This window comes from Gorilla gorilla, chromosome 18, assembly GCF_029281585.2.
Source record: "Gorilla gorilla gorilla isolate KB3781 chromosome 18, NHGRI_mGorGor1-v2.1_pri, whole genome shotgun sequence".
Taxonomy (NCBI): domain Eukaryota; kingdom Metazoa; phylum Chordata; class Mammalia; order Primates; family Hominidae; genus Gorilla; species Gorilla gorilla.
Genome location: NC_073242.2, coordinates 20,046,389 through 20,166,729, shown reverse-complemented (window position 1 = coordinate 20,166,729; position 120,341 = coordinate 20,046,389). Strand labels below are relative to the sequence as shown.

General features: G+C 41.9%; 2 protein-coding genes and 1 long non-coding RNA gene across 4 annotated transcripts; 1 reads left to right on the top strand and 2 right to left on the bottom strand.

Annotated features, from left to right (window-relative positions):
- Positions 1-37,347: 37,347 nt before the first annotated feature.
- On the bottom strand, positions 37,348-75,844 carry ACSM2A (acyl-CoA synthetase medium chain family member 2A). 2 transcript variants are annotated; one of them, XM_055365390.2, is made up of 14 exons: positions 75,683-75,844; positions 63,801-63,985; positions 58,384-58,594; positions 54,394-54,601; positions 52,910-53,053; positions 52,436-52,589; positions 48,691-48,770; positions 48,359-48,482; positions 46,684-46,764; positions 45,445-45,546; positions 43,425-43,552; positions 43,204-43,303; positions 40,945-41,064; positions 37,348-37,565 (listed from the first exon to the last, which is right to left on the bottom strand). In XM_055365390.2, exons 2-14 carry the CDS (start codon positions 63,975-63,977, stop codon positions 37,461-37,463), a joined length of 1,734 nt encoding a protein of 577 aa, XP_055221365.1. In that variant the 5' UTR covers positions 63,978-63,985; positions 75,683-75,844; the 3' UTR covers positions 37,348-37,460. The 2 variants fall into 2 exon arrangements, with proteins under 2 accessions (XP_055221365.1, XP_063556088.1); XM_063700018.1 differs by lacking the exon at positions 37,348-37,565 and adding an exon at positions 42,851-42,939 and having other exon boundaries at positions 41,001-41,064; positions 75,683-75,840.
- Positions 75,845-81,238: 5,394 nt separating this feature from the next.
- Positions 81,239-85,994, top strand: LOC109028093 (uncharacterized). The gene is made up of 3 exons (XR_004067644.3): positions 81,239-81,379; positions 84,985-85,147; positions 85,787-85,994. It is a non-coding gene; the product is annotated as an uncharacterized lncRNA (long non-coding RNA).
- Positions 85,995-86,054: 60 nt separating this feature from the next.
- Positions 86,055-117,537, bottom strand: LOC101148413 (acyl-CoA synthetase medium chain family member 5). Its single transcript, XM_031002938.3, is given in 15 exon segments — positions 86,055-87,008; positions 87,011-87,026; positions 87,451-87,570; positions 90,001-90,100; positions 90,189-90,316; positions 95,490-95,591; positions 95,737-95,817; positions 97,354-97,477; positions 99,295-99,374; positions 103,096-103,249; positions 105,729-105,872; positions 107,697-107,904; positions 108,862-109,072; positions 115,436-115,654; positions 117,420-117,537. Coding segments are annotated over 14 exon segments (1,710 nt in total). The 5' UTR covers positions 115,640-115,654; positions 117,420-117,537; the 3' UTR covers positions 86,055-86,970.
- Between the last annotated feature and the right edge of the window lie 2,804 nt (positions 117,538-120,341).

Below are 120,341 nucleotides of genomic sequence, written 5' to 3'. Positions count from 1 at the left end.
TACACCTGTGTTATCCAAAGGCCCATGGACCTGTTCCCTGACCACCTGTTAAGGTGTCCAGTCTTTTCTATTGTTTTTTCTTTCATGATTGTCATAGTTCCTATCTCTTCTTTATGTACAATGTTAAATGTTAAGCATGTTGCAAACCACAGAGATAATATTACTGGGTAGAATGAGCATTTGGCTTAGTGGTCAAATGTATAAAATTGAAGGCTAAGGTTAGCACAGATGAAACAAAATGTGCCTTAGTATCTGTATGTAAATTTGTGGCAGAAATATTCTTGTCATTTCCTTCATTGCCAACTTACTGCCAAGCACCCGAGGCACAGAAAAGAAGAATGGCCTCACGAGGGAAGCATTAATTTCAATACCTCCTACAGCTGGTCCTTTTCTTTAAACACAGGGACAAATGTTCTGAGGTCCCATATATGCAGGCCTTCTTTGCTTTGCAGGGTAATCTGGACCTTGGCAACATTGTAGTATTGATTCAACTCTCCTAGTGGACACCTTGGGAGAGGCTGGAAGGGTCAATCCCAGGGAACTAGGAAAGCAAACCTCAGAGCTACCTCCTGCAGGGGAATCAATTCCCTTTGCTCCTCCCTATCTGGGTTGTCTCTCAAGCTTGACTTAGCCTAGAAATTTTGGTTTTAGGCAAGATCCAGTCTCAACTGTCCCCATAATACATGCCTGGTGAATATGGCCCCATTAAGTTCCAGGTCCCCTTTTCTTTTCAGGACTTAGGGCAAATTAAAAGGGATCTTGACAAGTATTCAGAAGGCCCTGACAGGTATATAGAGGCTTTCCAAGTATTTGAACTCTTCTGGAAGGATGTCTTATTACTTTTGAATCAAACCCTGACTACCGTTGAAAAGCAGGCCACCCTGCAAGCAGCAGGTAATTTGGGGGATGAGCTTTCTATCTCATATTGGGCCAGGGAAGGGAATGAGACTTATCTGATTGGAAGAATAGCAATATCATTGGAGGACTCTAAATGGGACCCCAATGATGAAATAGGAGAGTGGAAGAGGAAACATTTTCAGATGTGGATACTGGAGAGCTTATGAAGAACTAGGACTAAGCCTCTCAATGACACCAAGCTATCCATGGTGGATATCCAGGGATTAGATGAGAATCCCACTGCCATCATGGAAAGGCTAAGAAGGGACTTGGCAAAATACACCTCTCTATCTCCCAATTTAGTAGAGGGACAGCTGGTCCCAGGGGATGAATTTATTACACAGGTGGCCTCTGATGTCAGGAGGGGGCTGCAGAAATGGCCTGCGGGACCAGATGGTACTTTTGAGGGCCTCCTGGGAGTGGCCACCTCCATCTTTTGCAGTAGGAATTGGGAGGAAGTCCAGAGAAGAGAGGAGAGTTACAGTAAAAAGGCAGAGGCTCTAAGAGCTGTCTTGTGGGCTCATGGACTCCAGAGTCCCTGAGATGCACCTGCTGACTGCTGCAAACGTGGTAGCCTAGGGCACTTTAGGACAGCAGGGGGAAGCCACTTTGACCCTGTCAAGTTTGCAGTGAGGACCATTGGAAAGCAAACTGTCCCCAGAGATGTGGGTCACTGAGTCCAGGGCCAGTATTCCAAATGGTGCAGTAGTACTGATGGGTCCCAGGGTTCCTCTCCCCAGCCCTGGTAGTTCAGAAGGCCAGTGCCATCCAGGAGCCCCAGGTGATTCTAGGGGTCAAAGGAAAGAGGGTGGACCTCCTCCTGGACTCTGGAGTGGGCCTTTCAGTTCTCCTCTCCAATCTAGGACCCCCTCCTTTCTTGGCACAACCATGAGGGGCATCAGGTCTCCTTCCTCCACCATGTCCGGAGTCAACATAGTCCTGTGGATACATGGAGCTTTTCTATGTGAGGGATTAGCTGTTTTTCCTTTTGGGAGGAACCTTATTAGGCCAGGTGCCCAATTCTTGGGACTCCCTTTCTCTCCCTTGTTTGAGGAGGACCTGGTCCCACAGCTCCACCTGCTTATGATAGGGAAGCAACAGAGGAGCCGCCCCCTCCAGTTCCTAGCTGCAATTTGGTGAGGGCCACCTGGGACTAACTTAATGGGTCCATACACCCTCCTGAGGCACCTTTTGTTCCCAAGCTTTGGTTTGAAGTCCTGGAATGGAGCACTAGACCAAAGGTTACTGACAGTGGGAATCAAGGGGCACAGCGCAGGTGAGCATGAATATTGCTGTTGATTAGGCCCTCTCACTCCGTGGATGGAGGTCATGCTCACATCCATGACATAGATAAGATCTAGGAAACTCAAAGCTTACTGACAGTGGGAGGCTTAGGCACTGCCCAGGTGAGTGTGAATATTTCTGCCAGCTATGCTTCCCTATTTCGTGGGTGAAGGTCTTCTTGCCCCCATGGTCGGCACCTTCACAGGTCACTGGGACTCAGGGATATAAGGTCAAAAGAAAGAAAGGAATAATAATAATAATAATAATAATAATAATAATAATAATAATAATCCCACTTAGCACCATGCATGCATCACCTGGGGGTACAGGGAAGGTATTGCTCCAATTGGGCAAAGCTTTGACTAATGGGAAGTGAAAGCCAGTGAATGCCTCCCCTTTATCTGTCAGACATGGTTGCTACAGCTTCTTGGAAATTCATTCTCTGTGATCAAGCCATCTGTCACATGTAGCAGTGGCCAGCTTGATAATACTTTTTCATATTGGCTCTCTCACTGTTTAGCATCTCATTTTTGCTCCCCAAGATCATGCTTCTTAATAAAATAATGCCACCTAAGCCTCTGCCTTGGGGTCCATGTTCTGGGGAACCCAGGGGGAGACTCTGACTTTAAAGAAACTTAAAGTAGTAAGAACTTTAGAGTAGGAAGAACAATGGTAGGTATTTCCAGGGGCTTCAAACAATTCTAGTACCAGATGATTTTTCAATAAAAGAACAAGAGCTGAGATTTAGTGAGCCTTTGTTGTATTCCTGGATTTCTTCATATATAACCTGATTTCATTACTAACCCATTTACCAGTTCATGCGTCCTGACGCCCAGAGGGATACCAAAAGCCAGTAAGTGGCAGAACTGGAATTTGAACTCAGCTCCCTTTCAAGGGCATCCTTAGTTATAATCTGACCTGCTGTCTCTAATTTTTCATCTTTTTAAGTCATTCATTCATTTGGCTCTCTAGGTGGTCTTAAGAAGTCAGCCAAAATGCACTTTAAAAATTCTCCTTTAATAGATCAGAAAACTAGGACTAATAACTTTCAGAATAGAAGAGATAATGTAATCCCATGAATTTCATTTGGGAGAAAACTGACCCCTAGGGACACTGACATATTTTAGGTTGTCGCCAATGAGGGTAGGTGCTACTTGCATCTAGTGGGTAGATGCTACTAACATCCTACAGCACACTGGGCAGCCCCCACAACTAAGAACTACTGGACCCAGCACATGACTAGTGCGATATTGAGACAATCTATTCTAGTTCAACTCCTTCAGTTCACAGATGAGAAATTGTCCAAATTCTTCACAGTGATTATTAGTGAGCAGGAACAAGAAAGATAGGCTCCTTCCTTCCTTCCTTCCTTTTCTGCTTCTTTCCTTTCTTCCTTCCTTTTTTCCTTCCTTCCTTCCTTTTTTCCTTCCTTGCTTCATTTTTCCTTCCTTTCTTCCTTCCTTTTTTCTTTCTTTCCTTTTTTCCTTCCCTCCTTCCTTTTTTCCTTCCTTCCTTTTTCCTTCATTCCTCCCTTCCTTCTCCAGGATAAACTTCTCTGGCTCCATCCAATGTTTACAGCATTGGTTGTCACACGGGATGGGTTGTCAACAAGGACAGTTTTCTCCTGCAGGCAAGGTCTGGGCTGTTGCAGGCTTACCTGATCTTCTGATCTTCTGTTTTGCATTGCTATTGAAGGTAAATTTCTCAAAGAATGCCAAGCTCTGAACAATGATGTTTGGTGTGCCTTTCCAAAGAAGGCGGGCCTCTCCTCTTTCCTGTTTCTTGGTTTATCTGCTTCCCCTTCTAAGGAACTGCATTGTGAGACTCTCTGTTAGGACAAAGGATGGTTGGAATCAGAGAATGTAGGGAAGCACAAGCTTGAAAAGACATGTGCCCCAGTGGTAAGAGCCAGACCTGGAAGATAAGCAGGACCCAGGGTTTTAAAAATGGACAGATAATATTCTAGGCTGAGAAAAAGGTGAATGCAAAGGCTGTGATGCAAGAATTAGCTTGGCAGGCACTTAATTTTCTTGGTAGCTCAGGACTGAGAGCAATCTCCAGAAGTTGCTTCCCAACCAGTGAGTTTGAAGGCTTTTCAACCAAGAAATTTGTTAGTAAGTAGGCTTTACAACATTTAAGATTGGGTTGTTGCTTCCTTTTTCCCTGCTCGGAGAGGAATTGGGGTAGGTAAGTGATCCTGAAAAAGAGCTATGAAGGAGGCATTCCTGAGCATGGATGAAAGGGATGACTGTTCTTAGATGAGATGTGGATGGTCCTCATGTTTGCATCCACAGTGTCCCCACTGATTGAGCTTTGTCAGCAGAATCACGTGCTCTGGTCATGATATCTTATTGGCTAAAATAGATATCATTTGTGGTCCCCTGAAAAATCACATGGCTTTGAAGAAATGCTTTGGATTTTGTAGTGTAAATGAGCTAGGGTGTAGGAGCTCTGTGATGTTCAGCTGGACAATCAAGAAATATGGTTCTTCTAGGCCCTGGAGGAAATCAGGAGCAGCAGAAAGTGGGAAGGGCCTCTGTTAGAACACTTCGGTACTCTGGATCCTGTCTCTGGGAATCAGAGGTACCTTTGAAAAGGTTGTCAAACACGTACATTTCAAAAGTCAAACTAGAGGTTAATTAAGACCAAAATCTGGAGGAAAACTGGGCTACCCCTGTTGACTTTCTGCATTTCAATTTTGGAGGCATAAAATGGATCTTTGATGACAATTGACCCACAGATGCAGGCCTTGTTCTTGCAAATCCTCAACCACATGGTGCGAAGACTGAGGCCTCTCCATTAGGGAATTCTCTGGGCAACATTTCACATGTTAAAGCTGGGAGAAAGCTGAGAGTGAGGCTCTAGCTTGGAGGTTATCCATCCTACCTAATGGAAGCAAGAGGCTTATAAAACGACTCTCCCTCTGGTAGCGATACAGGCCTTAGCTTTGGAGCCAGGCAGAAATAATTCCAAAACCCACTTCTGCAACTACCTGAATGAATTGCTTTAGGAAAATTAATTTTGCTGTTCTTAGCCTCAGTTTCTCATGTATAAAAAAGGAGACAATGACGGTATGTATCTTGGGGTTATAAGAACAAAAGGACTTAATTTTTGTCCACTGCTTAGCTAACTGCCTGGCACACACTGAGTGCTCAATACACGTTAGCAACAGTAGATTTTAGAGTGCTTATCATGAACTGGAATCTGCAAAAAGTACCTTAAATATGCTATCTCCTTTAATCAATATCACAGTTCTATAAAAGGATGTATTTTTCATACTCCATTTTACTTTTGAGAAGCCCGAGGCTCTCAAAGGCAAAGTAACCTGCGTAAGATCACAGAGCAAGTGAGCAGCAGAGCCAGGATTTGAACTCAAACATGCTGACTACATCGTCCACACTCCTAAGCCTGCCTCTTAGCTTCCTCACTCCTCCCTCCATCTTTAATTCTCCATCTATGCTCTAACATAATAAACAAGACATCTGTCCCTAGAAGTAAAATAGAGCAAATCAAAAAGGAGGAAATGAAGATGTGACTGAGAAAAAGAGTTCCACAGAAATGCTAATAAGGTAGTCCAGGACTGGCTCAAAAGACCACACCTCAGGCTCACTGGCTTTCAGTGACCCAAAGAGTCTACAGAATTTTGAAATGATGTAATTTCTCTAGTGTTTGGAATTTCTGTTATACACCATGGAATACTATGCAGCCATAGAAAAGAACGACTTCCTGGCCTTTGCAGGGACGTGGATGGAGGTGGAGGCCATTATCCTTAGCAAACTAATTCAGAATCAGAAAACCAAATACCACATGTTCTCACTTGTAAGTGTGAGCTAAATGATGAGACCACATGGATGCATAAAGGGAAATAATATACAGGAGGGACTATGGAGGGTAGAGGGTGAGAGAAGGGAGAGGATCAGGAAAAAGTAAATAATGGGCACTAAGCTTAATACCTGGGTGATGAAATAATCTGTACAACAAACCCCCATGACACAAGCTTATTTATGTGACAAACCTGCATATGTACTCTTGAACTTAAAATAAAGTTTAAAAAATCCATTGTTACTTGTATTAATAGTTTTTAGCAGTAAAATTTTTGCGCAGGGAGCAGAGACATTGAAAGAATTTTATTCTGTTTTTAGAGGACAGTGGGTGGTAGGTCACAGTTTGGGGAGGAAAGCCAATACAGGAACCATGCAGTCAAGATAAAGCGATCTATATCTGTATCTATATATGTGTATGTATGTGTTTGTATGTATATATAGATGTATGTGTGTGTATAAGATACAGATAATGTATAAAGATGGATAGATAGATATTTATCTCAAGAGAGGTGATGTGAGCCAGCCTCAAAGACAGATAAGAGAAATGGGAGCTCTGCCCAGCAAGGTTAGGCAATAGCTGTAATCTAGCTGGGATTTGAGCTCAGGTCTGTCTGACCCAGCATTGTGGCATCTCTGTACCCACTCTTTACTCCCAATTCCTACTTTTTTCCTCTCTATTTTCCACCTCATTGTTTTTTTCTGAGATAGGGTCTTGTTCTGTTACCTAGCCTGGAGTCCAGTGGCCTGATCACTGCAGCCTCAACTTCCTGTGCTTAAGTGATACTCTGGTCTCAACCTACTGAGTAGCTGGGACTACAGGTGCACATCACCAAGCCCAGATAATTAATTTTATTTTTGTAGAGATGGGGTCTCACTATGTTGCCCAAGCTGGTCTCAAACTCCCAGGTTCTGCAACCTCCTTATGGTACCTTTGGTGAAATTGAAAGACCAGCCTACACAGCCTTAGAACTACACTCCCTGGAACCAATGTATGTGGAAACAACAAGTACAGCAGCTGTAATTTATAAAGTGGTTGCATTAGCCCCTGTTCTCTAGGTACATAGTATTCAAGATGTATTAGCCAAGACTCAATTTAAAGAAATAGATGTTACTTGCATTTGTCAGCATTCACTACAGTTACAAACATCCCGAACATCTCAGTAGCTTCTAACCATATGTATTTTCACCCCACTGTGGGTCTCTGCATTGGAAACGGTCATGCTAGACTCAGATCAGCTCCATCTATGGCGTCAATATTCTGGGACCCAGGCTGAAGACTGAGCTCGTCTTAGTCTACTTTTAGTTTTGCACTTTGATAGCAAGGTAGATTGAAGAAATATTTTGCCTTTCTATTAGTCCTATAGTCGATAAAATAAGAGTGAAAAAGCTTTCTAGGGTTGGGGAGCAATCTGTGCCAGTAAACTCTACAAACAACTGTTCAGCGAAGTCATGGAGGCTGTGAGACAGAGGGTAGGAGGAGTGGAACCAAGAACCCAGTCTCTGCTATTGAATTTCTGTACCTGGCATCTTCAGTTTTTCTTTCTACCAGCAATTTATGCCCTCTGTCCTATAGTCACTGCAGGGGACTATACAGCCTAACTGGCAGGAAACTCAACAACATGAGGAGTATTCCTGACTCAGGAGGTGTTAATTTGCTCCCACATCATTTCCTCTGTACACAAAAGACCAGGCTTCCTCTTCTGGGCAGGGAAGACAGCAAACTCCAATACTATGGGCCATAGGATTCAGTGGTCTAGCAACTCTCCAAAACATTGGAGAAAGATCACCCCAATAAAATATTTAAGACAAAGGGGACCACAAGCCCCAATAACCCCCAAACCCAAGAAGTAATGATTACAAGCTCTGTGGCCGAGCATGGTATATTCTCAACATCTCCAGTCAATCATTAGGTCTAAAGGATTTCCAGACTCTAACTGGGAAAGTGCATTTGTGGATGTGTTGATGGCATGAGGTGTCCCAGACTTCATGCTGTTATCTGTAGATAGAAAAGGAACTTGCACATAAATATCCTGGAGGAGGGGAGTAACTTCAGTTACACTCAATTTTATTTCAGCATCAGATTCAGCTTGTAGAATGACAGAGGAAATGGTCACTGAATCATATGATAAAGAGTTTGGACTTTATCTGGAAAGTAATGCTGAGTCATGAAAGTATCTTAAGGAAAGCGATGCACTTAATCAACTATGTATTTTAAATGGTTACCTTGGTAGCTGAGCAGTCATTTATTAAAGGGGAATTTGATAAATGCTTAGAAGAACAATTCCTTCCTCTTATAAATTGGTGACTTAATGACTCAATATGGGAGATGGTGTAAAGGGAAAGGGGGCATGGAAGGAAGGATGATGTCTAGGGTTTTTATTAAGTACACTCAGGTCTTTCCTTATAGCCCTTTCTCAGTAGAACAGGTTTTGAGGCAGAAGCATTGAGTTCATTTGTGGTCAGGCTAACTTAGAGTATCTATATAAAGCCAATATGATATATATTTAGTTGGTAATTGGTTAGATATTTAATTTGAAATCAGAGAGAGGTCAAGGCTTTAAATGTGTTTTAGGGAATTAGCTACATAACAGGAGAGAATGAGACAAACAAAGAGCGCATTTGGAAGGAGAACTGTTGGTTGAAGATGAGCCTTTGGAGAACAGTAATATTTAAACAATATTGAGAGGAAGATGATCTCATGGACACTACTGAGAGCAAAGAATCAGAAAAGGCAGGCATGATGACAAAAGGATGAAAGACAGCAATTCAAGAAGAGTTGATTAGCACTGCTGTATTAGTCCATTTTTATACTTCTATAGAGAAATACCCAAGACTGGGTAATTTATAAAGAAAATGAGATTTAATAGATTCACAGTTCCACATGGCTGGGGAGGCCTCACAATCATGGCAGAAGGTGAAGGAAGAGCAAAGGCACATCTTACATGGTGGCAGGCAAGAGAGTGTGTGCAGGGGATCTGCCCTTTATAAAACCATCAGATCTCATGAGATTTATTTACTGTCATGAGAACATCACAGGAAAAACCCACCCTCATGATTCAATTACCTCCAACTTGGTCCCTCTCATGACACATGGGTATTATGCAAGCTACAATTCAAGATGAGATTTGTTGGTGGTGGGGGAAGAGTCAAACTATATCAACTGCCGAGAACGCCATGAGTAGGAGCCAAAAGGGATCTATTGCACTTGGCAGCAAGAATATTAGATAAGTTATTATCAAAAACCAAACAAAAATAGTTAAGTTGAGTAATTATGGGTAGGAGACTGATAGTTGTGAGCTTATCAGTGAAAAGTGAAAAGAAATAGGAATCACTAATGTAGTTCACTCTTTTAATAAACATGAAGGGGAAGGAACAAAAGAAAAGGTACAGAATCAGGGAAGCAGCTTATGAAAGAGAGGAAACTGAAAAACTGCTGCAAACTCATTTTTCTCCTACCCAACAGCCACTCCCCACAACCACCTACCTGCACTACACCTTGTTTCTTGCTAAAAGGACTCTAATTTTGGTCAGAATAGCAATGAGCTCACCACTAGGACATAAATTATGATTGGTCAAAGGCAGTCCTTTTCCAGTTCTTTTCAATTACGCCAGAAAGTTTATTTTGATATTTCTATACCTTTCCCTCCTTTGTGGTAGAGTATATTTGTTATTCAGCAAATATTTAATCTCTATTTACTGTGCAACCCACCCCATGGGAAGAAAATAGTTCTCTGTTCCTCTGAGGTTGAGCTGGTTTGACAGCTTTTTGGCTACTGGAATGTTTGTGAGCATAACATAAGTGGACTTTTTAAACATGTGTACATGGTTTGAATTTATTTGTGAGGCATCTGCCATCTTCATGAGAGCAGCATGCCTTGGAGAGTCAGAAGTCTCCCAAAGAAAGCCTTCCAGAAAAGACTTAAACCTGACCCTTTGCCTAAAGCAGAGCCTCCCCAGACAACCTGCAGACCCGTGAGAGAGAAAAAATGCGTTGGTATAAGCCACTGAGATTTGAGAGTTGTTTGTTATCCAACAATATGATAGTGATAAGTAACTGATAAAACCTTAGTTTTTTCTTTAACAAAAAGAGAACAAGACTAATCTCAAATAATTGGCAGGCAACTATACCCAAATGAGACATAATAACACTAACATTTGTGATTTTATCGTATTCACCTTTCATTTTACCTGTTTGTGGCATGTAAAACTTATGTTTTAATTATAGTAGGAATTCACAGCATTTTCATTAATTTTTTTCTTTGAAAAGTTTTTTAAGAGAAGCAATGTAAAAATATGGAGTAAATAAAAACAGAGGTAATAGTGTATGATTGTAGCAAAAAAACAAATCAATGCAGGTGAGGAATCGATGGCTGAAGTTTGAGAAACATTTGAATAGGAGGAGAAGGGAAGGATGGAACCACGAGGAAAACCCAAAAGGCAGGGCAAGTAGTGTCATTTTACCTAAAAGGAAGTAGTCAAGGATCCATGGGAAAAGTAGCTAACTTTTAGAATTGAAGGCTATGAGTCTGAGTTCTAGTTCTATTACTAATGGGAAGTGCCTGCCCACACTGAACTTAGGGTACCTCATCCAGTCAATAAGAATGATCCAGCATCACCACCAAGATGCAGTAGAGATTGCTGCAGACGATGTCTGTGGAAGCACCTATCAGGGTTCGGGTAAACAACTAGGAAGAAACGAATGTTTAAGAGGTGCGAGTGTGAAGGACGGGTTGGGACAAGTGAATGAAGCTGCCTCTGCAATCTAGGGGCTGTGTGGACTATGAACAGAATAACCCTTTGCTTCATTTTGTATACCTTTGGTCAGTCAATCAAGAGAGGCTGCCTGCCCACAGAAGAGGATGTGAAGGGAGAAATTAGCAGACATGGGAGGTTGGGTCGGGAGAGGAGGGTATGCACAGATATGAAGATCCAGCTTTTTGATGGAGTCAAGACTTTGTTTTGGTCATTTTTTTAATCCACTCTTGGGTGACCTCCCATCTCCTATGTCCATACAGGAGCTGGATACTCTAAAAAGAAGAGGATCCTGGAATAAGAGAAACAGAGATTATGGGACTGGGAGCTGGATGAAGAGCTCATCTAATCAAATGACCCACAATTGATTTGTGTCAGATGGAGGATTAGACACCCCAGTGAGCTGAGCAGAAGAATTTATGAGAGAACATGATATCTGAAACTTGTAGTTCACAAAGGGGCCTACTAAGTGATAGCACCATGCTCAAAGAACCATCATTGCCTTCTCTTGTCATTTTGTTTACCTTGCCTATACCTAATACCAAAGGATGCTCGGAAGCTGTTAAAGAATTTTAGTAAAAACACTCACCCACCACTATCGCAGTTCTCCTCCCTAGCAGGAAATAATGCTGGCTATTTGTGAATCTTTCCAGTGATATCTGAGGGAGAATCTGGAGAGAGCCAGATGGTGGAGAGCTTAGTTATCTTCTCTCTTCTTACTTATGTGTGCTACGGTTAGCACTCTTTGGAGCTCCCTCTGGCCTCCCCTGCAAGAGAGAACTCGCTAGCTGTCAGGTCCTTTCTTCATCTCTCCAGCAGTCTGAGCAGAACAGGAAAAGCCTCAAGAATGTCCATCACTGTGATTCTGACCTGGGCACATGGATCAGCATTTCAGCTGGTATTACCCTAGAAGCTAGATGCTGTCTTGGTGTTCAGGGGCTCTCTGCCTGGGCATGGTCACCTTGGAAGGGGATAGGCCCAGGGACTCTCACCTCTCAACAATTGGCTTTTGTAACAGACTTGGGTTTCCTGAATCACAGTATGGGGTACAGAACAGCCCAGACAGTGAGCTGGTTCTGGGTGGCTCCAGGGCCAATCTAGTAATAATGTGATTAAATGGCATTAGGACAGATCTCAGCTTTAGCAACTTTATTATTTTCTGAAAATGAAATCTTTATCCCAATGCCCTTAGCTACCTTAGTACATAGTGCCTTAACACTGTAGAGTTTCTTGTTTGCAGTGGTCCAGCTGATTTCCAAGTTAACTGTTTCCTTCTAAGGATGGTACTAGCCAAAGATTAAGCTTCTTTGGCAGAGCCAGACCTGATAAATATAGCTCAATTAGCCAAAGGTAGCGACAAGGACACACCTGGGCGAAGGTGTGTCGTGGTCGATACCCCCACCACTCCTCCAAGATTCCCAGACTCACCCAACCGATATAGCTGCAAAAGAAAAACAGGAAAAACCCAATTGCTAATAGCTACTTTTTCCACCTGGTGGCATCCAATGTCTTGCTTTCATTTATCTGACAAGCGACTACTGCTACTGCCTGGTATTATCCTATGCCCTGGGACACAGCTTTTTAAACAATAAAAACAACAACAGTTTCCGGCCAGGCATAGTGGCTCACCTCTAATCTCAGCACTTTGGGAGGTAGAAGCAGTAGGATCACTTGAGTTTAGGAGTTTGAGACAAGCCTAGGCAACACGGGGGACTCCATCTCTATGAAAAATAAAAAATAAATGAAATTAACCTTGCATGGTGCTGTACATTTGAGCCCAGGAGGTTGAGGCCACAGTGCCACTGAACTCAAGCAAGACCTGTATCTCCATTAAAAAAAAAAAAGAGTTTTCTACCTCACAGAACTCAGTCTACTTGTAGGGGGTGTGGGAGGCAGAGGCAGACAATTATTAAGATTTATAAGCAAAACATAAAATAGGACAGGCTGTGATAAGTAGCTTGGAGAAAATTAAGCAAGTAAGAATCAGTAATTGCTATTTTTTTCTTTTTGAGGGATATAATATTTCTGGGATATAATAATATAATAAAATAGAGTACTGTCTTGTGTTTTCCAGTTGAGAAACTGGATTCATGTACTTTTAACAGTTTTTTGTTGTGTTTTTGTTTTTTTTTTTTTAAAAAAACAAGATCTTGCTTTGTCACCTGGGCTGGAGTGCAGTGGGGCAATCACCACTTATTATTGTGTGACTCCTAGCCTCAAACAATCCACCTGCCTCAGCCTCCCAAGTAGCTGGGACTACAGGCACACACTATCACTCCCAGATAATTTTTAAATTAGCTACACATTTTTAAACCATCAGATCTCATGAGAGCTTACTCACTATTAAGAGAATAGCAAGGGGAAAATCCACCTCCATGAGCCAATCACCTCCCACCAGGTCCCTCCCCCAATATTGGGAATTATAATTCAACATGGGATTTTGGTGGGGACACAGAGCCAAACCATATCAAGGCCCTTCATAGGTAGTCTGGCTTCTTTCATGGTGGTCCAGACTCCCCAAGACCATGGGAGAAATTGCCAGTCTTGATAAAGGTTAGGCCTAAACCAGCATAGCTATGTCTATGACATTCTATTGCAGAAAAGAAATCACAAGCCAGCCAAGATTCAAGGGTGAGTAGACAGCCAGAAATAGCCCCATCTTTCAATGGGAAGGTTGCCAAAGAATTTACAGCCATCTTTAAATCCACCTCAAGGACTTACTAAGCACCAAGCTCTGTAGTAGGAGGTGGGGCACAGCTGGAATGAAAAGGGTCCAAGTCCCTGTCTTCATGAAACTTACATTCTATACAGGAACACGTGCAACATCAAGCAGGCAAATTTTAAACGACTATTTTAGATGATGGATAATGTGACAAAGAAAATAATACAGGAAAAATTGATACCTTGATGGAGCAGAAGGAGGGACTGATCTTGGGTAGGTTGGCCAGAGAAGACCTCTATGAGAGATAAGAGTGAAGAGATGGAACCGCCCTGTGAAGATCTGGTGAATGTTCCAGGCAGAGGGAAGAGGTTAGAGTGAGCCCCAGGAAAAGAGATGGTGGTGAATTGTAACACCTGAAAAAAAATGTCAAAAGACTAAAGGAGAGAGAGTAAGAAAAGATGGAGACAGGGAGTGAGAGAGAAAGAAAGAATATGCTGTACTTTTTATGGGTTGAATTGTATCCTCCGCCTCCCCAAATTCATATTTTGAGGTCCCAACCCCGAATACCTTAGAATGTGACCTTATTTGGAAATAGGGTCTTTACAAGGATAACTTTGTTAACTTGAGGTCATTGGGATGGGCCCTAACTCAGTATGACTGGTGCACTTATGAAAAGAAGAAATCTGGACACAGAGATGCACATTAACGAGGCTTACAACACATGAACATGAAGATAGGCATCCACAAACCAAGGAGAGAGGCCTGGAACAGATCCTTTCTTTCTCCATAGCCCTCAGAAGGAACAAACTCTGCCAGTATCTTGATTGTGGACTTCCAGCATCCAGCACTGTGAGAAAATCAATTATGTTGTTTAAGCCACCTATCCTGTGTTACTTTGTTAGGGCAGCCTTAAAGCAGGATATGAAGGCTTTCTCCCCAGGAGATAATGGCAGGACAGTTAGTCAGAGGGCAGTGTAGACTGAATTACAGAGTTCAAAATTTGCTCCAAGGGCATTTGGAAACCACTGTAGGGTTTTGTTTTGTTTTTGTTTTATTTTAGGTTGGAGAATACATGTCCAGGTTCATTACATAAGTAAATTGGATGCTATGGGGGTTTTGTGTACTGATTGTTTTATGACCCAGATAATAAGCATAGTACCCAATAGGTAGTTTTTCGATCCTCACCCTCCTGTCACCCTTCACCCTCAAGTAGGCCCCAGTGTCAATTGTTCTTATCTGTATGTCCATATGTACTCAATGCTTAGCTCCCACTTGTAAGTGAAAACATGCAGTATTTGGTTTTCTGTTCCCGTGTTAATTAGCTTAGGATAATGGCCTCTAGTTCCATCCACGTTACTGCAAAGGACGTGATCTCATGCTTCTTTATGGCTGCATAGTATTCCACAGTGTATATGTATCATATTTTCTTTATCCAGGCCATTATTGATGGGTATTTAGGTTGATCCCATGTCTTTGCGTTCTTTAACAAAGGCCTCTCCATTTCCCCCAACTCACTGTTACCCCTACCCAACCCCCTGGTAATCAACATTCTACTTCCTGGCTCTATGAGTTTGACTTTTTTAAGTTTCACTTATAAATTGGATCATTAGATCATGTGACATTTGTCTTTCTGTTCCTGACTTATTTTACTTAGCATAGTGCCCTCCAGATTTATCCATGTTGTTGCAAATGGCAGGATTTCCTTCTTTTCAAAGCCTGAATAGTATTTGTATTAGTCAGTGATACAGTTTGGTTCTGTGTCCCCACCCAAATCTCACCTTGAATTTTAATAATCCCCATGTGTCATGGGAGAAAGCTGGTGGGAGGTAATTGAATCATGGAAATGGGTTTTTCCTGTGCTCTTCTCATGATAGTGAATAAGTTTCAGAAGATCTGATGGTTTGATAAAAGGGAGTTCCCCTGCAGACGCTCTCTCCTGCCTGCCACAATGACAGATGTGCCTAAGATGTCCCTTTGTTCTCCATCTTCTGCTATGATTGTGAGGCTTCCCCAGCCATGTGGAACTGTGAGTCCATTAAACCTCTTTCCTTTATAAATTTCTCATTGTCAGGTGTGTCTTTATTAGCAGCATGAAAATGGACTAATACAGTAAGTTGATACCAGGTATTGGGGCACTGCTTTAAAGATACCCAAAAAGGTCAAAGCAACTTTGGAACTGAGTAACACACAGAGGTTGGAACAGTTTGGAGGACTCAGAAGAAGACAGAAAAGTGTAGGAAAGTTTGGAACTTCCTAGAAACTTGGAAGCTCCAAAGACGGGAAGATGTGAGAAAGCTTGGAACTTCCTAGAGACTTATTGAATGGCTTTGACCAAAATGCTGATAGTGGAATGAACAATAAGGTCCAAGCTGTGGCGGTCTCAGATGTAGATGAGGAATTTCTTGGGAACTGGAGTAAAGGTTGTTCTTGTTACCCAAAGAGACTGATGGCATTTTGCCCCTGCCCTAGATATCTGTGGAACTTTGAACTTGAGAGAGATTATTTAGGGTATCTGATGGAAGAAATTTCTAAGCAGCAAAGCATTCAAGAGGAAGCAGAGCATAAAAGTTTGAAAAATTTGCAGCCTGATGATGCAGTAGAAAAGAAAAACCCATTTTCTGGGAAGAAATTGGTTATTTTACATAAGTAAAGAGGAGGCAAATACTAATCTCCAAGATAATGGGGAAAATGTCTCCAGGGCATGTTGGAGACCTTAATGGCAGCCCCTTCCACCACAGGCCTGAAAGTCTAGGAGGAAAAAATGGTTTCTTTGGCCAGATCCAGGGCCCCTCTGCTATGCGCAGCCTCAAGATTTGGTGCCCTGTGTCCCAGTCACTCCAGCCATGGCTAAATGGGGCTAAGGTACAGCTCAGGTCATGGCTTCAGAGCGTGCAAGCCTCAAGCCTTGGCAGCTTCCACATTGTGTTCATCCTGCGGGTGTACAGAAGTCAATAATTGAGGTTTGGAAAGCTCCGCCTAGATTTCAGAGGATGTATGGAAATATCTGGATGTCCAGGCAGAAGTCTGCTGCAGGGGTGGAGCCCTCATGGAGAACCTCTGCCAGGTCAGTGCAGAAGGGAAATGTGGGGTAAGAGTCCCCACACAGAGTTCCCACTGGGGCACTGCCTAGTAGAGTTATGAAAACAGGACTACAATGCTGCAGAACCCAGAATGGTAGATCCACTGACAGCTTGTATCATGTGCCTTGAAAAAACACAGACATTCAATGCCAGGCCATGAAAGCAGCTGGGATGGGGGCTGTATCCTGCAAAGCCACAAGGGTGGAGCTGCCCAAGTTTGTGGGATCCCCCCTCTTGCATCAGTGTGTCCTGAATGAGAGACATGGAGTCAAAGGAGATTATTTTGGTACTTTAAGATTTAATGACTGCCCTATTGGATTATGGATTTGCATGGGGCTTTTATCCCCTTCGTTCTGGCCAGTTTGAAATGTGTGTATTTATGCAGTGCCTGTACCATCATTGTATCTAGGAAGTAACTAACTTGCTTTTGATTTTACCGGCTCATAAGTGGAAGGCGCTCACCTTGTCTCAGATGAGACTTTGGACTTGGATTTTTGAGTTAATGCTGAAATGAATTAAGACTTTGGGCTGTAGGGAAGGCATGATTGGTTTTGAAATGTGAGGGCATGAGATTTACATACCCAGTAGTGGGAATATATACTATTATATATGCAGTAGTGGGAATAGAGCTATCATATGATAATTCTATTTTTAATTTTTTGAATAACATTCATAATGTTTTCCATACTGGTTACTGATTTAAATTCCTACCAACAGTATATTCTTATACACTTTAAGTTGTTCCCTTTTCTCCAATCCTCTCCAATGCTTATTATTTCTCATCTTTTTTATAATAGCCATTCTAACAGGTGTGAGGTAATAGCTCAGTGTAATTTTATTTACATTTCTCTGATGATTAGCGATTTTGAGCATTTCAAATATACCTGTTGGCCATTTGTTTGTCCTCTTTTGTGAAATGTCTATTCAGATCTTTTGCCCATTGTACAATCAGATTATTTGTTTTCTCACTATTGAGTTGTTTGAGTTCTTTATATATATTGGATATTAACTCTTCGTCTGATGTATGGTTTGCAAATATATCCTCTAATTCCGTAGATTGCCTCTTTGTTCTGTTGATTGTTTTCATGGCTGTACAGAAACTTTTCAGTTTGATGAAATTTCATTCATCCATTTTTGCTTTTGCTGCCTGTGCTTTTGGTTTCATATTCAAGAAATCATTGCCCAGACCAAGGTTATGGAGATTTTCTCCTATGTTTTCTTCTAATACTTTTACAGCTTCAGATATCACATTTGTAGTCCATTTTGAGTCTATTTTTGTATATGGTGTGAGATAAGAGATCCAATTTAATTATTCAGCATGTAGATATTCAGCTTTCCTAGCACCTTTTTTAAAATTATACTTTAAGTTCTAGGGTACAGGTGCATAACGTGCAGGTTTGTTACATATGCATACATGTGCCATGTTGGTGCCTAGCACCATTTATTAAAGAGACTGTCCTTTCTTCATTATGTTATCTGAGGAAGTTTGCCAAAAATCAATTGACTGTAAATGCATGAGTTTATTTCTGGGCTCTATTCTATTGCACTGATGTATATGTCTGCTTTTAAGACAATAATATGCTGTTTTAATTACTATAGTTTTGCAGCATATTGTAGTATATTGAAGTCAGGGAGTGTGTTGCCTCCAGCTTTTCTCTTTTTGTTCAAGCATATTTGGAGTATTTGAGATCTTTCGTGGTTCCATATGAATTTTAGAATTGTTTTTTCTATTTTTGTTAAAAATATCATTGGAATTTTGACAAGGATTACATCGAGTCCATAGATCACGTTGAATAATATGGACACCTTAACAATATTAATTCTTTCAATCCATGAACACAGGATATCTTTCCATTTATTTGTGTCTTCTTCAATTTTTACATCAGTGTTTTATAGTTTCCAGTTTGCAGGTAATTTACTTTCCTTAGTTAAATTTATTTCTAAGTGTTTTATTTTTTCACTATTATAAATGGAATTGTTTTCTTGATTACTTTTTTAGATAGTTCATTGTTAGTGTATAGAAACACTATTAATTTTTGTATGTTGGTTTTGTGTCCTGCAAAGTTACTGAATTTGTTTATTAGTTCTGTTGCAGATGACAGGATCTTATATGTAGAAAAATTCTAAAGATTCTATTAAAAAATAATTGTACACTGCCAAAAGGTGTTATTGTTGTTGTTGTTGTTGTTTTTAAGACAGGCTTTTACTCTGTCACCCAGGCTGAAGTGCAGTGGCACGATCTCAGCTCACTGCAGCCTCCACCCCCTGGGTTCAAGAAATTCTCCTGTCTCAGCCTCCCAAGTAGCTGGGATTACAGGCATGTGCCATCACACATGGCTAATTTTTGTATGTTTAGTAGCATTGAGGTTTCACCTTGTTGGCAAGCCTGGTCTCGAACTCCTGACCTCAAGTGATCCACCCGTCTTGGCCTCCCAAAGTGCTGGGATTACAGTCATGAGCCACCATACCCTGCAAGAAAAACTTTTAGGCGTTGTTGTTTTTCAAATTTCATTTAGTTGTTTAGGTGTGTTTTCTTGCATCTCATTGACCTTCTTTAAGATAATTATTTTGAATTTTTTTCAGACAATTCATAGATATCCAATTTTTTGTGGTAGGTTGCTAGGGCTTTGTTAATTTTCTTTGGTGGTTTCATGTTTGTCTGATTTCTGGTTATTCATGTAACCTTTGCATCTGTGCATTTGAAAGAGCAAATACTTCTTCCAGGCCCTAGAAACTGGTTTTGGCAGGTTTGTGTTCTGTTAAGTTCCCAAGCAGATGAGTTTGCCTATGGGATTGTAGCCAAATGCTTTTGGAGCCAATTAACATGACTGCTGCTGGGTCCACAGTGGAGTCCACAGTTGGTGAGCCTACTATCAGGGGCCCTAGCAGGCATGGATCCTGTCTGGGCCCAGGGTGGTCTCTACTGTCTCCAGGACCTTGGTCCAAAGGGCTGGTACTGGGCTGATGGTCTACTTCAGGTGGACAGGAATAGGCCTGTTGCCCGGTTTGTGAATGGGTATGACTCCTCCAGGTCCCCAGGAGGGCTCTTGCTGGACCACTGGGTGAGACCTTGGGCAGGCAGTACTGCTCCAGTCTGCAGCTGAGAGGGGCGGAAACCAAGTTGCAGGGCTGCTTCAAGGTCTACAACTGAGACCGAAATATTCAGGCCTACCTCTGGTGTCACTGATGGGCATGTCTCACAGTGGGTCCCTGGGCAGGCAGCCATGCTCTCAATCTGTAGCTAAGTGAAGTTGGAGTTGAGATTCAGGGCCTTTTCAGGATCTGCTATGGGGACTGAGTTTGGCAAGTATGACCCTGGGGACTCACATGGACTTGTCTCCCAGCTATTCCCTGGCTGGGCAGAACTGCTCTTAGACCTCAGCTGAGGGAGCCTTGGGCTGAAATTCAGGGTCATTTCAGGATTTGCCATGCGACTGAAGTTGGCAAGGCTGTCCCAGTGGCACAGATGGGCAAGTCTCTCAGCAGCTCCATGTACAGGCAAAATTGCTCTTGGGCTGCTGCTGAGAGGGTTTGGAGGCAAGATTGAGGGCCCTTTCTGGTCTGCCTGGGGACTAAAATCCAAAAATCCTGCCCTAGGGACTCATATGGGCATGTCTCTCTCTGGGTCCTTATGCAAGCAGGACTGATTGCTTACTGCAGCTGAGATGGGCTGGAGTTGAGTTAGATGGTTGTTTCAGGGCCTCAGTTGAGAGCAAGTTCAGTGGGCCTGTCTTCTGATGTGCTACTGTGCATGACTGCCTCCTGTCAGACCCCCAGGCAGGTGGTTTTGGTAGCAGGATCAAGTCCAAATAGGGCTTTCACTAAACATGAGGCAGATGGGGCCATTTCCAAATCTGGAGTTAGGACCACAGTCAATGAGTTTGCCACCTGGGTGTGGGTCTACCCTCTCAAAACAACTCTCCTAGGTCTTGGGCTCCACTGGGGTTTTACAATTCCTGCCTAATTCCTCAGGTTCTCACGGAGGCACTTTTGCCTGTGAATGGATGAGACATTTTTGTTGCTATTGGGGAATGTGAGTGGGAGACAACCTACTCTGCCATCTTGCTGACATCACTTCCTAGCTTCCTTTGTTTCTGTTGAGAAGTCAGTGGTAATTTGAACAATTGTCCCACATGTGTAATGTATCATTTTCCTCTGTCTTCATTCAAAATCTTATCTTCTTTTTGATTTTAAGAAGCTTGATTATGACATGCCTGAGTATTGTTCTTTTTTGTATTTCTCCCATTTTAGATTTTTCTAATATTCTTGGATCTGTAAATTTATATCTTTCACCAAAATCTGGAAAACTTTTGGTCATTATTTCTTAAAATATTTTTTCTGTCTTTTTCTGGAACCCCAATTATATATATATATATAGATATATATATATATCTATATATATACATACACAATTATATATATAATATATACAATTTGTATATATACACAATTATATATATATACACACACACATTGTTCCATGATTCACTGAAGCTTCACTTTTTATAAAAATATTTTTCTCTCTATTCTTAAGACTGCTAACTTCTTTTGAACTAATTTCAAGTATGCTAAATTTCTTAGATCTCCAATATTCTGTAAGGTCCATTAAGTTCATTTTTAATTTAGAGTAATACATTCTTAGTTAAATAGTCTCAATTTTAAAATCATTTCTATTTTTCCACTAACTTTTTTATTGTTCATATTGAACATATTTATTTTAGTCCTTGAGCATAATCATTACAGCTATAGCACTGTTATTGAAATCCTTCTCAACTAATTCCAACATCTGAGTCTTTAGTTTTCTCCATTGATGTTGTTTTTCTCTTGCAAATGAGTATGTGTTCCTGTGTCTTTGTGTATCTAGTAATTTTAGATTTTATATTGACCATTGTCATTAATATACTGTAGAGATTCTGGATTTTGTTTTGTTTATTCATTTCTTTTAGCCTGAGGCTGCATGGATTCTGTGTATTTCAGGGATCAGCCATGGATTTGGGAAGAATTCATACACAAAATTTGAAGTTCCTCTTCTCTGACTCTCTCTCCTGAAATTTTTCCATAAAAATTGAAAACTCACTCCATGCCATTTATTTCTTCAAAGGTAGATTTTTCCTAATTTATTTTTGTGCTGCCTAATCTCTAATGCATTCTGAAGTTGTTTTTTTTTTGTTTGTTTTGTGTTTGTTTGTTTGTTTTTGAGACGGAGTCTGGCTCTGTTGCCAAGTCTGGAGTGCAGTGGCACTCTCTCTGCTCCGTGCAAGCTCTGCCTGCCTGGTTTACGCCATTCTCCTGCCTCAGCCTCCCGAGTAGCTGGGACTACAGGTCCCATCACTACGCCTGGTTAATTTGTTTGTATTTTCAGTAGAGATGGGGTTTCACCGTGTTAGCCAGGATGGTCTCGATCTCCTGACCTCAGGATCTGCCCGCCTTGGCCTCCCAAAGTGCTGGGATTACAGGGGTGCGCCTCCACACCCGGCCCTGAAGTTGTGATTTATATTTTGTGCAGGGCTTATAGTTGGTACCTATCAAAAGATTGATCCTATGGAAAATACTACATAGTACATTTCACTTCAAGATTCTTGAAGATCATGATACTTGAAGTGAAAGCCCCATAATTAAATTCTAGTAGTGAATTATTTGATTTATCTGTGCCACCAATACTCATTGTGAGCATGTGAATTTTAGCTTACCTAGAAAAATCAACTCCCAAATCATCCTCATTCATAACTTGTCTATACTTTTATGATAACTTGGCTTTAGTTGGCTGTACTTTCATACTCCATACTTTTGTACTCCAAAATCATCCTCTTTTATGAAGACATCCTGCTTTATGACTTGGCTATACTTTTATACTCTCCTACATTGTCTTGGGAACTCTTAATATGTCTTTTATATGCCTCTTCTTTTTTTGTCTTTAATAAGACATATTAAGAGTTCTCAGGACAATGTAGGAGAGCATTTTGGATTGGAATCAGTATTCAAGATTCAAGCTAAGTTGTATTCTGCCTCAGAGCATTTTCACTTCCTGGAATTCTGACATGTTGATTCTAGAATCAAAATCAAAACTGCATTCCAACCTGGGTGACAGAGGAAGAAGCTGGTTCTAAAAAGAAAAGAAAAGTACACCTTGCTTGAGTAATCTAAACAAAATATGTACATAATGCACCAAGTTACAGATGCGTTTGATTCAGGGGCTGATCCTTTAGCACATCACCCTTGTAGCCAAGTCAAATTCCAAGCTAGTAGAACAATAAATGCCCTCAAAAAATGCATAGTTGACTGAGTTCATTGGTCTGCTTAATATACTTTCATGAGTCACCTTACTTTCCAAATAAAGTCCAAACTCAATATCATGCAATACAGTGACCACTGCCTCTGTCATTTCTGTAAAGTTGGACCTGATACTGAAATAAGACTGAATGTAAATGAGCTTGCTCCTCCCCTCCAAGTTATTTACGTACAAGTTCCTCTTCTATCTACAGATAATAGTGTGAAGTCTGGGGCACCTCATGCCATCAACACATTTACAAATGCACTTTCCCGGTTGGAGCCTGGGAATCCTCCAGAGATAATGATTGATTGGGGAAGTTAAGAACATACCATTCTGCATCACAGAGCTTGTAATAATTATCTCTTGGGTTTGGGGGTTATTGGGACATGTGGCCTCCTTTGTCTTAAATATCTTATAGGATGGATTTTCTCTAATGTTTTGGGAAGCTGCTATAGCAGTCTCTATGAAGCCCTCTGAACATACAAACCTTGCCTTAGACTGAGATGGTCATTGTTCCATTATTAGTGTAAATTGGATACCTCCTCAACGGGACCATGCCATAGATGAATTGGTGGGGTGGATCCTAAATGCAGATTTTGAACGTGTTGCCTCAGTACATGATTACATTGAGGAAGTATTGTGGTAGTTTTACATCACATCCACTAATTCTTTGACATACCTCCCATCCAGAGCTGGAATCTGTCCCTTCTCCTGGAATCTGAATTGACATTAGTGGCTCATTGATTAGGTAATTTCTGAGACTAAATCTTCATAGGTGATTTAACCTTAATTGCATTTGTAGGTTCAAATCACCTAGTAAAAGTCTGAGGCCACTGTGCTGTGAGGAAGTCCTGGCCACATGCAGGTGCCTCTTGTAGGTGTTCCAGCCAACAGCCCCAGCTGAAACCCCACATGAGTGAAGCTTCCTTCCGCTCATCCCAGCTGGAATACTTCAGCTTGAGTTACTATAACAAAATATCATAGACTGGATGACTTCAACCCCAGACATGTATTTCTCACAGTTCTGGAGGCTGGGAAGTGCAAGATTAAGGTGCTGGCTGATTAATTTCCTGGTGAGGGTTCTCTTCCTGGCATGCAAACATCTGCCTTCACACTGTGAGCTGTCCTCAGCATACCCTTTGGATTCCCTCCTGTCCAGAGGGGGCCAAGGTGGCAGGGGGCTGGTGTGTCAGCAGTGCCCCAGCCTGTCCACACCTACCCAGGCTGTGACAGTGCCAGGGCTCAGCCCCAACCATGCTTGGATATCAAAGTGAGCACCAGGAGTGGGGAGAGGCCAGGCAGCAGGAGTAGACATCCCCAAACCTGTGGGGACAGGAGGCACCTTCCCGGGCACCTCAGGGGACAGAGTGCAGACACACTCCAGTGTAGACCCATGGCAGTGCAGCTGCAGCTGCATCCAAGGGGCTCTCACCTCACCAACTTAGAAGGGGTGGGGCTCCTGTTTGTCCCTGGCTCCCGCTGGCTCCATGGAGCATGCAGCTTCAGCTGTGCCTCCTCACAGCCTGGGGTGGGGAATCCAGGTCCTCGCTGGCCCTGGGCTGGTGTCTGGGGCAGGGGTGACTTTGCCATGAGCTCCCCTCCATGGCCCTGGTGCTCAGGGCTGGCCTGGGGCTCCACCTTGCCTGGCTCATGGCCCTGCCTTGTGGGGGCACCTCCAGGAGTGAATTGCAGGTTCCAGGACTGGCCATCAGGAGTGTCAGGCTTAGTAGTCACCCTGATGTGGGGTGGACCCTGGGGACGTGGCCCTGGGTGGCCCCAAGCAGGGCCTCTTTGCGAAGTGCAGGAACCTGGTGCCCTCAACAAGTGGGTATGGTGGCCATACTGCTGGCCAGGTCCCCGAAGCGGATGCTGCTCCAACCTCTTGCTCTGGGCTCCTGAAGTGCTGCCAAACTCCATGCCCCAGGCCTGGCACCCATGTTCCATGTGCAAGCACTGCACCACCCTGGGCCCAGTTCCACCTTGGGGCCCCCTTCTGCCAGACCTCACTGCTCCTCCGTCAGCGGGCAACTCATCCTTGACCCATCGCAGCAGCTTCCAGGGCTTCCAGGGCTTCCAGGGCTCCCAGGGCTCCCAGGGCTCCCAGGGGCAGGCTCAGGGCCTGTCTACCTCTTGTCCATGCCCTTCTTGCAATGGCAGAGAGCAAGAGTGGTGATGTGGGGTCAGGGTCTGGAGTGGTGGAGGCTCTGGTCCTGGGGGCTGGTCTTGCCTGGCCACACAAAGCTGGGGTTGGTGCAGTTGGCTGCCTTGGGGATGTGGGGCACAGGAGTCTCCCCACTGCCACTGCTGTTCTCACAGTTGCTTCTGCCACCACTGCTTGCACCTCCCCACTATGGCTGGCAAAGTGGCAGTGGCCATTCCAGATGGCCCACCACTGCCATCAATCCCCCCTCTGAAGACGTACATCTAACTGCTGTAAGGATAGGGATGATGACCACTCTTAACTGCTTCATGCTGACATGGGGTGTTGTTTTGAGGAAAATGGCAGTTGGATCTCTCTCAGAGACCTATCTAAGGATCCCTGGTAAAAAGGGAGCTTTTGTGTGAGGCTCCAGTTGCATTACCGCTTGGAGTTTGATGGGCCATCCCTCTTGTCTCTTCTCAGCTGCAGTCATAAATCACTGGTTGGTTCACAAGAATATACTTTACTCAATTGTCAAAAGCTGCAAATAACTCAAAAGAACAGCTTCTTTGACTCTGAAAAGCAAAACAAAGGATTAGCAATGTTCTAAGCAAGAGGTCAAAAATATTACTTCAGTCTTCCATTAGTTCAGTCCACGCAGTCAACTCTTGTTCGCAGTCTCTAAAGTTATCAAAAACCTGCCCTTGAGGACTATAATCCATCTTTTGAAGAGGATCAAAATAAGACAATTGTCTGTGAATGTCAAAATGTCCTAGGGTAGTTGCAGTCAAAAACACGATTGACAAAGAAATTTAGTCACCTCTGTGGTCTACAATAACCCAACACAATAACCCTAATTATGATTAATAACACATACTCAGACATCAGAATTTTAGAAATCCCATACTATTTTAGAACACATATTAACATTATTCGCTAAAATATAACCTGAAAATTAAACACCACTTTATTTGGACAATCCTGTGTAACTAAACGTGTCTAATAATCCTGTTTACTTCTCCTTTGGATGCTCCAGGGGCCCTCTGTAGCATCCAAATTTAAGGGTTAGAAAAGACAATTTCAAAGCTGAAACTTGATATTGGGAAGCCTACCAAATACGTTGAAAGCTTAAAACACTTAATAGAATTTCAGATTACCATAAGTCATCCATTTAGCTAAAATAGATAATTTAAATTTTGAAAAACAAAAATCTTCACTCATTAAGAGAGAAGACCAAGTTTTCCAAGCAATCTAACTTTTGTCCTTCCCTTCTTTTTTTGGAAGTTTATTCACAAGGCAAACAAAAATCTTCCATTACACTAAAATCTTGTTCAAGCAAGAGAAAGCCAAATTTCACCCTTGCATTAGTCAACTATTAATGTTAACCTCATTTTTTTGTAATGAAACCTTACAGAAAAATCCATCCAATCTGAGTTTGACCATGAAGTGAGATTCTTATAAACCTTTTATAAGCCTTTACACCTTCCACAATTTGTTCAAACCTTTAACTTTCCAGGAATTCTTTAACCCTCTAAACTTAGACAGAAATTTACATTCCCGTGCCTTCTTATAATCTTTTACCAAAACCATATTTTACACTCCTTACAAACTTTGCATGTAAATCTATTTTCAGTAGTCTCAGCTACATATTACAAAGTTAACTCTCAGCCATTTTAATTTTGGTTTAAAACCTGGTAAGTTATTTTAATTATGTATTAGGTGTGGATAAGATCTGACTTTTTCCCGCATAGTTAGTGGCGTGGTTAACTCCATATGTCCCCAAGCCTTACCAACTGTAAAGCAGTCAAGTTGAACAGTTTTCAAAAGCCAAAGAAGCAGTTTATGACCTTAAAGCATTTAGCAAGCCTAATATCTGAATTATTTCAGATATGAACTGCATGTCTACATAATTTGGATCACATGTGTACATTTTGAAGACATTTTCATTTTATGAATAATCTTTAAAACTCTTTTTATTTCTCAAAGATTAAAGTCATGTCAACTAAAAGGTATTACAGCTTCTATTTTTTGTTAAGAATATTTGATATAAGCACTTATTTTCCCTCAGCCAATCAATTAGAGCTCTTTTATATAAACATCACACACATAACACATATATAACTACAAAGACAGACAGAAGGAAATCCAGGAGTTGTCAGATTTTTCATGTGCTAATCTCTTAATGGGATTACTGGCCTCAGGGTTGAGCCCTTCAAGAAACAGAACTAGGAAAACATGCAGTTTCTAAGGCCTAATAGACAGGCACAGATTTTGAGAGAGATTCCTGGGGTTCTGTGAGGGTAACATGTTTTTCCCAAAACAGGGTCAGTTGTGCCTCCTCCATTTTCCCAAGGAGTCCCAGGCCATCAGAAGTTATCTTGGGGCCTCTCATGTGTGCAGTAAGACTGGCAATACAAAATGGGGGAAAATAATTCAGTCAACTGAGAAGAAAATCCTTTTTTTCCAGAAAAACAAGATCTACAAAGAGACATCAAGTCCTGTTAAATATACCTATAGCTTGGATATCCATTTTAATTAAGCTGACTTTTAACCATAGCTCTCCTTTTTAAGAAGTCCTTTTAAATCTCTTATTACCTAACCTTGGCCGTGCCAAATGGCCAATACTTCTGGCTTTTGAACTCATAGAGAGGCAGAGAATACAGTCATTTTTCACCATTCTTGCAACCACTTTGTACAGAGACACAGAGAGAGGCCAGAAGTCTGACTGGTAGGAACTTTTACCCTTTGCCTGCATGTCAGGCTTCTGGGTTCCCTTCCCCTGAGCCATGGAGTCCTGTGCAGGGGAACAGACAAAGAACAGCTGTCCCTCCTCAAGAGATTGCCAAGCAGTTTAAGATTTGAGAAAATTAAACTCTTCCCAGGATGCATCTGAGGGGAGTGTCCTGTGGTACAGAGACATGATTAACCATCTGTGAAAAGAGGACAGAGGAAGAAAAGAAAAGCTTTTTTCCCTCTCTGCAGAGTCTGAGGTCCAAAGGAGTTTCCATGATTTAGGATGCACTCATGAGGAGTGCAGTGCAGGCTGAAGATGATTGGTTACTCATCTGGAAAGAGGGGAAAAAGGCATCTCTTTGTTCCTTTCTCTTTCTAACGAACACCCAGGATACATAAGGGAGGGAAAAGAAGGCATTCCTTTCTTTCTTTTGACCTTATATCCCTGAGTCCCAGTGACCTGTGAAGGTGCCGACCATGGGGGCAAGAAGACCTTCACCCACGAAATAGGGAAGCATAGCTGGCAGAAATATTCACACTCACCTGGGCAGTGCCTAAGCCTCCCACTGTCAGTAAGCTTTGAGTTTCCTAGATCTTATCTATGTCATGGATGTGAGCATGACCTCCATCCACGGAGTGAGAGGGCCTAATCAACAGCAATATTCATGCTCACCTGTGCTGTGCCCCTTGATTCCCACTGTCAGTAACCTTTGGTCTAGTGCTCCATTCCAGGACTTCAAACCAAAGCTTGGGAACAAAAGGTGCCTCAGGAGGGTGTATGGACCCATTAAGTTAGTCCCAGGTGGCCCTCACCAAATTGCAGCTAGGAACTGGAGGGGGCGGCTCCTCTGTTGCTTCCCTATCATAAGCAGGTGGAGCTGTGGGACCAGGTCCTCCTCAAACAAGGGAGAGAAAGGGAGTCCCAAGAATTGGGCACCTGGCCTAATAAGGTTCCTCCCAAAAGGAAAAACAGCTAATCCCTCACATAGAAAAGCTCCATGTATCCACAGGACTATGTTGACTCCGGACATGGTGGAGGAAGGAGACCTGATGCCCCTCATGGTTGTGCCAAGAAAGGAGGGGGTCCTAGATTGGAGAGGAGAACTGAAAGGCCCACTCCAGAGTCCAGGAGGAGGTCCACCCTCTTTCCTTTGACCCCTAGAATCACCTGGGGCTCCTGGATGGCATTGGCCTTCTGAACTACCAGAGCTGGGGAGAGGAACCCTGGGACCCATCAGTACTACTGCACCATTTGGAATACTGGCCCTGGACTCAGTGACCCACATCTCTGGGGACAGTTTGCTTTCCAATGGTCCTCACTGCAAACTTGACAGGGTCAAAGTGGCTTCCCCCTGCTGTCCTAAAGTGCCCTAGGCTACCACGTTTGCAGCAGTCAGCAGGTGCATCTCAGGGACTCTGGAGTCCATGAGCCCACAAGACAGCTCTTAGAGCCTCTGCCTTTTTCCTGCAACTCTCCTCTCTTTTCTGGACTTCCTCCCAATTCCTACTGCAAAAGATGGAGGTGGCCACTCCCAGGAGGCCCTCAAAAGTACCATCTGGTCCCGCAGGCCATTTCTGCAGCCCCCTCCTGACATCAGAGGCCACCTGTGTAATAAATTCATCCCCTGGGACCAGCTGTCCCTCTACTAAATTGGGAGATAGAGAGGTGTATTTTGCCAAGTCCCTTCTTAGCCTTTCCATGATGGCAGTGGGATTCTCATCTAATCCCTGGATATCCACCATGGATAGCTTGGTGTCATTGAGAGGCTTAGTCCTAGTCCTTCATAAGCTCTCCAGTATCCACATCTGAAAATGTTTCCTCTTCCACTCTCCTATTTCATCATTGGGGTCCCATTTAGAGTCCTCCAATGATATTGCTATTCTTCCAATCAGATAAGTCTCATTCCCTTCCCTGGCCCAATATGAGATAGAAAGCTCATCCCCCAAATTGCCTGCTGCTTGCAGGGTGGCCTGCTTTTCAACGGTAGTCAGGGTTTGATTCAAAAGTAATAAGACATCCTTCCAGAAGAGTTCAAATACTTGGAAAGCCTCTATATACCTGTCAGGGCCTTCTGAATACTTGTCAAGATCCCTTTTAATTTGCCCTAAGTCCTGAAAAGAAAAGGGGACCTGGAACTTAATGGGGCCATATTCACCAGGCATGTGTTATGGGGACAGTTGAGACTGGATCTTGCCTAAAACCAAAATTTCTAGGCTAAGTCAAGCTTGAGAGACAACCCAGATAGGGAGGAGCAAAGGGAATTGATTCCCCTGCAGGAGGTAGCTCTAAGGTTTGCTTTCCTAGTTCCCTGGGATTGACCCTTCCAGCCTCTCCCAAGGTGGCCACTAGGAGAGTTGAATCAATACTACAATGTTGGCCAAGGTCCAGATTACCCTGCAAAGCAAAGAAAGCCTGCATATATGGGACCTCAGAACATTTGTCCCTGTGTTTACAGAAAAGGACTAGCTGTAGGATGGTATTGAAATTAATGCTTCCCTCGTGAGGCCATACTTCTTTTCTGTGCCTCGGGTGCTTGGCACTAAGTTGGCAATGAAGGAAATGACAAGAACATTTCTGCCACAAATTTACATACAGATACTAAGGCACACTTTGTTTCATCTGTGCTAATCTTAGCCTTCAATTTTATACATTTGACCACTAAGCCAAATGCTCATTCTACCCAGTAATATTATCTCTGTGGTTTGCAACATGCTTAACATTTAACATTGTACATAAAGAAGAGATAGGAACTATGACAATCATGAAAGAAAAAACAATAGAAAAGACTAGACACCTTAACAGGTGGTCAGGGACCAGATCCATGGGCCTTTGGATAACACAGGTGTAGCCTCGGCCAGATACCCTCAGTTGCCCCAGGACCTCCTTCCCGTCCCACCTGAGGGCTAGACCGCCATGAAGGGAAACTGGATTGGAACAAAGCCAACATTCCCAACATCTGAGGATGATGGGGGATTGACAGCATCCTCCCCAGCAAGCCTGTCCTCCGTGTTGTAAGTCTGGCAGCCACACTAGGCTCTTTTAACTGACTGAGACCCAGTATTTTTCTTTCATCTTCATTATTGTGGCATTTAGGGACTCCAAGAAAGGATGGAAAGAACAGATCCATTTTTACTCACCCTTCTGCAGATTCCAGACAAGCCCCCAAAATGTTACAAGATCTTGGGGGTGTTGCTATTCTGGCAGGAATCTTTTGTGCCCCTGCTGCAGCAGGGCGGACAGCTCCCAGGTGCTGGCATGGGCGCCAGGCTCGAATGGGCACCTTGGCTAGCACCAAGGGGCACCTGCAGACCAGTGGCAAGCTGCCCTCAGCCCCAGTCTCGGCCGTCCCCCCACCGAGTTCGTTGGCGCCCAAAGGCCACAGGGTGCTGAGGTGGTAGGGGACTGGAGTGTCAGTGCTGCCCCAAGCGTGCAAAAACAGTGCCCGGGCTCAGCCCCAACCTTGTGGGCACTGGGATGGGGAGAGGCCAGGCAACGAGGGCAGACACCCCCAAGCCTGTGGAGGAAGGGAGATCTTCCCAGGCCCCCGAGGGTGCGGAGTGCAGAGACTTCTGGCTCAGAAGCCCCGGCAGGTCAGCTGCAGTTGCACCAGATGGGGAGGTGGCTCCGACCCCACCAACTCAGAAGGGACAGGGCTCCTGCTTGTCCCTGGCTTCCACCAGCTCCGTGGATCGTCTAGCCTGGGTCGCGCCTCCTCGCAGCCTGGGGCCGGGGCTCCAGGTTCTTGCTGGGCCTGGGCTGGTGTCCAGGGCAGGGGTGATGTCGCCGTGAGCCCCTCCAGTGGCCCCAGTGCTCAGGGATTGCCCGTGGTTCCCCATTAAGCGGCCCTGCCTGCGGGGACGCCTCTGGGAGTGGATCGCTGGTTCCCAGGCCTGGCCGTTGGGAGTGTCAGGCTTGGCGGTCCCCTTGATGCACGGTTGACCCCAGGGACACTGCCCCTGGTGGCCCCACTTACAGCCTCCTCCCTAGGTTCAGGAACCTGGGGCCCTCGGTGGGGTGGGCGGGGCGGCCGCACTGCTGGCTGAGTCCCCGAAGCGGGCACCACTCCCATTTCCTGCCCTGGGCCCCTGAAGCACGACCCCAGCCCTAGGCCCCTGGCCCAGCGCCCAGGCCCCGTGTGCAAGTGTGGCACCACCCCGGTCGCAGCTCTGCCTTGGGGCCCCTCTCTGCCCGAGTTCTCTGCTCCCCCTCCAACTCGACTCGGACCCATTGCAGCAGCCCCCAGGGCGACAAGCTCTGGGGAGCTCCAAAGGGTCCGCTCGGGGACTGTCTGCCTCCTCCGCACAGCCTCCCTGCAGTGGCAAAAGGCGAGAAAGGCGACACGGGGCCAGGGTCCGGAGCTGTGTAGGCTCCAGGCCTAGGGTGGGTCTTGCCCAGCCATGCAAGGGTGAGGGCAGTGCAGTCGGCTGCCTTGGGGACGCGGCACAGGAGACATGAGGTACAAGGGTCCCCCTGCTGCCACGGCTGCTCCCGCAGCTGCCCCTGCCACCACTGCTGGCACCTCCCCAATGCAGCCCGTGCAGCAGTAGCAGCAGCAACCGCCCCAGACCGCCTGCTGCTGCCATCAGTCACATGGTGAAGAGAGGATCATCTCTTTCTCTCTCTACTTCTTATAAAGCCACAATGCCATCATGAGGGACCTACCCTCATGACCTCATTCTATCCCACCTTCCAAAGGCCCCATCCCCAAATTTCATCACACTGGAGGTCAGGGCTTCAACATATGAATTTGAGGGAAAGGCACTGCCTTAGGCCATCAAGTCACCACAGGTTTCAAGTCCTCCCAGCAGGGGCCCTAGACCTTGGAGCAGAACGAAACCATTTCCACTATTCCCCTTCCATATTCTTTACCCACAGAATTTGTGAACATAAGGAAGTGGTTATTTTAAACTGCCATATTTTAGTGTAACTTGTTGTACAGCACTGTGTAATCAGAATAGGTGGATATATGTGTGTATGTAGGTGTGGATGAATCTATGTTTTCAGAGCGACTCAAAAGATATTGTTTGGAAGTAAAGACCAGAAAATGAGCAGAAAGGATAAAGTGGTCTAGCTTTGCCTCATCCTGAGAAAGGCGAGTTGGTGATTTCATAGTAGTCACAGCAAACCAGTCTTTGTGAAAGATACAGGTTGAATATTATGATTGCTTTGTCAAAGTCATAGGCAGAAGGAGATTAAAGTTGGGGGTGAGGAGGGAAGGGAGGCAGATTTTATACTGTGGGTAGGGTATAGCTTTCCTTTAAAAGTGATGTGTTTCCATCATCAATCATCCCTGAGCCTGGAGAAGTTAATGAACTCATGGATTGGGTGGTGAGTAAGGAGATGTGATCAAAAATATATTCTCAGTACAGAATAAAAATAGCAGGCCATAGGTTAAACGGAAAGACAGCCAGAGTTAGCAGGAAACCTCCTTCAAGGGGCATGGCACACAGATAATTAGTATCTAGGAAATCAGATTCTAATCACTCTACTAATTAAATCCTCTCAGTGCCTTTCACAGTGAGAGAGAGCCTGACTAGACAGATATTTTCTCCAGCAACTGGGGTCTCATTAGACAGGGTCCTGGGAACAGTCAGCTGAAGTCTCAGCCTTTATCAAGATTTCAATGAGACTGAATGGGCAGAAGGTCTATATATGGAGAGAAAGGCTTTTAGCAAGAAGGAGGAAAGAGGCATTGAGGAATGTTGGAAGGTAGGCTCAATCTTTGCAAAGACTTGCTAGTTTGTGTCTAAATGGGAAGTCAAATTAGGAGGTGTCTCATGCCACCCTTTGTCCCTTTTCTCTGAAAGTTTTTCCCAGTCCAAATAAATTGGGCACCTGTAGCCGTATTTGTACTCTGTGATAATCAGAGTACATGTGGGCAACTCACATGAGTTAGATCAATCAGATTTATTCTCTCTGGAATTTAGGTAGTGGCACTGAAGCTGGAGGGTGATGAAGCCAGAGGGTGGGAGAAGCCACTTTATGACATTAGTCTCAATACTTACAAGGAAAAAAAAGGATACACAGAGTTGAGGGGGAAAAAGAGATAGACATATTGTAATCTGTTCCCACAGAGCTGGATAGAGTGGCTTCCTGGGCTCCTGATGGTTTTTTGTTTGTTTGTTTTTGCTTTTTTTTTCTTTTTTGGTTTTCTAACAAGTAGCTGGTTATGCCCTTATGAGGGCTGGTTGGTTGCTATATTCCTCAATCCTGTGAAATTATCCACGGGTCCTTGAAATAGAATACTTTTTGCTAGTCTGAATAGGTTTATACATCTTGCAACTTAATGAAGCTTATTTAAGACAACATTTATGACAGACGATGGGCCAGGATTTACTCCCAAATCTCACTTGCTTACTTAAAAGTTTCCATTCTTACTAACGACACCTTTATGTGATCCTCACATGATATGCTAACCAATGTATAATCCTAATAAATACTAGGAGCCTATGTAGTCTAGTCTTTGCATAATTTGGCAGTCGTAGAAACTAGAGTTCAAATCCTCAAAACTCAATGTTTGCTAAAACAGAAACCAGTGAAGTTTATTTAGACAACATGATAATGAATTGGGGGTTCACACTGATTTTAATTGGAAATCTTCCTTTAAAAATTGGTTAGTTTCCCTCTATATCCAAAGTTTCTCAGTTATGGCATACTCTAAAATTTCTCCAACTCATTGGCCCTACATATCTCTACCCATCATCATTTTCCACTGCTGCTGTCTTCCACTCCACCTCCAAAACGGAAGTCACCTCATGAATCCACGTCAGGTGTTTCTAAGGCAGCACCAAGATCTCCCAGCTGGGTATACCCCTTTCTTCCTTGCTGTCCACAGAGGCATCTATAAAGTATAATTCTTTTTCACATCTCTTAAGGTTGGGAGATTGAGGGGCTATTGACACTGGGAAAATGGGGGTGAAATGTGAGGCCTTATCGGCAGATCATCATCCAGCATGAAGAGTGATGGTGAGACCTCTTGCTGCCTATGCAAGCACGCAGTGGACAGAGAAAACTAAACACGAATCCAAGTGTCAGAATGAGCAATCTGCCTCATTTTAAATTCTTGGAAGCTTTCAGTTAAATGAGACTCCCTCAAACACTGATAAATTCAGATTGAGAAAAACAAAGTTTTGTATTTGATTAGCAGATTGCATTTCTCTGCTATGGGAAACAAATATCTGCTGCATTTCAGTGAACTACAGGGGGAGCATATTACAGTATATCTGCCTTCTAGTGTATATTTTGTAAGACGACTGTGTGATGGTTAACTTTATGTGTCAAGTTGACTGGGCCACGGGGATCTCAGACTTTTGGCCAAACATTATTCTGGGTATGTCTGTATTTCTGGATAAGATTAATATTTGAATCAGATTGTATAAAGAATATTGTAGGGACATGGATGAAATTGGATATCATCATTCTCAGTAAACTATCCCAAGAACAAAAAACCAAACACCGCATATTCTCACTCATAGGTGGGAATTGAACAATGAGGACACATGGACACAGGAAGGGGAACATCACACTCTGGGGACTGTTGTGGGGTTGGGGGAGGGAGGAGGGATAGAATTAGGAGATATGCCTAATGCTAAATGACGAGTTAACGGGTGCAGCACACCAGCATGGCACAAGTATACATATGTAACTAACCTGCACATTGTGCACATGTACCCTAAAACTTAAAGTATAATAATAATAATTAAAAAAAAAGAATATTGCCCTCCCTAGTGCGGGGGTGGGGTGCTCATCCAAGCAATTAGAGACCTAGATAGAACAGAAAGGCTGAGTAAAAGGGAAGTCCTCCTGCCTGACTTCTTGAGCTGGAACATTGGTCTGCTGCCCTCAGACTGGGACTTACACCATTGGTTCTTCTGGTTTTCAGGTCTTCAGACTAAGACTGGATATACACATTGGCTTTCCTGGGTCTTCAGCTTCCAAGCTGTAGATCTTGGGAATTCTCAAACTACATAATTCTTTGAGCCAGTCTCTCTCTCTCTCTCTCTCTCTCCCTCTCTCTCTCTCTCTCATTCTGTGTGTGTGTGTGTGTGTGTGTGTGTGTGTGTGTGTGTACAGAGGATTCTTGACTTACAATTCTTTTGACATTATGATACATTTATCGGGATGTAACCCCATCCTAAGTTGCGGAGTACATATATGTATATATTGGTTCTATTTCTCTGGAGGACCCTAACAAGTACAGACTGAGAGAGTGGCTTTGTCAAGGGCCAGAAGCCAAGACAAGCAAATTGATGGAGTATAGAAATTGAAAGCATAGCTCTTGCATGCAGCTTGGCCTGTGTTAGAACCCGGCTCTGTCATTTAATATCTCTGAGACTTAATTTGCTCCTTTGTAAAATGGAAAAAGTAATAGTGCCTGAACCAAAGGGTAATTGTGAACCTTAAGTAGGATTAATATGTGCGTTTGCTTAGTCAGTTGCTCAGCACCTGACTCTTGGCAAGTGCTTGACGAACGATCAATATTATTATTACTATTGTTGTTATTATTACTAAGTCTTCTTAAGAAGAGTCATGGGCTCTCAGAGAACCTTTGCTTTCTTCTCCTACTTACTTGAAATTGCTAGGAACATTCTTCCTCCATCTCTGGGTTGTAGGTGAAGTCCTCATAGTGCTCACCTCTCTCCATCTCCTGGACCATAGATCTGGTGTCCTAGAAGCCCCAGGAATTGAGGTGCTGATTGTTCTTTCAACAAAACCACCTCCCCAATCTCTCTCCATGGATTCCCCAACTCACAAGCTGTTGGAAGCGTACATTTACCTCATCCCTGACTTTCTTTGTTTTTCCCAAAGACTATTGTCAGGACCTTGGTTTTAAAATTATTTTAATATTTGATTCTAGGAAGAGTAGATAACTTCAAAAACATGAGATATGGGTAGCTGATAACTTTGGCAGTGCTTACGTTGTTCTCACAGCTATGATCTAAGGTCTGTAGATGCCATACACAGGTGAAACAACGTGCTATTTATAATGTGTCTGGGTCAGTGCCTGGCACATGGCAAATGCTTAATAAATGGTGGTTCCCCTCTGACCCTGACAGTTCCAAGGTTTGGAGTGACTTGGGGATGATTCTAATGTACCAATCCTGCACACAAGTCTTCCTGTATGGAGTTCTTCTCCTAGGGTAAAAGAAGGTGCCACGGCCTTTCATTTCCTTCTCAAGCTCCAGTTTTATGCTTGACTTTGTCTATCTGTGGGAATATTTATAAGTTTTCCTCTTTACTTCCTTCTCTTCCTTTCTTCCTGTCTTCCATTACTTTTCTTTATCAGTTTCTTTTACTATTTTTATTTTTAAAATCTTTTTCCTCTCCCTTTCTCCCTCTCTTTCTCCCTCTATTTCTTTCTTGTGTTCTTTTGCTCTTTCTTCTTTCTCTTTCTCTCTTTATTTCTTTCTTTTCTTCTCTTTATTTTTCTGATTCTCCCTTCAATTATTTTTCTTCTATCTTTTCTCCCCCTTTCATCTCCTCTTTCCTTTCTTCCTCCTTCCCTTGCTTCCTCTCTCCTTCCTTCCCTACTTTATTTCTTTTTCAATTGTTTTCCCTTGCAGTTTTAATATTTCCCTGACTTACTTTTCTTTCCTTTTTTTTCTGTTACCCTCTCCTTTTCACTCTCTCTCAAGCCTTCCCTTTCTTCTTTCAACATCTAACATGGTAAAGTTTTGTGCTAATAACCAAGGCAAGACAAAAATTACATTCATGTTCTTTCATAAAGAATCTCATATCATCATAGGAAGGCCAAGGGCCCAAAGGGAAAAGAAAGAGAAAGAAGAGGGGAATCCAAATGAATGTCTCCTAGACGTCTCACTGCGCATGGGTTTTTCCGGACATCTTCCACTCCTTGTCTCGAAGCTTGGCTCGTTGAATTTTCCCTGTGACAGTCTTGGGCAGGTTCAAGACAAACTCTATCTGTTGAAAAACAAATCGGTCCAGGGTGGGTAAACTGTGACAACAGTGGGTTGCATTTTTCAGAACTGCTGTAGGGTGAGGGGAAGTTCTTCAGGCTGGAGCCACTTCAGGGCAGCTGCCCTGTGCAATAAGAAGCTTCAGAAAGTGCTCTGGGATGAGGACAATTAGAGGATGGCTAGAATTGGGCATAAAGGTCTTTGACATATTCTCAGACAGAGAAGGAACAGCATAGCAGACACAACATGGCACAGCAGTCAGCCAGCTGAGCCTTGACATCAGTCTCTCTGGACCCCAGCTCCTCCTCTACCAATCATCTGGCTTTCGCCAGGTCCTTGGCTTTGCTAAGACTCAGTTTCCCCACTGAGTAAGATGGAGGATAATAGTAACTTCATTGGGTGATTATGTGGACAAAAGGAGATTATGCAGGCTAAGTTACTGGCATGGAGTAAGCAATGAAAAATACTAGCTGTGGTTATTAATCTGGGTTAATCTGAGGTCTTTAGACATCTAAGAATTAGGATACCTCATTTTGAATTCCACATCAATCATTTCCTATCAATGTACCCTAAGCAAAACTATAAAATCTCTCCAATTTCACTATTTGCTCTTGTTAAAAGGAATGGTTGAAGTTGAGGATCCTCTATCTCTAATATTCCCAAATCCAAAGATATGGATGGTGAAGATGCCTCATTGAGGCTTCCAATGATGTGGCTCAGTTGCCATGCCATTGGTTTAAGTGTTAGACGGTCTTCAATTTAATAAAAATTAACCCTTTATTAACTTTAATTTAATAATAGGGATACTGAGATGGAAAAAGTATCTTCTTAGTGGCTGATATAAGAATTCTTCTATAAGTCAAGCCTGACTTTGTTTAGAAGAGTGTGTTCAAAACACAATGAAATGGAGGAGAAGTCAGCAAACTATGGCCTGCAGGCGAAATACAGCCCACTTCCTGTTTTTATCAACAAAGTTTCATTGAAACAGTCATACCCATGCATTTAGAAACTGTCAACCTTTAGCATTGCCTGGGCAAAGTTGAGTAGTTGCAACAAAGACCACATAGCCTAAAATATTTACTATTTGGGCCCCAAAGGGTAGATAGAGAGTGGATGAAAGCCACAGGAGGTATCCAGATTTAATGCTAAGAAGGAAGCTACTCTGTTTGTCATGAAGAGAGAAGCAGAAGGGAGAGGATGTAGTTGGTGGAAGGAGGGGGAAGGTGGAAATAATCTGCTGCCTTGAGAATTCTAGAGGAGAGACTTGCAGAAAGAGACACATCTATTGAGATATTTGAGTAAGACACTGCACACTGTGTGGTAGGACTCCTTGACTCAGCCTTCTACAATATTCAGTTATACTTAAACGTTCGTAATATTTTTGGTGTGCCTGGATTTCTAAACTCCTTTGTAAATACTTATTAAATGCTTATTATGTGCCAGTCACTCTTCTAAGTGTCTGATGCCTTCTTAAATGAACTCATCCTTAACAATCTGTGAAGGGGTAACAGCGTTATTCTCATTTTGCAAATAAGGAAACTGAGGATCACAGAGGTTATTGAGTAAGTGGTGGAGGTGAATGTTGAACTCAACAGTCTGATTCCTGAGACTGTGCTATGCTGCCTCACTCTCAGAGGCTGCAAGTCCATGTGGTGGACTCTGATATGCAGCTGAGATCATCCTCCAGCGACAAAGAAGTCCCACTCCACCGCCAGACCCCTGTGGGGATTGCCTCAGCCAAAGACAGCTGTCTTGTCCAAGGTCACACTCCTTCCCAGGGCAGCCTACATCCATACCTGATCCACCTGTGACCGTAAAGACCCCCTTCCCTTCCTCACCTTGCCTTAGGACAACACTGAAAGGTTATACTAGCTTCAGAACTCCCATGGGATTGGCCGGAGTTCCCACTGAGACTAAGTTACAGTGCAACTTCACCCTCTGTTCAGTTCTGCTCCTTTCTTTCCCTTCCTCTCCCTTCCCCAGGGGTTGATTCCAAAACACTCCCTAACAAGCCTTTTGCATGTTAACCTCCTTCCCTGTGGCCTGCCTCTCAGAAGACCTATGACAATTAGCCTATGCTGAGGAAAGGCAGGTGGCATCTGGGCTACGTAAGAATCTAAGGGACTCTAAGCTCAGCATAGTTGCTCTCACCTTCTACCCTAGACTCAGTTTTTTTCTTTCTCTGGGACAAGCTCCTATCTGGGACCCAAATCCAATAACTGGGTTCTCCTGCCATGTCAACCTCTGTGCCTCAGTTCTCTGTCCCAGAATGAAAGAAGATGAAAACTATGCTTTTGTCTTTTCTCGTAAGAACACTTCCATTTTCCTGTGGGGAGCCACCCCTCCCTCTCAGTCCATGTCATGGGATAGGGCAGCTCTGTCTCCCCATCCCCCCTGCACTTTCTCTGAGGATAACATGGCTAATCAGTGTGACATTGGCCTGGCTACAGGGATTCATTTAGCAATGGACACATGGCCCAAGTTGGTCCAGTGAGAGTCAACCCAGAGAATTTTGTTGAAGCCTTTGGAGAAAAACATGCTCATTTTCTAGTGGAGTTTTCTAAGCTGCTGAGAATATATGTTTGGAGCTGAGAGAGCCACAAAGAAAAAGCATTCCAAGAAATCAAGCCACTACAAAGGAAGGAGAGTCAAAGGGTGAAAGAGAGACACCTGACCACATCCTAGGAATACCTGGGACCAGCCATAATGAAAGCTTTCTCCATCCCTGGACTTTTCAATTGCATAAGCAATAAATGTCAAGCTAGATTTCTGTCACTTGCAACTGAGTGTTGCACAACCCTGAATACTATAGCAAGAACCCAGTGCAGAGAATGGGAATACAGGTAAGATACTGGCTAGAACTTATTCCCTTGACAGCATTTGGCTTTTAATTCAGAGTGAGTCAAAAGCTGAGGTCATTTTTCAGGCATCAAGCTAGATTGTCTTTCTGGGCTTTCTTGATCATAGGAAGACTTTTTTTTTTTTTTTTTGAGACAGAGTCTCACTCTGTCACCTAGGCTACAGTGCAGTGGCATGATCTCGGCTCACTGTAACCTCCACCTCCCAGATTCAAGCGATTCTCGTGCCTCAGCCTCCTGAGAAGCTGGGATTACAGGCACATGCCACTACACCGGGCTAATTTTTGCATTTTGGGTAGAGATGGGGTTTCACCATGTTGGCCAGGCTGATCTTGAACTCCTGACCACAGGTGATCCACCAGCCTCATCCTCCCAAAGTGCTGGGATTACAGGCATGAGCTGCTGCGCCCAGCCCAGGAAGACTTTTTAAAATTAGAGGACTGTCCTCCTCCTGAAGAAGATAAATATAACAGGAGAACAATCTATTTCTCAAGTTTGAGTGACTTGGGAGCTCAAAGGCCTTACCTTTCTTGGGTACTTGTATGGGGCTGTCACCGACTTCACATGCTGCTGCAGCTCCTTGGTGAGCTGTTCTGGGTCATGGGACAGGAACTGCGAGGCCAGGACCACAAATGCCTTCACCACCTGCAAAAAAGATGAAGGCCAGAGATAAGGGATTAGAGTGTGCAGTCATCTCCCGGAATAAAGTGAAATTGGCATTAAGACTTCCATCACCCTTGTATCTCCTCATTTGCACCCCCGGTGATCCAGGTCAAGGGAAAAGGAGAAAACTGGGGACATGAATGAGGTTCCAGCTCTCTCTGAAGTCATTTATTGGAGGAGCAGGTGGACAATAGATTGAGACTAGGCTCGCCTCATACTCCAAGGACAATACAGACAGATAAGGAGAAAGAAGATACAGGGGGAGAAAAGAGAAAAATAGACTGAAAACCATAACCCTAAACAACGTGTTAACTCCTCCAAACTTCAGTGTTCCCATCTGTAAAGTGGGGATAAAATTGACAAATTTAACTTACGGTAAATAAAATGAAATCATATACAGCAGGGCTAGCTCAGAGCTGGGCACACAGGATTTTCTCAGCAGGGGATCCCCCTTGGCCTCACTGCTCAGTGGTTCCCATAATTTTCTGTGTGATGTGTTCTGTACGTACCAGAGGTATGATAGTGCCAGGCTTACACCCTGCGGGAATGTACTAGGACGCTGATCCACACATCCCACCTTAATATTTTCCTACACACACATCAAAGTCCACTAGACCCCATCTGAGCCTATTTCTATAACCCTGGCTTTATAGGGGTCTTTCTTTTTCCCTTTATTTTCACTGCGAACTCTGTGGCACATGGGCTCTGTCCTTTGGCTCAAATCCCTCGTCTGTTCTTCTGGTCGGGAATCAGACTCTGATTCAAATACCAAGCAGCAGGATAGAATCCTTCCAGCCTCATCAAAATAGACATTATATAGTACTTACTATGTGCTAGGCCTTGTTCCAAGCACTTCACTTTCTTTTTTTCTTTTTCTTTCTTTCTTTCTTTCTTTTTTTTTTTTTTTGAGACAGAGTCTCACTCTGTCACCCAGGCTAGAGTGCAGAGGCGCGATCTCGGCTCACTGCAACCTCCGCCCCCCGGGTTCATGTGATTCTCCTGCCTCAGCCTCTTGAGTAGCTGGGATTACAGGTGCCCGCCACCGTGCCCAGCCAATTTTTGTATTTTTAGTAGAGATGGGGTTTCACCATCTTGGCCAGGCTGGTCTTGGACTCCTGACCTCGTGATCCATCTGCCTCCGCCTCCCAACCAAGCACTTTACTTTCTAAAAATTTTTATTGATTCATAATATTTGTACATATGTATTGGGTATGAGTATATTTTGTTACATGCAAATATTGTAATTATCAAGTTAGGATACTTGCGGTGTCCATCACCTTGAGTATTTATAATTTGTGTGTGTTGAGAACATTTCAAGTCCTCTCTTCTAGCTATTTTGAAATATACAATACATGGTTGTTAACTATAGTCACCCTACTCTGCTATTGAACGTTCAGATTTATTGCTTCTATCTAATTGTATGCTTATACCCATTCACCAACCTCTCTTCATCCCCCACTTCCCCACCCACACACCCTTCCCAGCCTCTGGTATCTATCACTCTACTCTTTATCTCCATGAGATCAACTATTTTAGCTCTTACTTGTGAGTGCAAACATGTGATATTTATCTTTCTGTGCCTGGCTTACTTCACTTAACATAATGACCTCCAGTTCTCTCCATGTTGCTGCAGATGACATGATTTCATTCTTTTTTAACACCAAATAGTATTCCATTGTGTATATATACCACATATTATTTATCCTTTCATCCATTGGATACTTAGGTTGATCCCATATCTTCATATTGTGAATAGTGCTGCAATTACCATGGGAGTGTAGACATCTTCTTGATATGCTGATTTCTTTTCCTTTGGATGAATACCCAGTAGTGGGATTGCTGGATCATATGGTAGATCTGTTTAGTTTTTTGAGAAATCACCATACTTAAGTACTTTACAAATATTAGCACATTTAACCCTCATAACAATCCCTCGTCTTATAGATAGGGAAACTGAGAAACAGAGAGGCCAAGTAGCTTGCCCAAGGTCACATAGCTAGTAAGTGGCAGGGCCAAGATTGGGTCTCAGAGTGTTCAGCCACACAGTCCCTGTTCTTAAATCATCATACTACACTGCCCTTGTGTTCATATCTGTTCACCCCCAGGCTACTTCCCCATCACCTCTCCTCGGACGGGGTCTGGGCTGCTGATCACAGCCGTCTCAACCACAGCAGGGTGCTCCATCAGTGCATTCTCTACCTCCGAGGGTCCAATCCGGTACCTGCAGAAGAACCTGTCCTTCAGAGAAGACTGGACACCGAACCTCTAGGCCATTCCAGAAGTCTGGAACCAGCCAGAGTAAAGACCCAGATTTCCCTTCCCAACCCAGAAACCAAGCTCACCCACTGGAGTTAATGATATCATCTGCCCGTCCCATAAACTGGAAATACCCATCTTCATCTTTGATTCCCCGGTCTCCAAGGAGCCAAAAGTCTCCTCGAATGTTGGCTGCTGTCTTGTCGGGATTGTCCTGGTGACCACAGAAAGACAGAGTCATTGTGCCTGCAAAGCCTAAATCCCCTGCCCTGGGGCTGCCATGAACAAATGCTATGAGTCTTATTAAAACTACAGGTGTGCAGTGTATAACCTGAACATGGCACACATGCCCTGAACCAGCAAACCCTAGGCCACAGGCAGAACTGGATCTTTCCCATTTATTGAAGTTATTCCACCCAGGGTGTCTCAGCTACTCCTCTAGGTCCAGTCTGATAGATATTATTGATGTATTCATTCATCCATGCTTAGGGCATTTTCCCCAATTGATTCCATCTCACCTTTCATAGATATCCTAATCTCTGCTCACTCCATAGCACCACTCAAAGCTATCATTTTGATTAGGTACTTTTCTTAGCTTCTTTGTTAAATTTGAAAGTTCTAGAGACATTAGCCAGGAAGCCCCCTGGGACCCTGGCTAATGTGCATATTTCTACAATAGCTGGGTCTGTCTATTCAGCTGAGGCACTTGCTTATAAGTAATGAAAAGGCTTGAGGTTTATCCCTTGTCAGTGCATTTTCCTATCTGACTCAGGTATAGGGGCATGGGCTCCAGACTGGAAGTTCAGTTACTGGATTATATATGGTGGCATAAAGAATTCTTAGCCTCACTCCATCATTGGGAATATAGGGATACTGATGACCAGAGACATCAAGAGGTTAGTCTGAAGCTAAACAGCCATTACAGAAGGTAGAACTGAGACCAGAAGCCAGGTTTCTTGGCCACTGGATTGACTTTCTCATGGACATCATGTAGCCTCTGTGGCCTTGGGAATCTGCCCCACAGACGCTTCTGAGTCTGTTTCCTTTTCTATCAAATGGGGAGAAGCCCATGACGTAATACTTCACTGGCATTTGAGAATAGAGTGGGACCGCACAAAGGAAATGCTTGGAGAAGGGGACAGTGTGGCTCTGCCCTGATTGCTGAGGCTCAGTTTTCCTCATCTGTATAATGGGAATAATCATTCAGTTCTACAACAATTCTTTTATTTAACACACTCACGACACACAACTTACAGATGAGAAAACTGAGACATGACAGATAGGTAACTTCCCTAAGATCATGCAATACATAGTAGAGCAGGGTTTTGAACTCGAGCAAACTGAGTCCAAAAACTTTATAGGGTGGCTGGGAGGATTAAAGGAGTTTAAAGTTTAAATGAGTTTAAAGTTTAAAGATTAAATGTGTTTATAGGCCAATGCTTGCCTCGTGGTATGCATTCAATAAATGGTAGAAACTATTATTATTTGATTTATTATTTATTTAGTTTATTAACCAATTCTCTCAGGGATCAGAAGGCATGCCCTTGGAGTCTTCTCTGTCCACTTTCTAATGGTTGTGAGCTTGAGCAAGTCTTGTAATCTCTGGCTCCACCATCCTCACCTGTCAAGTGAGGTGGCCAGATTCAAGGATTATCTGTCTTTACCTTCCCAAGATCTGAAGATAGGGATTCCTCCAACTAGATGGTGAAGTCTCAATGTAAAGTGCCTGGCATGGCTCTAAAGAATATCAACGGCATAGATCATGGGGATGATACCTAGGGGAGAGGGAAAGGCAGCCCTTGGGGGAATGGTGCTGTGTATAGTTCAGGGTCAATAATATTTTGGGCATGAAACAGAGAGTTCTTGAGGAGTCTAAGGGCTAACTGAAGAAAAATAAGTCTTCCAATGAGATCACAGTGATAGGCTGAGGATGGCAAGGCTGAATAGCCACTTTTCTTCCACTGGCAAAGCATACATTCTTGAAAACTGGACGCTCTTTGTCTCCACATCTAGTGCCTCTTGGAAGTTTCAGGACATTAGGCCTCCCTCATCCCATTTAGTGCTCCCATCCTCACTGGAGAACAGAGGAGAAGCACAGTTTCTCACCATATAGCCAGAGAAGATGCCTATAGGCCTGATGGGTTTGACCCTGATGCCAATGTCTCCTTCTGTGCCGGGGGGCAGGACGTTGCCCTTATCATCTATGATCTGGAGAAAGAAGCATATTGGAAGAATGACGCACACAGCAGGAGATGGCTTCGATGGCAGCATGAGATTGCTGAATTGGTCAAATGAAAGACCCTCTTGCTCTAGTGGAGACTGAAAACAACAACCAGAAGCCAGGGGAACCCGAGAGTCTTAAACTCAGATCTCTGATCTATCTGCCTGGAATAGTTTAGGTGAATCCTTTTATTGACACTGGCCCAGATGAGCCTGGGGAGATGCTTTTGGCTCTAGGAGCTCAGATAAAGTAATAGCCTCCTCTTATCTTTGAGACCTGCCTCACCTGTGGACTTTGAAATCGGGCAGATCAAAACTCAGATTTACTCTGCTACCTTACTAGCTGACTTTGAACTACTTAAACTCTGTGCTTCAGTGCTTTCACCCATAAAACAGAGATACTGACAGCTTATTTCACAGGATTTTTATAGGAATGAAATAAGATACTAAGAAAGGGGCTTAGCAAATGGTTATCATAGTGAATGGCGTGGCAAGTAACTGGATATGACACTGAATAGAGTCTAAGTTACACTTTAGATATAGAGAACTATACACATAACACAGATACACAAACACAAATTCTAGTTCTCAAAAAAACAACAAGAGAAAGCAATAAAACTTTAGCTACTACTCATTCATTATAGTGTATTTTTACTAGTGAAAACTGCGACATCATCCCTTGGTCCGATAAAAGGCATAAACAGCAGTGGATACCTACTATTTACTACTATATCATCATTAAAAATCATGCTGCAGCTTGGCATTAATTGAACTGAAAAGATCCTTACCTAAATTGTTAAATGATAAAAGCTAGTTACAAAATATTATGTCAAGATTCACACCTATTTTTGTTTTTAAAGCATATATACTTGAGTACTGTCTAGCTAATTTGCTAGATATTCAAAGTGGGTCCTTCTGGATGGTAAGAATATAAATCATTTCCCCTTTTCCTCCTTCCTTCCCTCACTCTCTCCTTCCCCCAACCTCCCTCCCTCCCTTTTTTTCTTATGTTATCTTAATATCAGTACTTTCTATTATTTTTGACTCAATAAACAATGGAATACATAAATCACTGAAAATCAGTGTTTCCCCTAACTTCCTCCCTCCTTAGTGTCCCGAGCAAACCTGTACATCATAACAGGAAGCAGCCGTTCCCATGTATCCTGGTTTGATTTTCATTGTCTTGGAAACCCTGCAAGTTAATCCCTGTGGAAAGAAGCAGACAGATCAGCAAACCTCAGGAGGAGGTACAAGGTCACAGAAAAAGAAAAAATTTCTGCAGAGCGGGTCCTGACACTGTCCTGAACTTGGCCTGCACTTGGTGGCTCCCCCTGCTCCTCATTCCGTGGCTCTCTCCCCATTACTGGAACCACAATCCTAGGGGCTTCGCTAAATTGTTTGTTCAGGAAGCAACCCACCTACCACTCCCCAGGAAGAGGACCTAACAATCACATTATAATCTCTTTTAGGGGGAGTCACATTTTAATACGACACTATGGATACCCAAAGCCCTTTCAAACCATATGGAATCACCAATATGCAATCTGTAAGGCCTAAAATATACTACTTTTATTTTTATTTTGAATTTTTGTGGGTACATAGGTGTATCTATTTATGGGATATATGAGATGTTTTGATACAGGCATGCAATGTGAAATAATCACATCATGAAGAATGAAGTATCCATTTCCTCAAGCAGTAAAATATACTTTTTAAAGTATCTCCCATGGCAGCACCAGTTCTGCTTGAACCCTGAAATGAACCTTCCCAACAGAATAACAGATGAGTGGTGGATGCCTCACTGACAGAGACACAGATTGTCGTTTTCTCAGATCTAGCCTGGACACCAGATGTCACAGTGACCCATCTTTTCCCGCCACCCACTGTGCTGGAAAGGGCAAGTTGATTGACCCACGTCGGAAGAGAGGCTGCTGAGTGATTAAGATCATGGGAATCTGAGTGTCCTCGTAAGCATAGCCTAAACATGTCCTCCTCTGAATGGTGGGAGGCCCCTGCCAGGGTATGCTTGCCACAACTCCGTTGTCCTTATTCATATTTGCAGAGCTCTTCCTGGCTCTTTCATACCACAGAGCTGCCGTCAACCTTCTGCAAAAGTTCTTCCAAGGGTACTCATTAGCCAAAGAAGGATGCAGGGTAAGAGAGTGGAGAGGAGGAGGCAAGAAGTGCTGAGAGTCACAAGTAAGAGGCACTGGAAAAAGGAGAAGAAGAGTTGGGGAAAAGTATTCCCCATGTAGTTTTGATAAGTAAAATAGTATAGAATAGCTTAAATCCACATTGTGCACATGAGACCTCAAGAGTTCCAAGAAGATATCTCAGGAGGTGCAGTAAAGCCATGGTGGGTTCTTCTTCCCATTCCTCACTTCAGTCTAAGCAGCTTTGTACAGTGCTTGACATGTTTGATAAACTTTGGTCTCTGCTAAAATGTTTCCCCATCACAGAGGAACTTTCTGACTACCATACCTGATTTACCAACTTCTCACCCCATCTCATCTACTTTACTTTTTCCATTGCATTTCTCACCACCTGCCATGCTAGATATTTCTTAGTTTATTGTCTCTCTCCCCAAATCTCACTGGAATGTAATCTCCAAGAAAACAGGAACTTTGCCTCTTTTGTTCTGTGCTGAATTTTCAATACTCAGTACCTGTCCCTTCATAGAGGCTCAATAAATACTTCTCGAATAGATGAATGATACATGGTGGCTAACATGTTTTATTGTCAAAGAGACTTTTGAAGCCCAAAAGTGCACCCAGCCCATGGCTCCCCTGGGAACAGGTACCGTTTCTGTCTGGCCATAGGATTCTCGGATGTCCAGTCCCGTCTGGGCCCTCCAGTTCTCCAGAGTTTCTGGAAGAAGGGACTCCCCTACAGTGACGCAGTTCTGTAGATGGGGGAACTTGTAACTGAAGAAGAGAAATAAATGTTTGCCCTCAGCCTGCCTGGAACCAAAGTCTACTCAGGCCTAGACTTGGTTTCTGGGTGCTTTGATGACGCAAATGGCTTCATGGGGCTCTCTGTGTGCGAGAGATTCAGATAGATAGGCATGAATGTATGTGAGGGAGTCAGGGGGATGGGGCCAGACTCTCTTACCAATCCTCAAAGCCCCATCACCTGGAAAGATCCTGCTGTAGCAACATCCGGTAAACAATGGGGGCACCCATCATATGCTTGATTGGATAACTGGAGAGTGTCTGGAAGACAAGAGCCAGGTGAGACATTGGTCACCAGGTCAAATGCCAACTTATGGCTATGCACAGTGGTTACAGTTGTGAGCTATGGAGTTGTAGAGGTCTGGATGAAAACCCTAGCTTGTTTACTATGTCTGATTCAGGTTAAATGAGCCCCACAACTCTCATGCACCCTGAAGACAAAAACAACAGGGAAGAATACATATTATGGTAGTGAAAAAGTCTAAGGCTAATTTGAAACATTTTTGTCAAATCCTGGATGTCTGTTCCTGCCAGTTTAAGACTTGCCCTCGTTAACACACCCCTAGGAGTATATCACCCCCCAGCAACCAAGGGAAGATCAGCTGCCTGAGCACAGCAGCTGTCTTGGTTAAGTCCCTTAACTTTCTGTAGCCAGCTTTATAATAGATTGTTTGCAGTCTTATTTTCCTGAAAATATTTTTGGAATATATTTTAGATATAAAAGTTCTTTGAAAAGCTAAAGACATCTATAGACATTTCAAAACAAGTGCTACAAAAAGACCTAGTACTGAATACTTGCCATGTCCTGTGTTATCTCATTTAATTTTTACAATAACCTCACGGAGTGTGTGCTATCATCTTCATGATACAGAGGGGAAACCCATGATGTACAAAGTTAAGTAGCCGCTCCAAGGTCACCTAGTCAGCAAGTAGTGGGATCATTATTTGCAGCATGTATTCCTGTCATATAACACCATCTCCATCCCATGCTTTTCTTTATGCAGAATGTAATAGAGTATTGTCTTAATCTGTTTTCTTTTGCTGTAACTGAGTACCCGAGACTGAGTAATTTATGAAGAAAAGAAATTTATTTCTTGCAGTTCTAGGGGCTGGAAAGTCCAAGGTCAAGAAGCTGCATCTGGTGAGAGCCTTCTTGCGATGGGGACTCTGCAGAGTCCCAAGGAGGGTCAGGGCATCACATTGTAAAGGGGCTCACAAGGTAGAGCAAAACTGGCTTTTTATATAACAGACCCACTCTCCAAAACTAACCCACTAACGTGATAACCCGTTAATCCATTAATCCCTCATGAGGCCCAATCATCTCTTAAATGCCCCACCGCTTACTACTATTACACTGGGGATTGAGTTTGTTGATGAAAGGAGCCAAACTCTGTAAAATATTTGAAGAGATTTATTCTGAGCCAAACATGAGTGACCATGGCCATGACAGAGCCCTCAGGAGGTCCTGAGAACATGTGCCCAAGGTGGTCAGGGTGCACCTTGGTTTTATACATTTTAGGGAGACATGAGACTTCAATCAAACACATTTAAAAAATACATTGGTTTGGTCCAGAAAGGTGGGGCAACTTGAAGCGGTGGCTTCCAGCTTATAGGTAGATTTAAATTTTTCTGGTTGACAATTGATTGAGTTTATCTAAAGACCAGGGATCAATAGAAAGGAATGCCTTGGTTAAGATAAAGAATTATGGAGACCCAAGTTCTTATTTGCAGAGGAAGCTTTTAGGTACTGGCACTAGGCTTTAGATAGAATAGGTTGTAATCTTTTCTTTTTATCGGACTTAAAGTCTGTATTGATGTTAATACCAGAGAGATATAATGAGGCATGTCCCACTCTCACTTCCTGTCATGGCCTGAAACAGTCTCTCAGGTTAAATTTTAAAAGAACCCTGGCTAAGGAGGAAGTCCATTCAGATGGCTGGGGGAATGGGGCTTAGGATTTTATTTTTGGTTTACAAGTTTCATCATGAGTTTTGGGGGGCACAAGTATTTAAACCATGGCAATGGTTTAAGCAAAATGTCTAGAAAAAATGACAAATGTGAGTATCATGCAATAATTTCCTTCAAGTGTGCTTGATACACAGATATAAGCTATGAAAATGATCCCATATTCCTTATTGCTTTGCCTTACTAGAAGCTCAGCTTGTAACTACATACTCATTTGCTATATTTCTCCTTAATTTCCTTGGTCTTTTCCACCCTCCACCTCCAACCTACATTTTCCCAATGGGCTTTATAATTTTATGTCTGTTTTCGTTTTTTTAATGGTGGAACTTAATAAAAACCAGTTCAAATACTTTTCAGAAGGACACAGAGTAAGAATTTGCTTAAAACAGAGAATGACAGTATTATTTGAAGATAATTTCCTATGAAAATCCAGATCACACCTGACTTTTTGACTTTTGAAGATGTCATCTATGCCTTAGCTTGAACCTTTGCTGTAGCCAAATAGATGTCTGGATGGGCCATTAGAGATCTGGGGGCACAGCAGGGAAATAACCCAACCCCTCTATCATAGAGTCCAACATAGAGTGTAACTTCATAAGCAAAATGAGGTCATTTACACTGCTTTGTTGCTACAGGATAATGCATAGCTGCAGTTTGTGGGTCTTACTTAATGGCTGTACCATCAAGTTCTATAGGAAAAAATTCCATTTATTCTTCCGAATTGCTTCTAGAAAACCATCTTAAATTGGAAATAACCCAAAGTTCATTAACAATAGGATGGGGGAAGATTTTAACAGATTCACGTAATGGAATACTATGCAGCCAGCTAAAACAACAAACATCTGATACATGCAACATGTGGACTAATCTCACAGAGAATATTTTGAGTAAAAGAAGCCAAATGCAAAAGATTATATATAATTTGGCTCCATTTACATGAAATGCAAAGAAGAGATAAAATTAATCTATGGTGATAGGTATCAAATGAATGATTAACTTATAGGGGGCAGATACTGTCAGAGAAGGGGTATGAACACCTTCTGCAGTGGTGGAAATGTTTCATGTCTTGATCTGGTGGTGTTTACAGGGGTGTCTGATATGAATTGGATGTTGTGTCCCCACCTAAATCCCTATATTAAAGCTCTAACCCTCAACTTGATGGTATTTGGAGGCAGGGCTTTTAGGGGTAATTATGCAAGGTAATGAAGCAGGTGCCCCAGTGATAGCATGAGTGTCTTTATTTGTAAAAAGGAAGATATACCAGCACTGTCTCTCTCAACCATGTGAGAATATAGCAGTAAGGGAGCCATCAGCAAGCCAGGAAGAGAGGGCTTCCTCAGGAATCCAATTATGCTGGCACCCTGATCTCAGACTTACAGCCTCCAGAGCTATGAGAAGTAAATGTCTGTTATTTAAGCCACCTAGACTATGGTATTTTATTATAGTAGCCCAAGCTGACTAAGACAGTATCTAACACAGCTAAATTATTTTCAAACTGTACACATAGGATGGTGGCACTCTGTGTACTTTACCTTCAGTTTGTGTGTTATGCTGCAAATAAAAAAGGAAATGAAATGTGCACTCACAAACACACACGCACACACAAGAGGGATATGGCACCCCCTCCAATACTCCAGCTTTCCCTTTTACACGTGGTTCACCAGCATCTATCTGATAGGTGACACCAGCGGAAGAACCCATTACATTTGTTGAGTGAACAAATGGCCTACAATGTCTTTCTCCTGAACATACTCCTTTTATCTATATACGTGTCTGTCTCCTACCCCAGAACATGAGCTCTGTGAGGTCAGGGACCATTTCCATCTCGTTTACTGAACACTGTTCACCACATGGCAGGGGTTTAGCAAAAATTAGATGAATTGAAACAAACTACAATAAATTGAAGTGTGCAAACCTCGGGCTCACTCTGAATAACTGGTGCAAACTGGATCCTCTCTTACCTTTAGAATAACCAGTGGGTCAAACTTTGGCAAGAGATGAACAAATGTGCATGCTCCTAATGCCCAAGGTTCCATAAGTGAGCACAAGATGTTCAGTATCCAACCTGTGTCTGATATGGTCCACATTATATCAGAGGCTTGCATGCCTGTCCAACTGAAAACACAGACAAAACACATGTACATATAGGTGAGTGCATGCTTAGGATGCGTGGGACACGAAGGTGTAGGGGAGGAAAGGGAGGTGTGTGTGCAGAGGTGTGTGTGTATCTGCCTGCAGGTTTATAGGCATATGTCTAAGTATAAGTAGGAAGGGGGGAAGAAAAGTTGTTCTATCCATGCATCCTGTATCAACAGGAGATGAATGTTCAGAAGGTGGGACCCCGGTTGACATGACTTAATATATAATTGGGTCTCATTCTCCTTGTAACTCCAAAACTCATGCAATTCTCTGTAGAGAGAAAGAGCTCAGCTTACCCAGCATCCATCTTGGCCTTGAGGCCCAGGCTTGAGTGGGAATGTTCTGCCATCTTGGGAAGACCACTGGTCCCACTAGTGAAGTAGATGGCAGATGCTTCCTGGCTTCCAGTCTCCACACAGTGATGAGTGGTGGATGCCTCACTGACAGAGACACAGATTGTCATTTTCTCAGATCTAGCCTGGACACCAGATTTCAAAGTGACCCATCTTTTCCCACCACCCACTGTGCTGAAAAGGGCAAGTTGATGGACCCACCTCAGAAGAGAGGCTGCTGAGTGATTAAGATCATGGGAGTCTGAGTCAATCAGAGTTGGGTTTGAAAACTACTCAAGTTTCACACTTTGTTATCAATGCAACCCTAAACTACTTATTTCACTTCTCTGTGTCTCACTTTATATCTGCAAAAAAAGTGAGATCAAGTCTTATAGAGTTATCTCTACCACCAAAGAAATGAGCAAATTGCTTAGTAAGAACTCAATAGATACTAATCTAATTGTTGTGAAGAGCTCTGGCATGACACCAAGTGGACAGGAGGGGTGGAATTAATACGAGTTTTCCAAGTACTTTCTTGGCACTCTCTTCTATTCCCTGGAAGCACCTACATATCTCTTGGACATCTCCAGTGTCCTGATTTTGAGCCTTTAAAAGAAGGCATGATGTTGTTTATTTCCATGACAGCTACCTTCAAGACCATGGCATTAGAAAGGAAAAGCTGAAGTTATCCCTTCAAGTTTCCTATCATATGTGCCCCTGCTAGAGGGATTTCAGACATGTTGACAGAGAAAATCATTAGTCCAGCCAGTCTTGCTATCGGCTTTTGGAAGGACTATCAAGGTCTTTCCATGCTATCAACACATGGAAAGACCTCTGCCCTTGATCGGCCTCTCTTAGAGATACAAGAGGTGGGAAGAAGAGCCTAGAAACTTGGTATATCAGCCATCTCTTGGGTTTTCCCTCATGACCTTGGCCTCACCCCTGATTTGAGTCATAGTTCCAGTAAGTTGTTCTGGGTGGGTTTCAACCCACTTGGTGTTAACACCATGTTGTTTCCAGTGTGCATCACGAGTGATTCACTTTGTGCCCCATAGTTTCTCTGTTTTACTATAGCTTGGAACTCTGAGCCACTTTTCATGCATGAGTCTGCAGCCCAGAGGTGTGGAGGCAATAACACCCCCAGGACAACCCTCAGCCTGTGGGGATCAGATGCTAATGGTTCAGTGCTTTTCAATCCTTTAGAGGACAATCCTGGGAGGCATTCTGTATGCTGCTCAGAAGGTCCAGGCAGATCAAGCCCCATTTAGTCCTTGCAATGACTTGAAAAAAAAAAAAACCCTTGTATTAGCTTTTATTTCTTCCCAGCTTCACTCTTCCTAGTCCCATGCTGTTCTTCCTGCACCTCCTCAATAAAGCACCTGCACCTAAGTGCTTAGCTCTGTTTCCAGCTTTAGTTAAAACCCAGGCTGAGACATGTAGATACTCACTTTAGCAGTTTCTTGAAGTTCAGCCACCCATCGCAGCTTTTCTCAGACACCAGTAGCTTAATTCTCAGAGAAGGACATTCAGATGCCACTGTGTCCACTTCTTGGAAGACTTCATCCCCAGCAACAATAGCCTTGGCCTGAGACATCTGCAACCTGTACAGTATGTCAGCGGATTTCATCTGGATGGTTCCAGGCATAAAGATGAGACCTAAAGAAGCCAACAGTTTAGAGAATTGGAAAGGATGGTTTTCTTTGTTCCTAGAGAAGCCTTAGATAAACATCAAGCAGGGAGCAAGTGGGGAAGGAGAGGATGGGGAAGTAATGACCAATAGAGAGTGTCAATAAAAAAGGGGACTAAGGACTAGGGAGTGAATGAAACCTAGGATTCCCTGGGTTGTCAGAGTCTTAAGGGCCCTAGTGAGACAAAGAAAAGAAATTGAATTGCTAATGTCAAACTGTTGATAGTCTAAGACACATACAATTCTCCTCACCCACTCTCACCCCTCAAAAAAAATTTTCTGCAGGAGTTTGCTGTATTCAAAACTCTCATATGATAATTAAAGAATCATGAGGAAAGGCACTTGGAACTGTCCATGGTCTTGAAACACCAATATCTCTAGGTCCTGGCAATTTATTTCATCCCTGGGACATTAAATGCATTTTTCTTAGATGAGAGTGCCTTCAGTTTTACATATCTATGTACACACAAAGTATAGTTGTATATATTTATTGGGTACAAAGTGGTATTATAATTTTTGAAGACAATGTGAGATGATTAAATTAAGCTAATTCACATATCCATCACCTCAAGTATTTAACCTTTTTTTGTGATGAGAACATTAGAAATTTTTGCTCTTAATGATACTGAAATTTACAGTACTGAGTTATTAGCTGTGTTTAGCATGCTGTACAATTTATCTCAAAAATTAGACTTATTCCTTGCACATAACTGAGGTTTTATACCCCACGATTATCACTTTCCTAAATTCTTGTTCTTCTTTACTATTTTAATGAGACTCCTTTGATTTTTAAAATCTTCTGTAGAATAACCAGACTTAGGGCCAGGTATGGTGGCTCATGCCTGTAATCCTAGCACTTTGGGAGGCCAAGGAGGGTGGATTATTAGAGGTCAAGAGTTCAAGACCAGCCTGGCCAACACGGCGAAACCCCAGCTTTACTAAAAATACAAAAATTATCTGGGCTTGATGGCACACGCCTGTAATCCCAGCTACTCGGGAGGCTGAGGTAGGAGGATTGCTTGAACCTGGGAGGCAAAGGTTGCAGTGAGCCAAAATTGCACCACTGCACTCCAGCCTGGACTACAGAGGGAGACTCCATCTCAAAAAAATAAAAGAAAGAAAGAAAAGAACAGAATAACTACACAGGTTTCATTTTTTGTGAAGCTTAAACCACATGCCGGTCCTGCTAAATAGCTTTTAACCTTAGCTCACTTTCTTCCCACTCTCAACACTTTGGGATTCTCACTGCACACCTGTAAATATCCCCAAATGTTTCTCTACCATGGTGGCCAATTGAGTCAGACACAGAACAAGACACATCTCTTCCTCTGGGTTCTCCTTTCCTTCTGGCTATAATTTCAGTATGTCACCTTTCTCTCTGGCTTGTTCTCTCTTTCCACAGGCTTCCAAGTTCCTGCAATTGGTTTGGTTGCCTCTGATAGTTTCTAATTCCTGGCTGCATTCATGTCTTTCTCTTTACCCATTGCTTTCTCATGCTCAGCCCATTGTCCCCAGAATATGGGGTGGGTGGGAGCTTTTAATAGGGATTAGGCTGTGTGCAAGCAGAGGTGGAAAGGGCAGTTTGTGAAGGAGGTTGCTGGAATTTCTTGGGGTTCTTTTTGATACCACTGTACTTCTCATCCTTTTAATGTAAAAGTTGATGATTCTTAAATTTCTGTCTCCATCTCAAATTTTAGAGCCTTAAATCCAACTTGTTATCACTTCTTGAACATCACATGGACATCCTGGACTCAACATGCCCAAATTGAACTTGTCATATTTTCCTTTCACATTGATACCTCTTTCTATATCTGTGTTCTTCACTGCAGTGAAAGAAAGCACCATCCACCCAGTTGCTGAAATGTCTGTGACTTCTCTCTCTCTCCCTCGCATCTCCTTTGAATAACCCTGTTATTAGTTCACCCCCCAATTGCCTGTTAAATCCACTTATCTCCATCTCTACTACCTCAACCAAACTTAAGCCGTCACCATCGCTTCACCTCTTATCTGAGATTTCCAACCCCACTATTGTATTCTTCATCCCATTCCCTATTGAGCATCCAATATGACCATCCAAACAGAGGATGATCATGTCACTCAATGTATCAATGGTTTGAGTGTCACTCAATCCATCAATCATTTCCCATTCACCACTGGGTAAATGTCCACAACTCTTACCATGGACCACAAGGCACTGCCAATTTAGCACCTGGCCACCTCTACATGTTCATTCTATTGCCACTACTTTCTTTTATGGCCTGGACTTCAGGCACACAGATATCCTTTTAGGTTCTTTTATAATTTTCAAGCTTCCCTCCCTGTGGCTTTGAAACTGCCTTTGGAAAAATTATGACACTGAGGGAAATCTGACATAGCTGACTTCATCTTGTTTCCAACCTCACAAGCTATCTGTCTTTGCTCATCCCTGGACATAGTCCAAGCTAACTATGGCAGAAATCTAACTTATAGTCTAACTTTAAAATAAAAATGATAATAGCTCTTTCCTGAAACTAACTGTGTCCGTGCTTGGAGATTGAAACTGCCTTTGGAAAAATAACAAATTGGTCACAAGGTTAGAATTATAGTTCAGGAGTCATGGAGCCAGAGGTCACAAGATTTGTAACCTCCCCAATTTCTCCTATAGATTACATCATTATGGTAAACCCTAAGTCTGGTATTTGAGGTGTTCTTCAGACCTTGCGTTCTGATGGACCAGCTTGCACTACCCAGATCAGTAACTGATACCAAGAAACTAACTCAACTAGTTCTGTGATCTCTGAGGAGTTGACTCAACACAAGAAGACAGCTTCAACCCGTGTTTTCATCCCCAGCCAAACCAATCAGCATTTCCTATTCCCTAGCCCCCTGCATGCCAAAGCATCCTTGAAAAACTCTAGTCTCTGATTTCCTGGGGAGGTGGATTTAAGAAACATCGTCCATCCTTCAACTTGGCTGTCTATGCAATTATTAAACCCTTCTCTACTGCAACTCCTACTGTTTTCAGTGTTTGGCTTTTCTGGGAAGTGGGTAAGAAGAAATTATCAGATAATTACATCTTCACATATGCTGTTCCCTTTGCTTGGCACAAACCTCGCTATCTCTTGGCAAAATCCTACTCATCCTGCAGATCTCAGCTCAAATATCACTTCCATTGAGACTTAGTTGCTCCTCATATTGGTTAATTCAAGTCTTCTTTTAGAAAAGCATTGGCAAACTTTTTCTGCAAAGGGCCAAATAGTAAATATTTTAGGTTTTTTGGATAAGACACTCTCTTGTTCCAACTACTCAAGTTGCCACTGTAGTGCAAATGCAGCCACATATAATATGGAAACAAGTGGGCATAGCTGTGTTATAATAAAACTTTATTTACAAAAACAAGCTTTGGGCAGGATTTGGCCTGCAGGTCACAGTCTACCAAATTTATTTTTATAGATTTTAATAGAATTCTCATACCAGTTATCATAATTCTGATTAAATACTTACATGTGCAATTAATAGTTTAAGAGCTTTCTCCAAAGGTCTGAAAGTCCCATGAATATGTAAACTACGTCATTGTTGTTGTTCACCCTGCATAAGTGCTTGGCACATAGTTTGCTTAAATAAGTGGAAGTAGGGAGAAGTCTTTCTTCATATGAGAGAGGACAGCATGCTCCAAGGAGGAGACTTCTTTTGAGAGAGGTGGCTGCATTTCTCTGCTATCAGTTTTCTTCACAAGGAAGACAGCTCTCTGTCCAGGTAGTCAGTTACCAACCTGCTCGAATGCAGCCCAGGATCACCAGCCACCACTCAGGCACTCGGGGCAGCACCACTGCCACACGATCCCCACGCTGCAGGCCACAGGCTCCCGAGAGGACGTTGGCTGCCTGCTGGCTGTTTTCACTCAGTTCTCTGAAATTCCACATTAATTCCTTCCCCTTCCCATTCACCCACCACAGGGCTGGGCTTGGGGGTCGCTTGCCAGCCTGAAGAAAGAGAAGCCCTGTTGATTAGGGGGCATTGGTACACAAGCAGGTAGGATAAATTCCAAGTCTTGGGATTGCCAAGTTGGTGCTTAGAAAGGTTTTTTACCTCAGCACCTCCATACAATCTTAAAAAGTATTGAAAACCCTAAAGACTTGTTATTTATATGAGTTATATCTGTCAATATCTACCATAGTAGATATTAAAACAGAATTTTTGTAAGTGTATGCTTTTAGAAATAACAGTAATAAACCCATTATATATTAACATGCATAATTTTTTATAATGATAAAGTATACTTTTCAAAATGAAAAAATAATGAGGAAAGTGGCATTATTTTATTTATTTATTGCATCTATTTATTCTGCAATTCCCTTTAATGTCTTAGTAGAAAAACACTGGATCCTCTCATCTGATTCTGCATTCACTCTGTTGTGAGTACCAACATGTACCTTCTGGAAAATGCTATTGTATACTCGTGAAAGAATTAGAATAAAAAGGCAAATATCACTTTAGATTTATTTATATATTTATCTCCATTTACTTTTTTAATTTTGTGGTAAAAATACACATAACATTTCCAGTTTTAACTATTTTTGAGTGTACAGTTCAGTGGCATTAAGTACATTCTCATTGTTATGCAACAATCACCACCATCCATCTCCCGAACTTTTGCATCATCCAAAACGAAAACTCTGTCCCCGTTACACAATCACCTGTCATCCCCTCTCCCTTTAGGCCCTGATAAACACCATTCTACTTTCTGACTCTATGAATTTGACTATTCTAGATACATGATATTGTCTGAATATTTGTCCTCTCCAAGTCTCATGTTGAAATGCAATCCCCAATGTCAGAGGTGGGGCTTGGTGGGAGGTGATTGGATCATGGAGGCAGGACCCTCATGAATGGCTTAGCACCATCCCCTTGGTGATAAATGAGATCATAAGATCTGGTTGTTTAAAAGTGAGTGGCACCTTCTCACTCTCTGTTTTGCTCCTCATCTTGCCCTTTGTTGTGCCTGCTCTTTCTTCATCTTCCAACATTATTGTAAACTTCTTGAGGCCCTCATCAGAAGCAGATGCCAGCACACTTCCTGTACACTGTGCAGAACTTTGGGCCAATTAAATCTCTTTTCTTTGTAAGTTACCTAGTCTCAGGTATTCCTTTACAGCAACACAAGAACAGTCCGATACAGAAAATTGGTACCAGAAGTGGGATATTGCTATAAAGATACCTGAAAATGTAGAACTAACTCTGGAACTTGGTCATGGGAAGAAATTGAAGAGTTTGGAGGGCTTAGAAGAGACAGAAAGATGAGGAAAAGTTTGGAACGTCTTAGGCACTGGTTAAATAGTTGTGACCAAAATGCTGATAGAATTATGGACAATGAAATGCAGGCTGACCAGATTTCAAATGGAAATAAGGAAATTTTAGGGAACTGAAGCAAAGGTCCTCCTTCCTATATTTTAGCAAAGAACTTGGCTGCATTGTGTTCATAGCCTAGTGATCTGTGGAAGTTTTAACTTAAGAGTAATGACTTAGGGAATCTGACAGAAGAAATTTTTAAGCAACAGAGCATTCAAGATTTGACCTGAATGTTCGATGAATAGATAATGTTGCATATACATAACAATGGAATATTATTTCAGCCTTAAAAAGGAAGGAAATTCTGACATATATTACATGGATAAACCTTGAAGACATGCTAAGTGAAATTAGCCAGACACAAAAAAACAAATACTGTGTGATTTCATTTATATAAGGTACTATATTAGGCTGTTCTTGCATTGCTATAAAGGAATATCTGACACTGGGTAATTTATAAAGAAAAACGTTTAATTGGCTCACAGTTATGCAGGGTGTACAGGAAGCATGGTGCTGGCATCTGCTTCTGGTGAGGGCCTCAGGAAGATTACAGTCATGGAAGAAGGTGAAGGGAGAGCAGGTACATCACATGGCAAAATCAGGAGCAAAAGAGAGAGCGTGGAGAAGTGCCACGTATCTTAAAACAGCAAGATCTCTCATGAACTCACTCATAACCAAGGGGATGGTGCTAAGTCATTCGTGTGCGACCTGCCCGTATGATCCAAATGTCTTCCACCAGGCCCTACTTCCAACTCTGTGGATTACATTTCAACATGAGATTTGGAGAAAACAAATATCCAAACTATGTCACTTTGCTCCTGCCCTTCCAATTCTCATGTCCTTCTCACATTGAAAAATACAATAATCTCTTTTTTTTTGGTTGGATTTGCCTGATATTTCTTTTTTGATTATTATACTTTAAGTTTTAGGGTACATGTGCACAACGTGCACGTTTACATGTGCCATGTTGGTGTGCTGCACCGCTTAACTCGTCATTTAACATTAGGTATATCTCCTAATGTTATCCCTCACCCCTCCCCCCACCCCATAACAGGCCCAGTGTGTGATGTTCCCCTTCCTGTGTCCATGTGTTCTCATTGTTCAATTCCCACCTATCAGTGAGAACATGCGGTGTTTGGTTTTTTTGTCCTTGCGATAGTTTGCTGAGAATGATGGTTTAGTTTTTGTCTATTTGTTGATAGATATTTGGGCTGTTTGACCTTCCAACTACTGTGAATAAAGTTACTGTGAACATGAGTGTACACATATTCCTCAGAAACCCTGATTTTAAGTATTTTTTGGTGTATACCCAGAGTTGGAATTGCTGAATGGCAATTTTATTTTTTAATTTTTTGAGAAAATGTTATATTGCTTTCCATAATAGCTGTAACATTTTACATACCCATCATGATTCACAGGGGTTCTAATTTCTCTGTTTTATTGTAAAATAGACCCTTCGCATATCCCCTGAAAGAGTCTCATGTATCCTCAGGGGTTCTCAGATCATAGTTTGAGAGTAATGATGCAAAATCAAAGACAAAACATGTTAGCAATTTTATTAGATATTTCAAAATTTGCCTCCATCAGAGTTATACCACTTCCTGGTAACACATGAGAGTGTCTGTTTCCTCACAGCCTTGCCAATAGAGTTGTTAAACCTTTGTATTTTGTTCTTGCTCATTCCTGGGCAAAGACCAAGCTAACTATGGGAGGAATTTGATTTATAATTTAACTTTAAAGCAAGGATGACAACAGTCTCTTCCTGAAACCAACTCCCTTCTTGTTCAGGGACCTAAACCCCTTTGTGAAATTAATGCAATTCCACAGCATTAGAATTATGGTAGATGGTAGGGGCCTCAATTCTGCTAAGCTATAAGCATAGTTAAGCAATAACCAGCCATTGTTCCCTAGCTTGCTTACTGCTTAGGAGTCATGTAACCAGAAGTCACACTTTGTAACTTCACCAGTTGCTCCTGTAGTTAACATCACTATTGTAAAATCTAAGACTGACCTTTGAGATATTTTTCAGACATTTGCATTCTGGAAAAGTTACTGACACTACCTAGACCTGTGATTCTACAGCAAGGAACTGACTTTACCTCTCCTGTGTCTGCCTCACCCAGAAACAAACTCAGCACTTGAAGACATTTCTCACATCTCTATAATTCCATTCCCAAGCAATCAGTAGCACCCATTCCTTAGCCCCCTGCCCTCCAAATTATCTTTTGAAAACCCTCGTCTCTGAGCTTTCCAGGGGGCAGATTTGAGAAATATTTCCCATCCTTCCACTAAGATGCCTTGTGATAATTAAACTATTTTTTCTGAAAGAAAAAAACAACCTTTTGTATTTGACTAACAAGATAGGTGCATAAAAGTTATTTCAGCAAAATTATCACTTGCATTACTCTTACTATGAGGGAGGGTGAGAATTTTTTATATTTAATGGCCATTTGAGTTCACTTTTTTGTGAACTATCTGTTCATATATTTTGCCTGGTTTTATAATGAGTTGCACCTTTTTATTCTTGGTTTCTACAAGCTCACTTTATATTATTAACGTTTTTGCTGTTATATGAGTTGAATATTTTCCCCATGGTTTTCATTAGTCATTTATTTTGCTAATGGTGTTATTTGTGAATGGAAAGATTTTTTGACGTTTATATAGCAAATTTACTTTTATGGATTCAGAATGCTGAGTCATGGTAGTAAGGGCCTTCCTGAATATTTAAAGGGCCTTCCTCAATATTTAAAGGAAGTATAACTTTTAAAAAATCCAGAAATCTAAATTTCTGTTTGAAAATTTTCAATTTTAAAATGTTGAACCTTATTTTTTTTTTAAGAGTACCCACACCTAGGGCCGTCTTCAGCCTAGAGGCAAGGCATTTGCAATCTCCACACTAAGACTGTTTCATAGTGTTGGGAACTTAGGACATCATGTCATAATCATGACTGTTTTTGAGCACCAACGTATTAAGTTCATGCTGGTAGCTCCACCGCTTCCCCTACCCCTAGCCAGAATGAATCCTTCCATCCTACAGAAAGAGTCACAGGACTTCAGGTGAAGGCAATTGATGAATCAGCAGTGAATGGATTAAAATTCTAGATGCTCAGGGCTGGGAAGGAAACTCTGAAATTTCTTCATCTTTTTCTTTCTTGGATGTCTCATATTGAAGCCCTTTTGATAACTGTCACCTCGTAGCTATCTTACTTGCACACCTCTATTGACAGGGACACGTGACCTAACTTTCTGGGAAGACTCAGTCTTTGTTCAGTGCTGATTTGTCCCCCACTTTTTTGAGAGAGAATCTCACTCTGTGGAGTGCGGTGGTGTGATCACAGTTCACTGCAGCCTCCAACTCCTGGGCTCAAGCAGTCTTGCCACCTCAATCTCCTGAGTAGCTAGGACTGCAGGTATGTGCCACCATGCCTGGCTAATTTTGTTTTAAACATTTTTGGTAGAGACAGTCTCGCTGTGTTGCCCAGGCTTGATTTGCTATTATTAGATTCAAACCTGCCTCTTCTACGACCCCAGACCACTAGTCCTCATTTCACCCTGGGAGGTCACAACAGAGCATGTGCAGTCTACATACAGTGTAAACAAACTGTGTGTTGGCTGCCTGGGAGTTACCAGGTTGCCACACTCCTGTGCCTTTCTTCCTTCCAAGCTCATGCTGTCTCTCTCCCATACCATACTGCCTTCATGGAAGATGAGTGTCTTGTCCATAGCTTATTACAGTGCCTTACATGTAATAAGTACTTAACAAATATTTACTGAATTAATGGATGAATTTTAAAAGTCAACAAAATTGTCTCACTCTGTGCCTCTTTTCCACCCCATTACCTTCTCCATGTCAGCCCAGTGATCCAACACATCACTAGCAAAGTTAAACTTGGCCGGCACTTCCTGGTGGCCCCACTGCACAGACACCAGTTGCCGACTATTAATGTAGAGAGTGCGGCTGGACATCTGAGTACCCCACAGGGTGCAAAGTCCCTGAACTTTTCGCAGCCAATGCATGTTCAGGCCTGTAAAAGAAAGAAGAGACACAGGTGACAGAAAGAAGAGACAATCTGTTAAAGAAGATTGCTCTACTGATCATCAGCGGCTTCAGGAGATTCATCCCAACCTTATGGGATTCTTCTCAGGAATTAATTTGCTGTAGTTATGAGTAAATTGGCACGCAGCATCTGTTTCAGTCTCCTTGTGGGGTGCTGTTTTCTAAAGGCATAAGAGGATACAGACCCAGTCCTAGATCCTACATCTTCAACACTTCTGACAGTTTTGTGAACACCCATTTCCATATAATAAATCCCCTTGTGCTTAAAATACAGCGGGTCATAGATTGGATAGTTGTTCCCAGCAATTCACTCCCTTCCTGTTCTGGGATTATAAATCCCCATTCATTTTTAAGTGACTTCCCAGTGCATTCAGGAGGAAGAATATGTATCAACCTCTCATTGACTTTGGCTTGCTCATGAGATATGCTTTGGTCAATGAGATGTGAGTGTCTGGGATTCTAGGGTTCATCAGAAACTCTCACATTTCTCCCCTCTGCATGAGACTTTCATAACCCAGATCATGCTGTACCTTCAGACTTTGACCCAGAACAACAAGAAATGTGGAGTTGAGCTGAGCCTAGCATGGCCACTAGCAACACACCGGCCCATAGGTGGAAAATATGCATGACTAAAAGCTACTAAGATGTATAGGGTATTTGTTACTATAGCAAATGCTAACTAATACAAGTAGCATCATTTTCTTTAAATTGAATCTGGACTGATACATCCTAAATCCCAGGTCCTATCCATCTAGTGCGCAGGACCTAACACAATCACTTTAGAAATTACAGCTGTCATAATTGTTGTTTCTATGTAAGTTCTTTATTGGTGATTTGTGACATTGTTGTGCACCCATCACCCGAGGAGCATACACTTAACACTTACAGTATACACTTAACAGTATACACTTAACCCACTTTGTACCCTTTTATTCCTCACCTCCTTCCCATCATTTACCCAAAGTCCTCAAAGTTCATTGTATCATTCTCATGACTTTGCAACAATGTATAACTTAGCTCCCACTTATGGCTGAGAACATATGATGTTTGGTTTTCCATTCCTGAATTACTTCACTTTGACTGATGGTCTCCAATCCCATCCAGGTTACTGCGAATGCCATTAAGTCATTCCTTTTTATGGCTGAGTAGTATTTCATTTTATATACATATATGTATGCTATATATGATACTATATATAATATATATACTATGTATGTATTATATAGTATATATCTAAAAAATATAAAAAATTCTATTTTTATATATATTTTTGTTTATATAATATATATATGTAATATACATTGCCACACTCCTGTGCCTTTCTTCCTTCCAAGCTCATGCTGTCTCTCTCCCATACCATACTGACTTCATGGAAGATGATATATATCTATATCTATATCTATATCTATATCTATACAGATATATAGATATATATCCATCAGCTTGGAATGAAGAAAGGCACAGGAGTGTGGCTAAAAATATATATATATATAAAATATATATATTATCATTACATATGGATATATATGGATATATTACATACCATATATGGGTATTATACATTTATATTGTATATAACATATTATATAATATATAATGTAATATTATATATTATATAATAATACATATACTATATCCATATATTATATTACAAATATGTTATATATGCTATATAACTGTATATACTATCTACAGTATATAAGGAGATGTTATCTATAAATATATAATATGTATATATCTACATATAGTAGATATATACTATATATACTATATATAGATATATAGATACGATATTTTTAAATATATAATATATAAATTTTTATACATTTTTATATCTTTTATATATATACTATATATAGCCACACTATATAACAGTATAGTATATATCTATATATAATATATGATACACATTATATATAATAGTATAGTTATATATATCTATACATACCATACTATTATATATCATGTATATTATATATTATATACTGTTATATATTATATATATCTGTGTATACACTATACCGTTATATATATAAATTCACTCTGAGTATCAGAACAAGACATGAATGCTCACTCTCACCACTTAGATCTAGATATATATAATATCATAGTATATATATAATAGTATAGTATATATAGATATAGATATAATATATAGTATAATAGTATTATATATATTATATATAATACTATATTATACTATATATTATATATTATACTATTATATACTATATATAATATATAGTATAATATATAATAGTATAATGTAGTATAATATACAAAACATATATATAATATATAATACTATTATACTATATATAATATACAGTATACTATATACTGTTATACTATATATTATTATTATAATATATAGTATACTATATATTATATATAGTATACTATGTATTATATATAGTATACTATATATTATATATAGTATACTATATATAATACATAGTATAATATATAATATGTAGTATAATATATATATTATATATAACATATGTATTATATATAATATATATAATATATATTATATATAATATATATAATATATGTATTATATATTATATATAATATATGTAATATATATAATATATATAATATATGTATTATATATAATACTCAGTATAATATATAATATATAATATATATAATATCTAGTATAATATATAATATATAGTATAATATACAATATGACATATATAGTATATTATATATACAATATATTATATAATATATAATATATAGTATAATATTATATATACAATATATTATATACTATGTAATATATAGTATAATATTATATATAATATATTATAGAATATATAGTATATTACCATATACTATATATTATATAACATATAATAATAGTATCACAGTATATATGAATAATATATAAAATATATATAAAATAGATAAATAATATATAAATTATATAAATAGTATATAATATATAAATATAAATTATATGAATTATATATAAAAATATATAAATAATAATATAAGATATATAATATATAATATATAGTATATTATATCTATATCTATATATACTATGCTATTTTATATCTATACTATACTATTATATATATCTAGATCTAAGTGGTGAGAGTAAGCATTCATGTCTTGTTCTGGTTCTCAGAGTGAATTTATATATATAATAGTATAGTGTATATACAGATATACATAATATGTAATATATATGATATATAATAGTATGGTATGTATAGATATATATAACTATACTATTATATAATATATTTTATATATTATATATAGATATATACTATACTATTATATAGTGTGGCTATATATAGTATATATTAAATATATAAAAATATATAGGAATTTATATATTTTTATATATTTAAAAATATTTTATATATAAAATATTCACATATTTTTACATATGTTTTTATTTTACATAATACATATTGATACACTCCTGTGCCTTTCTTCCTTCCAAGCTCATGGTGTCTCTCTCCCATACTATACTGCCTTCACAGAAGATGATATATATATACATATTATATATATGTTATACGTTCATGAGCTTGGAAGGAGGAAAGGCACAGGAGTGTGGCAAAATATATTATATAAAATATATAATATATTATATAAAATATAAACATATGTAAAAAATGTATTTTATATGTTTCATATATACTATATATAGCCACACTATAGAACATATAGTATATATAGATATATATAAAATATATACATACTATTATATATTATATACAATTAGATAATATATATAATATATAATATATCATATATCTATATATCACATATTATATATTTATATAAACTATACTACTACATATAAATATTTAAGTATATTTATAAAAATATATAAATATTTTATATATGAATACAAGTTTCTTTACTTGTTGATTGACAGCATTTGGGCTGGTTCCATATTCCTGTAATTGCAAATTGTGCTGCTATAAACATGCATGTGCAGTGGCTTCTTTCGTATAATGATTTATTTTTCTCTTGGTAGATACCCAGTAGTGGGATTGCTGGATCAAATGGTAGTTCTACTTTTCGTTCTTTGATGAATTTCCAGTTTTCCACAGTGGCTGTACTAGCTTACATTCCCACCAGCAGTGTAGAAGTGTTCCCTTTTCACCACATCCACACCAACATCTATAATTTTTTTTGTTTTTTTATTATGGCCATTCTTGCAAGACTAAGGTGGTAGAGCATTGTGGTTTTGATTTGCATTTCCCTGATCATTAGTGATGTTGAGCATTTTTTCATATGTATGCTGGATCTTCTTTTGAGAATTGTCTATTCGTATCCTTAGCCCACGTTTTTTATGGGATTTTTGGGGCTTTTTTACTTGCTAATTTGTTTAAGTTCCTTCTAGATTCTGAATACTAGTCCTTTGTCAGATGTATAGATTGTGAAGATTTTCTCTCACTCTATGGGTTGTCTGTTTACTTTGCTGACTGTTCCTTTCGCCATACAAAAGCTCTTTAGTTTACTTAAGTCCCATCTATTTATCTTTATTTTTGTTGCATTTGCTTTTGCGTTCTTGGTCATAAAATCTTTGCCTAAACCAATGTCTACAAGGGTTTTCCTGATGTTATCTTCTAGAATTTTTATAGTTTCAGGTCTTAGATTTAAGTCCTTGATCCACCTTGAGGTGGTTTTTGTATAAGGTGATATATGAAGATCCAGTTTCATTCTCCTACATGTGGCTTGCCAATTATCCCAGAACCATTTGTTGAATAGGGTGTCCTTTCCCCATTTTGTGTTTTTGTTTGCTTTGTCGAAGATCAGTTGACTGTAAGTATTGGGGTTTATTTCTGGATTCTCTATTCTGTTCCTTCTGTTCCATGGTTCTATGTGCCTATTTTTATACCAGACCATGCTGTTTCGGTGACTATGGCCTTATAGTATATTTTGAAATCAGGTAATGTGATGCCTCCAGATTTGTTCTTTTTGGATAGTCTTGCTTTGGCTATGAGGACTCTTTTTTTGGTTCCATATGAATTTTAGGATTTTTTTTCTAGTTCTGTGAAGAATGATGGTGGTATTTTGATGGGAATTGCACTGAATTTGTATATTGCTTTTGGCAATATAGTCATTTTTACAATATTTATTCTACCCATCAATGAGCATAGGATGTGTTTCCATTTGTTTGTGTCATTTATGATTTCTTTCAGCAGGGTTTTGTAGTTTTCCTTGAATACATCTTTGGTTAGGTATATTCCTAAGTATTTTTTTTTGCAGCTATTATAAAAGGGGTTGAGTTCTTGATTTAATTCTCAGCTTGGTTGCTATTAAAGTATAGCAGAGCTACTGGTTTTTGTACATTAATTTTGTGTCCTGAAACTTTGCTGAATTCCTTTATTAGTTGTAGGAGCTCTTTGGAGGAGTCTTTAAGGTCTTCTAGGTATACAATCATATTAACAGCAAACAGCTACTGTATGACTTCCTCTTTACCAATTTGGAGGACACTTATTTCTTTCTCTTGTCTGATTGATCTGGCTAGGACTTCCAGTACTATACTGGATACAAGTGGTGAGAGTAAGCATTCACATCTTGTTCTAGTTCTCAGAGGGAATGCTTTCAACTTTTCCCCATTCAGTATTATGTTGCCTGTGGGTTTGTCATAGATGGCTTTTATTACATTAAGGTATATCCATGGTATGCTGATTTTGCTGAGGGTTTTAATCATAAGAGGATGCTGGATTTTTGTCAAATGCTTTTTCTACATCTATTGAGATAATAATGTGATTTTTGTTTTTAATTCTGTTTATGTGGTGTATCACATTTATTGACCTGTGTGTGTTAAACCATTCCTGCATCCCTGGTAGGAAACCCACTTCATCATGGTGGATTATCTTTTTGATATGCTGTTGGATTCAGTTAGCTAGCAGCTAATTAAGAATTTTTGCATCTATGTTCATCAAGGATATTTGTCTGCAGTTTTCTTTTTTTGTTACATCCTTTTCTGGTTTGGGTATGAGGGTAATACTGGCTTCATAGAATGATTTTGGGAGGATTCCCTCTTTATCTTGTGTAATAGCGTCGATAGGATTGGTACCAATTCCTCTTTGGATGTCTGGTAGAATTCAGCTGTGAATTCATCTGGTCATGGCTTTTTTGTTATTGTTGTTGTTGCTGATGATTTTTGTATTACCATTTTAATCTCGCTGCTTGTTATTGGTCTGTTCAGGCTTTCTAATTCTTCCTGACTTAAGCTAGGAGGGTTGTATCTTCCCAAGAATTTATCCATCTCCTCTAAGTTTTTTAGCTTATGTGCATGAAGCTGTTTGTCGTGCCTTGAATGATCTTTTGTATTTCTGTGGTGTCAGTTGTAATATCTCCCATTTCCTTTCTAATTGAGCTTATTTGGATTTTCTCTGTTCTTTTTTTTTTTTGGTTAATCTTCCTAATGGTCTACCAATCTTATTTATCTTTTCAAAGAACCAGATTTTGTTTCATTTATCTTTTGTATTTTTTTATCTCAATTTCATTTAGTTATGCTCTGATCTTGGTTATTTCCTTTCTTATGCTGGGTTTGGGTTTGATTTGTTCTTGTTTGTCTAGTTCCTTGAGGTGTGGCCTTAGATTGTATATTTGTGCTCTTTCAGACTTTTTGATGAAGGCATTTAAGGCTATGAACTTTCCTCTTAATACCACCTTTGCTGTATCCTAGAAGTTTTGATAGATTGTGTCACTATTATCCTTCAGTGTGAGAAATTTTTAAATTTCCATCTTGATTTCATTGTTGATCCAATGATCATTCAGGAATTGGTTATTTAATTTCCACGTATTCACATGATTTTGAAGGTTCCTTTTGGAGTTGATGTCCAATTTTATTCCAAGGTGGTCTGAGAGAGTACTTGATATAATTTCACTTTTCTCAAATTTATTGAGACTTGTTTTGTGACCTATCATATGGTCTATCTTGGAGAAAGTTCCAGGCACTGATGAATAAAATGTATATTCCATGGTTGTTGGGTAGAATGTTCTGTAAATATCTGTTAAATTCATCTGTTTTATGGTACAGTTTAAATCAATTCTTTCTTTGCTGACTTTATGTCTTGATGACCTGTCTAGTTCTGTCAGTGGAGTATTGAAGTCCCCCACTATTATTGTGTTGCTGTTTATATTATTTCTTAGGTCTAGTAGTAATTGTTTCATAAATTTGGGAGCTCCAGTGTTAGGTGCATATATATTTAGAATTGTGATATCTTCCTGTTGGACAAGACCTTTTATCATTACATAATGTCCCTCTTTGTCTTTTCTAACTGCTGTGGCTTTAAAGTTTGTTTTGCCTGTTATAAATGTAGCTACTCCTGCTTGTTTTTGGTGTCCGTTTGCATGGAATGTCTTTTTCCACCCCCTTACCTTAAGTTTATGTGAGTTCTTGTGTTAGATGAGTCTCCTGAAAGCAGTAGATACTTGGTTGGCATATTCTTATCAATTCTGCAATTCTGTATCTTTTAAATGGAGCACTTAGGCCATTTACATTCAACATTAGTATTGAGATGTGAGGTACTATTCCATTCATTGTGCTATTTGTTGCCTGTATAGCTTGGGGTTTTTTTTTTAAATTGTATTTTTGTTTTATAGTTCATGTGAAATTTATGCTTTAAAAAGGTTCTATTTTGATATGTTTCCAGAATTTGTTTCAAGATTTAAAGCTCCTTTTAGCAGTTCTTGTAGTGCTGGCTTTGTAGTGGTGAATTCTCCCAGTATTTATTTGCCTGAAAAAGACTGCATCTTTCCTTCATTTATGAAGCTTAGTTTCACTGGATACAAAATTCTTGCCTGATAATTTGTTTTTAAAGAGTGTGAAGATAGGGCCCCAATCCCTTCTAGCTTGTAGGATTTCTGCTGAGAAATCTGCTGTTAATCTGACAGGTTTTCCTTTATAGATTACCTGGTGCTTTTGCCTCACAGCTCTTAAGATTCTTTCCTTCATCTTGACTTTAGGTAACCTGATGACAATGAGCCTAGGCAATGATCTTTTTGCAATGAATTTCCCAGGTGTTCTTTGAGCTTCTTGTATTTGGATGTCTAGGTCTCTAACAAGGCTGGGAAAGTTTTCCTCGATTATTTCCTTGAATACATTTTCCAAACTTTTAGATTTCTCTTCTATCTCAAGGATGCCAATTATTCTTAGGTTTGATCGTTTAACACAACCCCAAACTTCTTGGAGGCTTTGTTCATTAAAAAAATTTTTTTTCTTTGTCTTTGCTGGATTCGGCTAAGTCAAAAATCTTGTCTTCAAGCTCTGAAGTTATTTATTCTGCTTGTTCAATTCTATTGTTGAGGCTTTTCAGTGCATTTTTCTCTGTGTTCTTTATTTCCTAAAGTTATGATTGTTTTTATGTATGCTATCTATTTCACTGAAGATTTCTCCCCTCATAACTTGTATTTTTTTTTTATTTCCTTAAATTGGACTTCACCTTTTCTGGTGCCTCTTTGATTAGCTTAATAATTGTCCTTCTGAATACTTTTTCAGGTAAATTAGGAGTTTCTTCTTGGTTTGGATCCATTGCTGGTGAGTTAGTGTGCTTTTTGGAGAGAGGTGTTAAACAGCCTTGTTTTATCATATTCCCAGAATCATTTTCCTGGTTCCTTCTCATTTGGGTAGGCTATGTTAGAGGGAAGATCTGGGGCTCAAGGCTACTGTTCAGATTCTTTTTTCCCATGGGATGTTCCCCTTATGTAGTACTCTTCCCCTTTTCCTAGGGATGTGGCTTTCTGAGAGCCAAACTGTACTGATTGTTATTTCTCATTATCTTGCTTGGCAACTGACTCAGGGGAGGCCATCACTATTGCCTCAGGCAGCACAGAGTTTACCTCCTCAGACAAAGGTGGAAAGGCTGATGGCAGCATGGGTTAGGGAGGGAATGCTGCCACTATTGGGTGGGGAGGAAGTTGTTTCTTCTGGCAAAAAAAATTCATTGGAGTTTACAAACTCAGCGTCCCCAGCTTCACCAGTGTCCTCCCATACCTCCGCATTCCAAGTTGCAGGGTCTCATTCTTTTCCAGTCTTTCAGGGGAACCAGCCCACAATATTTGAACATAGGTTCTTTCTATTTTTCCTAAGTGTTGGCCGGTCTGAGAAATAAAGAGAAAGTGTACAAAGAGAGAAATTTTACAGCTGGGCCTCTGGGGCTGTCATCACATAGTGGTAGGACCATGACGGTGACCCTGAGCAACAAAACCAGCAAGTTTTTATTAGGGATTTTAAAAGAGGAGGGGGTGTACGAACAGGGAGTAGGTCACAAGGATCACATGCTTCAAAGGGCAGTAAAGATCACTAGGCAAAGGCAAAATTAGAATTACCGATGAGGGTCTATGTCCTGCTGTACACACATTGTCTTGATAAACATCTTAACAGGAAACAGGGTTTGAGAGCAGAGAACCACTCTGACTAGAATTTACCAGGCTGGAATTTCCCAAACCTAGTAAGCCTGAGGGTACTGCAGGACACCAGGGCGTATTTCAGTCCTTATCTCAACCGCATAAGACAAACACTCCCAGAGCGGCCATCTATAGACCTACCCCCAGGAATGCATTCCTTCCCCAGGTTCTTCCATGCTGGGAAAAGAATTCAGTGATATTTCTCCTACTTGGACATCCTTCTACAGGCTTTCTGCAAGAAGAAAAATATGGCTCTATTCTGCCCAACCCCACAGGCAGTCAGACCTTATAGTTATCTTCCCTTGTTCCCTGAAAATCACTGATATTCTGTTCTTTTTCAGGGTGTACTGATTTCATATTGTTCAAACACACATGTTTTACAATCCATTTGTGCAATAGTAGTCCTGAGGTGACTTACATTCTGAGCTTATGAAGATAACAGCATTAAGAGATTAAAGTAAAGACAGGCATAAGAAATTATAAGAGTGTTAATTGGGGACATGATAAATGTCCATGAAATCTTCACAATTTATGTTCAGAGATTGCAGTAAAGACAGGCTTAAGAAATTATAAAAGTATTAATTTTGGGAAGTGATAAATATCCATGAAATCTTCACAATTTATGTTCTTCTGCCTCAGCTCTGGCCAATCCCTCCATTCGGGGTTCCTGACTTCCTGCAACACAATCAATGCCCTCACTTTAACAGTAGACACTTGGTGAGGCTGTGCATGGTGAGGCTGTGCATGCACCTTTCATTGCAGGTCAGCCACTCACATGATAAGAGCTTATGTCTATTTTTCCACAATTTCCGTTCTTTCTCTATAGGAGATTAGACTCTCACTCAGGGCAATCTTGGCAGATTTGAGGCTCAGTATCTGCTTCTGAAGCTGGGAGATAGAATCCCTGAGTTCATCATTTTCTTTCATCACTTTATCCACTGAACTTAGGAGCAAACAACCAGCTTCATTATGTTCCTTGGTTCTCCACATATGGTCAAAGTTATGATGTATAGGGTCATTAAACTCCTTACCTCTCATGAGCAATGAATCAGGAGTGTCAAATGCATTTATTTTGTATAACTCTTTAAACAGTTCACACCAAGGGCTATCAGTCTTCTCCATACTATTAGAAGTAGAGTCCTTAGTATTTTGGGGTCTAATCATATTAAGGTGCCAACTCCAGAAACCCCAAAACCAACAAAAGAACTCCATCCTTAATATTCTTTTCCTCTAGAACCACTTCTGGTACCAAAATCTGTATTAGTCAGGGTTCTCTAGAGAAACAGAACTAATGGAATATATCTATTTTATAAACTCATATGTATAAGTAATACATATAAACTCATATATATAAGTATATATATGAGTTTACTAAGTATTAACATATGCGTGTGTGTGTGTGTGTGTGTGTGTGTGTGTGTGTATATATATATATATATATACAGTTTATTCAGTATTAACTCACATGATCACAAGGTCCCACAATAGGCCATCTGCAGGCTGAGGTGAAAGGAGAGCCAGTTTGAGTTCCAAAACTGAAGAACCTGGAGTCTGATGTTCAAGGGCAGGAAGCATCCAGTACGGAAGAAAGATCTAGGCTGGGAAGCTAGGCCAGTCTCTCTTTTCATATTTTTCTGCCTGCTTATATTCTAGTCATGCTGGCAGTTGATTAGGTGGTGCCTACCCAGATTAAGGGTGGGTCTGCCTCTCCCAGCCCACCGACTCAAATCTTAATCTCTTTTGGTAACACCCTCACAGACTCATCCAGGATCAACACTTTGTATCCTTCAATTCAATCAGTTGACACTCACTATTAACCATCACAGTGTCTGACATTTCTGTCTCCTTTTTTCCTATAGAATAAGAATTGAAGATTTCTGTACCAGCTTCTGAGCAGAACTACACATTGCCTTTGTACCTGCTGATCCCTCTCTTTTTCCATAATAGGCTCTTCTTCATTCTTCTGGTCTCACCTCCTCTGAGATTCATCCTTCTCTGACCACCACCCAACTACCAGCCCCCTGTTACCACCTTTTTCCAGCTTCTCTCGTCTATCCCTGTTGCTGCCATAAAGGTGCCTTTTCCTCTGCCCAGTGTTTCCTCCTCACTAAGACTTGACAGGTACTGTCTTTCATGGTCCCTAGGAATTTCTGCTTTTCTGTGAGGATTTTTGCTCTTCTCACCAGCTGTGACTCTCAAAGATTGGTGAAGTTATCATGGATTATGACCCCATCAGCCCATTCATTGAAACAGTGCTCACCTTCCAAGTCCTCTCAGGATGTCTTTCTGGAGAGAGCTTGGTCCACCCTCCTCTCCAGCCAGCAGCTCCAGAACTTCTACAGCCTTGGAAGAGAGCACAGTAACTCAAGCAGACAGCTTCAGAATCCCTGCACTGTCGGAAAGAGAGCTCAGCTAATCATTGACAGTGGATAACTTTGTAACTGCTGTTACAAAGGGTAACAGCAGTCCTCCTAGCCAAGTTTATGGACATTACAACATTAGAGCATTTGAGGTCAACTGGACTTGCACTTTCAATCCAAGGGGCGTGAGGCAGGTTTATGCCCAGGACTGATAGAAAATTATTGCTTCAACCAAAGAGAGAGAAATGGAGCTCACATAGGCTTGATGACCACTCCTTTAATTCTTTGTTTTGCTTGGTTCCAGCATACCACTTTTGCCTGGTTTTCCTCTTGCTTTCCTTCTCTTTTGCTGATTCCTCCTCATCTTTATCCATGTTCACTCTGTACACTATCTCATCAAATGTCATAGCTTGGATACCATGTGGCTTGCCAATGGCCCCCAAATGGGTGTATTCAACCTGGTTTTCTCTCCTGCATCCTCATCTTCCTGACTTCTCCACCTGGATATCTAACAGGCATCTCAAACATACTTTGTCCAAAGCTAAGAGGTTGATCACATCCTTCCCTGGCCACTCTCATTCCAGGTATGGTTTTATCCATCTCAGCAAATGTCACCCCTATTCCTCTAGTTCTTCCAACATCAAATCTTAGAGACTGCCCTGACTCTTTTCTTTCTCACATGGATGTGAAAAAGCCACCAGATCCACCTGCAGGCTACACTCAGAGTCTGACCCATTCTCTTCCCTGTTCCACCCCAACCCAACACTGTCCAAGTAAGCCCAAAACTCAACAGGGAAAAAAACTCTTTATATCTCTTCATATTTATTTTATTTTGAAATAGTGTCTCACTTTGTTGCCCAGGCTGGGGTACAGTAGTCTGATCACAGCTTATTGCAACCTCAATCTATCGTGCTCAAGCAACCATGCCACCTCAGCCTCCTGAGCAGCTGGGATTACAGGCACATGCCATTATGTCCAGCTAATTTTTTAATGTTTTATAGAGAGAGGGTCTCACTATGTTCTCCAGGCTGGTCTTGAACTCCTGAACTTAAGTGATCCTCCCATCATGGCCTCCCAGAGATTACAGGCATGAGCCACCGTGCATGGCCAACATTGTCTTATAGCTGGTATCAGCCCATGCTTCAGCTCTTCAGGCTGGAGTTGCAAACTGGTGATCCTACAGTTCTGTGTCTTGGGGGTGGCCCCACTTCCACGGCTTCATGAGGCATTTCCCTAGTGGGAATTCTTTGTAGAGGATCTTACCACCAAGCATCTATGGCTCCTACATTCTGGGTGCCTGCAGAATTAATACCATTCTGTCTTTCTTGGTCTTCTGGGCCTGTGATGGGAGGAGCAGCCCCAAAGGTTTCTGAAATGCCTTTGGAACCTTCTTCCTATTATCCTATTAGCACCAGGCCCCCTTTTAGTCATGCTTTAGCAAAGAGTTGTTCTGACATATTCTTGGACTCCTCTCCTGAAAATTCTCTTTTCTTCTCTACCACTATGTCCAGGCTGATAATTTTCCAAATTTTAATGCTCTTCTTCCCCTTTAATTATAAACACAGGCTTTAGGTCATTCCTTTGCTGTCACAATTTAGCATAAGCTGTTAAAAGTAACCACACCACTTCTTCAGCACTTTGCTGCTTAGATATCTCTTGCACCTGACACAGTAGGTCATCACTCTTAGTTCAGCCTTCCACCAAAGCCTTAGGGCATGGACACAGTGCACTCGAGTTCTTTGCTACAGAGTAACATGGGTGAATTTTGCTCCAGCTTCCAATAAGTTTCTCATTTCTATCTGAGACTTTTCAGCATGGCCTGTACTGTCTATATTTCTATCAGCATTGTAAAAAATTTAAATTTAGGACCTTCCAAATTTATCATGCAAAAGGGAAAACTTAAGGCCTGAAAGCTGACTGAGGTAACACAACTTCCCCTGACTCTGGTGCACGACCTTTGCTTTCTGACCTTTGTGTTGAGATGTTATACATTAACTAGACTCTATTCAAACCTGAGCTAAACAAAGTGAAGATAGAGACCCTTGTGACTGTCTCCTTTTAATAGAATGTTAAACTATCCCTTTAGAGTGTAATCAAAAGTAGCCAATGAAATCTTATATCTGTATGTTAGCCTTTTTTATGGAAAATGTTGTAATTTTGTTCAGCAACTTCATTTTGCTGGTATAAGCAATCCTCATTTTCCCCTACACCAGGAGCACAACACTGCTCACCATTCTTTGGAATAGCTGTGCTCCCTGGATGGCCGCACTCATACTTTGTGCTTGAATGAGCTCTTTTAACTAGATGCTGAGTCTTTTGACTATTTTAGGTTGACAGCATTTTGATCACAACCATTTAACCAATCTCTAAGAAGTTTCAAACTTTCCCTCAACTCTTTGTCTTCTTCTGAGCACTCCAAACTCTTCCAACCTTTTCCATTGCTCAGTTCCAAAGCTGCTTTCATATTTTCAAGTATCTTTATAGCAAATACCCTACTCCCTGGCAACAATTTCCTGCTGTAGTCCATTTTTCATTGCTATAAAGAAATATCTGAGGCCGGGTAATTTATTTCAGAAATGTTTATTAGGCCCATGATTCTGATAGCTGGAAATTTCAAGATTGGGCATCTGCAGCTGGTAAGGGCCTCGGGATGCTTCTATTCATGGTAGAAGGTGAAAGGGAGCTGGCGTGTGCATGGATGACATGGTGAGAGAGGAAGCAAGAGAGATAGTGGGGAGATGCCAGGCTCTTTGCAACAACCAGCTCTTGTGTGGAATAATAGGATTAGGACTCACTCACTCCCTAGGGAGGGCATTAATCTATTCATGAGGGTTTCTCCCTCGTGACTCAAACACCTCCTGTAAGGTTCCATCTCATATTTCAGTATGAGGTTTATTGAGAGCAAGCATCCAAACTGGAGCACCTCAGAACACTTTTCTCCTCGGAAATGTCTGTCCTTATCAAGTAGTCAACAAATATTGACTGAGTGTTACTCTCAGGTAGACACAGAGGTGACCATGACAGATTCATTCCTGTTCGGAAGTGACACAGATAATAACATGTAAAGTAATTAAGTTCATTTTATATACTGTAAAGGATAAGTCAGAGGTCAGATCATGTCACACCTCTGCTCAGAACCTACCGGTGAATCTCAGTTTCATGCAAAATTAACTTCAGAGTTTTTACCTCATTATTCAAGGTCTGGTAAGATTTTCACACACTCTCTTCATCTCTGGTTTGATGTGCTGTTCCTTTACCCCCTTATTCACTGCACGTCAACTACAAGGGCTTTCTTCCTGTTCCTTGAAGTCACACTCTGCCTTAGGGTATCTGCACTTGCTGTTTCCTCTTCTCAGACTGATTTTTCATAGATATCTACATGGATAACTCCCTCTCCTACTTTATTTCCTTGCTAAATATTTTTGTCAACTTCTCAATGAAGCTTACCTTGACCACCTTCTCAAAACGGCAACCCACCTCCAATTTGGTTCTTCCTCCTCCTCATTACTAGGCACTATTTTCCCTAATACTCACTACCTGCTAACATATCTACTTACTATTTTTGCCTCTCTCTCCTTCCATTAGAATCTAAGCTTCATGAGGGCAGATATTTTTGCCCACTTTGTTCAATGATTTAGCTCAAGGACTTTTAACAGTAGCTAGCACACAATAAGTACTCAGTAAATAGCTGAGAGAATGAATAAGGGCTGTAAAGAAAAGAAAACATGTTGTTATAATGTGTGGGCCTGTGTGAAGTACATAGCTGTGTATGTGAGATAGCCTAAGTGCATGTATGTATGTTTTTGTGTGTGCACATGTGACTGTGGGATGTATGTATAGCTGTTATGTGTGTGCGGTTCTGTGTGTAAAGACGTGTGTAAGGTTGTGCATGTTTGTGTCCATGTGTGCCTATGTGTCAGTACATGGATGTATGTGAGACTGTGTATGTGTACATGTGTGCAAGTGTGTGTAGAGCTGTATGCGCAGGTGTACAGGTGTTTATGTATACTTACGTGCATGCATGTGTGTTGGTAGATGTGGATGTGTGTGAATGTATGTGTGAGACTGTGTATGTAATTATGTGTGTGACTGTCATGTATATGTAGCTCTGTAGTTAAGTGTATGTCTATGTATCTGTTTATGAGTTTGGCATGTGCATAAGATTGTAAGTGTAACTGTGTGTATTTCATGTGTGTGAGTGTGGGGGGGGCTAGAAGTGTGACTAGATATTTGTGTGTGCTTGCATGTGTGAGTGTCTGTGTGTGGCAGTGAAACTGCAGATGTGTGTGGCTGTATCTATATTTGTGTGTGTGTGCATGTGTCTGAGTGTGTGTAAGTCCTAAATAGCACTCACACTATTTACAGTGGTCTGAAAACACCTCTCTGGGTGCTCCTTTGCACCTGGCCACTGGTGACACTGCCAAGTCATGATGCTGGACTTTGCTGAGTTTCTTTTCCATTCTTTCTGTTTTTCAAATTTTGACCTTTAGACACATTTCAGGACAGCACATTCCTGTGGGAAATCTGTGAGGTGGAAAATAAAAATTCTCCTGATGACTGTTTATAAAGAATAACGGCTAGCTCATGTCTTCAGTGTTTTATAGATGTGCTCACATGTAATCTAAACAAGAACTCTACAAGAGAGGTATCCAGAGCCCCATTTTATAGATAAGGAAATTGAGGCTCAGAGAGGACAAGTGACTTGGCTAAGCTCCTGCAGCTGGTAAGTGCTACAACAGGACTCGAATCTAACTTCAAAGTCCAGTGTCCTTCTCATAGGGAACACCGTGTTTCGGCAAAGAGGCATTTTAAAAGAAAATGATTTGAAATGGTCACTGTTGGAGGCTGTGCACAATCAGCTGGCCACCTCTGTGTCCCTAGAATCTGACCCACAGTGGGGATTCAATGTTGGGGGAAAATAGAAAAAGTGCTGGAGTTGCTGGGGAAATGCTGGGAGCAGAACTCCGTGGTGGGGGCTCAGAATTTCCCAGGGCAGGGGGTTTTCAGTCAGGAATCATCGCGGGAAAAACAGATTTTCTTTATGACACTCCACCTCTGATTGTTTCAGGAAGTCTTTGGTGGTCTGGCTGGATGGAGCCAAGGTTTTGGAGGCAGCCTGGAGCAAGAGACAATGCCTGAGAATTGCCTTCAGAAGACCCATTTTAAATCTTGGCTGTACCACTTACCAAAACAACACACCCACTGACCCACTGTGCCTCAGTTTCCTCCTGTACAAAATGGAGCTAAAAATAGCATCTGTCTGGTAGGGTCATGGTAAAGCCTGAGTAAGACAATTCTGGAGGCTTCTCAGTAGTCCGGCTGCCAGAGGGGTGGGATGCTGCTCCCCTAAGACTCGTAGACGTGGAGAACAATGCAAAGTGCTAGACTTCTGCTAAGCCTTATGTTTGATCTGAAAAACCTGCTCAAAAGTATCCATGCGCTTCAGGAGATAACTTTGTCTCTGCTTCTCACTTTCAGAGTTGGGGGCTGCATCTGACAAGTGGCTGTGGTTTCAAGTCTCTGGAGTCCCATTTTTTTCTCTTCCATGGAGTTTGTTTGCTGCAGTTTGAGGAGCCGAGGCATATGATAAATACCAGGTACATAATTAGTGGTTTGGAAAGAAACTGCTATTTCAATGGTTATTGGGAGCTTTCACGAAGCAACTCACCCAGAGACCCCTTGCATGAAGGTGGGAAACTCACCAGTCTTCTGGGGTGCAGAATCTTAATGTCCCCTCTGGAAAATGGGGCTGTAGACTGAGTAATAGTAACTAGGAATAACATTTATTGGTTGGGCGCAGTGACTCACACCTGTAATCCCAGCACTTTGGGAGGCCAAGGTGAGGGAATCACCTGAGGTCAGGAGTTCGAGACCAGCCTGGCCAACATAGTGAAACCCCGTCTCTACTAAAAAAAATTTAAAAATTAACTGGGTGTGGTGGTGGGCACCTGTCATCCCAGCTACTCAGGAACCTGAGGCAGGAGAATCTCTTGAACCTGGGAGGTGGAGGTTGCAGTGAGCTGAGACAGTGCCATTGCACTCCAGCCTGGGGGACAAGAGGGAAACTCAATCTCAAAAAAAAAAACAAACAACAAAAAAAACAAACAACAACAAAAACACATTTATCGAGAGAGCATTTAGTGTGCCACAAACTGTGCAGGTGTTTCGTTCAACCACCTCTATAACCCTAGCAGTTATCTATTATTATCCCCAATTCAGCATGTGGAAACTGAGGCTCAGACAGTTCAAGTCAGCCACCCAAGGAGGTAAGTGGCACCACAAAACCTGAACCCAGGTCTGGTTCACATCACGTCTAGCTCTTAACCACTCTGCCGATGCTCCAACGCCTACATCCTCAGTGTCTGAATTGAAAAATATGAGAAAATGAGAAACAAATGCAGGTTTTGGTGGTGTTGGGCCTGGCATTCGAATCCCAGCTCTGCCTCTTACAGCTGTGCAAGTTTGGATGAGTGACTCCATCTTTCTGAGCCTCAGATCTCTCTTCTGTAAAATGGGGATCACCAGGCGATTGTTTCTGTCTCAGGGCCTTTGAACCTGCTCTTCTGTCTCTGGGACAGTGTCCTCCCTGACCCCCACATCTGCACAGCTCGCTCCCTCACCTTTCGGTTTGCTCAAACATGGTCTTCACAAACCCCTTCCTGGCTACCCTATTTAAAATCCTGCACCACCATTCCGTAGTCCCTATTCTCTACTTGTACTTTATTTTCCTCCTTAGCACTGACACTGTCCGACATACTCTAATTTTTAAAATTAGATTTGTGCAAAAGTAATTGCGGTTTTTACCATCAAAAGGAATGGCAAAAACCCCAATTGCTTTTATACCAACCTAATAGTTCTTTGTTTGTTATCTCCCTTTTCACAAGGTTGCCATTTCCAGAAGGCAGGGGTTTCTGTCTCTTTCATTCACTGCTGTATCCTCAGTGCCTAGAACTGTGCTGGGTACAGAGTAGGAATAGAATCATTTTTTGCTAAATAAAGGAATGAATGAAAGATACCTACTTTATTGCTTTTTGCGGGGCTTAAATGAGATAATGTCTAGTAAGCCCACAGTGAAGTTCAACAGTTAAGAAAGAGCTCAACCAGTGGTAGTGGTTTACCATCATCATCATCACCACCACCACCCTCATAACCCTCTTCATCTTTATTACTGGAAGTGTATAAGGTGAGCTGTGGATTCTCAGGCAGAAACCCTGAAATGAAAGGATCAGTGCTCCCATCTTGGCATATCCTAGACTTCCTTGATTCTCTCCTTACATTAAAGATGTTGCTTGTGAGGCTGGACACGGTGGCTCATGCCTGTAATCCCAGCACTTTGGGAAGCCGAGGTGGGTGGATCACTTGAGATCAGGAGTTTGAGACCAGTCTGGCCAAAATGGTGAAACCCCATCTCTACTAAAAATAAAAAAATTAGCTGGGCATGGTGGTGCATGCCTGTAGTCCCAGCTACTCGGGAGGCTGAGGCAGGAGAATCGCTTGAACCTGGGAGGCAGAGGTTGCAGTGAGCTGAGACCATGTCACTTCACTCCAACCTGAGCGACAGAGTGAGACTCCCTCTAAAAAGAAAAAACCAAAAGTTGTTGCTGAGATTTACCACATTGCACAATAGGAGGTTGGGCCCTTTCTAGCTAAGGATTATTTATCAAAACCAAGATAAAAACTGAAACAAGAAAAATAAAATAAAATTAATAGCTAACATACAAGCATCACTACCCAATAAAAGCTGACACCACCTCAAATTCTGATGGACATAGTGGATTGGAAGAAGTATGAACTTTGAGAGAAAATCTTTCCAAACATGATGGCAGAATGATAGAAAGGAGTCCACAGCAATGGAAAGGCTGGGGAAAGTAGGTCTAGTATTACACTCCAGCACCCAATATAGAGATGTGGAAAAAGAGGCCTAGAGAGGGAAAGTCACCTGCCTGTGTACAAGATAGAACTGTTAGGTTTCTATTAAGAATTTTTCAGCACTCAAGAAAAGAAACAGATATATTCATTTGGAAAGAAAAAAGAGGTGAACGGTCTGCAGGTGTAATTCTTGCTTGATGCCTCTTCAGCTGCCTATTCCCCTCAATTAGTATCTTATTTTTCATTCATTCATTTATTCATTCATTCATTCAATGACTATTTACTGATATCTACTAGGCAGCAGGTCCTGATATTGGCACTGGGAAGACGGACAAGACTATCATCTAGCCTATGATCTAGAAGATCCACAATCTACTAGGAAAGACAGGCAAAACAAACCTAAAATAATAAGCAATAGCAATGAGCTATGACACCCATGAAAGAGAATGTTAAATGGGACTTCCTCTGTTGTCTCAGAATCTTGGCTGAAGCTCCAAGTGGAGACCAGGGTGACAGATAACCACCGTTTAATGAGAGGGTGTTACATGACATGCTCAGAAGTAATCCCAACTTGACTTTGGAGCTTCACTCACCTCCAGCCTGTGTATGCAAAAGGCTGCTGATAAAGCCAGCAGGTGGGCTTGATGGAAGGGAATTGTAACTGCTGAGTGGGTTCACCTTGCCCACTGCCTAGACAGAGCCGATTTATGAAGTCTCATTCTGTCACCTAGGCTGGAGTGCAGTGGCGTGATCTCAGCTCACTGCAATCTCTGCCTCCCGGGTTCAAGCAATTCTCTTGCCTCAGCCTCCCGAGCAGCTGGAATTACAGGTGCACACCACCACACCCGGCTAATTTTTGTATTTTTAGTAGAGACGAGGTTTCACCATGTTGGCCAGGCAGGTCTCGAACTCCTGACCTCAGGTGATCCACCTGCCTCAGCCTCCCAAAGTGCTGGGATTACAGACATCAGCCACTGCACCCAGACCAGGGACTTTCTTATAGAAGCCTCCCTGATACCCTCAGTCCCTGAGTCTTGATCATTTCCTCCAGTCTGTGTCTTAAATGTATTCTTTTCTTCATGGCATTACAATTGTACATTTATTTGCATTATTCTGTGATAAATAATAATGACCTTCCTACTAGACTAAACTCCACAAGGGTTTGGGCTGAAATGTGTTTCCCCAAATTCTTATGTTGAAGTCCTAAGCCCAGATACCCCAGTTCCTCCCAGTACCTCAGATTGTGACTGTCTTTGGAGACAAGGTTTTTAAAGAGGTGATTAAGTTAAAGTGAGGTCATGAGGATGGGCCCTAATCCAATCTGACATGATAGGTGTCCTTAGAAGAAGAGGAGATTGGGCCCCAGACACACATGCACAGAAGAAAGACCACGTGAAGACAAAGGGAGAAGTCGGCGATCTACAAAGCAAGGAAACATCCTCAGAATGAAACCAACCTTGCCAACCCCTGATCCTAGACCTCCAGCCTCCACAACGGTGAGAACATTAATTTCTGTTGTTTAAATGGCCCAGTCTGTTGTACTTTGTTATGGCAGCCCCAGAAAACTCACATAGGTAGGGACTAGGCTGGCTTTGGTGCATCACTGCAGTCTCAGAGCTCAGTACTGAGCAGGTGCTCACTGAATTTTCCCTGGAGGGTGTGGAGGTGCTGGGGGTGGGGTCAGCAGCACCGGGACTGCTTCAGTTTCCATCTGCTGCTTTTCTTCCAGGGTTGCTCCCAGAACCACCCTTTCCTGTTTGCAGGCCTGAGCCGTGGCTGCAGGTCTTTATGCCCCTCCTGGATAAGACATTGTGATGGTTAATGTTAGGTGTCAACCTGACTGGGTTAAGAGTCCCCAGATAGCTGTGAACATTACTTCTGGGTGTCTCTGGGAGGTGTTTCCAGGTGATATTAGAGATAGAGCCAGAGACTAAGAAAATCTGCCCTCACCCACATGGGCAGGCATCATCCAATCCATTAGGGCATGAAGAGGAGAAAAAGGAGAAAAGAGGAATTTTCTCCTTCCTTTTGGGCTAGAATATCTGTGTTTTCTTGTCCTCAGACGGTGAAGCTCCTGGTTCTCGATCCTTTGCACTCAGACAGGGAGTTATACCATTGGCTCTTCTGGTTTTCAGGCCTTTGGACTCAGATGGAATTATACCATGGGGTTTCCTGGGTCTCCAGCATGCAGATGGCAGATTGTGGAACTTCTCAGCCTCCAAAATCGAGTGAGCCAATTCCCATCATAAATCCCCTCTCCTATGTCTAAATATGTCCTATTGCTTCTCTTTCTCTGGAGAATGCTGACTAATACAGACATAATACAGCAGTCTTTGGGGATGATGTATGAGTATGTGGAGGAAGAACTAGACATGAAGCAGAGTGTGCTTTCTTTAACATAACTTTTTCATTAAAATAGTTGTATGTGCTTAGTACAAAAACTTGGAAAATACAGAAATGTAGTGGAAAAAGGAAGAAGAAAAACTACCATCCATTATTTTCTCTCCCTCCCTCCTCAGTCTCCAGGAGGATTACAATTAACTACAGTTTTCCCTTTATTTTTCAGAGTTGGGATTCTCCAGTATGCAAATATTTTTGCTCTGATTTTTAAAATTAATATAGCTTACGCTTTTCCCAAGACATACTAAACTGCTCTCAAATATTTTAGTGGCTACATCTTATGTTATTGAGTTAATCTACTACAACTTTGTTAATCATTTCCTTGTGGTTTGGATGTTAATTTGTTAATTTTTTTTTTTTAGTTTTAATGCTGTGTGATCATCTTAGTGCACCACACATTTTCTGCATTTTGATTTTTTTCTTTTGTGGTGACTCCCAAAGGTAGAATTTCTGAGCTAAAGGATATTTTATTTTATGTTCCTGCATACTTTTGCCAAATGGTTGCACACAAAGGATGAAGCCTTTACATTCCCACTGGCAGAGAATGAGTACCCACAGGAGCCCCAAGGCTATGGTAACCTGTCCTATGGAGGGAAATCTGAAAGCTCTTAGTGAGACCAGTGGGCAGATGCTGAGCCTGCCCCCAGACAGAGGGAGAAGTCAAACCACCAAGCATTTGCTAGGCGGCGCAGCATCTACGTGGTCAGGGACAATGATATTCTTTTGCTCTTTCCAGCATTGCCCAGTGATCCTGGGTATGCCATCTGGAAGCTGCACACCTTTGACATCTTTAGGGTCAAAGAGATGATGCTCCCCGTGGGGGCTGACCAGTGATCCATTAGTTTCTTGTGGAGTCTTCGGAGGTCTACGGGGCCTTCCTGGGGTTGCACCTCATTTCCCCCACTCCTGACTTCGCAATTTACTCCTTTGGATCTTTCCAGAAACCGTCTTTGGCAGTTCTGAAACAAAGGCCACCTAGTGAACAAACACAAAACAAAAAACACTTGGAAATCATCATTTCTCAAAAAGACTTTTGTTTTGAAAGAGACAATACTGTCTGCCTGTCCTTGGAAAGCGTCCTTGATTCAGGGTTTCCCCCTAAATGGCCAGAAGCAAAACAGCTGGAGCCTGGAGCACAGGATCATTTTGACAGCATTTGAGCACTACCTCTTGTATCTGATTTGTGGTAGGGATCACGCTGTTCTTAGAGCAGGAACAAAATGTGCTTTGGGGAGAACCCAAGTGAAGAAATACAGAAAAAAGCTGAAGCGGCAGCCAGGGTTACAAGTTTCTCCATATCCCCAGTGCCTGGCACAGGGCCTGGCTCTGAGTGGGAGCCCAGGCAGAGCGTGCCCATCTGATTCCCAGATCACTGTGCCCTGGAAACCCTGACGTTTACCTTCCTCGGGTATTTGTACGGAGCAGTCACCCTTTTCACATGCTCCTGGAGTTCCCGCGTTAGTGCCTCTGGGTCATGAGAGGAGTAGGCTGGAGTAAGGACTATAAATGCCTTTACCACCTGCAGGAAAACAAAATACCCAGAAAAGATCAGGCCTTGTATAACAACTCTTTTCTCCTTAAGTGAGCCTTGAATAAGTGCCTACATTAACCTTTGCACCATGAAAGTTCTACTAGGTTTTTTTGGGCACAGCCAGTGACACAAACAACATCAATTTTTCTTTTGCTGGCCCTTCCAAGTGTGACTATTAGGAGGATTGACCTTTCTGGGATGATTTCAAACTCCTACCTATTTCTCAAATTACTCCCCATACTTGGAATGACACCATTTGAAGCCAACATCGCTTCTCTTAAGAAGCAAATATTTTGGAGAAAAGAGGTTCATAAACTCCTAGGGCCATTTTCTTCTAGATTTTCCTAATGAGAGAGGTAGGTAGGCATGAGTTTGAACAGGTGGGATTGAGGAAAATGCAGGCACTTTCAAGGGGAACTAGGTCTTTGGGGGTCTGCATGGATGAACATTTGCAATCAGCAGACCCTGAACTGCACCACTTCTGTTCCAGACATCCCAAGGGACATTCTGCACCTTGGGTCTCTCTGCCCACAACTTTCCTGCGGGCTGTCTTATGCCAGGCAGGAGGAAGTGTCCCAGACTCAAGCACAAGAAACATAGTTTCTGTTAGGAATGGAAGGTCACTTGGATGCTTATTAATTCCAGCATTCCTATCTATTAACAGTATTCTATTAAAGGGGTAGCTCACTGTCCTTGCACACTTCCCAAAGGGAGGAAGGCCACTATCATTTCGTGTTCAGACAGATATGCTTTTAGAAAGAGCTTCCTCTTACTCTTACTACTGTAACTACTAAACATTTGTTGGACACTTTTTTTTTTTTTTTTTTTTGAGACAGTCTCACCCTGTCGCCCAAGCTGGAGCTCATTGAGATGATCTCAGCTCACTGCAAGCTCTGCCTCCTGGGTTCACGCCATTCTCCTGCCTCAGCCTCCTGAGTAGCTGGGACTATAGGCACCCACTGCCACGCCCGGCTAATTTTTAGTATTTTTAGTAGAGATGGGGTTTCACCGTGTTAGCCAGGATGGTCTTGATCTCCTGACCTCATGATCCACCTGCCTCAGCCTCCCAAAGTGCTGGGATTACAGACGTGAGCCACCGTGTCCGGCTCATGTGTTGGGCACTTTCTACACACCAGACTCAGTTCTAAGCACTATACATGGATTACGTTTGAGCACACAACCATTTGTCACAGTCCCAGTTAACTCACGGCATGCAGAACTAGGCATACGTTTGAGGTATGATTTCTTCAGCACATCAATGGGACTCCACACCTCCCTTATTATACATTAATGGCTTTGGATTTTAGAGGGGAATCACTTGGCCAAGAATGGCTGGCTAAAATGCAGATTCTCTGGGCTGCATTCCCAGTCATCATGATGTGGTAAGTCTGACTTTATGTCTACAAATCTATATTTTAAACAAGAATCTCAGATGATACAGTTGCAAGCAGTCCAAGAACCAGACTTTGAGAATCTCTCCTGTGGTCCTGATGCTTCTGAGAATGCAGGCTGATGTTGCACTAACTTTCAAAAGGTAACTGTTGTGCTTTAGGATTATGTTGGATGTAAGCCAGTGAAAAGTACCTAAGTCTGCCTGTTAGCTGATCTTTCCCATAATATGCGTTCCTCTGGGACCCACAGAAAGATTTCTCCTGGCCAGGCACGGTGACTCACACCTGTAATCACAGCACTTTGGGAGCCGGGGTGGGTGGATCACCTGAGGTCAGGAGTTTAAGACCTCCAACCTGGCCAACAAGGCAAAACCCTGTCTCTACTAAAAATACAAAAATTAGCCAGGTGTGGTGACATGTGTCTGTAATCCCAGCTACTGGGGGGGAGCTGAGGCAGGAAGATCACTTGAACCTGGGAGGCGGAGGTTGCAGTGAGCTAGGATCATGCCACTGCACTTCAGCCTGGACAACACAGCAAGACTCCATCTCAAAAAAAAAAAAAAAAGATTTCTCCTATGAAAGCCCAGCTTATTAAATTTGGCCTATCTTTCTGGTATATCAAGGTCATTTTGGATACATATTCTATCCCCCTCAGGTTACAGCCATCAGCAACTATTACTGGTGTGCTTGCTATGTCCTCATCTGCAAATAGAAAATGACTTTTTATTAGACAGGATGGATAACAGAGCCTGCACCTCCCCCTAAGATCTCCTGCCCCATAGCCAGCCTCTTTGGGATGAAATTGTGTCCATTTAAAAGCAAAGTGTTGGTGTTTTCCCATTATGTCCCTTTAGAGAGTAATCGTATCTCTAAAGACATGAAGGCAACGTGTGTCTGATGGTGGCATTTCAACTTTGTGGCACAAGGATGGAGGTGAAATACAGGACATTCTGAGCCTTCCTGCTTGTTCTGCTGGGTGCTAATAGGCACAGAAGCAGGAGGCCATGTTCTTGGGTGCACTGGTTACCTCTCCCCTGATGGGGTCTGGGCTGCTGACCACAGCTGACTCCAGGACAGCAGGATGCTCTGCCAGGGCACTTTCCACTTCAACAGGCCCGATCCGGTAGCTGGAAGGGAAAAACAAACTCTTCCAAGTGGGCTTCCCTCAACCCCCATGAAACTTCAAAGGAAGGAGGAAAGTGCAGACAGCTTGACCTTGAAGAATTGATCACATCGTCGTTTCTTCCCATGAACCAAAAGTAGCCATCCTTGTCCATGCGAGCTCGGTCCCCTGTGATGTAAAAGTCCCCTTGTTCTGACGCAGCTGTCTTCTCAGGATTGTCCTGAAAGACAAAGACAACCCGTGAAGGACCCTCTGGGAACAACCGCTAAGGCCAGTTACTGCCCCAGTAGCCCCCTGTAGGAAGCTGGAGACCACTCAACAGAAAGTTCAGCAGTTCCTAAAGTCCCGGCTGCCCAGAGTTCCCCAATGGACAGGGAGTTATGGCCCTGTTTAGTTGTGGGATTTCCCTCTTTTGATTGGAATCAAGCTGCCAGCAAATGGTTAAGGGCAGTCACCCATCACCATCCTTAGAAGGGGGTCTCGAAAGCATAGTTGAAAGCAGGAGGGTGGGCACACGGCCACTGGCTGTGTTTTTTAGGACAAGAGAACACATGAATACTCTTTGTGCTCAGGAATCACTAATGGTAAAAAGTGAAGGGCTAGGCCGGGTGTGGTGGCTCATGCCTGTAATCCCAGCACTGTGGGAGGCTGAGGTGTGTGGATCACTTGAGGTCTGGAATTTGAGACCAGCTGGCCAACATAGTGAAACCCTGTCTCTATTAAAGATAAAAAAATTAGCTGGGTGTGGTGGTGCATGCCTGTAATCCCAGCTACTCGGGAGGCTGAGGCAGGAGAATTGCTTAAACCTGGAAGGCAGAGGTTGCAGTGAGCTGAGATTGTGCCACTGCACTCCAGCGTGGGCTATAGGGCGAGGCTGTGAGATTGCACCACTGCACTCAAGCCTGGGCTACAGGACAAGACTTCAAGTAGGAAACAAAGGAAAGGAAAGGAAGGGGAGGGGAGGGGAGGGGAGAGGAGAGTGGGGAGGGAAGGGAAGAGAAGGGAGAAAAGAAAGAGAGAAGAAAAGGGAGGGAGGAAAGGAGGAAGGGAGGGAGGGAGGGAAGAAGGAAAAGAAAGGAAGGAATGAAAGAAAGAGAGAAAGAAAGAGAAAGAAAGAAAAAAGGAAGGAAGGAAGGAAGAAAAAGGAAGGAAGGAAGGAAAGAGAAGAAAGAAAGAAAGAGAAAGAAAAGAAAGAAAGAAAAAAGAAAGAAAGGAAGGAAGAAAGAAGGAAAGAAGGAAGGAAGGAAGGAAAGAAAAGAAAGAAAGAAAGGGAGGGAGGGAGGGAGAAAGGGCTCACCAAAAAGCTCATTGGTGTGGGGCAAGAGTAGAGGAAAGAGAAAAACAATCAAACTCTGATTCTCAAAGTTTCAAAGAAAAAGCTACTACTCAGCAATAAAAATACATGAAACCACACGGATGACTTGCAGAAACATCATACTGAGTAAAAGAACCCAGACAGATAAACTGGAATAGTTTGTGATTCCATTTACATGAAGTTCTTTTTTAAAAATGCAAAATTATTATATACTGACGACAAACAATGTATCAATTGCTGGGTCTGGAGTGGAGACTATTGCCTGTCAAGGGAGTGAAAAATGTTCCCTATTCGACTGTGGTTGCAGTTACACAGGGGCAGACATGTGTTAAAAGTCATCGACTTACACACTTAACATGGGTGAATTTTACTGTAGGTAAATTATATCTCAATTCAACAAGGACCTTCTGAGAAAAAAGGAAAAATATAAGCTACCAATACCTAAAAATACATCTAACACAAAATCTCTGAGATGTGTATGGAGAAAACTTAAAACTCTACACAACATTAAAGAAGATATAAATAAAGTGAAAGAAAGACTTAATCGGCCCGGTGCAGTGGCTCATGCCTGTAATCCCAGCACTTCGGGAGGCCAAGGTGGGTGGATCACCTGAGGTCAGGAATTCAAGACCAGCCTGGCCAACATGAAGAAACCCCATCTGTACTAAAAATACAAAAACTAGCCAGGTGTGGCGGCAGGCGCTTGTAATCCCAGCTACTTGGGAGGCTGAGGCAGGAGAATCACTTGAACCCGGGAGGCGGAGGCTGCAGTGAGCCAAGATCACACCACTGCACTCCAGCCTAGGTGACAGAGCAAGACTCTGCCTCAAAACAAAACAAAACAAAAAAGACTTAATTAATAGAGATGTCAATTATCCCTAAATCGTTTTATAGACAATACAATTCTAATCAAAATGCTAGCAAACATTTTCCAAGGAACTTGACAAGTTGATTCTAAAATACAACTGAATGAGCAAAGCGCTAAGAATAGGTAAAACACTTCTAAATAAGTTGAATAACAAGGTTAGAGTTGTTCTCCCACATATGAAGACTTATGGTAATGCTTTTGTGGATAAGACTTTATGGTATCAGTACAGAGACAGAGTAAGTGATCAAGGAAATACAAGAAAGTGCCAAAGCCTATGTATGACTATATCAAACTTTTAAAAAATGATTTATTTATTTGAGATGGAGTCCCACTCTATTGCCCAGGTTGGAGTGCAGTGGTGTGATCTCAGCTCACTGCAAGCTCTGCCTCCTGGGTTCAAACAACTCTCCTGTCTCAGCCTCCCAAGTAGGTGGGACTACAGGTGCCCGCCACCACACCCAGCTAATTTTTGTATTTTTAGTAGAGAGGAGGTTTCACCATATTGGTCAGGCTGGTCTTGAACTCCTGACCTCAGGTGATCCACCAGCCTTGGCCTCCCAAAGTGCTGGGATTACAGGCGTGAGCAACCACACCTGGCCTGTATTAAACTTTTATATCTGACAAAATTAGCATGACAGATAACTGGGAAAAGGAGCATTTATTCAACAAATTGGCTTTTTATATAGAAAAAAATAAAATAGACCCCTATCTCATACCATGCATACATCAACCACAGATGGATTATAAACTTAAACGTCAAAAGCAGAATTATAAAACTATTGGAAGAAACTATCGAATATGTGTATTTTCTACCCCAAAGTTGAAAATGATTTTATAAGACACAAAAAGCACTATCCATAACATTTAAAAACTTAATGATTTGATGACATGGAAATAAACGCTTCTGTTCAACAAAAATAGCTTAAAGAAAGTGAAAGAAAGTGAAAAGATAAGCCACAACCAGGGAGGAAGATGTTAGCAACTCTTAAAACAAACAAAGGACCGATATCAAGAATATATTAAGAACTCCTATAGTCTGGGAGTGGTGGCTCATGCCTGTAATCCTAGCATTTTGGTGGGCTGAGGCAGGTGGATCACTTGAGCCCAGGAATTCAAAACCAGCCTAGGCAACATGGTGAAACCCCATCTTTACAAAAAAAAAAAAAAAAAAAAATTAGCCAGGTGTGGTGGCGTGTGCCTGTAGTTCCAGCTACTCGGGAGGCTGAGGTGGGAGGATCATCTGAGCCCAGGAAGTCAAAGCTGCTGTGGCCATGATTGTGCCACTGCACTCCAGCCTTGGTGACAGAAGGAGACCCTGCTTCCAAAAAAAATTTTATTAAATAGTTGCATAATATTTCTGTGTGGTGGTGATATTATGTATTTGAACAAATTCCTGATGCCTGTAATCCCAGCACTTTGGGAGTTGCCTGAGGCGGGCAGATCACTTGAGGCCAGAAATTCCAGACCAGTCTGGCCAAGGTGGCAAAACCCTGTCTTTACTAAAAATACCAAAATTACCCCAGTGAAGTGGTGTGCGCCTGTAGTCCCAGTTACTCGGGAGACTGGAGTGCGAGAGTTGCTCGAGCCCAGGAGGTGGAAGTGCAGTGAGCCAAGATCCCACCACTGTACTCCAGCCTGGGCAACAGAGTGAGAAGACACTGTCACAAAAAAAAAAAAAAAAAAAAAAAAGAATGATCTGGAAAGAAAACTGTTGGTACAGGTGACGGAAAGAAACAGTCAAAAAAACTGAAGATTCTTGTCTAGCAAATAACTTTTCAAATTACTTTAGTACACTCAGTGGAACAATCTCACAACCAGAAAGAAAGTGTACAAGTGCAGTAAGTACCAGAGTCCTGCTCCACACCGAGTGGCACGAAGTCGACAATAAATAATGAATGAATACATTTTTTTCAGTGGGGTCAAAGATTTACTAATGTTTCCAGGACTGATTAGCAGAAAATACATTAAATGTTAACATGATCTCAGCTTGGCATGATTACTATGTCATGGTTTTTTGTAAGTTTCTGTGATTTTAAACAAAATAAAGTAGAAGATTATTTCTCTTGTAGTGACAGAAAAATCACTAAAATGCAACATTTTGAAAAGAAATGGACTGATTTATTTCTGCTCCTTCTAATTCTGTAGCTGATTGACAGCTTAGCAGACACATGAGATGGCATTTCTATTATGCAGTGGCTCTCAGGCTTGACATTCGAATCGCCTGGGAAACTGATCCACACCATCAGAAATGTTGATTTTAATTAAGCTGAGGTGGGGCTCAAGCATCAGCAATAACTGAGGCTTGCCAGGTGTTTCTAATGCACAGCCAGGTCTGAGAGTTTTATAGAGAAAGCTGTGAAGAAAAGAAAGCCCGACATAAACACCAGCCAAGATGAATACAAAAGAGAAGCAGTTACTGAATTATCCCAGAAACTTGGACTGAAATCCCAGGTTTGTGCCCTGCTAGCAAACCGCAAAGAGAATCCTGAAGACAGCTCTGACACAATAGTGCAGTTTGACCTTTATGTATTTATTTTATTATTATTATTATTATTATTATTATTATTATTATTATTATTATTATTTGAGACGGAGTCTTGTTCCCTCGCCCAGGCTGGAGGGCAGTGGCATGATCTTGGCTCACTGCAACCTCCCTGGTTCAAGCGATTCTCCTGTCTCAGCCTCCCAAGTAGCTGGGAATAGAGGCGTGCGCCAAAATGCCTGGCTGATTTTTGTATTTTTGGTAGAAACGGGGTTTCACCATGCTGACCAGGCTGGTGTTGAACTCCTGACCTCAGGTGATCCACCTGCCTCGGCCTCCCAAAGTGCTGAGATTACAGGTGTGAGCCACTGCACCCGGCTGCAGTTTGACCGTCAGAAGCTCCTTTCCTTTACTCTACCTCGATTTTCTCCTCATTAAAACAACGGTGCTGCCCTCATGTCATGTTTACGCTTTCAGACACACCCACGTTTAAATCCCACGTCCTGCCTGTACTAGTTGCATGATGCTGGATAAGTCACTTCCCCTTTGTAGTAGCTTCCTTATCAATAATAGTCTTCCTTATCAATAACAGAACTTTATTAATAATAGTAGCAACCTACCTCATGCAGTCATTGTTAAGGATTAAACAAATAGATATTTATAAAGTGTGGTGCACAATGCTTAGCACACAGTCACTGTCATGAGAACAGCTGTTCCCCGTCTCTTACCAAATAGCAATTGAAGAAACAGAAGGGCCGGGTGGGTCTGATACGGATGGCAACATTCCCCTCTTCTCCAGGAGGCAGGACGTTGCCCTCATCATCCACAATCTGGTAAGGAGATCATCACAGAGGTGCATACATGAGTGTCTACACCCTGGGCCCCTCCAGCAGCCCAGCAGCCTGTGCCAGCCAGGCCTGTGTGTCTTTCTCCTCTCCACGCCAGGCCTTGCCAGAAGTTGGGGGAGGCTGCTACCTGCACATCGTAGGGTGGGGACGCCTTCCCCATGGATCCAGACTTGATTTTCATGCCTTTTGGATTGGCACAGATGACAACCTGGGGAGAATGCAGTACAGATAAAGAAGAGCCTTTCCACTTAGCTTCTTTCCTGGGCCATGCCTGTCTCTCACCCTGCCTGATAACTCTTTCTCTCATCCTCTTTTTTCTCCTCCCTCACTTTCTTCTTTCTTTCCCTTCTCCTCTCTCCATTTCTCTCCGTTCTTCCTCCCTTCTTTTTCTTTTTTCTTCCTCCCTCACTCCTTCCCTTCCTTCTTTCCTTTCCTCTTTCTTTCCTTTCTTTCCCCTTTCCTGTTTTCTTCCTTCCTTCCTTCACTTTCTTTCCTCCTTTTTTTCATTCTTTTCCCCGTTATTTCATTCTCCATTTTCCTCTCTCCTCCCTTCTTCTTTGTTCCCTATTTCCTTCCTTCCTTTCATCTTTTTCCCTTCCTTTCTTCCTTCTTTTCCTTTCTCTTTCCTTTATTTCCTCCCTCCCTTCCTTCTTCATTTTCTTCCTATTTTCTTCCCTATTTCTTGCCTGTCTTTCTTCTTTTCTTTCCATAGTTAGCAAACAACTATGGGGCACTCCAGTGGGCACTCAAACATAAAGAACTTAACCCATCTCTAAGCCAAAAGACTCAGTTGATCCCCAGATCTCTTCCTAGATGACTATAGAGGACGCTGCTTAGAATCTTGGACTCTGAACAGTGGCAGATGTAGACTGTCTTGGTGGAGACAAACAATGCCTTCAGCAGTGAGGGTTGGTTTGCTGGTCATGGTATAATTGTAAAAGTACTTTAAATTACCTTTTTTTAATTTTTTTTTTAATTTTTTTTTTTTTTTTTTTTTTTTTTTTTTTTTGAGACGGAGTCTGGCTCTGTCGCCCCGGCTGGAGTGCAGTGGCGCAATCTCAGCTCACTGCAAGCTCCGCCTCCCGGGTTCACGCCATTCTCCTGCCTCAGCCTCCCGAGTAGCTGGGACTACAGGCGCCCGCCACTACGCCCGGTTAATTTTTTGTGTTTTTAGTAGAGACGGGGTTTCACCATGTTAGCCAGGATGGTCTCGATCTCCTGACCTCGTGATCCGCCCGCCTCGGCCTCCCAAAGTGCTGGGATTACAGGCGTGAGCCACCGCGCCCGGCCCCTTTTTTTAATTTTTAAGAAGTATGTGTGTGTGTGTGTGTGTGTGTGTGTGTATTTCAATAGCTTTTTGGGTAGGAGCGTTTTTTTGTAACATGGATGAATTCTATAGTGGTGAATCCTGAGATTTTAGTGCATCTGTCACCTGAGTAGTGTGCATTATACCCAATATGTAGTTTTTTTACCCGCACACCCCTCCTCTCACTTTCTTCCTTCTGAGTCTCCAAAGTCTTTTATACCACTCTGTATGTCTTTGCATCCTCATAGCTTAGCTCCCACTTATAAGTGAGAACATATGGAAATCAAAAGGGAAGGAAAGCTGATGGAATTTTGTTATCGGCTTCTCCCCTGGGGGCAGGGTGATCCCTGAGAAGCTTCAGGGAGAACCTTCAGTCAGAGAGGCAGGAAGCTCTCGAGGGGACCTGGGGGGCAGGGACCTGGCCCCTCCAGCACTCACCGTTTCAGACTGGCCATAGCCTTCGTACAGCTCCACACCGGTCTGGCGTTTCCACTTCTCCCTCACGTCAGGGTTGAGGGCCTCTCCTCCGGTCAGACAGTGCCTCAGGCTCTGAAACTGGTACCTTTCTCAGGCAGGAAAACAAGGCCACCTATGTCAAGATCTTCATACCACCCCGCCCTCTGGTGCCACTGCCCAGATGCAAACACCACAGGCACTAGAGGGTAGATGCCCCTGCTTTTTAATCTGCTGTAAGTGAGTCCATCCACTGGCTTTGCAACCATGCTCCTCATGGACAGATAATTTTTAAAAGATCCATCCTATCTGAGTTTGAGATAAAATCAGAAGCTCATATAATAGGTTTTGGCATAATATGGTGAGTTCCAGTTAACTTGGCCAAAATAATTTAGTTGGAAAAAAACTGATTGATAATAAATTGGTTAGGACAATAATCTGATTGAAAAGGATAGATCAGTTAGAAATTGAAAAGATAGGCCAGGCACCGTGGCTCACCCCTGTAGTCCCAGCACTTTGGGAGGCCAAGGTGGGCAGATTGCATGATCTCCAGAGTTGAAGACCAGCCTGGTCAACGTGGTAAAACCCCGTCTCTACCAAAAAATACTAAAACTTAGCCAGGTATGGTGGCACATGCCTGTAGACCCAGCTACTTGGAAGGTTGAGGTGGGAGGAAAGCTGGAACCTGGGAGGCAGATGTTGCAGTGAGCTGAGATCATGCCACTGCACTCCAGCCTGGGCAACAGAGCAAGACTCTGTCTCTAAAATAAATAAATAAATAAAAATAAAAGAAAAAGGAAAAGAAAGGAAAGAAAAGAAAATTGAAAAGATAAAAATTAGACCCCTAAGAATCCCAAAAATTCCTACAGATATTAATTATGTTGCAAAATGCCCTCTCTGTTCAACAAATCATCCAAACTATAAAAAAAAAAATCAGTGATTGCAAGTACATTTTTAATCTTGGAGGAGAGGGGAGATCAAATTGGCTTGATTAAGTTACTTATTATTACCAAAGAGCATTCAACGACATTGTTCTTAACGAGGTACTTGGAGCTTGCTTTCAGCCAAAATCATCATGTGGAGATGCACACATCAGATCAATGAATGGGATGATTTTCTTACATTGGAGAAGAATTCACTTTTAGAAGCATGTAAGAACTCCCTCTTTTGGACACTTGGTGGGTAGATTCATGTGATTAGGATAGATGAGAGGACGACTCCTCATGACTTGAGGGAGGACAAAAGAGGGAGAACAGATCAGGGTTGGTGGATACTGAAGGATGGTGGGCCTCTCTCCATATACCCCAGCAACCAGCCCTGTTCTGCTAGAAGATGTTGCTTTGGCTTCACCCAGGATGGAGCCATCATCAGTGCCTTGTCCCTTTCTCTTGGGTGCCCAATGGCATGTGCTCAGAGAACAGTTGGCTGGGGTTAGTCTGAGGCTGAGAGTTGGGGCATCTACTGTGGTGCGGGCTTGTTAGTTTCACCACACCTGAGGGCCCTGGCCACAAACCGCACTCCATAGATGGCTAACAATTGTCCAATCATTTCTCTTCCCTCACAGAAGTAGCAGACACACTGCTGACAGAATAGCCCATGGGTGTATGGTGTGAGGAGAAGCCTATCTCAGGTGCTAAAATTTCAGTCTGACTTAAATCTATTTAGTTCCATCTGGATGCAAATTTTGGGGGGCCAGAAGCTTGTTCTTGAGGGGCATCTGTGAGATTTACAGGTATGTTGACTTGTCAATGTGTACGTGTATAAATGTATGTGCGAGAGAGAGACAAAGAGAGAGGCAGAAAAATATATAGAGGGAGAGACAGAGAAAGAAAGAGAGTTGGAATGAGAGGGTAGTTGTGTGTGTGGATACCCATGCTATATATTCACATACTTAGGCCCTCAAAGCACGAAATAGATGGGCTGTACCTGGTCAGATCCTCCTGCACAAGCAGCCGAAAGATGGTTGGGACACAGCAGAGGGTGGTTATCGGGAATGTGGAGAGAGTCTAAACAAAAACAAAGGGTGAAAGCTGTCCTAGAATCACTGGGGTGGGACCATGAAGATGGAGCCAAATGCATCTTTATAGTCTCAGTACCAAAGCAGAGAAGCTGAAAACTATGTGTGGAATCCAGCAGCCAACATGGTGTCCAGTGACCCCTACTTCCTGGCATGTGCAACTTTGGAGGCTCCCCTCTCACCTCATACCAAAGTGGGTCTGTGACAGCAGCGGCATACGGCCAAGGTGATGAATACCACTTTCAAGATTCGGTTATACAAAGACTATGGCTTCTGTTTTGGATGTTCTTTCTCTCTCCCTTTCTTGGATCCCCTGTTCTGGGGGAAGCAAGCCACCATGTTTTGAGTATGCTCAAGCCATCCTATGGACAGGTGCACACAGTGAGAAACTGGAGACTAGCAAACACCCAGTGAGAAATTGAAGTCTGCTAAAAACCACCAGTGAGGTTTTTGTTTTGTTTTTTGTTTGGTTTTTTGAGATGGAGTCTCACTCTGTCACCCAGGCTGGAGTGCAGTGGCAAGATCTCAGCTCACTGCAAACTCTGCCTCCCGGGTTCAAGCAATTCTCTGCCTCAGACACCCGAGTAGCTGGGATTAGAGGTGCCTGCCCCCAGGCCCAGCTAATTTTTGTATTTTTAGTAGAAACGGGGTTTCACCATCTTGGCCAGGCTGGTCTTTAACTCCTGACCTCACGATTCACCTGCCTTGGCCTCCCAAAGTGCTGGGATTACAGGTATGAACCACTGTGCCCGGCCACCAGTGAATTTTTATGCAATTTTCCAGCTTCAGTCAATCCTTAAGATGATTGCAGTCCTAGCAAATATCTTCTTTAAAATTATTGTGGCAAAATACACACAACATAGGATTTGCCCATTGGAACGGTTTTTAAGTGTATAGTCCAGTGGGATTAAACATTTCCAGAGTGTTGTGCAACCATTGCTACCATCCACCTCCAGAACTATTTTTATCTTCTCAAACTTAAACTCTGTACCCATTACACAATAATTTCCCATTACTCTCTCCCCTAACTCCTGGTAAACACCACTGTACTTTCTGTCTCTATAAATTTGACTACTCTTGGTATCTCATGTAAGCGGAATCATACAGTATTTGTCCTTGTATGACTGGCATGTTTCACTTAGCATAATGTCCTCAAGGGTTATCCACGTTATATCATACAACAAGATGTCCTTCCTTTTTAAGGCTGGGTAATATTCCATTGTACATATACACCACATTTTGTTTATTCATTCATCTGTGGATGGACACTTGTGTTGCTTTCACCTTTTAGTTATTGTTAATGCTGCTATGAACATGAGCATACCTTGCTGACCTCTTGATTGCAACCTCATGAGAGACCCTGCTCCCAAACCCCCTCATTAAGCTACCTCCAGCTTCCTGACCATCAGAAACTGTGAGACAAATGCTTGTGTTTTATAGTGCTAAGTTTCAGTATAATTTATTACATAGCAATAGATAATGAAAACACTGTATCAGAGCTGGGGGCAGTGCAAGGAGAAGGTCCATACATTGGCTGATCAAGCACTACATGGATAATGATGGTGATGAGTTTGATCATGATGATAATAATCAATATGGGTTAAGAATCTACTATATTTGGTCCACCATGTGATACCAGCTTACTCCTGCAAGAATGGCCATAATCAAAATATCAAAAAATAATAGATGTTGGCATGGATGCAGTGAACAAGCAACACTTCTACATTGCTGGTAGGAATGTAAACTAGTACAACCACTGTGGAAAACAGTGTGGAGATTCCTTAAAGAACTAAAAGTAGAACTACCATTTGATCCAGCAATCCCACTTCTGGGTATCTACCCAGAAGAAAAGAAGTCGTATGAAAAAGATACTTGCACATACATGTTTACAGCAGCACAGTTTGCAATTGCAAAAATGTGGAACCAACCCAAATGCCCATAAATCAACAAGTGGGCAAAGAAAGTGTGGTATATAAATATATATAATGGAATACAACTCAGCCACAAAAAGGAATGAATTAATGGCATTCGCAGGGACCTGGATGAGATTGTAGACTACTATTCTAAGTAAAGTAACTCAGAAATGGAAAACCAAACATTTTATGTTCTCCCTCATAAGTGGGAGCTAAGCTATGAGGATGCAAAGGTGTAAGAACGGCACAATGGGCTTTGGGGACTTGGGGGAAAGGGTGGGAAGGGGGTGAGGGATAAAAGACTACAAATTGGGTGCAGTGTATACTGCTCAGGTGATGGGTGCCCCAAAATCTTACAATCATCACTAAAGAACTTACTCATGTAACCAAACACCACCTGTTCCCCAATAACCTACGAAAATAATTTTTTTATCAAAAGAATCTACTATGTTTTGAAGCAACCTAAGTGTCCATCAACAGACGAATGGATAAAGAAAATGTACATATACACAATGGATCCATAAAAAAGAATGAGGTCCTGTCATTTGCTGCAACATGGGTGGAATTGGATATCATCATGTTAAGTGAAATAAGCCAGGCACAGAAAGACTAACTTCACATATTCTCACTTATTTGTGAGATTTAACAGTCAAAACAATTGAACTCATGGAAATAGAGATTAGAAGGATGATTACCAGAGGCTGGGAAGGGTAGTCGGGGGCTGGGAGAAAGGTGGGGATGGTTAGTTGGTACCAAAATAACAGAATGAATGAATAAGACCTGTTATTTTAAAGCACATCAGGGTGACTATAGTCAATAAAAACTTAATTGTATATTTTAAAATAACTGAAAGAGTATAATTAGATTGTAACACAAAAGATAAATGCTTTGAGGGGATGGATACCTCATTCTCTATGATGTGATTTTCACGCATTGCATGCCTACATCAAAACACCACATGTACCCCATAAATATATACACCTACTATGTATCCACAAAAATTAAAAATTATTTCAAAAAAGAACCTATGATGTGCTGGCCCCTTTGCCTTGTATCATTTCATTCTCGCAGCAAATCTATAGAGATATGCTATCCCTTTCTTACAGATGAGGCTGAAACTGCAGCTCAGGAGATTAGGCAACTTCCCCAAGGCCACACAGCTAGCGAATCAAAGGTGTAGGATCAGAGTCCAGGTCTGACTCTTTGACTGATGGCACAGCCTATGCAGTTAGCTACCATGTGATACAGCTTATCTCAGTACAAATAATAAGAGCAGAAGGGTCCTCTGACATTTTAAGGAATGACAGTTAGGATGTGGGGGGGCAGAAGAAAGGTGACCTGTATCTTGACTGGGGCCACCAATCTCCTCCCTCCCCATGAGAAGACCCTGAGAGGCTGAGCAGGAGTCACCAGGACTCTCTAGTTGGGCCAACTACTCATGTTAAGCATCATGGACAGTAGCATTTGGAGTTGAGGCATAGACTGATTTTGCCTAAGGGTTTGACAAATACCTAGGGTTTTGGCAGGAGCATAGGGAAGAAAGTGGTGGAGACAAGAGCACCCCATGCAAAAGAAATAGCAACAAAATGGTCTTACATCTAGGAATGTAGCTAGAGCACAGGCAATGATTGAAGGGAACCAGGTGGTCAGGAACCAGATTATGGAAGGCCGGGGAGCCACACAAAAGAAGCCTTAAATTCACTGATTTATGTGTTTTCTCCTGCAGTCTGAAATCTATATCCCACTCATCTCATTTGTACCCAACACATATGGGGTATTATTGGTTTTTCCTCTTACATTCAGGATAACTTTGGCATCAACTCGGGGCAGCTCATGCACAAAAATGCAAGATCCATTAGGCCAGGCAGAGAAGAGAGTCCAGGCTGCCTTCACCCAGCCAGTGTCAGTCGTGTTCCAGAAGATGTCTGATTCGGTCAAGGCCACCCACCGTCTGCCAAAAAATTAGAGAACATCAGTAACCTTAGCAATGACTCTACCTTTAAAAAGGATTGTATTATCTATATCACCACATTTGGAGCCCTGCTCAGTGGGTACTCATTTATACTTGTGAAACCTGAACAAGACCATCAAGTCAACTATTGTCTCAACCAGCATCTTCCATGTACCTATGCCCTAGGCTAAGAATACAGAAGCAAAAAGAGTTTCCAGAAAGTTCACAGTCCAGTGGATGTGATATATAAGGGAAAAAAATTAACCTCAATACTCTGTGCTAAGGTCACTTTATTTAGCCAACATTTATTTAGCATTTAGTCTGGACTTAGCACTAGGGATCTAGAAATGAACGATTAGTCTTACTTTGAGGGCCTTATAGGAAGCCCCTGGAGAGCATGTTTTAATAGAGCTAAACACAAAGCCTTGTGCAATTATAGAGAATAGGCACCTAACCCAGAGCAATGATGGACATGGGTTTCTGAGAAATGCTCTGGTAGAGGAAGTGACACTTGAGTTAGACATAAAGAATAAACAGGGATTATATAGGTGAGGCAGAGAAGCAGGAGCATCCCAGGAATGGGAAACAGTGTCTGCAAACATGGAAGACATAAAAAGCGGTCATGCACTTGAATCCTGGGACATGCGCACTCCTGGTTCTCCCCATTTCATTGGCTGTTCCCTTCTCAGTCTCCTCTGCTGAGTCCTGGTCTTCCCCTTCAGTGCAGAAATGCCTCGGGCACTCAGTTCTGAGACCCATTCTCTTTTCAGTTTATATTACACTTTGCTGATCTCATCCCATCTCATGGTATTAAATACCATCTTTACACTGATAAGGTCAGCATGAATCTTTCTCATTAACTTCAGACATGTGTATCCAAATGCCCACTCAACATCTCCACTTTTAACAAGGGGATGGAGATTTCTAAGAAGACTCTCAAATTGACAACTCCATAAACAAACTGTTTTCTTGCCACCAGACAGCTCATCCCACAGTTCTTCCCCAATCATTTAGTGCTTCCAGTTGTTCAGGCCATTCCTCTTAGAGCTCTCCTTGACTCCTCCTTCTCATTCCACACTGATTCTGTCAGCAAGTCTTATTGGGTCTAGATTGAAAATACATTCAGAATCTCATCTCTTCTCCCACTACTTCTCCCCGGGCAAGCTACCATGCTTGCCTCTTAATGCACCGGTCATCTTCTTTACCTGTTTCCCCTATAGTTACATTGTCAACACAACATCCTGAGTGAGCCTCTAAAAAACATATTAGATTATGTCACTCCTCTGCTCAAAATACCCAACACTTCTCAAAAAAATTAAACATAGAATTACCATATGATCCAGCAATTTCATTTCTGCATGTATACCCAAAAGAAGTGAAAGCAGAGACTCTAACAGACTCACATGTCATTGTTTATAGCAACGTTATTGACAATAGCCAAAATGTGGAAGCTACCCAAGTGTCTATCAACAGGTGAATGGATTATTTAAAATGTGGTCACGGCCAGGTGCAGTGGCTCATGCCTGTAATCCCAGCACTTTGAGAGGCTGAGGCGGGAGGATCACGAGGTCAGGAGTTCAAGACCAGCCTGGCCAACATGGTGAAACCCGATCTCTACTAAAAATACAAAAATTAGCTGGGTGTGGTGGCAGGCACCTGTAATCCCAGCTACCTCGGAGGCTGAGGAGAATTGCTTGAAACCGGAAGGCAGAGGTTGCAGTGAGCGGAGATTGCACCACTGCACACCAGTCTGGGCAAAAGAGCAAAACTCTGTCTCAAAAAAATAAAAATAAAATAAAAAATAAAAATAAATAAAATGTGGTCTATCCATACAATGGAATATTTTTCAGTCTTAAAAGGGAAGGAAATTTTGACACATGCTATGACGTGGATGAAGCTTGAGGACATTATGCTAAGTGAAAGAAGCCAAATTGCAAAACAAAAGGACAGACTGCATGATGCCAGTTACACGAAATACCTAGAGTATCAAATTCACAGTGATTGAAAGTAAAATAGAGGTTACCAGGGGTGAGGGGAGAGGGTAATGTGGTGTTATTGGGTAATGGGGGCACAGTTCTCATTTGGAAAGATAAAGTAAATTCTGGAAATGGATGGTGATTGTGGTTGCACAACAATGTGAATGTATTTAATGACATTAAACTGTACACTTAAAATGGTTAAAAGGGTACATTTATGATATATGTATATATATGTTTATATGTGTATGTGTGTGTGCATATATATATATATATATATATATATACAGCCACGATTTAAAAAGAAACCTCCCATGGCTTTTCACCTCACTCAGAGTAAAATCCAGAACCATCAAGATCCTTCCTAAGCTGCTCCTATTGGCTTCTCAGTAATTCTGTTGGCTCTCTGACCTCAGTTCCTGACACCTTTCCCCTCACACCACCCCTTCCAGACCACTCCCCACTTTCTGTTCTTGGATCCTCTAGACAAGCTGCTCTAGTACCTTCCGCTGGCCACAAAACCCAGTCCGTAGCTGCTCTGGGAGTGCTCGACCATCTTGGGGGCCCCGGTGGTTCCGCTGGTGAAGTAGATGGCCAGTGGGTCTCGACTCTTTGTCCTCACGCAGTTGTGCTCTGTAGATGCCTCCCTGTAAAACGTAAAAACACTAGGTGGCACTACCACAGTAAAAACAGTTGGTAGCACCAATAATATGTATAACAACAATATGACTACCGTTTCATAAATACCACGTGTGAGGTGCTGTGCTGAAAGCTCTGGCTTGGGTAATCTGCAACCACCTCAAGGGGCAGGTACTATCATTATAACCCTTTTGCAGACCAGGAAACTGAGGCTCAAAATGGTTACATAACTCACTCAAAAGAGCCCATGCTTTCTTACCAAGGTATGAGGACTTTCTGGTAGAACACACACATGTCCATGTCTATAATTCTGCACATTTAGGCACAGCTTCCACCCCATCCCAATTTCTAATAATTTAGAACTCTTTTCTAAAGGTTTCCCCCAATATGGGGTTTTGAGATCTAGGTAATTCCCAAAGTTCTGTGATCTGGATGATCAGCTAATCCACGGGCTCTCATCCCTGGCTGCACTGTGAAGTCCCCTGGTAAATTTTTGGAAGAAACTTGTCTGTGTCCACCCTGAACAAAATAAAATCAGAATCTTTGATGTTTTCTTAAATGCTTCTCAGTAATTCTAGTAACAGCCAAAATTGAGAACCACTGATCTAGGCCCACCTGACAGCTCTCAAAATCATATGAGCCGATTTTTTTTTTTTTTTTTTTTTGAGATGGTGTTTCGCTCTTGTTGCCCATGCTGGAGTGCAATGGCATGATCTTGGCTCACCGCAACCTCTGCCTCCTGGGTTCAAGTGATTCTCCCGCCTCAGCCTCCCGAATAGCTGGGATTATAGGCGTGCGCCACCACGTCCAGCTAATTTTGTATTTTTAGTAGAGACGGGGTTTCTCCATGTTGGTCAGGCTGGTCTCAAACTCCTGACCTCGGGTGATCTGCCTGCCTCAGCCTCCAAAATTGCTGGGATTACAGGCGTGAGCCATGGCGCCTGGCCCTATGGGCTGATTTTTTACAAAAGATCCCCAGGGCTCTTGCTCAGCTATGTCTGGTTAAGTAGGTCAGATGTGAGGCCTTGTCATCTGTATTCAAAACAGCACCTAGGTGAATCTGATGCAGGTGGTCTGTGGGGTGAGCGTGTGTGACTCAATGGTTCAGGCCCCTGAGAGGCTCCTTTTGGGTTCTGGCTTCCAATCAGGACAAAGTCTCAAATTCTGAGATGGGTTTCCACCAGGCCCTTGCTCCAAGGCACATATGGTCTCAGCTCTGCCCACTCCGGACTTGACTACTTTTTAGCACCTTGGGCAAGTCACTTTAGTTTTCCAAGTCTCACTTTCCTCATCTGTAAAACTGAGTTAAAGGGCCCATCACAATGTCCTGTTCAGGGATTAAATAAGATGATGTTTTATCCATTATGGTGTTCTGAACACCAGACACAATGCTTGTCGTGAAATAGATGTTCATTAAATCTTTGCCGCATGAATGAATGAAGGTGAAGGCTTACATAGCACAGTATCTAGCAATACACTAAGTACCCAATACATGGGCACTAGTTTATTATTAACTGACCACCTGCTATGTGCTAAATGCACCATATAGGTTATTTCATGTACTCTGAATGGTAGCTCTAATAACTACCACCGCATTATAGAAGCAAATGAAGCACAGAAAAGCTGCTGACAAATCCAGCACTGACTGAATGAGGGACCTTGAACATTAAGGTAGGGACCAGGATTATGCTCAGGTCAGCCTGGCTGCCAATGGGAGTGTTCCTCTCTGATTCGCTCTCTATGTGTGGAATTAGCAATGCATTTCATCTTTTGTTGCTTAAAGGGGAAATGACTTCATTTTTCTGCTGTTCTCCTGGAGAGCCCCAATTCACCGGAGGAGTTCCCTGAAGTTCAACCAGCCTGGCCGACTGCTGTCTGACACCAGCAGCTTGGTCTGGAGGGAGGGGCATTCGGCGCTGATGGCGTCCACCCTTGGAGCTAGGGAGTCACTGGTGATAATGGACTTGGCCCTGGACGCCTGCAGCCGGTACTTGAGGTCCTTCTCCGTCAGCTGAGTGACACCCGGAATCATCACAGTCCCTGGCATAAAACAGAAGGGGATGTTGAGTGGATAACGGGGAAGGCCTTGGGTATAGAGGTAAGAGATGAAGGCAGGAAGGGGCTGGGGAGGGTTGGAATGCATGAGTTGGAAGAGGTAACAATAATAATAATAACAGCCTAAAAACCCTAGCCGTCTGAATAAGTGCATGATCACTTATTCACTCAGCATCAGCGGAGGCTTGCTAGGCTCACTGTGGCCTCTTTCCTCCTCTGTTTCTCTGCTGAAGGAACCATTCTAAGAAGATAATGTTTCACTGCCTGGACATTCGTGACAACAGGAGGACCTGTCCCCCTAACCTCCTGCAAGGGATAATATCACTGGTTCTTTTATTTCATCTTTATCTTCGTTCCTTTGGGAGCTGGATGATGCTGTGATAATGAGAATCATAAAGTCTAACAGTGAAACTAACACAGATTGGTTATAAGGGTCCCTCATCTATAACTGCATTGTTCGGGTAAAATTCTAGCAACTAAAGCAAGGCTCCCAAACCACAATCAGCAGAAAATATGCTTGATTTGTTCCAGTCAGGACTTTTTAAAATGATAGATGCCAACATTAAAAGACAGGAGGATTTTTCATAAAAATCCAGAGTTTTCCATTACAAATCAGAAGTTCTGATAACACTGGTATTCATTCTGTCATGGGAACATTTGGTTCGAGTTGAGAAGCAGCGACCCCATTTGATAAAGCATGTGATCTCCAGTTTGCCACAGTCCTCACCACTCCCTACTGCCTTGCATTGGCCTGCTTTTATCAATTACATCATTGTCTGGCCCCTATTATACGATCAAGTCTGTGATTGTTGGGCAAATAAGAAGTAAACACAACTCCACATAGGATTTATTTTTGCTCCATCTTCAAGACCCTGTGGACACTGCAAAGCTCTGGCAGGTTGTGTCTGCCCCCAACTAAAATTCCCAGCCCTGCTTACTGACCTGTCCTCATACAAGCCACACTGACCAGCCACCACTCCGGGAGCCGTGGGAGTACCAGCATCATTCTGTCCCCAGGCTGCAGGCCGCATGCACCCCCCAGCACATTGGCTGCCTTCCTGGACTGCTTCCCCAGCTCCTCAAAGCTCCACTTGATCTCTGCTCCTGTGTCATTGACCCACCAGAAGGCAGGATTTGGGGGGCGGTGTCCAGCCTAGATGGTGGTACAGGCACAAAAAAAATAGAAGCAATTTATTGAGAATTTTTGTTTGCTTGTTGCTGTTGTTTAATGTTTTATAATAGTTAATATAAAATTCACAGGGTTCAAAAAGCAAAGCAATATGGAAAGACATGCATTGAAAAGGCTTGCTCCCCTCCCTGTACCTACCTGCCCTGTTTTCCACTTCCTCTGCCTCACTAAGTAACCAATTTTATTAGTTTTTTGCATATCCTTCCATAGTTTCTTTAGGCAAACACAAGCATGTATTTTTTTTCTACTATCTTTTTAATGCAAAAGGTAGCACATGATTTGCACTGTTTTCTGTTTTTCCCTTTTTTATTGAAATATAATTCAGGTATCATAAAAATCACCATTTTAAAGTGCACAACGCACTGGTTCTTAGTATGTTCACAAGGTTGTGTAACCATCACCATTCTCTAATTCCAAAACATTTTTATTGCCCTAAAAAGAAACACTGTACAAATTAGCAGTCCCTTCCCATTCCCTCCTCCTCCACCTCCTGGTTATCACTTATCTACTTTCTGTCTCTATGGATTTGCATCTTCTGGATATTTCATATGAATGGAATCATATGATATGTAGCTTTATGTTTGTTTTCTTTCACTTTGTACAATGTTTTCAAGATTTATCTATGTCATAGCATGAATTGGCATTACATTATTTTGATGGCTGAATAATATTCCACTGTATGGATAGACCACATTTTGTTTATCCATTCACCAGTTCATAGACATTAGGGTTGGTTCCACTTTTTGGCTATTATAAATAACACTGCTATGAGGATTTATGTACAAGTTTTTCTGTGAGCACATGTTTTCTATTGTCTTGGATATATACTTAGGAGTACAATTCCTGGGTCAGTATTATAATAACTCTATGTTAACTTTTGGAGGAACTGCCAAACTGTTTTCCACAGCACTGCACCATTTTACATTTCCATCCAGCCATGTCGGAGGGTTCTAATTCTCTGCATCGTCTCCAACGTTTGTTATTTTACCTTTTTTTTTTTGCCATGCCACTGGTTATGAAGTGGTATCTCCTTGTGGCTAGGATTTGCATTTCCCTAATGAATAAAGATGTTAAGCATCTTTTCATGTGTCTATTGGCCATTTGTTTATATTCCTTAAAGAAATGTCTCTTCAGATTCTTAGCCCATACTTTAATTGGGTTATTTGTCTTTTTCACTGTCTAGTTTGAGTTCTTTATGTATGATAGATATTAGACCCTTAACCAATATGTGATTTTTCAGATATTTTCTCCTATTCTGTGAGCTTTTTACTTTGATATATAAATACTATTAATTTTCATGAAGTCCAATTAATCTATTTTTTATTTTGTTGCTTTTGCTTTAGAAACCATTGCCCAATCAGAGGTCACAAAAATATACTCCTATGTTTTCTTCTAAAAATTTTCTTATACTTTTTGTTTCTTCATTTAGGTCTTTGATACATTTTGAGTTAATTTTTGTATTTAGTGTCAGGTAGGAGACTCAATTAATTCTTTTGCATGTGAACACACAGTTGTGCCAGCATTTTTAGTTGCAAAGACAATTATTTCACCCATTTAATTGTCTTGGTACCCTTGTTGAAAATCAATTGATGATAGATTTGTTGATTTATTTCTAGACTCTGAATTCATACCTATTTATCAAAGTCTATCCTTATGCTAGTGCCACACTGTCTTGGTTACTGTAACTTTGCAGTAGACTTGAAATAGAAAAGTGTGAGTCTTCTTTTTTTTTTTTTCAAGGCTGTTTTGGTCCCTGTGGGTCCCTTGCATTTCCATAGGAGTTTTTGAATCAGGTTGTCTATTTCTGTAAACAAGTCTCCTAGGATTTTGATAAAGTTTGCATTAAATGTGCAGCTCAATTTGGGGTGTATTTTCATCTTAACAATATTAATTCTTTTAATCCATGAGCATGGGGTGTATTTCTATTTGTTTACATCTTTTCCAGTTTATTTCAGTAATGTTTTGTCATTTTCCATGTACAAGCCTTATACTTCTTTGGTTAAATTTATTTATATGTATTTCATTCTTTTTGAGGCTATTAGTAAATGAAATCATTTCTTAACTTCATTTTTTATTGCTCCTTACTTGAGTATTAAGTTATCTGCTCTTAAAATACAATGATGAAGTAGGGATACCATAATAGTCAGAGACATATCCATTCAAACAATGAATTAAAATAAAAGGAAAACAATGAGTCACCAATCCCAAGCAACTCTGAATCCAACTGAGAAAACTCTATTATGTTTCAAAGCCCTTAATCCTCTGTGATTGTGGCTTTGCTTTCTAGTTGCTCAGCTCCACCCTCTGGGCTCCCAATTCCACATTCTTGACTAAAAACTCTGCCCTCAATCATCTTTTCTTTTACAAGAAGGGTAACACATATTTGCAGCTAAGTAGATTTAACCACCTGTTTCCTGCCTGTAGAATTTGGGAAGTCCAACAGCCTTCTTTTATATTTTCCTCTCTCTGTCCAGTACAAGATGGCAGTGTTTCTGCTGATAAAACATTCTCAAGAAACTAGTGGTTCTCTCGTGTATTTTTCAGTGATTCACCCCATTAGGGAAGTGGCTCCTCCACAGATCTTTTCCAGATAATCCCATCTCTATTGCTGGTTTCTGCCTCCGTGGCTGAAGGAACTGAGGAACTTTGTCTAATCTCTTCAAAAAGCTCTCTGTGACTTTTTGATACTCGAATTGCTAGCAAAAGATTGTCCAACCACACTCTTGGATTTCCCTTTGCAGCATACTTTTCTGACAGTGAATATCCTAACTTTAATGTCTTTTATAATATAGGAAGGCTGAGAATCGTTCCAACCACCAGGTTCTGGCTATATTTTTGCTTAACAATTCTTTCCTCTGTGTATTTCTTTCCTTCAGCATTGTAATATAACCAGCAAGAAGAAATCAGTCCACATCTTCAACACTTGGCTGGGAAATCTCCTTAGCTAAATATCCAAGCTTATCCCTTATAAGTTATTCTATCCATATAGCTCTAGGACACCATTCAGCCAAAATTTCTGTCACTATATAGTAAGGATCCACTTTCCTTCAGTTTCTGATATTACATTTTTCATTTCCTTCTGAGTTTTTATCATCTGTGCCTTTAATGTTCATATTTCTACTAACAGTCTTCATGATTCTTTAAAACAATACAGTCTCATCTATCATACTCCTCCTCTCTTTTTGAGGTGTCCTAGCAAAATCATTAATATCTGCATTTCTACTAACAGTCTGCTCAAGGCAATCTAGGCTTTTTTCCATGCTCCTCAAAATTCTTCCAGCCTCTACCCATCACCTAATTCCAAACCTACTTTCACATCCTTTGGTATTTATTACAGCTCTCATTACTACTCTTGGTGCCAAAATCTGTATTGGTTTTGAATAATCCCATCTATTGCTGCTGTAATAAATTATCACAAACTTAACTGCATAAAACAACACAAATATACAGCCTTATAGTTCTGGAGATAAACAGTTCAAAATCAGTCTTAGTGGACTAACATCAAGGTGTCAGAAGAATTGTTTTCCTACTGGATGCTTTAGTGGAGAACCTGTGTCCTTGCATTTTCTAGTTTTCAGAGGCAATTCACATCCCTTGGATCATGGCCCCACATCACTCCCACCTCTGTTTTCATTGTCACATCTCCTTCTCTGACTCTGACCCTCCTGCCTTCTCATAGGGTACCTTATGATTATAATAGGCTCTTCCAGATAATCCAGAATAATCTCCTCATATGAATATCTTTAGTATAATCATGTTTGCAAAGTCTCTTGCCATGTAAGATAACATACTCACAGGTTTCAGGGATTAAGATATAAAAATCTTGGGGAAGGGGTGCATTATTTTGATAACCATTGCCATGCTCTTTCTAGAGTTTCTTTGCGTATCTTGTAAATTTTTGTTGAAAACTATACATTTAAAATTACATCATGTGATTACTCAGGAAATCAGATCCACCCGCACCCATTCCCCACAACTCCCCAGAGTTTGGTTTGCTGTTGCTGCTTGTTGTCGTTTGTTTAGTGATTTTTGTGAACCATTTCTGTGAAGTCTGCATTATTTGTTCTGTGTGGCCACTGAGATATCTACTTGGTTATCTTAGTAGTCATCTTATGATTAGACAGAAATATCTTTAAATGCCTGAAACCAATAAATCTCCCAGTCTTTGGGTGGGTGTTGGGGCACACCTTTAGCACTCAGCCAGGCAATTAACAATCCTGCCTTAGTGTTAATTTCCTGCATGCTCCAACTCTCAGTCTGCCAGAAGTGCGAGCTTAGAGTTTCCTCACATCTTTCCTAAGCATGTGCAAAGCCCTGGGAAAGCACACAGCCTTACTTAGGTGTGTTGATTTCTAGATTTCCAGGAATACAATAGAATTTTTTAAAGCTCCCATAGACATTGGATTCTCCAGCTTTTCTTTTTTCACTCTTTGGTGAATCTATTGTTTGTCCCACTGTTATCCATCACCTTAAGCAACAATGAAGCTAAAACATTTGTCTGTGATTGTTTTGGACAAAAACCCCCAGGGAAAAGGCTTTTCTCATTGGTTGAGCTTCAAGTTGATTCAAATACAGTTTTACAAGTAGGGTCTTCCAAAGAACCAATGGGCAGCTCAAATAACAACAGTTCTTCATAAGTGAAGCTTTGAAAACACTCCAACTCCATTCTGGCCCATCTAATGGTTGCTATGATGCACTGGAAATGGGGGCTGTTATTTTTCAAGGCTACCACATAGCTGGAAAGTCCTTATTCTACCATTTTTTTTCCTGACCTAATCCCGCTTGCTTGTTTTTATCATTAGGAGAAGTCTTCTAAGGATACCCCTAGTCTTGCAAAAAGAACTTCGATTTTTGTAGGCCATCAGTAATGGAGCATCCTGGCTTCATGTCTTACATGCAATTCTCATTTAATTCTCACTATTACTCTAAGTAGCATATGGTCTGACTGCCATTTTACAGATGAAAAAGTTGAGATCTAAAGAACTTAGGGCACTTGTCCAAGGTCACACTTCAAGTACATGGATGAACAATGTCTATCTGACTGCAAATCCTGCTTTTAAGTCTCAGTCATCCTCATACCACCTTCATAAGTTTCACTACATCTGCTGACAGTTAATTTTATTGTATCTACTAACAATGCCATTTACTTCATATTTTTTCTTTAAACAATCTCTTCTTATAATTAACATGAATACAATTCTTTGAATTAAATTTTATATTTCCAGTTTTGTATTCTCCAGCTTTTCTTTTTTCACTTTTTGGTGAATCTATTGTTTGTCCCTACTGTTATCCACCACCTTAGGCAACAATGAAGTTAAACATTTGTCCTTAATTGTTTTGGACAAAAACCCCTAGGGAAAAGGCTTTTCTCATTGGTTAAGCTTCACACTGGTTGAAATACAGTTTTACAAGTATGTCTTCCTCTTATAAATGAAAAGTTAGTATCATGTAACACAAATAAAAGGTAACCATGAAATAGAGAGACCCAACAGACACAGATATAAGGGAAAATAAAGAAGAAAGCAGATGCACAGAGACACACAAAGAAATCAGGGTTATCTTATTCAATTCTATGTATCTGTTATGATCTGCAAAGAGCTTTGAGCCTGAGCCCTATTCTTTCCTTATTTTATTTTGTTTTGTTGTATTTTATTTTATTTTTTGAGGTGGAGTCTCACTCTGTTGTCTAGGCTGGAGTGCAGTGGCATGATCTTGGCTCACTGCAACCTCTGCCTCCTGAGTTCAAGCAATTCTCATGCTTCAGCCTCCAAAGTAGCTGGGACTACAGGTGTGTGCCACCATGCCTGGGTAATTTTTTTTAATTTTATTTTTAGTAGAGACGGAGTTTCACCATGTTGGCAAGGCTGGTCTCAAACTCCTGGCCTCAGGTGATCTGCCCTTCTCGGTGTCCCAAAGTGCTGGGATTATGGGCATGAGCCACCGTGCCCGGCCTTCTTTCCTTATTTAGAAGAGAAGGGCATGACAGTGAGAGAGAGACATCAAAGACAGAGTAGCAGCAAAACAAAACTTCCTCCTTCAGTTGATGAACAACTGGAAGGGAATCGGAAGGGACATAACTGTCTCACTGTGTGATTTGGGCTCAAGAATGCAGGACACTTCAGAGAAGGAACAAGCATGTCTAAGGCTCACAACACTGACTCAGAATTTTTTCCTAAGTCTCAAATGCCAACAGTTTACATTTTAGAACTAGCAAAATTCCCAGGTCCAAATTTCCTCATCAACATGCTTAGAGCCTTGAGTCTCATTGTGGTACATGAGGGCAGCCTCAGATGCCCCAGATGGATTCTAGGACAGAACAGGCTTCACCTCTTCCAGCCGACTCCACACATCCAGCACATCATGGGCGAAGTTGAAGTACTCAGGCACCAGCTGCCTTCCCAGGCTGATGGCTTCCCAGGTGGCCACGATCTTCTGAGGAACAGGTAGAGGTGCTGGCTGCCCACGAGACCCACAGAATGCCCTGGAGTTCCTCAGTGCCTGGAGGACTAGGTGTCTCAGCCATGGTCTCATGCGGTCGCCTCCTGTCTGTCACCAAAGAGAGGAAAGAGGGCATTGTCATAAATTCTGGGCTTTGGGGACAACACAGAGGTTAGGAGAAACCTGTGGTCAGTGCTGATGGTGACTGTGGTCCCTACTGACTTGTAGAACAAACTCTCCACATTTCTGAGCAGAAAGTCTCAGTTCTGCTGTGTGATGGTCATTTCTCTCCTCTGACCCCGAGGTCCATCCTTTTGACCTCTCACTGACTTGTGGGTATCTGGGTCTGAGGTCAGAACTCAGATCCCACTTCTCAAGGCTCAATACTTCAAAAGGAATCCCTCAAAAAGGCTTTGGCCAATCCTGAACTGACCTTGCAAAGCTGAAGACAGCTCTAGGGCAGCACTGTCCAGTAGAAATAGGACGTGAGCCACCTGTGCAATTTACAATGTTCTAGTACTTCCATTAAGAAAAGTAGAAACAGGTGAGATTTATTATAATAATACATTTTATTTAACCAGATAGAGCCAAAGTACGACCATTTCAATGCCTAGTCAATAGAAGAATAAATTGTTAAAGAGATATTTTACATACTTTTATTTATTTTTTGTTTTTTTGGTACTAAGTCCTCACAATCTGAAATAGATTTTACCCTTACAAACATGTGTCAATTTGGACTAGCCACATTTCAAGTGCTCAAAAGCCACAAGTGGCTCCTGTATGGCATGATGTGCTTTTAGTGACTTTTTAATTTTTTTAATTTAATTTTATTATTTTTAAAATTTTTATTATTGTTGTTTTTGAGACAGAGTCTCACTCTGTTGCCCAGGCTAGAATACGGTGGTGCCATCATAGCTCACTGCAGCCTCAAACTCAAGCAGTCCTTCCACCCCAGATTTCCTAGTAGCTGAGACTACAGGCACTAGCCACCATGTGTGGCTAACTTTTAAAAATTTTTTTGTAGAAACAGGATCTCACTATGTTGCCCAGACAGGGCTTGAACCCCTGGCCTCAAGTGATCCTCCCAACTCGGCCTCCCAAGTGCTGGGATTACAGATGTGAGCCACTGTGCCCAGCCCAGTTCTAGTGTCTTGCTACTCAAAGTGTGATCTTGGGACCAGCAGATGGGACCCCACCCTACATATGTAGAATTAGAATCTGCAAGTTAACGGGATCTTCAGATGAGTCATATGCATGTTAAAGTTTGAGAGGCACTGGCTCGGGAGCTGCGTGTGACCTCAGTTTCAGTTTCCTTGCGTTAAATTCCTCTTAGTAATAATAATAACAAAATATGGTAATAACAACCAACAATAATAACGTGGCACAACAAGAAAAACCATAACAGCTTCAGTCTATTGAAGGCCTACTGTGTACCAAGCATTTTAAGAGTGCTGAGAGGCATTATTTCATGAAATCTTTATAATAACTCTATGCTGTAAATGTTATTTTCTCCATTTACAGATGAAGAAAATGAGGCTTAAAGGGGAAAAGTGACTTCCAGGTTTCACTTCCTGGAAAAACATAGGCCCCAGCCTCTGCAGTGGCCACCAGGCCTAGGCCTGCAGCCTCAGAGACTTCCTTTCTCTGACCCACCTCTCCCGCCCCTCACCTCTCCTGAACTGAGCTCTGCCCCAGTCCTTTTCCTCAGTCTCCCACCCCTGGATTCCTCAGCCACCTAAACAGCTGATAATTTAGAATCCCCAGGCCTCCTTCCCATTCCCCGACACCATTTCAGATGTCACTTCTTGGTTTAATCAGCAAAGGCCTCAGAGGCAGCTGATACATTGGTCTGAAAAATTTCTTTCCAAATTACCTTGCTCTTGAACCAAAGTAATGCAAAAGGTCTCTGTTTTCTGCTTCAGCTGAGCGGAGTAGGGCTGAGTGGCTGTAAACACTCAGCTCCCTCAGAAAACAGCCTCCCACAGGGAACTTCAGCCCCAAATGCAGCCAAGAGTGGGCAGAGCCAGAACCCAGCAGCTGACACAGTGGCTTCAAGTGGTCAGGGTGCATTGAGCCAGTGAGAGTGGCCCCCTGCCAAGTTTTCTCAGTACTCACAGTGGCTGGAAGATCAGACCTCAACTGTCGTGCCTGGTGGGTGTGCCCAAACTGGTGGATGTATTCCCTAAAAATTCAAGTCGCCATCTAATCGGAAAAAGCAACAGGAAGATTATGATGGGTTTTTTTGTTTGTTTGTTTGTTTTGAGACGGAGTCTCCCTCTGTGGCCCAGGCTGGAGTGCAGTGGCGCGATCTTGGCTCAACCCAAGCTCTACCTCCCGGGTTCGCACCATTCTTCTGCCTCAGGCTCCCAAGTAGCTGGGACTACAGGCACCCACCACCATGCCCGGCTAATTTTTTGTATTTTTTAGTAGAGACGGGGTTTCACCGTGTTAGCCAGGACGGTCTCGATCTCCTGACCTCGTGATCCGCCCGCCTCGGCCTCCCAAAGTGCTGGGATTATGATGTTTTAACAGAAAAGGTGCAATAGTGATAATAATATAAGTTAGACTTTGTTTCTTTTCTGCTTAGAACCCTCCAGTAGATACAGAGAGAACAGAGGAGTGGTTCCAGGGAACGGCTCTAAGACATCCCTTTGAAGTCATAGAATTGTTCTAAATTTGGATTGTGGTCATGACTGCAGATCTCTGTAAATTTACTACAAAAAATAGTAATAATAATTGTACACTGCCAAAAGAAGTTTTTTGGGTTTTTTTGTTTGTTTTTGGAGACAGGCTCTCGCTCTGTCGCCCAGGCTGGAGTGCAGTGGCGCAATCTTGACTCACTGCAACCTCCACCTCCCGGGTTCAAGCGATCCTCCCACCTCAGCCTCCCGAGTAGCGGGGAATATAGGCACGCACCACCATGCCTGGCTAATTTTTGTATTTTTTTGGTAGAGATGGGGTTTCAACATGTTGGCCAGGTTGGTCTCAAATTCCTGACCTTAAGTGATCTGCCTGCTTTGGCCTCCCAAAGTGCTGGGATTATAGGTGGGAGCCACTGCACCTGGCCCAAAGGTGGTTTTTTGAAAAAGCTTCCTACAACTCCCTATCTCACTCACAGTCCAAGCCAAAGTCCTGACAATTGCCGGGTGGGATGGCTTACGCCTGTAATCCCAGCACTTTGGGAGGCCAAGGCGGGCGGATCACGAGGTCTGAAGATTGAGACCATCCTGACTAACACGGCGAAACCCTGTCTCTACTAAAAATACAAAAATTAGTCAGGCGTGGTGGCGCCTGTAGTCCCAGCTACTCTGGTGGGCGCCTGTAGTCCCAGCTACTCAGGAGGCTGAGGCAGGAGAATGGCATGAACCTGGGAGGCAGAGGTTGCAGTGAGCTGAGATCGTGCCACTGCACTCCAGCCTGGGAGACAGAGTGAGGCTCCGTCTCAAAAAAAAAAAAAAAAAAAAAAGTCCTGGCAATTGCCTACAGGGCCCCACAGGAATTCCTGCGAGCCTTTCTCCTCAAACCTCCTGTCTCAGTCTGCTCCAGCCATACCGGTCTTTTTGTTGTTTGTTCTCTGAAGTTCTTTTTAAATTATTTTTAATTTTTGTGGGTACATAGTAGGTTTATACATTTATGGGTTACATGAGATATTTTGATACAGGCATGCAATGCGTTAGAATCACATCAGGGTAAATGGGGTGTCCATCACCTCAAACATTTATCCTTTGTGTTACAAACAATCCATTTATACTATTGTAGTTATTTTAGGTGTGTGGTTACATTATTTTTGACGATAGTCATCCTATTGTGCTAGGAAATACCAGGCCTTATGCATTCACTCTTACTACTTTTTTGTACCAATTAACCATCCCCACTTCTCCTCCAACTCCCTGCAACACTTTCCAGCCTCTGGTAACCGTCCTTCTACTGACTCCATGAGTTCATTTGTTTTCCTGTTTAGCCCCCACAGGTAAGCGAGAATGCGCAATGTTTGCTTTCTATGCCTGGCTTACTTCCCTTAATGTAATGACTTCCAGTTCCATCCATGTTGTTGCAAATGACAGGGTTACGGGTGTCCTACAGAGAGGATGCTGAGCCATTAACTGCCTATCTTTGCAGTGATTCAAACTTCACCCTGGATTTTTATCCATCACTGTATGTTGTTCCCCAGTGACTCTGTCTCATTTCCTGGCCTGGCCAGTTTGGCCCATTTCCACGCAGGCAGCTCCTCTCCCTTGCCGCCAAGCTTGGCCACAGGGAACCATCTTATGAGCCCTCAATGTCCATTTGCTCAGCATTCAGTCCTCTACTGCGACCCAGGATACAACCTCATCTCTGAATCTGCAGCCAGATGTAAAGATACAATCTCTACCCTCAGAGGGGTGGACGGACTGTTGAACATTATTTCTCCAGCAGTCTAATCTCAATATCGTTACTCTCAATCAGTACTTTTTAGAAGAATATATAATCATAAGTCATGACAAATGTTTCGTAAATGTTCAATGAAAGAACTGGATACACTTTATAGACAATATAATCACAACCTTATTTTTAAAAAGTATATATTAATCCCATACGTAACAAAATATGAATGTTTCTCTAAGTAAGATGATGTATGATTTCAATTAACTCATTTTTTCTGTATGTTCTATGTTTTAGAAATTAAATCCTGTTCTTTGCTAATCAGAAAGAAATTAATGTTATTTTATAAAAAGAAGCTTTAAGCCGGGCACAGTGGCTCACGCCTGTAATCCCAGCACTTTGGGAGGCCGAGGTGGGTGGATCACCTGAGGTC

Excerpts from the sequence above, each read along its gene's own strand:
- ACSM2A (XM_055365390.2), bottom strand. The coding sequence starts at position 63,977 with ATGCATTGGCTGCGAAAAGTTCAGGGACTTTGCACCCTGTGGGGTACT. Across the intron at positions 48,483-48,690 it reads CTACAGCAGGATCTTTCCAG|TTACAAGTTCCCCCATCTAC; the intron begins GTGATGGGGCTT and ends TCTCTTCTTCAG. Across the intron at positions 46,765-48,358 it reads CCTATGGCCAGACAGAAACG|GGATTAACTTGCAGGGTTTC; the intron begins GTACCTGTTCCC and ends TTCTTTCCACAG.